This window comes from Nipponia nippon, unplaced genomic scaffold, assembly GCF_047370975.1.
Source record: "Nipponia nippon isolate SJK-2023a ecotype South Korea unplaced genomic scaffold, ASM4737097v1 scaffold_5, whole genome shotgun sequence".
NCBI lineage: Eukaryota > Metazoa > Chordata > Aves > Pelecaniformes > Threskiornithidae > Nipponia > Nipponia nippon.
This window is the reverse complement of record NW_028262369.1, coordinates 83,887,803-84,009,698: the sequence shown is the minus strand read 5'-3', so window position 1 is coordinate 84,009,698 and position 121,896 is coordinate 83,887,803. Positions and strand designations below refer to the sequence as shown.

Below are 121,896 nucleotides of genomic sequence, written 5' to 3'. Positions count from 1 at the left end.
ACTTTAACCATACAACCCCACAACGATATTAACCGAGTTTTCCAGCTGCATTAGCTCGGTTGCATTCCCTTGGCTTTGTTGTCACTATTTTTTATTAGTGAAAAAAGTCACTTCTATGTAACACCCCTTGAACTTAAAATCCTCTGTGTAGCCTGTGACAGTTGGGCAGCAGTGAGAGGAGTGTGATAGGGTTTGAAATGGCTATTTCACATCAAAACGCTAAAGCTCGGAGAGCTCTGCCTCTGCACCCCCGGTTGTATCCCGACCTTTGGGCACCCTCGTGGGGCAGTGTAGCAGGGGAGGTGCTGAGCCTACTGCAGATGGGGGTGTGAATGCCCTGCGGGGAGCCAGGCTGGAGATGCGGGCAGCCCTATGGGCATGGAACCGTGCGTCTCCAAGGGGGCTCACCCGACCTCAGGGACCTGCTCCCGGTGGCTCCCAGGCCTGGCGTTTGGTAGGAGGCTGGGTGGCGGGACTGTTCCTGAGCCCAGGTTTTACCCCCCATCCCCATGGTGGGACCTGGCCCAAAATATGGCTGCTCATGCCTGGCCTGGCACTTCTGGGGCAGCGGGGTGAGAGCAGGCCCCCACCCACCCTCCAGCCCCCCTCTCGGCTCTCTCTGGGGGTGTGGAGATCACGAAGTTTCCCCCCCCGCCCCAGCACTGGGGGTCCCTGTGGGGCAGGCCACAATCCCCCCTGTGGGGCAGGGCTCGATTCCCTCTGGGTTTGGCCCCGCTCTTCCCAGCGGGGCAGACCCCAGGCTCCCTGCGAGGCAGATCCCCATCCCCCGTGGGGCAGACCCCGACTCCCACCGCAGCAGCCCCTCACCCCGTGTTGGTCAGACCCCCCCGTTTCATCTTCGGGGCATCCCCAACCTCCTGCGCGGCAGCCCCCGATCCCCTCTGGGTCTGACCCCCTCCCCGCTTTGGGGTAGCGCCCCTCTCCCCTCCGGGGCAGCCCCGACCCCTGCGGGGGGGGGGCTGGGCGGGCGCGGGGGCGGCTCTAGGACCCGGCGGCGCCGCGGCGCGCCCGTCCCCGCTCCGCTCCGCTCCGCTCCTCTCCGCGCCGCGCCGCTCGGCTCCGCTCCCCTCCGCGCCCTGCCGCGCCGCGCCGCGCCGTGCCGCGCCGCCGGGGGGCCGAGCGGCGTGTCCACCTGCCGGCCCCGCCGCCCGTCAGTCCCGCCATGGCGCTCGGCGGGGTCGGTCGCGGCGGCGCGGCGCGGACCGCCTGGCCGCGGCTGTTGGTGGCGGCGGCGGCGGCGGCGCTGGCGCTGGCGGGGCCGGCGCTGCCCGAGGTGCTGTTCCGCTGCCCGCCCTGCACGGCGGAGCGCCTGGCCGCCTGCCCCCCGGCCGCCCGCCCGCCCTGCCCCGAGCTGGTGCGGGAGCCGGGCTGCGGCTGCTGCCCGGTGTGCGCCCGCCTGGAGGCCGAGGCGTGCGGCGTCTACACGCCGCGCTGCGCCGCCGGTTTGCGCTGCTACCCCGACCCCGGCGCCGAGCTGCCCCTCCAAGCGCTGGTGCAGGGGCAGGGCACCTGCGCCCGCCGCCGCGACACGGCCGAGTACGGCGCCAGCGCCGAGCGCCCCGCAGGTGAGCAGCGCCCGGTAGCGGGCACCCCGCGCAGCAGGCACCGGGGTCCGCGGGTCGGGCGGGGCGCAGGGAGCGACGCGCACCCAGGAGGGCGCACCGAGCCCCCTGCGTGCCAGGGACCGGGCACCGCGCCCTGGGACCGGGCGCCGGCGACCTGGTGCTGGGGACCGGGCGGTGCGCACCGCGCTGCGGGCACCGGGGACAGGGCATCGGGCGCTGCGCACCGGGCCCGGGGCACCGGGCACCGCGCAGCCGGGACCGAGCGCCGGGAGCAGCGCCGGGGCAGCGGGGCATCGGCACGTCCAGGGATCCTAAAGGGGATCCTCCCGGGACAAAGGGATCCTAAAGGGGATCCTGCCGGGGCAGAGGGACCCCTCGGGAGGGCAGGGAAAGGGGATCCCTGCGGGAGAGAGGGGAGAGAGAGGGTCCAGGGAGGGACAGAGCGGGCAAGAATGAGAGGGGCGCTGGAAGGGGGGAAGGAGCGTGAGTGCATCCCGGGGGGCGTGGGGAAAATGGGGTATTTGGGGGTGCAGCTACCCCGGGGGTTAGAGAGGTTTGCTTGGCACGGGGCAGGAACCCCAGGGGTGGGGTGTAACGGGGGGCGGGGGAATGCAGGGGCTGCCTCGGCGGGCAGGGTGGAGGCTGGGGTCTTCTAGAGAAGAAAACCCATGGGGGCAGATAAGGGTGAAGTTTGGGGAGATGCAGCTGAGGGGAGGGGAAGTTCTTCGGGGAGCAGAGGGAGGTGGAGGTTCAGATTTGGGTTTGGTGGGGGAATAAAATCACCCTGGAGGGTGACGGATGCCCCAAAGATACGGGGAGAGGCGGTGTGGGAGGACCATGTGCTGCCTGGTGGGAAGGGGGTAGCTGAGGGACTGCGGGGGCCCTGCTATGTGGGGAGCCCGTTCCCTATGGCTGCCTTCCCAGCAGAGCCCACCTTGGAGCTGGGGTGGCCGCTGCCGGCTCCCGTGGGGGTCCTGGCCCCCTCTTCCCCCCCCCCCCCCCGCCCCACTCCAGGCAGTGGGTGCCGGGGGAAGAGGAGCGTCCCCCGAGGGCACAGCCCCGAGGACGGGGACAGCAACAGGCTCCTGACCTGTTGCTGGGATTGCTGTGGGAGGGAGCGCTCCTGGGGATGCCGGTACAGCACAGCTTGGGTTTATTAATGCCTCCTCTCCCTTGCGATCGGCCACAAGCTCTTTCCCTTTCCGTGGGATGTTGAAAATTGCCGAATCAGGTCTGGGAGTAGAAACCAGCACCTTCTCCTTTGAAATCACCCCTCCTCGACTTCTGCCTCCTTGCTGGTTCTTCCCCCCCCTCCGGCTACGACTGGGGCTCTGACCCTCTTTGCGCTCTGACCCGGGCCGTACCTCTCGGCCTCGCTCCCCGGGAGGATGGGAGCGCAGTCGGGTACCCGCGCACGCTGGTGCCGGTACCCGCGCACGCTGCTCCGCTCGAGGGAGAGGGATGGGGAGAGGGGAGTGGAGAAAAACTGGCACCAGGGAGAACTTTGCACGTCGCAAGCTGCTGCTTCTGTGCACCCAGGCTGTAACTGGTGCTGTCCCCACTTCTGTCCCCCCTCCTTTGCCCGGCTGCGAAGGGCTGCGGAGAGCCGGGAGTCTGGAGAACACGGGAGTCTGGAGAACACGTTGATGTGAAATCTTGCTTGACTACAGAATATGAGCGTCAAGGGAGTGAATTTTACACTCTCCAGAAGAAGCCAAGGGCATTTAGATTTAAGGAATCTGGCGCTGACTTCCAGGCTTATGCTTTTACAAGAAGTGGGGGGAAGCATTGCAGTGATGGGTTGAGAGGTGATTTTCTGAGTTAATGCTGCTTTTTTTTGCTTTTATGGACTTTATTTCAGAATTATGTTACTTCACTGGGTATTTTGCTTGATTTTATTATCTTTATTCCTTTACAATAGATGTGATTTATTTGACTGTATCTCTGTGTGTAATACACACACATGTAAATAGCACAGTTTAAGAACACTTTAATGTATGTGGTGCTCTGTAATGTCCATAGGGGGTAAATAATAAAAATACTGGCACATCCTTAACCAGCGTGATGTGAAACATGCAGCTGGAATATTCACAGTCGAGCATGTCTTGGCAGAGGAGCTTGGACGTCCAGAAAAGGGTTTGCTCTCTTCAGATTACAAAACTTTAACAGGTTCTTGTAGCCATTAAGAAAAAAAAACCCAAAACAACCCAACCCACAAGAAAAACAAAACCGGAGTCTGCCAGCTTCACTTGATACTCTTCTGTTCAGACTCACAGCGTCGCTTCCATCTGCAGTGTGCCTGCAAAACGTATAGGAGGGAGAGTTTGCTTTTCGTTTAAAGCAGTGACAGGGAAAGCAGTCTGGCACCCGAAAGAGCAGGGATTGGAATTCCCTTTCAAATGCTGATGTCAAGCTAGTTTCAAGAGTGCCCCGAGAGCAGGTTTTTGCCTGCAAAAGGCAGGTGTTGAGGCTTTTTTTTTTTTTTTTTTCCTAAATGTGCTTAAAGGTATTTGCCCTTTTTCCCCTTTCCAGCTTGAAAAGACTCCTTTGGCTGATTCAGGGCTGGAATGCAGAGCACATGCTATTCCTAAATTAAGAGGTTGGCAAGTTTTTTTGTCCCTGATGAGAGGCAGAAGGATTGCCCAAATGAAACAAGGAATAAAACTCTGCAAATTCTCCTGCTGTGGCTCCAGCATTGTTTAGTCTTCCACTTAGGTCTGTAAAGCCAATCCTGAAATTGTTGTAGGCGGAAAGTAACATAAACCACCATGTAGCTAGGAAGCAGGGGATGTTGCTCATTGCACAAGAGGCTTTGGGTATTTTGAAGATGTTGGGAATGTCGGAACAAAATAGCAGCAGTCTGTGGAAATCAGGCTGAGAACTTCTACCCCCCTCCCCCGGGAGGCGAGTGCACGAACTCCCACCGATGGTGGGAGCGAGATGGAGGCTCAGCACCTCCAGGGATCAGGGCCTCTGAAATAGTTTCGATGCCACTGGAGCACGCTGCTTTACAGTTTATTTCAGGTCATCGCGTAACAAACTTTACATACTGCTGACTGAAACTGCCTGAACTGGGGACAGAGGGTTGTTATCGTGCGCGTGAAGCTCGCGGAGAGTTCATGCCAGTCTCGAGTATGTTTATTCTCTCAGCACCTCAGCAAGATCGGCACGCTGTTTTGCACACAGGGAGCAGAGTGAGGACTGTCTGCACATCGTGTCAGGAGCCTGTGTCCTGGCAGATAATGTCCCGGTCCCCGATAGCCATCTTCTCTCCAAGCAGGTCTATGGTGGCCCAGGACCAAATGGGTCCTGGAGACACAACGTGCTTTGAGAGGCGTTTCAGGTAGCGTTGGGGTCTCTCAATCTCCCCAGTCTCAGATGGCGGGTGGGGATGCTGCCTTCTGCTTTGGCCATGGCAAACTGGAATCGGGGGCTTGTGTGGTCTTGTCCAGTTGTCAGCTGCACCGTCCCTCCATCCCCCTTCCTTCTGCTGGGTTTAGCTCTCACCTTGTGTCAGAGTAGGCTGGCTCAGGAGCTAACCCTGCAGAAAGCCAGTCCTGGGAAACAAGTTAATGATTTTCTGTTGGATCAATGACCTGGACTGGCTCAAGGTGCAGCAGGGTGCCAGTGCTGCTCCGAGGTGGGAACTTGTGCTAGGAGGTGGAGCGGGGCAGATCTTAGCGATGTCTGATGTCCTAAACTGTCTTACCCGAGTTATGAGAATAGCTGAAGAACATCTATTTTCTCCTAATGGAGACAAGGTCCTAGGAATAAAACTTGTTCCACTCTGAAAAAAAAGGCTTTCAAGCCACTGTTCAAAGCTGACCAGTTAAGGGAATTTTTTTTTCCCCCTTTGCCAGTGTAGTTCAGTTAGGTTTGTAGTATTGTTTTATTTTGTTGTTGGGATATTTGTACTAATTCAGTGGGATCTGCCTCTGAACCCACTGCTGGCTATTGAATCCTGCTTTGGAATCTCACTTTTTTATTAAAACAAATGTGGGTTTTTTAGTCCATGCCAGTGCAAAATAACCTTTCCAAATGGAAAGAGAGCTGTGCAAAGAATGCGGCCCCAGGCAAACTTGAAGTTGCAGGGCTGGGGTTGCCTCATTCACCTGGTCAGGGACTCCACTTTGAACTCCCATGATACAAAAACAGTGTCAAAATAGTTAACTGTTAAAAACACAGCTCGTTTTAGCATCCAACTAAAATCCTTATTTGGGTAGCCCCAAATGCCACACATCCTTCCTTACGGGTCAAATGTCAAAACCTCCATTTCCCCTTGGCAGGCAACTGCTAAAAGACAGTTTAATCTATTGCTCCAAAACACAGAAGACTCTGAGGTTGGAGGTAGCATAATGTAAGTGGAATTTAACAGCAACTTGAAAACCATGCCAGTAATGCGATGACTGCATTTTTCACATGCACCGAATTGCCAGGAGGACTTCTGCTTTTCTCCTGCTTTTCTAAGGAAATGAAGCATCCATCATGATCTGCATGTGCATGTGTGTATCTGTCCTTCCACCCCCACAACTTCTGACCCCGCCAGTCAAGTTGGCCAGATCTAGCACAGCAGGGGAGGTCCTGAAGGCACCGTGTTGCTAAAAAGTGGGTGAGGGGTACAGGAGAGCCAGGCTATGAGTGTCCTCCTCGCCCCGTGCTAGATACCTTTTGAGGCAGAAGCACATGAGCAAGAGGGGGGTTAGTTACAGGTGCTGCAACCAGGCGTTCAGCCTGGCTTATGCAAGCTTGGACGTTACTAGACATCATAGAAGCCAACTGCAAGAACCAAATCCACAGGAGTGTGTTAATATGTCCACAGCCACTACAGCAGCTCTGCCTAGGCTAAACCAAATGTCTGCAGAGCTCCGTGCCATGGAAGAAATTATTAAAAGTGAAATGCAATTAATAACAGCTCTAAGGATGATAAGTGAATGAAAAAAACCCACACAGCTCATCTGTCCTTGCTGCCTCTGGGGCTCTGCCAGTAGGTGGACCAGGTAGGTGTCCAAGCTCCTTCGTGGCAGCTGGGTCTGGTCAAGAGCTAACTTGGCTGGGCCCTGGGCTGGCTGTCATCTTCAAGTATTAAGACAATAAACAACACCTTGTGGAGCAGCTTCTTGAAAATAATGCTACCCCCTGCCCCAGTCCCACTTGAGTTTGCTGTAGGCGGGGTGATGGTGTGAAAATGGTGGTTTGGAGGGAAGGGAAAGCCTGGGAAGATTTCAAGGCTCTGGCCCAAAGAAGAAATGTGTTTTCATGCTGTCCCTTGGCAAATGATCTGTTTCCTTCTTGCCCTTTGCAGTTGTTTCCTTTCCTCTGGGTTTCAGGCTCATACTCGCTGAGCATGGTATTTGTCAAGGGAACAGCAAGAAGCCCCATCTGTGAGAAAGTCCATGTCGTTTGTTTTATCCACATCCAGGAATTGAGCCGAGATAAACAATTCAGGAGGCAAAACAGTGAAAACTGGAATGCGAGAGGTGTGTTTGTGTATGGCTCTATACTAGACCTGGCTGCAGTATTAGCTGGAGCTAATTGATCTGCCCGATGGGCAGCTGTCGCTGTTGCCCACAAACACGACGATTTGTGAGGGCAGGGTTTCATTGCAGTGGCCAGCAGCACTCCTGTACCTGTTTTTCCTGGTCACCTATTCAGCACTAGCAGCCTGGGAGGAGCAGCAGTTTCCCTGGTGGATTTTTTGCATTTCTGCTTGGACTGGGCAATTCCAGCTTTCTGAGCATGGTCACAGCTGCTTTCCCTGCTGGGGCTCCGATTCCTTCAGGGACTGTCTTTTGCGTTAGGCAGACAGAGTAAGAAGGCGGCCAAGGTAAAATGTAAAGATGCTTTCAAAGCATTTCTGTTACAGGAGGAGGGCTGAGCTTGGTGGTGTACTGAGTTTCCAGGTGTAAGAATTTCTGGTTTCTTTCCTTGAATCAGGGTGAAATATGTAACTTTGATCCAGTGGCTGCTTAGAAGACCCCTTCTGCATTGGAGGGATGCAAAGCCATTGCCATTGCCTGCACTTCCACCCGACTTCACCCCTGGCTCTTCCTTGGGGAGGTGCTGCCTGAATCAGTGCGTGTGTGACCACTTTTGAGGGTGTCCTTTAGCAGCACATATTGAGCACATTGGTCTTGGCTTTCCACCTTGTCCTTGCTGACTGTTTGCATTTGCTAGAGCAGGCAGGCTTGTCCTTAGTGGAAGAGCGAGGCTTTACCAGATGGTATTAGCCTTGTGGAGAAAGCTGCGTTAGGGCCCCGGGTCTGCCTGGGGGAGGGAGTTGCGTTATGTGTCCCTTTGCTGTGTGCCATGCCACAACATGCTGCTTCATGGATGCCGAGTGTGCTGTGTGATCTGGAGGCTGACCATGGTGCATGCTCCTGGCGTGGACTCAGGAGAGAAGGAAAAATCCTTGCTGGGGGTCCTAACATGTGCAGATTATTCTTGGCTGCCTTTCATCCCTGCTGAGCTGATCTCATGGCAGTCATGCCCTGCTCCCTCCTTGTCTTTGTGCACATCCTCGTGCTCCGTCATACAGGTCTTCGTTCTTGTCTGGACCCATGTGGGCCATGACAGGCAGATAACCCAACAAAATCTTCCCCTTTCTGGAAGGATGAGTTTTCTGCCAGTTTAGCAGATTGCAAATCCAATTTTCTTACTGTTTCCACAAAGACAAACTACCTTCAGCAGACCGAGTCTCTGGCTGAAACATCCTTGCCCACCTTCAGCAGTCACTGCCAGCAAGCTGGGAGGTGTTTCTCATTCACGAACTGGCCAAGTGTGACCTCATTAAATGTGTGAGTTGACATCTAATTACAAGTGAACGTGATGTAGTGGTTATCCTACGCAAAGGCTTCAGAGAAAGGGGTTAGTGCACGGTTATTGGAGATTTGCGGCAGCCCAGCATTTGACAGCTTGTTGTAACTGCATTATTGATTGTCGTCTGCTCAGTGTCTTGCCCCACACATAATTTAGCTAGATACCAGTGGGAAAATAAAGTCTCTTGCTGCATCAGCTTATGGTAGAAATAATTTTTTTTTTTAGAAAGGAATGGGTCAGTAATCACGTGCCTTTTTTACAGACTGGAATACTGGGAAACGTCAGGTCACTTTTATAAGCCTTCAGCTATCCTTTGACATTGCAGCTTTTATTCTGAAGAAAGCTGCACTGTGCCTCTTGGCTGGTAAGGGAACAAGTTCACTGCCTGGTGCTCTCTGTAGTCAAAGATCCCATTAATTCTGCCGGCTGCGAGGAACGATTTCTTGGTATTTCATTCTGGACTGTAATTGAGAGTGACACAAAGCGCTGGTGGGAATTGGACCATGTTGAAATCCCTGCTTTTCCTTACAATTTTCTGCCGATAAACCAGCTCAGGTGGGATGAGGGGATTTCTCATGCTCTGCCCTTGACGTTAATAACGTCTCCAACACCCTACTTGCTGGAGGCAATTTTAGAGAGGAGGTTTTGTGCCTTCTTGCAGTTTGTCCTTGTAGCCAAGTGACGCAGAATACCTGCAACAGTGGCATGCTGTTGCAGTCACTTGCATGGCGTTGTCTATGGGAGAGTCCCATAGTCCCATAATCTAGGGAAAATTCATTAAGCCTTGCCCAGTACTTCTGCTTGAGACCACAGCAAGATTTCCCTGTAAGATCTTGCTTTTCAGACTTCAGCCAGGGCAGTCTGTTCTCAGCTCTTCTGGTTAGTTGTAGAAGACCCAGTCGATGCTAATGGATTTCTCTTGGCTTGGTGAGGACGTTGTCTGATAACCTTCCCACATTTTCCTCTTGCTGTTTTAAAACTAGGAAAGGGTGGGCACCGGATGTCCACATCCCAGGAGTGCTTGCTGTTCAGTCTGCAGGGACTGGTGGGTGCAGTGAGTTGTTGAAGGTGGTGTGGTTTTTGGGTGTCCTCCAAAACCTTTTTGGTACCTCCAAAGATCAGGTGTGTGTCCCCCAGTGTGACCTTTCTCCTGTAGGGTAGGGAGAGCCCTGTATTTTAGAAGTCCCAAATTTTTCTCTCAAGGGGAGCAGGACAGGTCCTGAGCGGCCCCAGTGAAGGCAGAAGAGCAGAAGCAGTGAAACTGGCCAGAATCTGACCTTTTTTTGCATCTGGAAAGTTGCTCAGGGGTCATTTTCTGTTTGAATCCAGGAGGTTTTGTCTGCAGTGCTCGGTGCGCCGTTCGGCTGTGAGCTGAGCTGGGGAGAGACACAGGGTTTGCGACCAGCGTGATGGCAGCCCTCCCACACAGCCCATGTGGAAACGCTCGTCTCCCGTTGCTTTCAGCGGGCGAGCGGCTCGCCTCCATCTGGTGCTGTTTCATCTGGCACTTCAAAAGCAAGCAGAAACGGGGAGAGGAACTCAGGTTTAGCGAAGAGGAATGGCATGAAGAGGAAGAGCAGGAGGGGTGGCTGGTGTGGGGCTCCATCCTCCCACACCATTGCAGCCCAGGGCTGGTGCTGGGGCTGTGCCCTCTAGCCCCAGCAGGGATGTGGAGCTACTGAGGCTGTGGATAATCTGGGGTGCCTGGCTTGAGGGCTCCCCGAGGTCCCTGGTTTGTGTCCTCTGGCCACCAGGAGAGTTTGGTGTGGGGTTTGTAGGGTCAGGGTGGTTGGCCACCATGGTGTTTCTGTTAGCAGTGAGGCTAACCCAACAGCCTCGGGGCTTTCCGTGGCTGTTTTCTATTCCTCCTGGTCCTCCTTGTTCACCCTGCAGCGCCTTTGCTAAAGACAAATTCCAGTTACGTTGGTGAATTATGTCTTGCTTCTTGGGGACACTTGTCAGGGGTGCTGAAATCCACCCTCCACACGGTAGCTGCTTTGCTCTTCTAGGTTTGCAGCTGAAGCAGTGCAAGGAAAATGCTAAGTGATAACACTATAATGAGTCTTACCACTGCTTTCTGAGGGTTGGAAGGACTGCTGCAGGCTCCATCCCAGGCTCTGGCAAGGCATCTCTTAGTCCAACTGGTCAAGGACAACGTTCCTGTTGTGGAACCTTCTCCCTATCTGTGCTACTGGGCTCCAACAGCTGTTCTTTTTCTAGCATAGTACCCACCACTAACCAAGGGCCATGAGTTTGATACGATCCCTGCTGTGTAGAGGGCACTTTCCTTTCTTCTGAACACCATATTAACTGGATTGATGTAATGGCAGGGAAATCACTGCTGCACCATCTTGATCTGACTGTGGTGTGAATGGACAGGTAAATCATCTGCCATGATGGAAACTGTGATGAGAAGGCCTAAGGCAATGGGTGGCCATGGTGGGGGACCTCTTTCCTTGGCCATGGTGAACAGTGCTGCCTCCACAGCTTGCACAGAGATGGTTTTGGGAGGATTTTTTTTAGACTGTTAGAAATCCAGGTTGCTACAGATAGTCCATTACACAGGACATTTGGGGCAGAAGGTCTGGATTTGTAGTGGTGTTCAGGGCATATGTCCATTCCTGGGACTGGATGGTGGAACGGCACTAGAGGTGCTGCTTAGAGGCTAACCCTCTAACCCATCGCTGAATTTAAAGATCAGTCCAGAATTGGAGGAGAAAAACGAGACTGTGGCAAAATGGTGCCTTCTTACACAACAGGTCAGCTCCCTGTGGATATTCTGAGTCATTTTGTTGTTGTTGATTTTAGTGACTAAAATAAGTTTATTCCATGCTTTTTTTCCCTGCCAGACCCCACAGTCCCTGTCACCCCCAGCTTGCAGGGAGTGAGACAGATTCCATTAATTCTTGTGCATTATTGAGGGATTTATTTCGGTCGATGAGATTCTTGCCTGGAATTTCTCTGTGGAGGAGCCCAGCTTCCCACTGCCTGCAGATGGGACCCGAAAAGCTCAGCCTCCTGGCACGCTCACCCAGCTGGGTGGTGGGAATACAACTTCTGATGTCTCCAGGACAAATTCAGTACCCTGCTCCCTTCAGGGCACCTGTGACTAAGAGCATCGCCAAGGCTGGGCAGCTGGAAACAGTTGGTCAGCAGAGCTTTGTATAACGCTGAAGTGCCTGATTTGGGCTGATTTTGGAGGTCTACACCTCTGTGCACATGACGAGGGCATGCTTGGTCTGGGGGCACTGGGAGGAATTTGACGTGGAGCCCTCTGAGGCAACTGTCTTGTTTAGTAAAACTTGGGCTGTGGGAGTCAATGTGAGGAAATAACAACATCCACTTTGGTTTCTGGAGTCTCTGTCCCGGGGGCCGGCTGGGTGTTGCAGGAGGCCACAGGAATCCTGCTCATGACCACAGCCAGATTACTGGCCATTTTGGCAGCTTTTCAGGAGCGAGGAATTTTGCCACTTTCACAATAATGGCTAGAAATTCCACATGAATTAATTAGTTTTATTATGGGACATGTCCTTCCTGCTCCTCCAGGGCTGCCTGAAACACTGAACTCATTACATGAAGAAATGAAAATAGTGCTAAAAATAAGAACTGGTATCCCAAGCCTTTGTGACGAAACACGCAGAGTATACTGACATCTTCCACCAGACGTGCTTCCCAAGCCGTGGCTTTTGGCCAGATGAGATCTAAACCCACGTTTTAGATCAGTTGCAGCCACTAAAACACCCCAGCCTGCTCCACAAGGGTGTCCTCTCTCAGCCTCTTGGCCCCTGCTCAGCTTAAGCCATTCAGCTAGGTTACTTAATTACTCGCACAGTTTCAGTTTGATGCAGTGTTGAGATCTGACCCTTGGATGCTGCACAGTGGAGGCTGCACAGCTTCAGCCTCCTCTCACCCATAGGATGGCCTTCCATAGCACTGTTCCTACCTTGCAAGGACACTTCTATGGTAGTAAAGTGCTTGGAAATACTTTTGGGAAAGGGTGCTTTGCATTTGCGTTTTGGTCAAGGGTATGCCATAAAAATGACAGCATGGGACTTTGGAAAGGTCTACTCAAAAGAGCAGCCAGAATAACATTACATTCAGTAAACGTTTTGGGAGCCCAGAGCTGATAACTTTCCCTTGCTTACGGTTGTGGGGAGTCAGCCTGTAGAAACTTATTGCCTTTCACGTGGCTTTTTAAAGAAAGGTTTTCCATGGGCTCAGTGTGTTTTTATTTTAATCCCTTTTTAGAAGCACTGACGTTGTCTTGAGATTTGCCTGCTGGTAAGGGGCAGGTGTGCAAAATGCATGCTGCTTGCCAGTTGTTCCAGTGTTTGCTTTACGAATATTGCTTCAGATACTTGTGTTTGGACAGGGGATTCTCCTTTTGAGTCTAACCCCTCCTTTCTGCTCAGCCCCACCTTTGTGAACCAGGGCTTGACTTGTTTGCTTTTTCCCCCCCTTGTTTTGGATGAAGTCAGTTCAACACGGCAAAGCTGACCAGGGAGGTGGGAAAGTTCCTGCAGGTCCCACTGCTCAAAGCGTGGTTTGCTTGGTGCTCAGCCCTCTTGAGAATTGCGACCCTCATCCTGCAGGGACTAAAGCCAGCTGAGCTGACAAAGGGCTGAAACACAAAATTTTCAGCATTAACAAAATGTGCCTGGTAAAAAAAGACTACAAAATGATAATGCAGACACAGATTCTTCTAATCTCGGACAGTTGGAAAGCTTCCGTCTTTCTAGTAATGTTTGTTATTGATTTCAGTCGTTGCTTTCCTGCATTTTTATGTTTATTCTTTTTATCAGGCTAGTTTCAAGGATTTGTTACCTTAACCCCTGGCTGTTAGGCTGGCCCTGCACATGTTCAAACCGACCTTTACAAATTCAGACCACACTGAAAGCACTTGGGCAGTGCGTATATGGCGAGGCAGCAGACCAGCCTGACCAAAGGTCCATCAAGACCATAATCCTGCCTTAGGTGGTAGCCAGTGGTGCAGAAATTGGGAATTTATGAAAAGAGTATGGAATGAGCCTTGAGACGTGGGAACAGTGCTATGGAAACCCATCACGCGGCTGACACCGCTCAGCCAGCGATTTCAGGGATTTCCAAAACGCAGCCCAGTCTGCTGGCTGCTCACAGAGGTACCTTCATTGGGTGAGCTGCCCTCCTGACTTCTAGCAGTGGGGCTTCAAGCACTGGGGGAGGCAAGGAAACGCTTGGCTGTGTACATCACTGTAGTGTCTTGAGGGTTCGGGACAGGAGGATCTCCATGGAGAAGACCAATTTAGCGTTGTGCTTCTGAATCCAGTTTGCTAGCTGCTCCCATGTCCTGCCACCTCATGCGTGCAGGAGCAACAGCCGTGGTGAGAAGGGAGGTCCCATCACTTGGGCTGTGCCCAGTGGAAGCACAACCCTGCCCAGGTCTGTTTTTTCCCTGAGTTACGTGCTAGCAGAGTTCAGCCTCTGGGTTGTGGTTGTCAGCAGTGTCCTGTCCCTTGGAACTGATCTGCCCTAGCAGAGCTGAAATGTCTCAGCTGACCTAAAAAACTGCTTGCGACTGAAATGCAGCAGCCCCCTATAAATATTTAACTGAGTCTGTGTTTCTTTTTTTTTTTTTCCTCCAGTTCTTCTCTGTTATTTTTCTCTGCCTATGTGGGGATAGTCAATTGAACGCATATCCCCTCCGTGGCATCCCATGATGAAGCTGCATTTTTGGCAGTTAAATCATGCATCTTGCTTGTCTCCCGTCATCATCACCCATGTTCAAGACTGACATCGAGCTCAGTGTTGAGTGTGTGAATACTCCTGTGGGAGTATTTACAACCCATTGTGTGCTGCCCACTGCCATATAAATTACATCCTGAGAAACTCTGCAGCGTCCGCAGTGAGCTTTTGCAGCTCTTCTCTTGAAGCAGTCCACTGTGGACTCCATCAGATTTAGGAAATTTTTTTAATGGGGGTAGTTCCCACAATTTTGTCCATGAAAGAGCTGTGAACGGGTGGAACTTCAGGCTGTGTGGCAGAAAGTGTCTGCACTGCAAGACTGCAATTAGTGCGGTAACACAATGAAGAAGGTGCCTCTCTGAGCAGCCGGCAGACTGGGCTGTGCTTTGGAAATCCCTGAAATCACAGGCTGAGCGGTGTCAGCAGCGTGACCTGAGCTGGGCTGACTGACGCCGGTACCTTGTTGTGCAAGGTGTGCAGGCTGTCCTGTACTGGAGTAACCCTGAGCTGGGTGGCTCTCTTCTCGCCAACCGTGGACGTATGCACAGTGCCTGGAGGGCACGTAGCCACAACCCATCCCTCCAGGCTGGCAGGACATGGCAGATCAGATCCTGTCCTCGCGATGGAGTTGGGGAGTTTGGCTGGTGGTGGTAGCTTTGTTGCAGGAGCAATGCCATGAGGTAGGGTCGCTCGCTGTCACAGCTCAACATGGAGCAAATGCAAATTTCCCATCATGATGATGGTGAAAGGCTGCATTTCAGAGCTGGAGACGTGGCATTGGTTCTCCCCTCCGAACCTGGCCTTGTGTGGCACAGGGGCTGGTGCAGTGCAGTGCCGTGCTGCTGTCCTGTCCTGGCTTGCGTCTCGCGGGGAGAGCGGGGCTTTGCTGTTTTCAGCTGGTGAGTCAGACCCTGAGCGGCCTTAGGCCAGGGCTGCAGGCTTGCTCTTTTTACAGCTAGACACATGCATCTGTTTTAAGGCAGTCAAGGCACAGAGTGGGCGAGACTGAACCTCCCCAAAAACCCTGTAGCTCCCCAAGGAGCCGGCATGGGGACCTCGGAGCGGGTTTAGACACCAAAGTTTGGGCAAACACATGTTGCAATGCTGTCTGGAGAGACTTCTGTTCAGGGGCTTTCCTGTAGAGAGACATACCAGGGAAGCAGAAATAGCAAGTGACTAAATGTCACGGTTACATTCCTGCCATCTGAAAAGAACTCCCTATTTTCTTTTGGCTGCGAAAATTAACTTCCCTTTTCTCCTCCCCAAGCGGGCGAGCTGGCTCCCGGTGGCCGTGCCCTTGTGGCGGATACGCAGGACGGTCCAGGTCAGGCTGAAAGGAAAATTCTTCTCCTGGGGGCTTTTCACTGTTGTGCTCCGTTCTAAAGAAAATGTGCAGGACTTTTCCTGGCCCTTGTGAAGGCCAAGATGCACGTCCGTAGCTGGAATAGGGTAAGACTGGCCTCATTTGGGAGCTCGTCTGGGTTTTGAGCCACTCGCTTCCCTCCCGCATCCTCTGTGCGGCTGTCTCAGCTGTGTGGGGTGGGTGCTGGCATCCGGCTTTTTGTTATTCGTATAATTAATCTCATCCCTCCCCGACTGTGGGTCTGCTGCCCCCAGGCACAGTCTGGCCCTGGGCACCTGCGTTTGGCCTCTACTGCACCATGGAAAGCCCCACCTGGAAGTCAAGGAAGCTGAGGCAGGTACCGCTGGGTGTGTTGTTCTTGGGGGTACATATCCTTTGGTCCTGGAAGACCGTGATGGGATTGTATCCCAGGAGAGCAAGTTTCTTAGACTGAACAGCCTGGTAGTTGCTTCAGTGATGAATACTACAGAAACCATGATGGTGCCACATGTCGCCTAGTTTGAAGATGCCAGGGTGAGGAAAACACTGAAAAGGCTCCAGTGTAAAATCTCCTGGGATTTTTTGGAGTTTATTTTAATATTCTTTCCAATAGCAGAAGCCTGGACTTTTGTGGGATGGGAGCCCGACAGGTAAGGAATGATCCAGCAGCTGCTGCACCCAGGAGAAGTCAAGAGCTTGGTCCTGATTTGCAAAAGGTTTTGGGGGGCCCTCTGGGATCTCCTTGGTGCCGAGAAGAAAATATGCACCATTATACCCATGCTGACCATGTGCATTCAGACCAGCACGTTCATCCCAGCCCCTCTTGCTGCCTTCCTTTGCTGCTGTTTTTTTCCCTAGAGCCCTGTACATTTTTCCCATTGCGTTTTTTTAGTCAGCAAGTTTATTTTTTTCCTGCTACGAAGTGCTGCGCTCTCTTTCTTCCTCTTGTTTTCTCTTGCTGCGTTTCTGCCAGCCTCACCTTCTCTCCCCATGCCTGCTCTCAGATTTACTTTGCATATTTTCAGTGGGGTGCTGGCAGGCTCATTTTGACCTGTCTGGCTCAGCGAGGACCTGCTGAAACTTGCCGTTGCTCCAGAGAGAAGAGCCGTCAGGGGCTATCCCGCCGGGGTGGGAGGGTCAGGCGCAGAGCTCTGCATGAGCACGTCTGGGAGCTGTGGAGGTGACACGCTCTGGGTTTGGAGTACGACGGAGTCCACATGTTGGTTCCTGCTTGGGGCTGATCATTTCGGTTTGGCTGCCAAACCATTTAAAAAAAAAAACAACAAAAAAAAGGGGGCAAAATCTAAGGTTTATACAGGTAACTTCGAAACATTGGTGTTTCTCCTTGGGAGCACAAGGGAACCTCAAAACAAGCTTGCAAAGATGTTAAGGCAGACCAGCAGCAAGAATAGTTTCCCATTTGAGCATTTTTAAAGAAAGCAAAAGGAATGAAGAGCCAGACTCTCAAAAGTGTCCCTGAAGAGCATGCCACCAGTTTACCCAGTGACCCAGGATGGGCGAAAAGTGGCCCCAAACTCTTCCTTTGCCCAAGACGTGAACACAGGCTGTCTGGGCTCCCGCACGGTAACACTTGGGTCTTTCCAAAGATGGCATTTCGGGTCACGTAAGCAGCTGGTGGTGTCTGGGGAGAAGACTGGAGGAGTGCAGCGATCCCGCTTGGCTTGGAGAGCCTCCTGAGCGGCAGCTGCAGGAGCCCCAGGACCTCTGGCTCAGTGGGTGTGGAAGAGTTTAGACCCAAATGGCCAGGCTCTTGGAGGCTTGTGTTTTCATTGCTCTTCCAGTTCTTGCTGAAATTGTGCCATAAACGTACCTCCTCGGTGGAGCTACTGGTACGCAGACTCCCCTCCACCCAACCAACCCCAGTACTGACCACAATCTTCTATTTCTTTTCCTTCTAAAAGGACAAAGAGGAAGCCTTGGGCTTGACCATAAGCAGGTCTTTTTGATTTGGTAGCTGTTATTGCTGTGATTAAACGCAAACAAAACCAAAACCTGGAACATTTTGTATATGTCCAGTTTTATTTCCTTTTTTCCAGGTCATCGGCCAAACAGACCGCAGGTGTTTGCACAGTCCTGGTTTTCACGCAAACACACAGTTGCTTTATAAAAATGTGTGCAAGAATTTGAACTACTTTGAGGTTTTTCTGCTCGCTGTCTTTCTCAAGGGCATTTGGAGAGACCGTCTCTTCTCTTCCAGCTGTACTGAGATGTTTTAGCCCTGGCACTCTCCCTCCAAGATGGTTCAAGGAGAAGGCCATCAAGAAGCTATGGAGAGAGCAGTGTGACAGTGAACCCAAGTGGACTTTGGAGCAAAGCCCTGCAATGAGGTTTCCCTGGGGGTGTCATTGACCCTCCAGATGGGTTAAATGGCTGCATCTGTAGCCACCCCTTTTCCCCCCTCCTGCAAACTGAACGGGGCTTTCCTGGAAGCCCACCCCAAAGCTGGGGCTGGTGGCTTGCTGTCACGTAGAGTGGTGCAAATCCAGTGCCTGCACTGCACTTGGACTGGTGCCTGTCCAGTTTCCAGAGTGTGGTGGGACAACTCCGCAAGGAAAGTTTTCCCAGGTTTTGGCAAGTCAGGTGACCATCAGGGCACGTGGGCTGAGATGGATGCAGACCTTCATCTCTTAGCTCTTTTTTCCCGGTTACCTGAGGCACTGTCTGTCTCCTCAGCATGCAAATTCCTCTCTGCTTTACATCGCCCATAATTCAAACCGGTGCAAATTATTTTCCTCCACCGCTGATCTCTGTTTTCTTTCTGCTGTCGTTGAGTTTTGGCCTTCACCCTTTGGGGGCTGGCACCCACTGAACCCAGCTGAGAATGTGGCCCTTTGTGCCGGAGCTGTTTGCGGGAGCCGGGGAGCTTTGCCTTCCCCGCTGCGAGCCTTTTTGGCTGGCGAACGCGTGCCCTTTTCTGGTGGGGAGGGATTTAGGGGTGAGGGGGAGGTGAGAGCGCTCCTTGTGCTGGAAGAAAAATGATGAATGACTCTCTTGTGCTTCTGAACAAAACCAGGAAATCGGGGAGGGGGGGGGAGCAAAAAAGGAGGAAATGAGAAACAGTAAAGAGGCCTCCCCCGCCTTCATATAAGCAATCACTCCACAGCATCTGGAGCCCAGTAAAAGGGCCGTTCCCAGGAGACCTTGCACTCGCCAGCCACACAGATCTCCTTTATTGCAAACTCCCGGGGCTTGCACCCCCACCTCCCCTGCGCCAGCTCAGAGGGCAGCCCCGCACCCAAAAACAGCTTAACAAGGGCAAACTGAACCTCGGTTTCCATGGCCATCGGCACCGGAGATATGCGTGTCTGGCCCGAGGACACGGTTGCGTTGCTGTCGAACCAACTGCAGCACCCGACATGGTGTTTGTGCTGGCACACTGCCTTGCAGCGGCAGGGCTGACAGTACCTTGCCGGCATCACGTTACAGCGGCACAGATGATGCGATAGTCTATCTGGCGTGAAATCTGCCTGAGCAGAGTCGGCCCTCCTGCTCTTTCCCCCGAAATTGTTTTGGATGCATTAGATGCATCAGGGATGAGCATGCAGCGGCTCACTGGCCATCGTGTTTGGGTCTGATTTTAAGCATCCTCAGGACGGAGTTAGCATCTTGAGAAACCCTGACATAAGTGATTTAGTTAAAATAATGTGGGAATACATAACTCCGGTGGGGCTGGAGGTGATGGCACTCCAGCATGAGCCATGGCTGATGAGGTCTCCATGCGGAGAGTGGTCCAGCAAAGCTCTTCTGTGGCTTGTTCTGGTGTAACCGCATCCACCTTCATCCCTGTGAGGCATTCAAACCACATTGCAGTTTAGTGGCTCAGTTTGAAGAAGCTCCTTTGCTGTTTATTAAAAAACATATCTGGTAGGGGCCTTAACAGGCCAAATCTCTTCTTTTGTGTAACCTCACTGGCATTGCTGGTTTACTCGTTGTGGAAGGGCTTATCAGCAATAGGAAAGCTGTTCCTGAGTGTAGCTTTAAAACCATAATACTGGTTTCAGAAATAGAGACCCTGCAAGAGGAGTGGCTCTCACCGGTTTCCAGCTGGAGATGATCATGGTTGAAGGAGCGGAGCATCCTTATCATCCCAGCCCAAACACTGGCTACTAATTTGGTTGTAGCTCTTATGCCTCTGTTGTCTCCATCAAGTCCCACCTGAGTTAAATATTAGGTGGGGGAAGGCAGGAAGGCTGGCTGTTTGTTTCTCCTTCCCAGGCGGAGAGGCTGCAGAGGAGCTCTTCTTCCCTTGTATGTAAGTGTGTTAGATGTGTTTTACCAACTGTTATCTTCTGGTGTGAGGATGGTGAGTGTTTCTGGCATGGTATTTGGGTCCTGCTTGGGAATTTTCAGTGTTCAGGGCTCTGTAGGAGAATTGTTAGTAGCAGCAGTAACACAGATACTGTGGCCCCTTTGTGCCAATGGATGCTTTTATTTCTTCTATGCAGAGATTATATTTTCAGCCAGGTTTTAGCGTAATGCTTGCTCACCTGCTTGTGTGACCCCACTTTGATTCTTAGGTATCTAGAGGATATGGTGCGTGTCTGAAAAATATATTTGCTGTCTTGTGTGGATACGGGGAGATAAAGTTTCCTCTTGTGAAAAGGTCAGTCTAAATCACCACCTTGAATATTTGCAGCTGCTTTTGAAGGCCCCTCTTATCACCTTGTGAGTAGAAGGGGATCCTTGTCTTATTTCCCAAATGCAGCGTCATCAGCGTGTAGCTCTGCTTGGTACGTTCCCAAAGGAGCCCCCTCTCGAGGGGCTGGGGGGAGGGATGGCTGGGCTTGTGGAAGGGGTTGTGAGTGCTCACATGGAGGAAAGGCAGAAACACCCAATTGCAGAGGAGTTGCAGACACCCTGCTGTTGTGGGGAAAGGCAGTAAATAAAATTCGGTTGCATCCTTGCAAAGTGGTATCTTTGGTTTTCCCTAACTAGTTAATGGTGGGGTTGAAGGTGATGCTGGGGATTTGGGCTGTTCAGCTGGGGCAGCTTCCACGTAAGGTGGCTGGGCTCAAGAGGAAAAGCAATATTGCTCTTGAGTTCAGAGCAGCTCCCAGGATTGCTTAGTCTCTAGAGCAGGGTGCTAAGAGGGACAGTATTGTAAATCCCCTTGTCTCTTCTGCCTGCAACTCGCAGGGCAGCACCTTCCTGAACTTACTCTACCTTTCCCCTTGTGTCCTTGGCTCTAGGTGCTCAAGGAGGGTTGTGGGAAACCAGGCAGTGCCTCCACTCTTTCCCCTGCCTGTGTGAACCCCTGGGTCAGCTTTGGAGTGACCCCTGAATCGCACAAATCTGGGGGCAGCGATCAGAAGAGGCACTCTAAGCCCTGCCTGTGAGGTGTGAGCTGTGCTGCTGTGGGGTCCTCAGGTGGAGAGTAATGGTGTGCATGGCAGGTGGCAAGGCTCGGTTCTGTGCTTCCTTTGGTCAGGGACTGGGCTGGGAGCAGGTATTTCTTTACTGCTGGGAGCAGTTGTTAAGGTGTGTGGGGAAAATGTAGGGCTTTCTCCTTGTTCCAGCAGTGCCCATAGGTGTCTGGTGAGGAGTGTCTGGTCTTTAAAGGAGGAGGGCAGCTTACAAATTCCCCCATACCTCCTTTTGGGTTTATACCAGTGATGCTTTTAAAGCAGGGTCTTTGGGTGGCTGGGGAGGGGCATGTGCTGAGTCAGCACTTGCTGCTGCTGTATGAGACCCTGGGCAGGGATGTGAAGTTTTGGGAAGCTCTGGAGCACTGCAGTCTCCTCCCCTGGCCAGCCCTGTGCGAGGGGGACCTTGTGCTCTCATTAGCACTGGCACAAATCGGCGGCATTTGAGCCTGGTGAGATTACTTTCTCTGGAAGTCACTTGATCGGAAACCCTGGGCTGGTTGGCTGGATGACTGCTGCATTTTGGTCCCGAGCCCTCCAAATTGGCTGGGTCCACTCAAAGGGAGAGAAATCTCCGGGCTTGTCTTCCTTGGGAAAAGCTCCTGAGGGAAGCCTGACTCCTCTGTGGTTTCCATAACACCACGCTGAGGTGTCTGTGCGTCCTGATGTCTTACTAATTTGCCAGTGATGATTTTTTTGGAGTTATTTTTAACAGGCGCATTGTGCAACTAATGGGCTTTTTATTGGTGGTAAACAAGCCGAGCTAGGCAGGAATGCTGTAGAGGCTGGACTGGCAGGCTTGCCTCTCAGTGCTTTAGAAATAACTTGTTCACTTTTTTCCTTTTTTTTTTTTTTTTTTAAAAAAAAAAGAGAGGGAGAACCTGTGACTCTCCTGCAGCCTGATGTTACTGCATCCCCACCAGCCTCCCCTGTGGAAGCAGTGGCAGAGCAGCTGAGGTGCACGCTCTGCACCTCATGGCCCGATTTTTGGGTCTAAAACTGCTCTCTTTTGGTTTAAAGGGCTATAACCAGTGGCAGGGAGGTAATGGCTTTGCCCACCATAGCTGGATCATGCAGGGCCCAATCCTGCCCTGGCACAAAGAGCTGCTCCCTGCCAGGCTGTGGCCAGGATGCTCGGGCCTGAATGCATGGAGCTGGTGGGATCTTGACAAGGGCTGTGGAAACCCCTGTGTCTCTTATCATGCTTCTTGCTTGATAAGCTCAAAACTGGCTGTGGACACACAGCATTTCAAAACCCTTCTGGGATGGGAGTGAGGTTGTATTGGAAACCTATACAATCAGTGACAACACAGGTGCTGCCGCAAAGTGTGTGGTCGTTGCCTTGAGCATGCCTGGTGATGCTGGGTGTGTGAGCCCCGAGCCATCACCGCGGGGCTGTGCTTGGGGCACTGGGGCTTGCACCAAGCTGGGAGCTGCCCACGGGCTCAGCCTCTGTCCCTGCAGCGTGTGTGCCACCACCGTCCAGGCTAACCTCAAGTGAAAAGTATCAGACTTCAGTGGCCAAAAAAAGAGTGCTGACCTATTTTGGACACTTATTTATATTCAAGTTGCTTCTCTCTGTCTCTGTGAAAAAGCTGTTGTGACTCCAGTACTTTTAAAAAGCTTTTCCCCTCCCATAGCTTTTGTTTTTAACAGGACATAATCTAGGACTAACATCTGTATTTTACAGTAGTTGGAATAAATGTCTTATTATCTTTTCTTTTAGTTTTCTTGCTGAAACAACGCTTTTACAGAGCAAAGCCAGCTCTGTAATACAGCTAAGCCTTTGGTTGTGTTACGTCTCAATTTTTACAAGTTCTCTTTTTATTTAAAGTCTTGTCTACAATTCAAAGTTTTCAGACCCAAATGGAAAAAAAGTTGAAAATGTTACTGCTGTCTCTGATCATGAGCCACAACAAAAAGTCATCTAATGTAGGGTCACAAAAATTATGGAAAGCTGCTGGTTTTAGTTTCTGCTATCACTTACTAGCTGTATCACTTTGCTGAAATCTTGATCTTCTCCTGAAAGATCTTATTGGTGAACATGTTTTTAGGTTTTTTTGTCTTGTTTTGACAGCTAGGTATTCTCTAGCTTGATATGTTGCAGTTCACAGTTAATTTCTGATGTCTTTTAAATGGAAACTGGTAGTGTCTGTGACAAAATTGTGTCATTGGAATAATCATAAAATTTGAACAGCTCAGTCAGTGCATCTGTGTGCACTGACCCTTGCTGGATACTTCTCATCCTGCATATTTTAGGACTTGCATTTATTATTGTCAACAGTAAGCATATAAGTTAGGTACTTCACCAGCAAGAAAACCAAAGGCAAATGCTATGGATTTGCCATCCATATGAATGAGTGACAGTTGTTTTAGTCCATTGTATTCCATGATTTTTTCCTACTTTAATATAGGAGCTTTTTGTGTATATATGTCTTCTCTTCTCTTTTTTGTCTTTAAGACCTGAAAGAGCAAGGGTGAAAAAACTAGGAGTGGCTTTATTTATGGAAATTGCAAACCCTTTGGCTTCACTAGTCAAGTTTGCAAATTCACTGAACATACCAGCCTTATGCTTAACTAGCTGTGCCCTATGTTAGTGTGTCTACATGAAGATCATATCCAGCTCCCAGGTTAGTGGGAGCCTTTCCATCATCCTTGCCTGCAGTTGGATTTGACCCAAAGCATATCTGAGAAGGATTAGGGAAGTTTATCTGTTAGACAGTTGCGATATGTGGCTTTTGTGTCTCTCATCTGTGTTCCTGTTTTCAGAGTGTCTGTTGTGAAATTGCCAGTGTCACATGCCCAGACAGACACACAGCCACCTATACCCACATGTTCACTGAGATGTCTGTGCGCCGATGTGGCTGGATTTGGGACAATCCCATTGCACTGTGGCAGGAAGGTTGTGCTGGCTGGTGCCCTAGAGAGCGCTGGCCCCATGGGCTCCCAAGGCTGATGGCTCTGTGTTTCCCATCAAACATAGCTGCTCCCTGAGCCTGGCCAGGGTGCAACTGTCCTCTGCTCATGGGGCTGGTCCTGTGCAAGGCTTTGGAGAGGAGGACTGGAGCCCGTCTTGGCCTTACATGCTATTGTAATGTTGACTGCTGGGCAGCCAGATGCTGTGATGCAGTCTGGGGGTGCTGTCTGTGGGTGGTCTTCGTCCAAAGTCACCAGGGAGCAGAGAGCTGGAAGTAGAGCAGTCATGGTACAGCAAGGGAGAGTTTTTCAACTTCTTTTGAAGAGGAACAGCAGTTGAGGTCTGTAGCCTCTGGTCCAGGACCTTGTACTGATGCAAAACTGTACTGAGAAGCTCAGTATTGCTCTTAGGAGGAGTGAAATAGATCCTGGCCAAGTGACAGCCTCCATGCTTATATGCTGGGGTTTGAAGTGCCAAATGCTCTTCAGCTTTCAGTGGTTCATGTCTGTTCAATGTTGGTTGTGACTTGTGTGTTAAAAGCATTTGTAAAGCTCCTCTGAAAGGAGGTAAGTCTGGAGGTGACACTAGTTCCTACTGCTGCTGGGATCAGAGGTATGCAACTGCTCTGTGTCCTGAGTGATGTCTTACTTGGGTTTGGTTGTTTATACTTGGCCATGGAGTGACTAGAGAGAGAGAAGTATTTTTTTAATATTTTACCTGTGTATAAATGATTTCAACCATTTCTTTGCTTTCAGTAGAGCAGTTCTAGGTGACCAATCACACTAACAAAGAACATAGCTTAGAGAAATGATGGGCTCCAGAAGAGAGACTTATTTTGTCTTCTGAGTACCCTCCATAGGCTGCTTCAGATGAGCAATGCTGTTGGCATCTCCTGGTCAAACCTGCCAGGGTGTTTTCAAATCACCAAGGAACCTGGGAGTTTCCCAAACCTGTCTAGGATCTGCTGGATTAGGCATGATGGGAAGCTGCTGAGTGTGGATGACCAGGGACTCCCAGGAATTAATGATGCATATATAGTCTGGATTAGCTCTATCTATAGAAGGTTTAATGCAATACACTTACTGAGAATTGAAATGCTCCTTGTTGAAAGTAAGCAAATAAGAACTCAAAGGAGGGGTGCTCTGTACTGAGTTGGCATGTATAACATAGTTTAGCTACTCTACTGTGAAAGTGAATTGAGATTAAGTTTCTCTTGTGTAAACAAGCCAGTTGAGGCATTTTGTTGCGTGATGAATTGATGCGGTGAAATGGCATTTGTAAAGGACATCTGTCCTGAGCACAGGGAATGTCCCTGGAGCTGGTGCTACCTGCCCCTGGCTGGTGGCATTGGCAGAGGTGGGGATGGAGAACACTCCAGGCAATGCATTAGACCCTCCACTTCAGTGCTTACCCTTCATATATCCTATACGTGATACATCGTGTCTGAAACCACAATTTTCCTATACTGGAAGCTCATGGAGAGAGCTTTTTCTTTTTCCTTGAGTCCCTCAGAATTGAGTCCCTTGTACTTTTGTTTAGTTGTCTTCATGGTGCTGATGGTGGTGGGCACGTGTGTCTTGGCTCCAGACCTTACACACCAGAATGTCAACAGGGTAAATTTTTGATAAGGTTACCGGGAAAAACTTCTGATATTCCAAATTGTCAGTTTCTTGGAGAGGTTTGGATCCAAATCTGAGACTTGGGTGTTCTTCTTTCCCTGTACTGCTGCCACCATGTTTGTCTCTAAGCAGGAAGACTCTGATTAAATTACAGTGCACTTCTGTTAATATGTAAGTATGGCAGCTCCCTTAAGTTTCATATTAGTTTTATTTTTCATGTGGTGAGTAATCATGCTCACACATCCAGAGGGTTGAGGAAAGAGCAGTGCACAGCAATTGCTGGATATGCATTTCAAAATTCCCCATGGAAGACTGTCTAATTAGATTTAATGAGCTGGCTGGTGAGCATGCACGTGCGTGTGTGCTTTCACCACCTCTCTCTAGCTAACAGGATCAGAAGTGCTTGTGTGTGTCCGAGGTAAATTGGATGAGTACGTGGGAGAGATGTTTTTGCACTTGCAGAGTGCAGGTTTGAAGCAGACTTTTACCTGTGTTTCTCATGTCTGTGCTGTAATGAGAGACTTCCATTGTGGAAGTGAAGTGTTTGATAATGCAGGTGGTAAATTGGAAGTGAGGTTTGCTGTGGTTTCCGTTGCTTAGGTGAGGAGGGATGGGAGCAGATCATCTTTTGATAGCTGATATCCCATCCTCCGTAATGTACTTCCAAGAGCTGTTGGTGCAGGGGGTAGCAGAGCTACAGTAGGTCACAGGATGTGTGCCACCAAGCTACCAGGGGAAGGTTTTAATTTAACTGGAGACAAATGGTCAGTGAGGCTGGGATTTCAGTGGACGAGGTGGATAACGACCATCGGGTTTGCACCTTGCTGCATCTCGGGTCTGCTCCGCTGGCTGGTTTCCCAGCCCTCCATCGCTGGAGACAGCCCTGAATTGGTTGTGTGTAATTTGGCTTTTTTGCAGGGGTCACAGCCATGGGTCAGTGCTCTGTTTTCACAAAGGACCAGTCTGGGTAGAGAGCCATGCTGAGAGGGTGGCCATTTTGATGAGGGGTTTCTCTTTGTGTTTTTTTCTTTTTATTAATTAACCTTTGTTTTCTGTCAAGAAGGCTGTCCTGAGGCATGACTTAGTGAGGCAAACATGCCCAGACAAAGGGAGCATTAAGCCTGCACAGAGTGAGGGGAGAGGGTTACACCTCTAATTACTTTGTGTGCATGTAATTTTTGTTTTCCCTCTGGTGACTGATGGGTCTTGAAAGGACTTGCCGGGGTTGGTGTGTGATTCACTGGGGCAGAGCGTGTTCTGGGCTGAAGCTGCGGGCTGTCTGGGCCCTGGATGCCGAGGGCAGGCAATGCCCTCACACTGGTGTTGCTCATGCCTGAGTCAGCACTTGTGCAGCACGGCTGCTCCCGAGTTGGGGGTCAGGCCATGGGTTTTGCTGCTCGCACCCAGCTGAGCCAGATGGGAGGATGGAGAGGCTCAGCTCTGCCATGTGAGCTCTGTCTTGAATGCTGTGATTTGGGAACACATGGAGTGGCATCTCCTGGTAGCAATGTACCTTTGTGGGTGCTCAGAGCCATCCTGATCCGATCTGAAGCACTGAGCTGCAAAACTGCTTCTGCCAACCAAGGGGCTAGAGAAGGAGACCGTGTTGAACCTCTTTCATGCATCTGTACCCCCAAAGAGGACAAAAGCAGGGAAGAAGGGATTGGTGCTCTCCCACCCTCCTAATGAGCAGCAGCCTCCAAACCACTCAACCTGCCATCCTGTCCCTTTCTCTGGTCTTCATGCCTGGCTCTGGAGCTCATGATAGACACCCAGGCTCTCCTGAACAAAATGGGACCTGGGTTCAGCTGGGAGGGGAGTTAGGGCTCATGATCTTTATGTGGGAAGCAAGAAGAGGGAGGAAGGGGAACTGGGGTGGAGGTGGAAAATGGTGAATAAGCAGTTGTGGGGCTGGTGTTCAGGGAAAAGGAGGAGAAGCTGGGGCTGCCTGGAAGAGGGGAGGAGGAACTTGTGGAGTGGGCTGCAGTCCTGGTGTTGAAGCCAATGGATTAGGAGGGCTTGGCAGGGAGTTGGGGATCTGGTTTTAGGCAAACAGTGTAAAATATGATGTGGAATTCAAGGAGGGAGCTCCAAAACCAGTGGGCTTGGCTCCTAAAGATCCCACTGGAGGGAATGTATTTTAGCCTGATTTCTATAAAGGTTTTTGCTTTCCCAGTAGTTTTTGGATCCATTGAGCAACTCCCTGCAGGTGGGGTGGTGCAGAGGTCTGGCTGATGATTTCCTTCCTGAAAGTTTGGTGAAAATCACTGGCCAGGTAGAGAGGGAAAGGCCCTGCTAGTGCCTGCTTGGAGAGGAAGGCTGTAGTGTGGGTTCAACTACCGTATTAGACATCAGGGCATCTACATGGGTGCTAGTGCCCAAGATGCACTCATGGGTAGCACTGCTCCTGAGATGCCTGACTCTCCCTTTGGGAAACAATGCATTTTCTGCACCAAAATCATAGAATCATTTAGGTTGGAAAAGACCCTTAAGATCACTGAGTTCAACTGTAAACCTAATGCTGCCAAGTCCACCACTAAACCATGGTCTTTTAAATACCTCCAGGGATGGTGACTCAACCACTTCCCTGGGCAGCCTGTTCCAGTGCTTGATAACCCTTTCGGTGAAGAAATTTTTTCCTAGTACCCAATCTAAATGTCCTGTGGTCCAGCTTGAGGCTGTTCCCTCTTGTCCTATCACCTCTTACCTGGGAGAAGAGACTGACACCCAGCTCACTACAGCCTCCTTTCAGGTAGTTGTAGAGAGTGATAAGGTCTCCCCTCAGTTCAGGGATGGCCTCTACCCCCTTCTTCTACCTCCCAATTTCCTATTCTCACCAGGTGAAATGCTTTGGACACCCCTCCTCCCCTCTTGGGGACTGCTGCCTTTGAGGAAGGGTCATTTTGGCTGTTGCTGAGAGAATACTGTCAGCCCCAGCAGTTTGGGGAGGCTGTTGGTCCTGCAGGGTTTGGACACCCTCCTGTGTATCTCGGTTGGCCCTGGTAGGAGACAGGATGCAGGGCAAAAAAGGGCCTTTAGTCTGGGTCAGTTTCGCTGCTTTTATGGTTGTGAATACAGTGAGACCAGTATCTCTTGGGGGTGATGTGGCCAGAAGAGATTCCTGCAGGGTTAGATTTTGCATATGGGAAAAGTCTAACCCTGCTGTGGCAGCTGGGAAATACAGGGGAGGGGGCCCCTCCTCATGCTGGGTGGTTCCAGGTTTGCATCCTATAGCTTGAGAGATGGGGCTTCCCCACTTCTGGGCACACCACACTTGAGTAGATCTTACTGTTGGGGCTTTTTTCTTTTCCTGCTTTTCCAGCCTTCCCTTCTTCATTTCACCAATTCATCTTTCCTGCTGGGAGGTGATCCCATGCTTTAATAGATCTCAGTGTTTTAGAGAAAATATTTGTCAGAAGATTTTTTTCCCCTCTCTCCTATGAATATCTCTTACATTGTTTTCATTAATGAAAAATTGTCTCTAGCAAAAGGGAATGAGCATCTTTGCCATTCTGAGCAAATTTCTCGTCCAGCCAGGGTGGGGAAACCTGTCTCTAGTGTTGCCTGTGTGGTTGGTTCCCCCAGCTCTCCTCTGCTGATGGAAGATCAGTTGTGTCTTACAGCTTGCAACAGGGTTATAAGCATTTAAAAAAAACAAAACAAACCCAACAACAACAAAAACCGCAAACAAAAAAAACCCAAACAAAATGAACCCAAATGTAAAGAAAACCCCAAAACCAAACCCACCCAACTGTCTAGGGGTTCTGTCATTAAGTGCAGCTGAGGGACTGCAGCAAACTACCTCTTTTGCAGGAATCCCTTTTGGCTTGAAAGGAATTATTCATGCAGTTATGCAATCCATGTTGAATTTTCAATTTGTCACAGTTTTCCCCTGCCCCCTCTCTTTTGTCCACCAGCCGAACTAGGCTCCTGCTGAGTCTCTTCATTGACTGACATGCTTTAGAAAGAGTCCTAATGTGTAGGTGCAGTCCTGATCCAGCAGCCCTCTGTGCTCCGAGATCTCCGCTTGGAGCAAGCAGCTGCGGTGCAGAATGTGGGTCTAGAGTCTCTCCCAGTTTAAGGTTACCCCCGCCGGGAGGGAAAGTCATCATTTTTCATCACGAATTCTTTTCTGAGAGGCTGCGGTTGCCTGGTGTCTCGGCTTCCCTCCCTGCATCTGTGTGGGAAAGCTGCTAGTGTTTCCAAGCAGTTCACATTCCTTGCAGGAAGAAATCTCAGAAGCAGAAGACTGTGTGATCCTCTGCAGCCATGACCTGAACATGGTCCCAGCACAAAGGTATTGGGAGAAGCTCAGGAGCCTTCACCTCAGTAATACTGGCTCAGATGGGTGGTGGCTGAGCTCAGTGTTTTATTTTGCTCAAACAATTTCAGATGCAGGATGGAGGTGTTCACTGCTTATCCTGATGTAGGAGAGCTCTGCCACTTGCAACAAGAACCTGAGCTGCTGCTGGCATCTGTTAAATCTCAAATAGGAGCCTACCTGTGCTACGCATCAGTTTAAAATCATAGTTTGGCATGGATTATTGCTTCGTTAGTTCTATGTAAAAGTAATTCTCCTCTTCCAGGGAACCTGCATGGCGTTTGAGTCTGTGTAGGCATGAGCATCAGCATCTTGCAGGGCAGAGGTTTCTCCTGTGGTGGAAGCAGGGCCATTGAGCACAAGCCTGCTCTTCCTCCGCTCCAGTTGTGAAACAAAATGGCTTAGCCTAAATCACCCCAGATGCTTGAGTTTCTTATGAACCGACTCAAGTGGAAGCGAGGGGCTGGATGTGTTGAGACTCCTGGGAGCACTGCATGTGGGTGGCCACCATGGCTCACTGGTGGCCCAGGAGGCTGCTCTGAGCGGGGTGCGAGTGCCCTGTGCTGCCCCAAATGCACCTGCACCAGTGCTGCTCTCGGGTCGGGGGGGTGTCCCGTGCATGTGCACTCTGGAGGGATGGCGGGGAAGGCTCCTCCTGCGCCCTTGCTCTTGCCGCAGGGCCCAGCAGTTGCAAAGTATCTGCAACAGGAGTATGGGGATGGGGTTGTCCTGAGAAAATGGTGAGTGTGGCTGCTGGTCGCCTTCACTCTTGTGTGTTTCCCCTCACTGGAGGATGAGAGGGGGTCTGTGGGGTGGCCTCACGCTGAAGGAGCCATGCAGTGGGTGATGCCTGGGCAGCACTGACACGCACGTTGGCTCTGATTCATGGCGGTGATGCAAATGTCTGTGGGGTGTGGGCTGGAGCTGAACTGCTGTGAGATGGGGTAACATGGATTATTTTTTTTTTTTTGCTTTATTCCTCCTATTCCATACTTTGCAAGGATGAGTGGAAGGGACTACAGATAACAAAGCTAGCTGTTGCCATTCACAAAAGAGTTTTTTCTTTTGACTCAGTAAAAGCTCCAGCAGAGAAAATAATAAAAATTCAATTGCTGTTCTCGTTTCCAGGGTGTTCATGCCTTGGAGATGCACCAAGATGGTGGAACAGGAAGATCTAAGGGAGGGTGTACATCTCCTGGGGTTGTGGTCAGGAGTCTGAAGAACTGTTTAAAAAAAAATGTAAAACAAACCAGAACAAAGCCAATCAACCCTTCCCTGAAGACCACTTTTGCTGCTGTCCCTTAGTGCAGCACAGGCCTTGAACCTGACACCCCCATCTTTCTCTGTGCTGATTTCTGTTACTAATTTCTCTTGCTGCAACAAGTGTTAAAATCCCAGCTGCTAAGCAGTAGGCCTGGGCTGTGTTTCAACACCACCACCCCCACCCCCCCCCCCCCCCATTTCCCAGAGGCTGTCGACGTGCCTGTGCTTGCATCCTTTGTGCTGTGTCCTCCATCCTGACACAGCTTTTTCCTTTCTCTCTCCTCTCCCTCTGCCTCTCTCATTTTTCAAGGGTTCAGGGTGGGGATGTGATGTGTGGCGGGTTTTTTGGGGGTATGTCAGCCTTGACAATGTCCCTTGAAAACTGTCCCAACCTGAAGAGAGCAGAAAATTTGCAAGAATATTTGAATTGCTGACTAGTTCAATGGCCTCTTGGGTGACATGGCACAGGGACAAATACTGGTCCTTGCAGGCAAGGCTAATTGGAGTTGGGAGGTCTCTCACCTGGAGAAGATGCCCCTGAATTCCTCAGTTGCAGTGGGGCCAGCCCAGCCAGCCAGAAGGGTCCCCCTGACCCACTGTATTTTATTTGGGTCCTAAAGTTGCTTCAAGTGAATTCAAACTTAATTCCTCCTGCTTGATCCAGCCCTGTCCCTGGGTTTCCTCCACGTGGGATGTGCTGGAGTCAGAAACCTGGGAACACCTCCAGGCCTGGATGGTGTTTGGGGTAAAACATCCCATTCCTATGTGCAGGTCTGCCCATCTCTGCCCCTTCCCTGGGGTGCTGCCCCACTGGCATCGTGCACCCAGGGAGCAGGCGGTGAGCAAGCCTTTCTTGCAGGCTTCGGGAGGCGAGCAACTGGCTTTCTGCTTCCCTGCGAGCTGCTCTGTGACACATTTGTCCCCGCTTGTTCGTGCTGCCACCTGAGCCCCAGGGATGGGGAGGGCAGGCAGGATCTCCTGTGCTGTTCAAGGGCTTGACGCCGAAGCTCTCGGCATCCTCGCTTAGCGCAGGCGAGTGCGTGCATGTGTTTGGTGAGGCTGGGTTCACTGTGCCCGTTCTTTGTCTCTCCCTCACCCCTTAAAATTCCCAAATTTTACGTTTTTGATTCCCGTCGTGCATGCATGCTTCATGTATCCAGAGTGCTCTAAACATCTGATTACAGTCAAAGTGCAGATCCTTCCCCCTTAACATCTCTGCAGTGTGCCATGCCATATTAACTCTGTTGGGAGGGCATCTGGGTGATAAAGTGCAAGCATGGTCCTTGTTTAGCTCTTTGAACTCAGTAAAGACTTCTCTTTCTTGTTTTAAAGCAATGTACTGGCTGTCCCACTTTGAGCCTGGCTTTGTTCCAAATGAGCCTTGTGTGTGGGCACGTGTGGATTATCTTTGTCTCTATGGCTACCCTGAAAACTTTTGAACCAGAAAATCCACTGAAGGGATCGAGCTCTAAGATACTGGTTTCCTATAGCTTTTATGAAAATAATTGCTGGGTAGTGGGACTGTATCTTGTTCATGTCTCCTGATGGGTTGTAGCAGAAACTCAGCCAGTATTAGACATCAGAGAACCAACAACCAACTCTTGAGCACAGTCTTGGGGAAGAGCTACATTAAAAAAAACCCTTAAAAATCAAGCTTTGTTAGTTCTATCACTCCAGTGCATTAATATTAATTAGGTCATTTTACTAATTACCTGTTCATCTCTATGTAAGGGGCAATTGATAGCTTGCTGATGGGTCCCAGCTGGAAACTGTAGAGCATGAGAAACAGACCTTGAGAGTCACATGTGGGCAAGAGGGGGTTGATTATCACCTCCAAAAGCTCTTGTTTGCTAGGGTTTTAAATCATTTTGGCAATCCCTAAGGTCGCATGTGGAATGGAGAAGTGCTCTCTCTCTGATGAGGGTTAAACATGTGCTTTTTAAGAGAGAATTAGTGCATGTAAGCTATTCACTGGTGCGTGCTTGCTAAGAGCTGCTGTCAACATTTTGAGAAGACAACAAGTAACATCAGTTACAAATATCATCATCATTATTATGTTTTGGCTTTTTTCAGGCACCTCCCCAGTTGGGGATTTAAAGATGTTTCTAATTAGTCAGTGTTTCTGGCTCTGGGAGATGACTTGCTGAGACTCCTGTCGCAGTGACGTCTGTTTTCTGGGCCTCTCTGGAGCTTATCCTGGGGTGAGCATCGTCTCTGCTCCTCTCGTGAAGGTCATGCTCTGTGGTGAGCGTGAGGAGCTAAAGCAGGGGACTGGAAGGGGAACCTTGTGGACCACCTTGTGTTATTGCATTTCCTGTGGGTGTTAGGTCTCTTGGAGGGGAGACACTCATTGGAGACTCACTGGCTTATCTTGCACCATCAGTTGGATGTGCCAAGTCCTTTCTCTTTCTCTGCCTTGTCCAGCTGCAGTGGCACACAGTTACTGTCTAGCACCAGGAATTTTTCCAGCTCCACCTTGATTCTGGGTGCTTCCATGCTAGGCTGGACTTTGGGGATGGTTAATACTCAGGAACAAAATATTTAGTGGCAAGCAAATGTATAGTCTCTTGTCAATCTTTCTAGACTGACTGTGGGAGTCAGGTCCTATGGGTGACTTCTCAGCCTGTTTTCAACATAAGTGGTGACATACCCATGTTTCAGTTGTTCCATTCCATGCCCAGTGTAATAAACTTTGAAGCCATTAAATTATTTGTTATTCACTTTGTGAAAATTGGCAGAGATCAGACCCTTTTAATACTTTGAATTTGACGTCAGAGAACCGCATGGAAAGCATTCATCCATGCTGGTCCCCTGGACAGCTGGCCTCCTTGGTTCTGCTCTCTGGAGGATCCAGCAGTGCATTGTCATTTTGGGCAGAAGAGTTGCTGAAACTGTCCTCATCCTTTCCCAACTCAAGAGTATTCTGGTAGAAATCTGGCCATTTTAAGGCAATTGTTCCTTTCTGCTTGTCAAACCTTATCTTTCCTCTTCTCTGCATTCTCCCTGAGAGCTGCTGCTGCTTCCACCTCTGCTGATGGCAGGTTGACATCTATCAGACCTTCCTGGTTCCCTCCTCAGCTCTCTGAGCCCAATTCCCTTTCTCCAAGTGTTTCTTGATAATACAGCACAACCTTCAAGTTCAGAGTAAGCTGCTACAGAAACTGCTGTAGTCCCCAGAGGCTCATCCAGGAGGGAATCCTTATTATGGAATGGGTTTGGGCTGGTGCTTATTTGGCATCAGAGCAGAAGGGAGGACAGGGTCACAAACGAACATTGCTCTCGGAAGAGAGACAGCAAAGGCTTGGTCCAAGATGTGGAAACATGGAGGGGAAACAAAGAAAAGAGGGAAGAGTGTCCTTCCCTGAAACAAGAGCTGTTGTTGCTCAAAGCAGGGAGTGAAATAACATTAGATATGATTGATGTTGTGGCATAGGTGGTGGAGACAAGGCACCAGAAGTGTGGAGGTAGCTGCCTCTGGACATCTGTATGTGAATGAACAGCTGTGTCAGGAAGAAATTCTTTTGCCCTGGGAAGAAAAAAAAATTACTCTGGATGGGAACTGGTTAGGGCAGGTTTACTTAAGCACAAGGTTGCATCATGCAGCCTTTTTTCCCTCCCCGTAGGCCATCTGGGGATTTCCTGGCCAATCCTGTTCATGCTGCTTTCCCTGAGTGCTTGAGATATCTAATAGGTGCTTGTGAACAGCTGTGGTGGAAGAGCACAGAGCTGGCCTAGCTTGTTAAGGGAAAATGGGTTCAGAGCAACTAAGGTGATTTGGGGGCATTAATCAGTGCCTTCAATGGAAGATAAGGGTTAGGGTTTTGTCTGTGTTTTTTTTTTTTTTTGTTGCAGCAGCCTACTGAAGGCATGATGGATCTGGTGAGATAGGTAAATGGCTGCTGTATTCATGGAAGCAATGAAATAAGATTCTCCACTGTCCTTGGCAAGAGTCCTTTGCCCTGCTGTGTTGCTTCAGCAAGGCGCTCTCATCTTCCAGTCATTAGTCATGCTCTTGTTATTTCATTTTGTGGAAGAGATTATAACCAGCTGAGGAGATAGGGCAACATGAGAGACCAGGCTGTTCCTTTGTCTTTGCCTTGTCCTCCTTCCAAACCCGTGGCCATTGAGACCCTACAATGGAGAGCAGGCAAGAGCATTCTTTATGGTGGGAGGAGCAGCCAATCCAGACTTGTGCAAGTGAAGTTGCCTAACCCTGGAGTTAGCTACCCATTGTGGAAAAAACAAGGGCTGGAGTCTGGAGCCCGGGACTCTATTCCCAGCTCTGCCACTGATGCCTACATGATCTTGAGTGGATGACCTTCAGTTGCTCCAGCTTGCTTGTCTGCTGTATGTAAGCATTGCGATGGTGCAGTGTTGATTTCAGAGTATTTATAAACCTTGATGCATTCAAGGAGAGTGGAGGCTCTGGGCTGGAGAACTCCTCCATAATGGGGCTGGTTCCTGCAGCCTTTAAGTCAGCCAGGCCCCAGGAGATTCAGCAGGAGCAGGTGGATTTGAGGGAGCTCAGCTTCAGGACCTGAACCTGCAGATCCATATTAGCTAATCCAGTCATGAAGCAATGAGATTAGGGGTGCTCAGCTCTTCCCTTAAAGCCTGACTGTTTGTCTTTGATGAAGAACTCCTTAGGAGACAAGATTACCTCTAAATGGGTTTGTTCAGCAAATTGTATGCTGGGACTCTGTTGTCCTGAAGAGACCTCAGGTCACCATGTTCATCTTAAGTGATAACAATAGCATTTGACCAAGTGGCTCAGGTGTAGAATTAGGTTTATCACTTCTAGGAGGCAGAGTCTGACCTTTGCTCCTGGGGTCTTATGGTTCTCTCAGGACCAAACCTTTGTCCCTCTGAAGATATTCACTGACTGGGAACAACTTTCTCCCCATGAGTAAATAGCTCATTACTCCCTAACTTTTCTCACGGGCAAGTTGGAAACTACTGTTGCCTCTTACGTGCCTAGGCTCACGTGTGTTTTGGCACGTACACCTCTTTGATATGAAAAATGGCTGGGTTGAGAAAATGCAAATCACTTCTGCAAAATTGCTGATTCTTGTTGTATGGGAGGAAAAAAGACGCACCCAAATCTTTCTTGAAAGGCCTGAGTTTGAGGAGTGTCCAACCTCTGCCACGCTCGGTAATCACAGTGCCTGATGCCAAGCAAGAATAGGAGTTTTTCAGCAGGTAACAAGGTGATATGGTTAGGTGAATCTTGTTTGGTGCTATGGGGGAACATCTGTGTTTCCCTCACCCTGCTGGGTGGTTCGGGGTGGGAGCCATGTCAGGGTAAGCATCCAGAGGCAGCTGTCTCTCCTGGGTTTCTGCATGGGGTCAGCTTTGCTTAATCTGCACAGCCTGAGATAAAAAGCAAGTCAGATGCACAGCTCAGGGTTAATGCCTGGGGTTGTCTCAGTTTGGGCAGCTGCAGTGCATGAGGTTCTTTGTGAAGAGGCAATCTTTGGAGTGAGGCAGGTGAGGTAATTACTGCAATCCTTTTCCTCTCGGATTTCACTAAACAGCTCCAGCCTTTGCAGGGCTGAAGAGAGAAAGAAACCTGACTTCCCCCCCCTTCACTTAACTTGTATGTGCAGAGATAGTAGCGTGCCAAAATAAAGAGGAATTATTTATGTGATACTAAAAGCATGGTCAGTGTCAGAGCAAGGGACTTGCACCTAAATATCTATTCAGTGTGGCTATATGGCTGTCCTTGCCATAGTTACAAGGACTTCCTTCTATCTGCTGGCTTGATGCTAACAGTCATTCTGTCAAGGATGGGATTTTTATGATCCCTTTTTTATAAACATGCACTTCTGGATAGAGTGATAAAATTACTTCCTCGAAGTCTCTTAAGGAGGGGGAAGCAGGGTAGGAGGGCTTGAATCCAGTTCTCTTGAATCCCGGTTCATGAACTTGGCCCTGAGACTGTTTATGGGACCTTCCTGGTGTCAGGACTGACTTCTCTGAAGTCAGCTATATTGCACCAGTGTAAACTGCCTTAAGCAGACTATGGCCAGGGCCACATTAGCTGCTTTCAAGGACTTTACTGTGAAACACAGTGCACAAAAATTGGAGTGGGAGCAGGAACAAAGACAGTACTGAAAGCAAAGCTCTTTGGCCTCACAGTCAGCAACAGAATGGGCACTGGGACTTTCTGAGTCTACCAGAATCCGTTTTTGTCTTAGTCTAATTAATCCTCTTTCACTTGCACTTCCCCTTTTTTGGATAATATTGGTTTTGATGAAGAAACATGCCAGAGCCTGTGACTTCCATGAAAAGTCCATTCACAGTCCCTCACATTGAGATGACACTCCTGACTCCATCTCAGAAAGACCAAAGATGAGGACACCAGTAGCAAAAACTTAAATGATCTTCAGTGAAGGGTTTTTGTGGAGGTGTCTTTGTGTGGTGGTGTGTTTTGTTTTCTTTAATAGTATCCTCAGAAAGGAGGAGGGTCTGGGTGGCTGTGGTCAGAAGTCAAGGGCCCCAGAGTTTGTGACACCACAAGCACTATCATGTAGACTATGTGGACTGGTAGTGGTGTTGTCCTAGCTGTAGTGGTCTAAAGCCATAGGCAAGGCAAGCTTTGTGGGGAAGGGTAATCTCTTACTAGGCTGGTGGCCAAACTTTCAGGTACGTGAGTTGAAGTCTGAAACAGACACAGCAATCTTCAAAGCTATATTCTGTTTGAGAGCAAATACTCCAAGCTTAATGAGGTATGTTGATCAGGTAGGTTGTTGGAGAGAAAGGTAATTCATACCTGCATATGAGAGGGGTGCTAGCAAAAAAAGTGAAATTAAGGAAATTACCTTCTATGGGGAAGAGAGAAAATTTACCCTCTGTTGAACATGGGATTAGCTGGGAAATGGCAGAACAGAGCTACAGCAGGCAATAAAGCCAATCTCCCTGTTGAAACCAGGATTTCTAGTATCTAGGAGAGATATAAATGCTTGTTTCCAAGCCTTTTGAAGGTGTTTTATGGGTCTCTTTTGAGGACTACGGCTGAGAGGTCACAGGCTGCCCAAATAAAGGTATGTGGCTTTTCATAGCATCAGTCACTGAGTTGTGGGACTACTTTCCGGAAGATGCTGTGAATGCTCAAAATTTCTGAGTGCTCAAGGGGAGACTAGGGGAGTTAATGGGGCTAAAATCCCCTCAAACAGTCTTTGATCTCCATGAGCCTATGTGGACCTGTGGTCTGAGTTGGTACAGTTGTTCCTGTGATGGGCTGGTTTTTTTGAGAGACATCCTGGTGATAGGACCACTTGAAGGTATTCACAAAATACCTTAGGAGACTGCAGTTCATATAAGTACCTTGGGAAATAGCCATGGGAGGATAGATAGCGAGCTGCAGACTGTGAAATGAGGGGTGGCAGGGGTTGTGTGGATAGATCTCTCTGTATTAGAAAGATAAATGTTATTAGAAAGATAAATGTTACCAAAATAATATTGCTGTGGGAACTTAGGAATGTGTCTTAATATCTAGGAATACACACTGGCAAACACATTGTATTAATAAGGTAAAACATAGATATTCCTGGATGTGATAGCCTAGATTTTTTCATTAAATAGTAACAGCACCAGCAAATGGAGGTGCTATTTTAGGTTTTGTTTTGGTAACTAGTGTTGATGTTACAGGAGGGCTTGGTTGTACAGAAGAATCTTGGACTTAGTGCTTATAAAACGGATTCCTTTTAAATTAAATGGAAGCCTAAACAAAAGTAGGTCTGGAACTAGGATACTTGTCTTTGAAAGGGCAAACTTTGAAAAATGAAAAAAACCTGGTGGGTGAAGTCATCTGGGCAGAGAAGCATGAGAACTTGAATGCAGAGGATGCAGAGCCTCTCTCTCATTCAGAGGTGCAGAAACTATCTGGCCCAGGGATCCCAAGCAAAGGAGGAAAACACGGCAGGAAGGGGCTCCAGGTTGAAGCTAGTGAATAGCCACCTTAAAAAGGATAGTTGGGATTAAACAGAGAGTCTGTAAGGAATGGAAAAAAAGACTAATCGGCAAAAAAGCAATGTCTTAGAGGTCAGGAGGGGTAGGGATAAAATGAGAATTGCCAAAAGTCAAGCTGCTTTTGGCCTGGCAAAGGAAATTAAAATAAATAGCAATAGGTTTCTCAGCTATATAAATAAAAAGAGACTTGAAGCTGCTGTGCAGTGAGGACCAACTGGAGATTAAAGATGATCTAGATATGGCTCCAGTATTAACCGAACTTTGCTTCAGTGCTCGGTACAGCTAGAGGGGATGAGGACATGTAAACCTTGAAAACTGAGGGGAAAAACCAAAAGTCAAAGACTTCAATTGATTGAAATTGGTTGGAGAGCAGAGGCCAGGAACACTGGCCCTGCTTTCTGAGGGGACCAGGACAAAAAAACAAAAATACTGTCATGTATAAAGATTTTTAGGTTGTGGTGGTAAATAGGAGACAGGGACCCAGTATTTCAGATTGCCAAAGGTGGGGGAGTGATCCGAACAAATACAGACCCATTAATCCAACCTCAGCTGTGGGTGATGCTGGCAGATCTGGAGGACAGAGTAATAAAGGACTTGCACGTAAATACCAAGCAGATAAAGCAGAGGTGGATCATGCCAGGCTGAGCTGATACTTTAGTCTGATACACTGCACTTTTCAGAAAAATCAGTTACCTGGTCTGTGTGATCTCCCGTGGAGCAGTAGATACAAATGCATGTGAGAAAATATTCCTTAAAATAGGGACAAGAGGAGCCAGTTTGAGAAGTGGTGAGGGAGTGACAGAGGCTTGGGTGGGGATGATGGGATTTGGCTGCAGAGGACACCAGGGATAAAAAGTGAGGTGTACCTGGCCGTGGGTTTGCAATGATGGCCTTGGTGGAAACCGCAGGTGTTGAACACTTGTGATTGTGCTGAGTTAGGTTCATTGTCATGGAGAAAGCTCACAAAAAGTCTTCAGGATAAGTGATGTGGAGGGGTGACAGGGTCAGGAATGCGATAAAACTGAATAGCGCAAAGTGCTGGGATGAGCAGTGAAAGACCAGGCTGGAGACTTTGATGAACAGGACTTTTACTAGCAAAATTTTGGCAGTGGACAACTAAGACGTGTATGTTTTAGTTGATCCCAGGGTGAGGGTGGACTGCTAGCTGAATCCTGCTTTGCAAAAACCACCCAGGCTCACCCTATATCCAGAGAGAAGCGTTCCACAGGGGGAGGGAAGTGTTAACCCCTCTGAAAGCAGCTGGCAAGCCCTTGGGCACGGGCATGAGCTTGAAAAAGTGGATGTGGGCAGGCGCAGGTGCAGGGACGAGCTCCAGGGGAGCCAGAGCATGTGCTGCGGGGAGGGCTTGGCAGGGGAGGACTTGGCTGCTCCCATGAGATATAGGAGGGAAACAAAGACGGGGAGGGGAAAGAGCACCGTGAGCTAGAGAAGAGTGTTGGCATGAGAACAGCATACCATAACTCAGCCCTAATAATATCCTGTCTAGAAAACATGGCATCTTCAGCTGGCTTGAGCACTGTCCTTCTAGGACATCTCCAGATGAAACCTTGAGGGCAGGGCAGATGCTTTGCTGTTCCCAAGGAGGCTGGTGTGATGTGGCTGATGGCAAGTCCCACATCCAGTGGCTCAGGAGGCCCTTGCACTAATACCAGGGAGGATTTTGTTCTTCCCTTAAACAAGATTTTTTTTTTTTTCTGTTCATGAGCCCAGCAGGTTTTGTCAGTGCACAGGGAAACACAGGGCCAACATTGCCATACTAATGTTCCTTCGGCTTGACAAAAGGGAAGTTTTGCCATGGGAGAATAGTCGTTAAAGATCAACATTTATCCACCAAATTCAAAATAAAATTGTGCTCTCACAATTTGGGGTCTGGTTCAAAGTGCAGTTGGAGCTAGGCTAAAGCAGTGTTCCTCTTTCACAATAAGTTACAGTACTGAATTTTGAAAGGGAATGGAGATGTAGAGATTTTTTGCTGTCTTTGTTAATACTGTTTTCTAGGTGCAGGACCCCAGTCTGCTTCTTTTCTTTTTTTAAATAGATTTTATTTTTAATTGTAGCAAACCAAGCAACATGACATACTCTGACCTAAAGTGAGTTTCCATGTATTTATTTATTTACTGAGATTTTATTGCTCAGCGTTTCAGGGTAACAGAAGTGTCCTATGTGTTTGTTTTCTGTAGGCTCTAGAGTTTGCCCTGCAGCCAAGCCAAATTACTCCAGCTTTGAGGGGGAACTGAAATGAGCAAATCTGTACTTTGTGACCTTAAATGTTCAATGAAAGGGGATTTGGGGACTGGAGAAATGGCAAGTGCTCGGAAAGTGAATATTTGCAGAGAGAAAATGGGGGAAGATTAAAAAAAAAAAAAAAAGCCCTTGTACAATGCTAGTAACTAGGTAATGTGGTAAAGTTAGGAAGCCCTTGATAGAGAATCAGTTGCTTGAGAGGAGGTATCAGGTACATTGTCTGAGGCCAACAGCCCCGACAAACAGTGTAAAGGATAGCTGGCATCTCTGATACTTTAATTGCAAATGAAACAAAAGCTGGCAGGAGAGAAATTGAGAAGTGTCCCATGCCTTTAAGGTCTCCAGAGGGCTCTTCCCCAGCTTACAGTGGTCCTTTGTAGATTGCTGTAGAGTGATTTATTCCTGTGACTCAGTGAGGGTTGGATTTTAGGCATTTGCTTCTCCCCATCTCCAAGCTCCTCCAGCATCGCCTTTGGGGCAAAGGAGCAAGATGCACTTCAGACTATTTATGGCTCATTCTACCGTTTCATTCTGGGAACATCCCAGGGAGGCTGATGGCTGTTTCAGTGCCAAATATTCATCAGCCTTCTGCCATTTTCCAGTTAATTTGCCTGGATGACTCTCCAATGACTTCTCACATTTTCCACCACCTGATGCTCTATTAAGAGTTTGTTCCTTTGTCCATCTCTGGGGCTGTTTCGTTGTATCGACGCTGCCTCATTTCCTGTCTGATTTAAGGATTTATGCTAACCTCATCAGTCGTGGCAACTGATCAAGGCCACTTTTGTAAGGAATCATCATCTGGAGACCTCCATCCCACACTCACCAGCTCCACAGTAGCAGGTCTAAACTGAACACTGCCCTTTTCTTTTGGCAGAGGTACTCGCTTTAGGGGTCAGCCCATGCGATGTCAGGTCTTCTCCTAGGTGCATCTATCTCTGGTACTTTTGGGTTCATTTTTCACAGTTTTAAGGCCAGAATGAGTGTGTCCCATCCTTAAGCCTGACTCTTGATCCAGTTCAGACCACAGATTTTTACTGTGTGAATTGCTCTTTTGCCCAGAGCACTACCAAAGACATTCAGTTTTGACTTTAAAATCACTCACAACAGGAGATGCCTTCAGAGCCCTTTTGTAAACTGTGCCAGTGGCTAATTAATTGGATCGTCCATGTCTGTCTCATCCAGTAAAGTCTTCATCTCAGTAATAGCTGAATATTTGCAAGTATCATTAATTCCTTTCTGGTCTTCATATACTTAACTATAGGTGAAGTCAAATTTTTTCTGGTTGCTCTTTTTCCTTTTTATTCTTATCTGACCAATTTATCCTGCTTTCTTCTGTGGTGCTCTATTACAGTTGTCTTTTAGGAATGAATAAGAAGCTTGTGGGGAATTTTCTCTGCAGGTTTTATTTACTTTTGCTTTTCATTATTGATTAGCAGTTTCCATTCTCCTCTTCTCTTACACTCCCTTAATAATAAATATTTGTGCTGCCTCATCAATTTACATAGCATTCTGCAGACATCAAAAGAGGCAGAGTCCTGCCCCACAGATCTCTGGTCTTTCCATGCATCTCCTGTGCTTCTGGGGGGATATTGGGAGCAGAGGTGATACAGCTTTGCTGGGGAGGACCCAAATACTGGAGGTGCTGAGTGCATTTTGCTTCTTTGGAGCTCCTTGGGAATGGAAGAATGTCCTACTTCTCCTTCAAAGAGTAACTGCTGGTGATACTTCATGCAGAGAGAGTGGAAGTACTCTGATAATTCTCTTGGCATGTCTAGAAGAGGTGGCCCATGTGGTGCATTATGCAGTCTGTTCCGTGTATGGAAACAGCGATTGCTGTTAAAAACCCAATGATCTTTCGTTCTCTGTGTGTTGTGCTGTTGCATGATGAGAACTGCTGACAAACTTTGCAGGGCTCGCTCAGCCTGCTGCATCAGGGTGGTCCTCTGCTGGGGTAGAGGACCCAGCCTGCTCCCAGTGAAACTGGACCTGCCAACTCTGCTGTCTCAGCTGCTGTAACAAATCCTGTCTTTGAATGCTCTCTCCCTGCAGAATTTGCATTACCACTCCTGTGAGGTGTTAAGTGCCTCCAGTAACTCTTCACTGGTGACTACAAACCCTTCCCTTCAGGGCTATCTATTTGCTGCTGCTCCTCCAGGCACACTAAGTGGTGTAGGAGGGAGATATAGTGAAATGAGTCTATAACTCTGCTGTTGCAGCTTTAGGGGTGTCTGTGGTCTGCAAGAACTTGATGGTGAACAGATCAGTGGCTGTGTAGGGACAAACGCAGTGAAGCAGGTAGAAATGAGATCAGCCCAAGGATTTTTCTTACCCTGGTATTCAATAGGAAGAGTCAAATGCAAACATGATGATTGCAAGCGCATGTGGCTGTCCATCTTGAGGCCTGTTCAGTGAAAACTGGGTTTATCTGTTTGCCAAGAGCAACATGCTTTTCCCTTTAACCCTCAGCAAGCCTTCCAGCTTTATCTCAGCCGACACCATCACGGTTTATTTAGCAAGGCAAAGCACGGCGAGGCTGAGTGAGCAGTGTGAGAGAGGCCATGGCTGGGCTTTGTGAAAGGCTGGGATGGGGCAAGGGGGAAAACAATTAGGAAAAAGCAAGTGTTTTGGTGCAGAGTTTTAGAGTGGGACTTGCAGTGTTCACAGTGGTAAATAGCCGGTTAATCAATGCCAGATAGTCTGTTGGACGTCCTCTTAATTACTTCAGCCTGTGCCAGACACTGATATCCTTGAAACCTGAAAAATGCCATTAGAAGGTGCTTTCATTGGGGCCCAGCCAACATGCTTCGCAGGCTTTTGAGAAAGAGCAGCCCACGACAAGAGCGAGTGCCGATGGGCTGGGGCTGTCGGGGCAGCAACGGGAGTGGCACTGGAGGGGGCTCTCCCCGTGTCAGGGCACCCCGTGCAGCTTGTCAGGAGCCTGAAACGAATCCCTCGCTCTGGGGTGGCGTCCCGGCTCTCCAATTAGACAGGCAGCAGTAAGAACTGCTGCTGCTGCTGTTTTCAATGAGCTTTGGCTTTGTTCCTGTGCCCTCAGCTTGTGCCAAGGCCTTCTGTATTAGAAAAATGCCTGGCCTTTTCACATTCTCTTTAAAGAAGAGGTGTCCTGGCTCCCAGCCCCTCGTGAGGGCTGCGGTTGATTTTTGAGGCATGCGTGGCACACAGCAGGTGCACGTTGCTTTCTGAAGGTCACCCCTTGATTAAGTGGTCTTCAAAACCTGTCTCGACAGAGTATGAAGACCTACGCTTCAGTGTTCGAGTCTTTCTGCTGACTTGTTCCTGTGGGCTGAGATGGATAGCTATGAAATTGTGAATGGGGGAGGAATGAGAAAATCACTATTTTTCAGTTTCATTCAGCATGCCATGAAAAGATCAAGCAGCACATCTGAGGGAGCAGGGCACAGAATTAAATGATGAAAGTCATTGCTGTAGGAAGTTGGAAATGTCCTCAGTATAAATGGCTTCTAAAAGGAAGTATAGGAATTCAGAGGGATGGCTGGCTATGAAATATGAAGATCCATGTGCAGCCTCTGGCTAGGCAAGTCCCTAGGCCATTGGTTTCCAGAAGCAGAGGAAAAGATCAATCCTTATGCTTCTCCTAACATCTGCTGCTGACCACAGCTGTAGCTGCTGGTGCATCATGGAGGTAGCAGCCTGGTGCTGGAAGAGCACACTGGTGCCTTGGCAGGGAGACATGAAGAAGAGTCATGTGCTGGGGCCTCAAACAAGCTGCATGCAGCTGTATGGGTCTGCTCTGCTCCTCGATGAGCCTCTGTGTCATGGTCAGTTTGTATTTTGGACTTGTGACTGGTTTAGTCTCTGCACAAGGAACCACCACAGCCCACTCCCTCTCTCATTGGCAAGCGTTGCTGCAGATGCCCTCTGCTGTCCCCTCTCCATGGCCCTCAGTTGAGGAGGGGGTTAACATGGGTTGCAGGTAAGCCATGCTCAGCTCATGGGGTGCATGGACCCTGAGTGGAGGACATGCAGTCAGAGGCTCTGGTTGCATGTTTTGCTTTTTACGTACTGCAGTATCTAAATTCTCTTCCTTCCCCAGCTTTGAAAGATGGGGTGTCCTTGTGAGGATGACTTGGGTTGGTCTTCCTGTGGGTAGTGCCCAGCTGGGTTCAGTTGGAATGCCTAAAGAGGGATTTTTTTTAATAGGAAAGATGTCTCTGCTTTGTACATATAAACCTTGCTGGAGGAAGGGAAGAGGGACAGGGAGAGGTTTAGGAATTGTAATTTGCTTACTGCCTTTCTCCCAGGGAATCCAGAAGAACTTGTCTTGTTAAAGATGGGACTGTTTTCCTCTCCAGTGAAACACGAGTGCCTGAGTAACTCTGAAACCCACAGCAACACCCACTAACAGTTTGGGAGAGGAAGTGCAGAGCTTAATTACATTTTGACCCTCTTTCACTTCACTATTCAGATGTTTCTTCTCCTGGACTTGAAGTCTTGTTGGACTGGGGCAGGAAGGACCAGGGGAGCTCATTCAGCTGCTGCTAGTACGCCTTGCTTTTTGCTCGCTTCAGGGGTGGCTTTTGTGTTTAGACATCTGAGAAAAGATACCAGGCAGTGGGGATAAAAGATGGTTGGACTCGGCACTGCAGCATGAAATCAAATTGGAATGCAGCATTGGGAAAGCTGACAGTGCTTTGAATATCTTACTCTAGTAGGAAGGGGGACAGGCAGGACATCAACGCCTGCTTCCATGTGAAGAGTTGAAAGCCAGAGCTTACAAGGAGGGATCAGAGTGACAATGGCTGATCAGGACTGCCTTGTGGGTGGGGGGCAGGAGAACAAGTAGCTGATGGTCAGGGCAGCACATTTGGGGAGATGACTGGTGGGAGCGAGGAATGTACCTGATGGGCACAAAAAGCAAGCGGTGTCACTGAGAAGCTTGCTTCTGAGTGTCCAAAACAGATTGTGGGGATTGCTGCATCACAGCCATGATGTGTGGTGGTGTGATGAGGCATGGCTTTTCCTCTAGCCACTTACCCTGAAGCTACAGTAGTCCTGGTTTCAGCAGTCGTCCTGCTTTTGGCAGGTATAAAGCTCCTAGGCTGCATGCGTGGGTTGCATCCTGTGTTAGCATAATGCATCTGCTGTGCATTTGGCACTCAGTGAAAGCCAGGCTGCCCACTGAGTGGTCCCAGCCTCAGTCTGTGGCAAGAGAAATACTATCTGGGGCAGCATTTTAAAGCCAGGCTTTGGAGACACTGCTGGTACCTGCCCATGCCAGATCATGGCCTGAAAGCTGTGCAAAGATGCTGGGCATGGGTCCCTGGGAGGATGCTGCGGCCCAGTAATAATGCCTCAACTCCTTCCTACAGGAGGGACCAGTCCTGTTGTTCTCCCAGTGGCTGGGAAGCACTTGGGGTGGCTCAGTGGGAAAACAGCCAACTTTGCAACCAGTACTCTTCTCCATTCCCAGCTACTGCGTGCCTGGCTTCTGCTTTCACAGGGAAATGCAAACATCTTCTAGCGTAGGAGCTGGCAAAGGGGCTTGCGGGTAACCTTTCCTCTGTCTGGGGGCATGAAGGACCTTTGTGCTTCCTGGAAGGGATTTCAAGCACCCCATGCATCGGATACAGGCTTCCTGAGCTGGGCTTTTCAGGCCACCTGGAAGAACGTGCCAGGGGAGGCTCACAGCGTGATTGTTTGTGAGCGGTAGCTGGCACTAGCGCAGGCTGCGTTGGGTGGATTGAGGGGGACATGGGGGCTGGGTTTTGATTCTGCTTTTCCTGTTTGTTGTAACTTGGCAGAGGCAAAGTTTCAGAGACTGCAGGGGCAGCAAGATCCTTTTCCTTTTCTTTCTTTTCTCCCTGGCATGTACTGTGACACCTTCCGCCAGTAACTGATTTTTTTCCAGGCGGTACAGAGGGAGAGTGGGAAGGGAGAGGGTTGGTGTGTTGAGGCTCTGCAGCTTTGGAGCACATGAGCCAGAATACTTAAGATGGGGTTCATTGTCTAGACTTTCCTAAAAGCAGCCCCTGTGTGTGAGCAACTGTCACAGGGGCTTTTATTCCTGCTTCAGGTGGGATTTCAGTGGAAAAAAAACTTAAAAAGGAAGAAGGAAAAAACCAAACCCAACATGCACAAAACCCTCTCCCCAAGGCCTGTTCAGAAAATGGAGATAAAGCAGCAATAGTCAAGTGCTCAATTAAGCCAGATGTACGTGCTTTAAAGCACTAACAGATGTGGCAACTGTGGCTCTAATGAATGGACCGAGTGGGATGGAGGTGGGTGCATGTGCCCATTACTTCCTGACAGGGAATGGTGCAGCAGGGCTTTTGTTCTGGGGGCTGATGAAAGCCCTCGGAGGGTATGTGGGTGCTCGGGGCTGATGTTTCTCACTGTCCCCTTGGCTCCTGCCCCCTTGCCTTTGGGATGGCTGCAGTTATGGCGCTTTTCAGTTGCGGTGGTCTGTCTGAGAGCAGTGAGGGTGGGTTAATTATAGGACTCCAAGGCAATTTATCTGATGACAGCCTCCCACCTTAGCGCTCCTGGGAGGTTGCGGTGGCCCCCTTGATGTGCTCCTTCCCCAGACCCTATGCCTGGGGAGTTATATGCCCTTAAATGACTGCCACATTTTGTTTTGCAAATTTGGGGGTTCAAAAATGCAGCAGAAAGCTGTGAGATGCTCTCGGCTGTAAGAAGATGGATGAAGGCCAGGTAAAACCTGTTATTCACATGCTGTACAACACCTGCAATGTACGGGGTGAGTGATACTTGCTGCAGAGCAGCCGGCTGGGTTTTGGCTGGGGAGGCTCACCTGAGCCAGGCTGAGACCATGTGCAGGGTTGATTTGGAGAAGGGCTTAAACATTAGTATGCCATAAGCCAGATGAAGCTGTCCAGCGTTTTGGGGTGAACTCCATGCAAATGCCGATCCTTCTTTAAGCCAGGGGATTCCCTGGCATTTTCTTGCACAAGCTCAGTGTTTTAACTGTTTGGCTTGTTAACACAGGCATGGGTAGTTTGCTCTAACTTGGGGACCACCACACACCAGCAGCTCCCCCCCTTTAAAGGGCTCTTTGCCACAAGCCTGGGTATCTTCCAAGCCTTTAGGTGGTAGACAGATCCTCCCACCAGGTACAGGCTGCCGTGTACATCAGGTGCACAGCAAACACTCCAGGGCACTTGTGCTGAGTGTGCTGGCTGGATGTATACGAAATGGTTTCGGGAGCTGTTTGAGTGGAGAGCTGACCGTTGCACGTCCGAGCTTCCCTTCCAGTGGTTCAGCTGGCTTATCACATCTGTCTCCATCACTCTGTGTTTTGTGGTGGTCTGTTTTTTAAGCTTTGCAATGCCTCCCTCCTCCTTGGGAATGCAGCTGACTGATCTTCCCTTTTCTTTTCTTCCTTCCTTTACCACAGTTTTATGACTCTCTTCCTGCCTTTTGCTCAGCGGGAGTCTGCATACTCCTGAGGTTGGAGCTTGGGCAACTTCATGGGTGGCCCAAAATACAGAGTCGTTTGGAAACAAAGTGAGATCCATCCCCTTTCTCTGTAAAGGCAAGAGACCAAAGCAATGACACAGCAGGGCGAAGCAGCAGGCTGCCTTGCACTGCATCCCTCCCACCTGTGTGGGAGGAAACTTCCCCTTCTGAAGGCCAAGTGACTTTGATCTGGCCATGCTGTAGGCTCTGAAGGCTGGAAGTCACTGAAGGACCATAAAGGTAACTTGCATTACTTGCATATGCATGGCTGTTGTATGCCATAAACAGTTATTACAGATCAGCCGATCTGCAGTAAATTGCTGCCTTCTGGCAGCCTGTCCGTGAGTCTGATCCCTTCATAGTGTTACTGCATGTGCACGTGTCGTTGAGTAGTGGGACAAATCTGCAAGTCTTAGTTTTGGCAAAATTCCTGTTTATTTCAACAGCAGTGTTATTTCAATAAAGACTTCATGCCTAGAGAGTGGCAGTTGCCCTGTTTCAGTAAATGCACATAGTAAGATAAACAGTGAAAGTGCATAATAAATACACGTGCAAGACCAGGTTCAGTCCCTTCTCATGGGGTGCTCTACCATGAGGGTTCAAATTCAGCTCTGCCTTTACCTGGGAGAAGGATAGAACAAGGGTTAAAGAAATCCAGCAAAGTGACTGCAAAACTGAGTGAAATATTGCCCGAAGAACAGATGAACAAAGTCTTTTGACATAAGCTGAAACAATTGCAATGTTTAGCTTGAACATCAAATGCGGGGGGGGGACACACCACAATCTGTGAACAGCTCAACTCGGGGCTTAAATGTGGGATATGGCAACTCGGTAATAGCCCCCATGAGGAGGGAAGGATAGTGTCTGTCAGTGCCAGAGGCAGCTGTGAGATGCTGATGGGCAGTAGAGACTCGCAACTAAATTACAGCAGATAGTGCCTCTTTTCACCTACAATTCAGTGCTCTGGCTTTATTTGGAGGCACTTGTGCTTTGTCCCTGGGGAATGCAGATTCCTGGGGAAAAAGCAGTCACAGGGTTGGCTTTGAAGGCTGGTGCTTGGCTAGGGGGCTGCATGGGGACGGCAGGTCCAGCAGACCTCGAGGTGGCACTGGTGGTAATTGCTGTTGGGCTCTGGCAGGGTTTCTGAGGAGAAGGTAGGAAGGAATTACCGTAATAATAGTGCATTTTGAAAAAGGCAGACTTTGAGGAAATGCGCAGCGAGATTTGGGTGGGTGGTGAGGGGAGCCCTGGTCTGAGCTGCCGTCTGGAAAATCGACTGTGGAAAAGTGAGATGTTATTTAAAAACTAGTAATACAAATGGCTGAAGTTCATTCCATTTGCATGCAATAGTCATAATAACCAGAGAAGCCAATGTGGCTGAGAAAGGAGTGGAGCAATACCAGAGATAGGCGAGAGACAGCTCTCACAGGCAGGGTGGGGCACTGCTCTGACCTTTTGGGGGTTTTGAGTCTTTTTTGCTTTACTTGTAGTATTTTTTTCCCCCTGATTTTGAAGCTTTTCCACCTTTCTGCAGGGTGGAAGGTCAGACTTTTGGTCGCTCTGCATGCAGCCTTCCCAGAAGTCATGCAGAAATACTCTGCCATAGGCTCCTCTGGTCATGCCCTGTCTGGAGCTGCTTCCCCACCAGCAGTCGTTCTTAGTGGGGGTCATGTTCAGGCACGAAAAGGCACAGTTGGGCTTCCAGAGCCAGAGGACATCTTTCTGGTGAACTAAGCCATCCTTGCGGAGCCAGAACAGGCAGAGGGCAGTGCCAGAAACAACCCCTAGATTATCTCCCCTAGCTTCTCATATGATGAAGACAACAGAATTTCCCTCAGCCACCTCTTCTTGGAGCAAGATGTCCTTGTATTTGGCTAAAGCACCCTATCCAAGAGATGCATTATGTGGGTTTGAAGACCCTAATGGGCATATGTGAGCATTTCTTCCAGTAGCACGTCTTTCCTTGGTGCAGGTTTAAATTGATTTTTGACAGTCTGTCTCCACCTCACTTGCTGTTTTGCTTGTCACTGCCTACACCTAGGAAGGTAATCATCTTAAAATAGGAGAGGAGTCTCAACAGGTCCTGTATATCATACTTTTTCAAAAAATGTGTGAGGGAGGCAGAAATATTTAGTGTGAATTCAGAGGAGAGTGTCTTGTTTGTGACTGTGTCCATCAGATCGTCAGTCCTTCATCACCCCTTTCTGGCAGGCTGCAGAGCATCATACCTCGGAATCAGCCTTGTTAAGATTCGCAGCTCCTGTAACTCTGCCAGCCTCTGGCTGTCCTGCAGGGAAGAGAGGTGCAGCATCCCAATGCCAAACAGAGATCATCTAGATAATAATTAACATACAGGCACTCTCATGGAGGCTGCGGTAAGGAAAGTTCTTCTGTGCTTGCATAGTCAGGACTGTGGGATGCAAAAGCCCCAATGGGCTTGGACTCGGGGTCAGAGATGAGCCTGTGTTTCCTAAAACAAACTGGGGAAATAAAGGTAATTCAAACACAGCAATAAAACCTGTAGGAAATGAATGAGGTGGTTTTGTGGTCTGGTTTCATTCTGGAGATTCATAGGAACTGAGGATTTAGGAGCTGAGCTTATACTAGAAGTCAGTGCAGGCTTTCTGGGGTGGCTGGGGCACCAAAGACTATGTGGATGCATGCGAGTAACTGGGGAAGGAGAGCAGAGATTTAGCCTGGTAAGATTAAGGGCTTGTTTCATTCAGGCAGAAGCCCCTAATGACTAAGTAGCAGCTACTCTGGGGATTTTACAGATGGGGTCAAGGTCAAACTGTGAAGCTGCAGTGCAATTAATTTAAGCTTGCAAGTGTTTTCAAGTTAATTCATTTGGTTCTGCCAGGAAGGTTGCAGCTTTGCGGAGAGCTAATCGGAGAAGTGTGTTGAAAGGGCTGAGATACGGTTCACTAATAAGGGGGAATGCTTTTATGGTGGCAGGGAGCTTGGAGAGCCTCACTTAGCAAAACCTTCCAAACACGTTAAGGTCTTTCACCTAAGCAAGCTGCATTCACGCATGTTGAAGTTAAGCATGTGCCCAAAACCACTGTTATCAGCCATGAGGTGAGACCCTCTGGCGCCTCAGCTTCTAGGTGAGCCTGGAGAGTCTCTGCTGTAGGTGTGTGTTGGGATGCTCAGCAGCCCCATGCTCAGGGGGAGAAGTGGGTGAAAGAAAAGCAGGATTGCAAGCGGAAGCTGGGTAAACGAGGGGACTTGAAGCGTTCCCCTGCATTTTTGAGGGACCTGAACAGTGTTCTCCCTTATCGTTCTTGGCACGCAGTGAACGGCTGGCGCGGGAGGGAACAGGATGTCGCAAACAAGGCTTGCAGGCTCGCTGTTGGCAGGAGGAGGGCTGGAGCAGACCTTCCCCAGCGGTGGTTTGTGCTCTGCTGGGCCCACACAGAGTGGGCTGGTGATGTGCTACACGGCCCATCAGTCGAATCATTTGGAAAGAAAGATAACAAAACAAACCCTGCTATTTTATCTTGCTTCAGCCTGGCTGCACATTTCCATGAAATGGTGGAAACACTATTTTTGAGAATTCTGTTCCTGTTTGAGATGTAGTTGGCATTTGCTGACATGTTTGTAGATATATTGGGAGGTGGAGGGGGAGGAGGACTAATAGGGAGACAGGCAGTCATGCAAACACAGGCACATGCAGAAACACATAGAGGCAGGCTGTGTTATTGCACAAGTCCTGTATCCTTGGGAAACCAGTCTACAAACATGACTTAAAGAAAAAAAGACTGTTTGAAGTAAAGCCCAGGGGAAGGGACATCTCTGTCCCTCTTCTTCTCTCATCTGACATCAGCTCCATGTCGGTATCACTTCTGTGCTTGGTCCAGGGTGCCAGAGGAGTTTGTGTGTGATGGGGCACAGATGCACTATAGGGCACTGCGCACTGGGTAAGGGGTTTTTCTCTGGCTCTGGACCTAGGTGGATGGAGGAGGGAAAGGAATAGGCAGAGAAAAGAGAGCGAAGCAGGCTGCTGAAAGCTGTGCTGACCTGAGTCAATGTCCCTGGCGCTTTAGAGGAGCATAAAGCATTTCCTGTGGGATGCCCGAGCCAAAGGAAGGCACTGGGTGCCCCTTGGATCACCCCGTGGTGCCAGCCGCTCAGGGCAGGGAGAGGAGCTTGCTAAGCAACCCCTGGCCAGAACACGCCGTTCCCTCCCCAGTCCTGCCCTCCCTGCTGCTAGAGATGGGCTGAAAAGATCTCACAGCAAAAATAAAGGGTGTTTGCAGAGCCCCAGGACTCTTTGCCCCGGGGGATCTCGGAGTGCTTTGTGGACAGCTTATCACAGAGGTAAAACATGCTCTTGGAGACTGATGCAGGAATTTTCTGGCTGTGGTGTGCAATTGCCTCACTGTTACTGAGCAAGTTGGCGTGATGAAATAACCCTGGGGAGTGCAGGCAGGCAGAGGAGCCCAGGAACCCGCCCAGAGGAGCTCCTTGGCAGATGGAGAGGAGAGATGCTCTGAGCTGATCTCCTTTTCTGTGTCTCATGGGAACCCACAGTTCTGAGAGATTTGGGAGACCAGCCTTCCTGCCAGCCCTCCTGAAAGCTGGGTGGCATGGACACACCTGGGCTGCCCAGGAATGCTGGCTGTGTGTCCTCTGCAACCAAATCAAGCGCTTAAACATCCACGTGTCGCCTGCGCAGAACCAGATGAGGCTAAGTGAACAGGCTGCTGGCTGGGGAGAGGGAACCAGGGAGGTATGGGGGCGTCCCTGTAGTTGAATCCAGAAAGGGATCATGCATGACTGCTCTCCAGTTAGGCCTGTCAATGGCTATTAAACCCAGTCTAGATGCAACCTTTGGCTCCCGAACTGCTGATTGCCAGGAGGAGAGCTAGGGAGGGATTGCTCTGTAATTGTCCTTTCTTCTGCTCCTAAGTATCCATGGTTGGCCCCTGTGAGAGATGTTGTCCTGGGGCAGGGGGGCGGCTTCTCTGCTCTACATCCCTTCTGGATCCCTTCTTCTCCCATCGCCCCCTCTCCTACACGGCCTATTGCTTGCGCTCCCTCTGTGGCATTTCCCAGTCATGCCTTTTTTTTTTTTTTGTGCGAAGTGGAGGATGAAACTTGAGCAGCTGCTTTGGTTTCATCTGCCTCTGGAGAGCTGCATCCAGCCCAGCTTGATTACGCCTGGGGCCAGACCACGTACCGGTGCTCCCGCGTTTCCCCTCCGCTGCTGACTGAGTGCTGATGGATGCTGTGCTGTGGCTCAGCACTTTGCAGTTTGGCAGCGGTAATCAGCAAACCTTGGGTCCTTTTTGGGGTAGGATGGGCCAGAGGGCCTGGGGGGGACTTTGTTCTTGGCAGCTGCTGCTGTGAGGAAATTGCAATGCCGGTATAATCCCTGCTGGCAAACGTTTTCTGAGGTATCCAAGCTCCAGGTCAACAACACCCACACCAGAGCTATTGCACAGGAACCTTTGCCCAGGGCTCTCCTAGAAATACTTTGCAGACTGATGAGGCAGAGGTCACTGGGGCTGCAGTTGGGGTTTGTCTGCTCCTTCCCCACCTTCCTGCAAGTAATTCTCTGGCCATGGCTGTTGGACATGTTAAAGGTCAGGTTTAAAGGCCCTGTCTGCTCTCAGGCTGTGAAGGACAAGTGCTGGGTTCCTGGCAGCCTGGGACAGGCAGCTGTGCTCCTTAAAATGAAAAGTGGCAAGCAAAACCCAGAACACGCACTTAAATTATCCTGAAATGGTAGAACTTGCAGCCACAAGAAGCTAAAAGTGTTGGGGGGGGGAAACCCAAACAACCAAAAAAAAAAAAAACCTAGATGAGACAGACAACACTGCTCAGGGTGAAAAATCACTCTGGATGCTGCATTCCTGCAGCCCCAGCTGCGCTCACTCCTGTGCATGGTGTGATGTTGGGGCAGGAGCGCAGGCTCCTGGGTTCGATCATCGATTCCCTGTGTGGCTTTGGGCAATGCTCGCACATTTTTCCGTGCCTTTGTTTTTTACTGTGTGCAACCCAGGTTGAACGCCTCTCTCTCCAGGGCAATTAATGAACTGTGAAGCGTTTTGATGTCTTCAGAGGGAAAGTGCTGGCCAACAAAGGCTGCAATTGCTGCAGGAGGGAGATGTAAGCCCCATCCAGCCTGGGACACAGTTGGGACCTGAGTCTAGTAGGGCTTCAGGCAGGTTGTTGAAGGCCACTTGGGTGAAACTTTCTGTGGGTCTGGGACCTTAATCAGCACTTAAATGCTATGCAAACACCCCAGGCAGATAAGAAAATGCATGTGAAACCCTGTGGGCAAGCTGTTGTCAAAGGAAAGCAAGTGCAGAGAGAAAGCAGTGCTGGAGAGGGTGGCTGCCATCCTTGGCATGGTGTGTGCTCCCCGTGATACAGGCTGGCCATCTCATGCTAAGCGAGTGCTACTGGCTCGATCCCGTCCCACAGCCCAGATACGCTTCAGGGCTCTTCAAAGGGATAAAGATGTATTTTTAACTTCAGGCAGCTGCCTTTTTATGTGTGGTGCTTTTTTTCTTGTAGCTCTGGAAGTGGCAGGTTGTTTTTAAACCCCTCTGTTTCTCAGCCATCTCAGCAGAGGTGCCTAGAGGTGTCAAACCAGATTTCCGAAAATTTCAGTGCTGGAAATTGGTAGCTGCTTTTGAAAATGTTGGCGAGACTGTGCAGCTCCCTGTAGCTGTTAGCTGATGGCCATTTGAACATGCTTTCTTCCCAGCCAAGTCCTCACCCCATTGAAGCCAATGGGAGTTTTCCTTGAAAAAGGCCATAAAGAAATCATTTTCTTGGCATGGAGAGAGGTGTTTCATGGGCTCCACATCAGTGTTCAGGAGAACTTCAGCTATCTGCTTTGATTCCTGCCATGCTTGTCCCACCCTGCACAAAGTGCTCTACCTTTTGATCAGAAATAGCACAGGAGATGTTTTCCACATGCCATAGGAAAATGGAAGAACTCTAAAACTTAATTGTTTTGGAGTTTGGCACCACTCCATTCACAGATATATTTAGCATGAATTTAAATTGGTCAGCAAAAGGGTGTTTGCCAGGATGACAAATGGATTAGGGTTGTATATCTGAGGTAATTGCATACCTGCCCATCCCATGCTGGTAGGGTTGACGGGTAGCTTAATTGGTTCATGGATAGTCATAAGCAAGCACGCACAACTTGCTTCTTTTGGGCAGTGTTAAAAAGCATTATCTGGCTGTAAAAGGCATTGTTTGGCTCTTGGCAAGCTCTGTGTTCTCCCAGCCTCGAGGTTTGATGTCTCCACTCTTGTCGTTGCTGCCCATCCCATTTGCTCTTTGAAATGTGGTTCATCACACCTGATGCTCAACCTCCTCCTGTGCACACAGCTCGTCCGTGAAGGAAACACTGGTGCTTTGCATGTGGGGCCAACCTCTTCTGTCCCATCTCCCTTCCCTGGTGATTGAGCCATCCCTGCAAGCCCCAGGTCAGGAGAGCTCCCCCTAAGAGCAGCACCAGATTTGGGAGAGGGAAAAGCTGTGATGGGGCTCCGGCATCAGCCCCAGGTGGATCAGTCCAGCTTGGCAGCAGGGCAAAGGTATGGCTCACCGTGGATGGCTTGGCCTTGGCAAGGAGAGCTTGCAGTTGATAGCAGCTAGACCTTCCTGGTCTTTGCTCCTGCGATGGTGCCCAGGGAGCCAAAACCAATCTCTCCAGTCACTGGGTGTGTTCATGCACAGGGGCTTGCACACTCTGCTCCCACCAGTGGTTTTCTTTGGGCTGATATTTGTTAGCATTGGAAAGTGAGAAAAATGAGCGAAAATATTATCAGAAGCAGGTTTTGTGAATGAATCAGCCGACAAGAGGTTTACCAGCTCGCCTTCATTTACTAGCACAGTGCTTATTTGGGCAGATGTCTATATATTTTAGTTGGAGGCAGGAAGGAGCAAGAATCGATGGGGGAAGGCACCGCTTCCAGTTTGCTGCTTTTCTGTCAGTTTGTACCATTGGTTTTTCTGAATGAAGCAGGGGACTGCACCGTGTCTGAGATGCTGCCCTGCTGCTGCGCTTGTTCTTCTGTTGACAGCTTGGTGGCACACCAAGAAGAGAAGCACAAAAGATGTCGGAAGGCTAAAACCCTCCTAAACAGCTCGCTGAGGATCAGAGCCTGGCCAGGCTTGCCCATCTCTTGCACGGTGCTTTTTCATTTGATCCTGTCTGAGGGGCGGCCTCATGGCCTTCTCTAGTCTCACTATGTGTTTCTAATTAACGAGGAGACTGGTGTATAAACAGAAGATTCCTGCTCAAAATATTCCTTGTCCGGCTCCTAGGATGACAGCCAGACGGCAATCGCCAGGCAGCAGCCCAGACTTTGAGCTCGCCCATCTGGCTATCAAACCTGGTCCTAGTTCTCATCTGGAACCAATATTGAGGAAAGTCATAGACTTTGCCAGATTGGTTTTGCCCTGTGTTTGCTTTTCAGTTGCTACCTAAGCAGCTAAAAACCTGCAGACCAAACGCATTTAGTATTTCTGGGAAGTATTGGGCGATCTGAGGCTAAAATGGTGAGGAAGTTCAAAAGGATATTGGACAAATCCATTGAGGGATGGGTCTGTTGGTGGCTTTTAAATCTTGTGGGTCAGATGTAGTCTCCACCTATGAAAGTGCTTTTACTGATGGTTTGCAGCACAGATTGGGAATGGTCCTTCTGATGTGTGTCCTCAAGCAGCTGCTGATGGTCTCTTGTGGATGGCATGCTGGGCTGGGGTGGCTCTTTGATCCAGCCTGCTTGGGCCGTTCTCTTGCCATCAGTCTGCAGGCAGCTGCACGTTTGCTGAGTAAGTTCAGACAAAACTCTTCTTGCAGTTTCCTCTGTGTCAGCCTGGGGTTGTAACACCTGAAAAGAGCTTGGAAAGCTGTGGCAGAAATAAAACACTTGCTATTATGATTTTTCACTCTCTGTCATGACACTAGAGCTATGCCCTGACAAAACATCACAGTGCATCTTCTGAAAAAAAGGAAATGTTAAAATCTGTAAATGCTCTGTGTGCTTTGTCTTCCAAGAAGCAGGAGAGATCCATAAAATAAGCATTGCTACACAAGCTAAAGCATTGCTTGCCCTCCGTCGTGCAGTTTGATGGGATTTCTTTGCTTCTGTATAAGTGCCTGAGTTCCAGAGTGCTGGAAAGCTGAAATCAGAGGTGCCGGAGAGAATGCTGATGTTGGGAGGCTGGGTGCTACAGTTCCTCCTTGGCATATGCTAAAAGACACTTCATATTTGTCACCACTGTAGGGCCAGAATGGCCTGGTCTGTCACTGGTGTGGGACCTGTGGAGCTGCTGAAGAGGTCCTATATGCAGAGATAGATACAGAGACATACTTAACCTGGGTTATTGTGGCAAGAGGTGATGTGCATGCATGAGTTGAATCATAATTTGGGCTGGAAAGGACCTCTGAAGGTCTTTGTCCAAGCCCGTACTTAAAGCAGAGCCAGCTTCAGTGTTAGATCCAGCTATAGTGTTAGATGTGCGTGCTCAGCCAGATCAGACCAGGCACTGAGGAATGGTCAGCTGTCACCTTCTGGGCTTCTGGAGCAAGCAGGAGGAATCAAAATCTGTCCTCGTTGCCACCGCAAAGTCCAAAGGGACTGGTGTCTGCAGCATCGTGACCATCGTGTCCTACTTTGGCAAGGATTGCTCTCAGAACCAGCACCCAGTGAATGGGGAAAATCCACAAAGCAGAGAGTGGAGCAGGTGGGAAAATGTCCAGTGTTTATCCCCTGTTCTGCTAACTGATTTTGAAATGGCTGAATTAGCTGGGGGTCTTGCGGCTTGCAGCAATGGCAGAGTTGGGCCCAGGACACATGGGGCTGTTCCACAGTCAGCAGAAGTGGCCAAAAGCAGAAGTAGGTAGAAGCTAAATGAGTAATGCACTGTATGACAAACGATGTGAAAGACAATACGGCAAGGGCGATCACTGAAATGGCAGGATCTCCGAGGGAAATTAGGGTGGCCATAAAATAGAGGCAAGGTATTTTTGAAAGCAGGCCTGAGAATTTATTTTAGCACATTAATATTGAATAAGTATTCCTGGAGATACTCTGGGGGATGATAGATGGGCTCAAGGTATTGTTACTAATCACGGTGGTTTTAAGTTTTGGAGCTGAAGTACACTTGGCATCCCTAACCCAACTGGACTTCTGATGGGAAAATTACATTCTTCGGGAAGTAATTTAGAAGGTCAAAGGAAAAACCAGAAAGAACTTCTCCAGCAGCGATTTCCCTTGCTCTCTAAACTGTCTTTTAGTGTGGTAATAACTCCAGAATGAAAGGATCTATTCTCACCTTCCAGATGAAAGGGCTAATGCAATTTAAAATTTTTGCATGCAAAGATTTTATGGCTTGGTAACCGGCCACACTTGAAAGCAATCCAGGATGGGATGAACACGTGCGAGAGTGCCTGGTTGAGCTTGACCCTTTCCCTGTCTGCCCTGTCTCCCGCAGATAATGGCGATGACCGGTCCGAGAGCATCCTTGCTGAGAACCACGTGGACGGCACTACAGGGATCCTGAGCGGAGCTGGCGGGAGGAAGCCCATGAAGACGGGCATGAAGGAGCTGGCGGTTATGAGGGAGAAGGTGAACGAGCAGCAGCGGCAGATGGGCAAAGTTGGCAAGCCCCATCACAACCACGAGGACTCGAAGAAGTCACGGCTGTCGACAGGCAGGGTGAGAGGGGAGGGGGCATGGGGGGCTAACGGAGGCAGCTGTGGGCTCGCTGGGAAATGCTGAATGCAAAAGCCTTAGTGACATCTGCAACAAACTGTCTTAAAAAGAAAAAAATAAATAAATAAAGGGAAAGAAAAAAGCGGGGAGAGGGGGAGAGAAAAAAAGGAAAAACAAACGTTTGTTTTGGCCTGAAGCTGGGGCCGAACACACCATCTGATGAACTTTGATGTGCTGGCAAGGAGGCGTTATTTTCATTGCAGCTTCAACTCCTGACAGCAGAGCCGGGGAAGGGGGGTCCCGCTGGCTCAACACCCACCCCCGCAGGGGTGCGAGCGTGCCCTTTGCCCGTGGACCGCCTTTCTCACACCCTTTTTCCCTAAGCAAGTGCCAGGGATGGCCCAAGGGGATCTGGGAGGTGGAAGGGTGTCTGCCTGCTGCAGGGCAGCCCCAGCCCCAGTTCAGGTTGGGGGGGGGGGGGGGACACACACACACCTAGAGCCCCCGAGGATGGGCTGTGGGGCTGTCACATAGCAGGGACAGTGCCCAGAGTCCTCCCTGTCCCTGTCTCTCTGCCCTCCAGTCCTTGGCCGTGGTTTCCCTCTAGTGGGCAGCTTGGTCAAGGCAACTAGATGGGATGGGGGGATGGAAAGCCACCCCAAAAGGTCCATAACACACAACTGAGAGACATGGTTTAGTGGTGGACTTGGCAGTGCTAGGTTAACGGTTGGACTTGATGATCTTAAAGGTCTTTTCCAACCTAAATGATTCTATGATTCTATGATACATATCTCTATAATCATATAGGATATTTATATCTGGGGAGTGCAGGGACAGAAAGGGGCTTTAAAAGAGAGCCCTCATCCCCTCCAAGGAACAGGTAAAGCAGAGCTGCAAAATAAGCTGAGGGCACCATCAACTTAGAGAGCTCCCAACTGCTGCTGCTCCTTTGGAAAAAAAACAGCAACTGCAAAAGCCAAGAGGTGTGGACTCACTCTGGCTCAGATCAGGCATAATTCAACCAGGCTGCCTTGGCTGGGAGCACTGGCTTGGGGCTGCTGTGGAGCAAGAGGGATGCCTCCAGAGGCCGACTTTGCTGGGTGCTTTCATTCCTGGGGCTTCCCCTCCATTCCCACGGGGTCTCACATGCTTTGAGTTGCACTTCTGGGCCAAAGCTGCATCACAGGTGTGGGAGCTGGGCTATGCTCATGGAAACCCTCCTGGTCTGTCAGGATTAGTCCTGTTTCACATCACTTGTCACCACCAGTGGGACCTATGGGAGCATCTCCGAGGCTTTTCTTCCTCTGTGCTTCCAGGGCCTGTGACCTAGTGTCACGTTGGCTCTTGGCCATGTGAGGCCCATGGCATATGGGAGAGGTGTGCATGTCTCCCTACGTGGATCTCCACACATTGGCATGTGCGGACATGCAGCACTCTGATTTTGGGTGCCTGCAGGTGAAATCTGCAGTGGGACCCAGTGGCAAACCTGGTCACGAGGAGGTGCACACAGGTGTTTATCCCTACTGGTGTTTCCATTGTCCAAAGTGTTAACATTGAATGGTCCCATTGCCCTGATTTTTTTTGTTTTGTTTTCTGCTTTCTGGGCTCTTTTCAGACCCCTTGTCAGCAGGAGCTGGATCAGGTCCTGGAACGCATCTCTACTATGCGGCTGCCGGATGAGCGAGGTCCCCTGGAGCACCTCTACTCCCTCCACATCCCCAACTGTGACAAGCACGGCTTGTATAATCTCAAACAGGTAAGTGGGGAGACCCAGAGCCCCAGGGCTGGCTGCATTCCCAGTGGCAGCCGTCGGCTTAACACACGTCCCTCTGTGAGCAGCCATGGGGTCACAGGCAGCTCGGGGCTTGGCTGATGTCGTGCACATGGTGCAAAGTGTGGGGTAAATGGCAAAGATCGCATGTGGCGTGGACAGGTTAGTAACACCCAGGTGCATATGCAGCCATGGGCTAGCAAGCAGAGATGAGACTCACATCCATACTTGGCTGCGGGCAGCCCAGAGATGGAGTATCTGTTTAGTTCAGAGCCCCTTTTTCCCTGCAAGAGCTGCTTATCTCTCCAGGTCTGTTTTCATGTGCTTTGAGCCAAGTCTTGTCCTGGCTGGGCCCCGCTACAGGGGAAAAGCAGAGAGGGGCTGAATGCTGGCCAGTCCTGCAGACAAAGCAGAAAGCACTTTTGGGATTAGGAAGGTTTCTAGCGCACTTCACTGGTTTTCCTCCACAAACTGAGGCTGGTCCCACAGCTCCAGGAGGGATTCCTTCCAGATGAGGTGGGAGTTGGGGGCAGCATCCTTCTGAAAGTATTTACGGGGCCCAAAAGGACTCAAACGACTTCACGTGTGTCTGAATTTTGACTTCTTGGCTTCATTCATGCAAAGCCAGCAGGTGTCAGTGGCTGAAGCATAGGGAAAAAAATGCCAGGAAAAACCTCTTGGGCAGCAAAACACCAGTTTGTCCAGGGTTGACTGGCAGCCATGTGTGAATAGTACCTGGATACAAGCACCCCTTGCAGTTATGCGTAACTGAGCCTTTGGAGGGGACCCCAGAAAAACTGCTGTTTTCATGGCTAAGTCTTTTTCTCAGGGCTACTTCCAGCCCTTGGTCAGGAGCATTTAAAAAAACCAAAGGCATTAAAAAAAGAGAATACTCTGAGATAATCTCCCTCCGTCCCTTCTCCCTTCCCTGTCCTGCCTGGACCCTTACCCTCTGCCTCCCCCTGAGGAGCCCCACAGGCTGGCTGGATCCCCCAGCAATGAGCACACTTAGAAGGGGTGCGTGGAGCAGAGCTGGCAAATTCCCTGTAAGGAGATGAGCTGTGTCTGGGGAACGAACCTGGGCAATGCAGCGATGCAGCGTGCACTGCAAAAGGAACGCCAGTCTCTGATGCTCCTTGTGCCTGGGAAACAACTCAGCCTGCACTGAAAGGTGCAGATGGGTTACATGCTGGTCACTGGTGTAGAAAAAGAGGGGACAAAAATTGCTTTTCTTCTCCCCCGATCCTGCCCTGGTTAAGGGAAAACAAGGCAAATGTGAAGCGATACCCATTTCTCTCCGTCTGGGTTTCCAGAGCTGAGCATCAGCTCCTTTCCGTCCGCTGGAAAGCGGATGCCAACAAAAGCATTTGCAGTTGCTCCCACCTCCTGTGGGCCTGTGCTTGGGTGGAGGGTGCCTGGGTGCACTCTCCTGCTGGGGAGGCTTTTTCTTCCTCTCTTTTAGTGCTTTTTATTCCCATGAAGAAGGCTGCATTTTGACCTCAGTCCAGGTGCAGAAAATGGCTTGAATTCAGCTTTACAGAGTGCACACAGAGGCTAGCCTGCTGGAGTAACCTCTGTGTCTCCTGCTATGCCCTATTCAGAGATGTATCTGCTGGGGATAGAGGGATGAGCATCAGTTTCAAAGTGCCTGCAGCCCTTCCAGGGCAAGAGGTGGATAATAACCATTAGGGCAAGAAACTTCTCTCTAACCAGACCAGGCTGGGGGGACAGAGTCCAGGTACAGATGCATGATGGTCCCTACCTCTGTTCTGGGACAGAGTGAAACCCTGTTTGGAAACATGTTTGTGTCTGGCTGTGAGGGCCTTGCTCTCATGTTTCAGTTTGTTTAGCCCAATTTGCAGGTGAGAAGCAGCTTACACAGCTCCTCTGTCAGTCTGTCTCATCCCTCTTCCCCCAGGGATTTTTAACTCTATGGATGCTTTCATGCACAGTTGACAGAGAATGATGCATCTCGGGGCGGTTGTCCTTATGGTTCATTAAAATTGGCTTCTTGATCCCTGGCGCAGCCCCTAGGGGAAGAGGTCCAACCCTCAGCCTGGAGTGCTGGAGCAGTGAGGCTGGTGCAGCACAGAGCCTGGGGTGTCCGAGTGCAGTATCCATGAATCTTACCTAAGTCCAAACTAGTGCCAAATAGCTGGAGAAACCCCAGCTCTGCTTGTGTTTGGGCTTTGGGCTGGTGGGGCTGGGCAGGGAGTTTTGTCCCCCTGTTTCCTCCTCTGACACCTGCCCTGTCCCTCTCTATGCAGTGCAAGATGTCAGTAAACGGGCAGCGGGGTGAGTGCTGGTGTGTGGACCCCATCCACGGGAAGGTGATCCAGGGCGCACCCACCATCCGCGGGGACCCCGAATGCCACCTCTTCTACACAGCCCACGAGCAGGAGGACCGGGGAGCACGTGCCCTGCGGAGCCAGTAGATGGACGTGATCCTGCTCACTGGAGATGGCTTGCCGTAGCCCCAGTGTTGGATTTTACATGGGTTTCAGCGTGTCTCTTAAGCTCTGGAAGAGACTGGGGTTGGGTCCTGCGTGCTGCCCTCCTTCCCCTGCTGCCTGGCTCCTGGGGATGGGAGGGATGATGGGAGGGGATGGGCGGTGGGGGGGTTGCAAGGAGAAGGGACTGCTTTCCTATAGTCTTTCACCCAATGTAAGCCAGAGAACCAGTCTTTTTTGCTCCTCATCCTGCGACCCTGCCTTGCCCTCCCTGCTGCTTCGCGGCATCTTCCCGCACCCTCCATCACGGAGCGCCATGTGCTCCCCAACACCTCCCAGGGGGCAAAACCCCTTGCCATGGGCAGGAGGGGGACAAAAAACAAAGGAAAAAACCACCCTTTCCCCCTCTTTCCCTCCCTTCCCCGAGACCAAAGACTGTAAATACTGTGTTGCCTGCCTCTTGTGTCCTGCCAGTCCCCTGTGCCCCAGCCCGGCCGTCAGTCCTGGCATGGGATGTGGTGTGGGAGGGAGGGAAGGAGGAAAGCCCCTGGCTTCCCAGCTGGAACATGCTGTTGTGGTCAGGATGCATCCCCCAAGGAGGCATCAGTGAGGGAAAGGGCTAAGGATGAGACAGCCCGCCCCAAAATACCCCTGGGTGCTTCCCTTCCTGGTGCTGGGGCACAGCCAGCCCAGCAGGGACCTGGCTCTAGCCACTGGTCTGGGAGGATGGGGCCTTTGAGTGATGGCAAAGCTAAATGCTTGGTTTGCCAGGGGGTTTGAAGGGCTATTGCCCAGTATTTCTTAGGATCAGCTTCTGCTGAGGGGGCTAAAGTGAACCTGCTGGGGCTGGGTGGAAGGATGCCTGTGTAGATTTAGGATAACAAGCCAGGGAGTGTCTGTCTGTCTCTCTCTCTCTCTCTCTCTCTCTCTCCTTCCTTCTCTCTCATTCTTTGTTTCTTTGTTTCTAGATAGGAAAAAAACCCATCTAAGAACTGCACTCCCAAGCAGCTGCCCTTGTCCCTCCATTTTTTGCTTGGGACTGAAGTGAGCATCTGCTATTCAGCACACACTTTTTCTTTTTTTTTTTTTTTTGTTTTGTAAGTAAATTACAGTATATATCTTGCTTTGTAAAGGCCCTGACACACATACACCCCTCTGCCCACACACATTTGTATAGATTAAATCCAAGTGATTCCAGGCACTCTGAGAGGTTTTGTGCTGGACATGCCGCTCCAAGGAGAGATGTCTCTGCTGTTATTTCACCTGTTGATTTCTTTCTGTACAGAACACACCGACGCTGAGAATAAATAACTTCCCTGTTGCCTAAGCAAGGAGATTTTATTATTTTCTTCCTTTTTTTTTTTTTTTTTTTCCTTTTTAATAGGGCTACTATTTGCAGAGCAATTGCAAAAATCCTCTCCTTACAGTAAAAGTCTCAAGCTTTCCTTAAATGAAATCAAGGGGGGGTGTGGTGGAAACAAAGCATCTCCCAATTTCTGGCAAATGCTTCTGAATAGCAAACAGTCTCCAGGTCTTCCGTGGGGTTAGGTTGAATAGGGTGGAGGAAGGAGGGTCCCTGGCAAGCGTGGGTCTGGCTGGGAGCACCCTCTGCCTGCACCACATGAGCCAGGCAGCAAAGCTGCCTGCCCCCTACCCCTAGGGATGGGTCCAGCCTCTGGTAACTGCCAGCACACCCCAGAAACAACAAATTGTGCTGGAGAAACACCACATCGGGGTCCCCACTGCTGATAGCCCCTCATCTGGGGACTTTGATGTGGATAAGGAAAAGCAAAAAGCCAAATGGGCTCTGGAGGAAGGGGAGCGCTGGGGTGTGTTGCTTTTTTTCCCCCCTTGGCCCTACATTTCAGATCCTGAGTACAAAGGGCACAAGTGGTCTCTGCAAATTAAGCCCCTGATGACTTTGTAGGGGTTTGGATGTGGCAGTGGAGGAGACAGGGAAAGGAGCCTCTTTGAAAAGTCAGAGGTGGGGGTATGTGCACGTGGATGTGTGTGAGAGGGAGCGAGAGAGAAAGGAAACACACCTGCATGCAAAGCCAAGTAACTGTAAAAATGCTACCTGTTTTCTGTTAACATCTGAGGTGTTCTGCTTTTTCATGTAAACCTTGCACACGCTGGCTCTCATCTGCAGTTTGTACTTTTTGTTTTGTTTAGGAATCAGGAAGTTTTCTTTTGTGTTTTTCTTTTTCTCTTTTGGAAAAGCTGAGCTGCATAAAGTTGGAATAAATTAAATGGGATGCCAGAAAACTGTCATCTTCCCCTTCCCCACTCCCCTCTGTTCACAGGACACATTTCCTGATGCATCACATGGGAATTTGGGCCCGTTCAGCTTTTGTCCCGGGAGTGTTTTAAACAGTGGGCTGGACAAGCAGCAATGGGCATTGGGTCTTTTATCGTTACTGGTCCCAGTTGGATGAGCAGGGAGGAACTGACGTTGCTCATCCACTGGCTTGCTACGTTCCTGCTCCACACGTGGTGCGTTGTGAGTCTGCACAACGCAACCATGCCCTTGAGTCCTCTTGAGTCAGTGTCTGGCCAGCACGTGTGCGGAGACCATCTCCCTGCCTCACAGCAGCTATGTTTGGTGGAAAAGGGTGGTTGTGTCCTGCTTTACTGGGTGGAGAGGAGGGCAACGTGAATGCCTTGTCTGGCATGGTGCTCGTGGAGCTCCCTCAGCTGCCGAGAGGCTGCATGAGAGCAGTGGTTTCCTGCTCCTTGAGCAGGGGAGCAGCTTTGCAAGGGAAGGTCCCTTCTTACCCAGCGTGGGGACCTCGGGGACCTCAGGGACCTTGGCAGATGCTTGGGCAAAGGCCATAAGGAGAAGGGAGCTCTGCTCTTTCCAGCTTCCTGACCTTGGTATTTCAGGGGCTTCTTGAGTTGGCAGTTGTATCCAACTGTGCTGTTTATTAGCCAGCAGATGGACCTGTTCTCCATGAATTATCTGGGCTCCTTTAAGTATCTCACTATGGTTTTGGTCTCCTTGGCACCCCATGCAGCAGGGCGCTGCAGCAAGAAACCCGCCATGGATGTCCATGGAGGACCCTCCAAGGGTTCTCCCCGTTGCTTCCTCAAGGAGAGCAAAATTTGAGCCAGCTAAGAAGCCAGCCTTAGTGTTTCCATGTGAAGTGTTTGCCCAGAATGGGCTGCTGGGAAGGTGCAGGGAGGCCTGGGCTGCATGTGGGATCGGGGTTTGGCTGAGCTGCTCCACTCATGGGGCCGTGGAGACAGGTCCCTTGAAGGTCCTGCACCTTCTCCCAGGGTGAGAGGTGCTAGCTAAGGAGCATGACAGCACAGCTCAGTGCTTGGGGCACCACGGGGAGGCAAAGAACAATAATAATAAAAAAACGCCCAGCCCATACTCCATTCAATTAAAATTGCAGCACTGAGGGAGAGGCCTGTGGTCCCCAGCTGCCAGCGTCCAGGTGACTGCGGTTTCCCTTTGGCCTCCCCAAAGGAAGGCAAAACCCCCAGGCTGCTTCCCCATCTGTTTTTTCCTACCCCATGCCAGGACGGTGAGTGGGATCGATGCATGCCAAGGGGCTGGGCAGTGGCAGGGAGCACCAGGAAAATGTATGGGGACAGGAGGCAGCGAGCACATGGGATCGCAGGTGAGGGGGGGAGAACAGCCAGGATGGAGGGTCGGATGTAAGCTGGAGAACATGGGAAAAGGAGCAAAATTAACTTCTAATACCATCCTGGTTTGTTCCCCTGAAGGCAGCTCAGGAGATGCCACGGGGGGTATGCCCATAGCGCTGTGGGGCACAAAGATGCTCCAAGCCAGGTGCTGCCCAGGGAAGGCTGCGGGTGGCAGAGGTGCCCAAGCCCAGAGCCCAGCTATGCCTGGGGCCATGCTCCAGTTAAAGGGCTGGAGATGGCCTTTGCACCTGACTCAAGAGCCTGAGGAGGACGGGAGCTCTCAGCCCGGCAAAGGGGGCTTGCAGCTGGACCGGCTCCTTGCAGAGGGGCAGAGACACAGCAGTAAGGCAAGGGGAGCAAAGAGCTTCTGGTTAGGTTTCCCCAGGGTTGCAACACAGCCTTGAAGGCTGCGTATGTGTGTGATGGGTGTCACTGCTTGGATCCTGGCTCTGGGGTTTCTTCTAGGCTACCTTTGTGCCTCCTGTACTCTGGGTAATCAGGTGTGCAGTTGGGCATTGGGAACTGGCCAGCAGCACGCGGGGTACTAGCTAAAACCTCAGCAGCTCTGGTGTACACACACAAAACTGTCTGCGCTGGCAAACTGCAGTTTTAGTGTAGTATAAAAATTATACACTAGTATAATAGAAGCAATAATATTTAATATAAATAATTAGTATAAGGCTGTATGGCTCTATCTATGTACAGCTATAGCTTGTGGGTAGGAGCATGATTTACTAGCCCACTAGGTGGGGACGGAGGGGGAAGAGCACTAACTTTTTGGGTGGAAAGCCCCTTTTCAGTGCCTGTGTGGCTGAAAGCGGCAGCAATTCCTGCCTGCCGGGCAGCGCGGGCAGCGCGGGCAGCGCGGGCAGGCTCGGCGCGCCGCCTGCTGCCGGCTGCGGCACCGTGCGGCTCCTGCAGCGTGGGGTGGCCGGGGGGAGCGGGCCCAGCCTTGCGGGGTGGCCTGGGGGGTAAAGCGGGGTGCAGGCCCCCCCTACCTTGCTCGTTTGGGGTAGCAGGTTTGGCCCTAGCTGTGCTGTGGGGTGAGGCGGCCGTAGGGGACCGGGTGGCTGTGCCAGCCCCGAGTGGTGCAAATAGGATGGGGGGGTACGTGTTAGCACACCTCCGGCAAGCCACGGTCCCCAGTGGGGGCCAAAGGGGACGATTTTGCCTCCCACCCTGCTCTGGGTACATGGGGTGATGCTGGCAGCCGGGCGGATGGAGGGGATGGGGGGGCACAGGAGGAGGGAGATGAGGGGGTGTGTGGGAGGATGAAGGGTGATGGCAGAGGGGGGTCAGATCCAGCACTGGGGAGGACATGGGTCAGTGGGAAGGGCCACTCTGAGGACCACAGCTTGGCTGGGCTGGGCTGCCCCAGGGATGGCACAGGGATGCTCCTGCATACTGGGACCCTGGGGCAAATCTTCCCAGATTGAGCCCAGAGAGGTCTGAGGCTCAAATATCATGTCAGATCCCAAACTGTGGGGCTCAGTTCGGGAGAGCAGTTGGGGGCTCAGCATCACCAGCAGCCAGGCCCTCTCCCCCCATAACCCAGCTGAATGCGGGTGCTGTGCCCCACTGCCACATCCATGCAAATAAATTGCTAAAAAAAATAAGGCTGTTCTGCTTTAAGGATGCTCTAGACTCCAACTTGCAATTTTACCACTGACTTAGCAGATTGCTCTGGTATCAAAAGCTCTCCTAGGCCATTGCCACCACGTTACCCTGCACCCTATACCTTCTCCAGCACCCCTATGGAGCTGGCTGAGCCCCCCAGGGGCACAGCGTAGGCAGCTGGGGGATGCTCGGGGTCAGAGCAGCTCGCTGGTGGGCCCCGGCACACAGACGCTCCACGAGGGTCAGGCACAAGCTAACTGAATGCATAACTTTATTAAATAAATGCTTTGTCATGAGAAAAGACAAAGATCAAAGAGTAACATAAATTATAAGTTGAATAAATAGTATACAGCAATCTTCACTTTTTAATAAAATGTGAGATTTTTTTTTTAAGTACAAAATGCTAAACAGAGCATTAAGCTCTTCTTCCATTGTCAGTTTTTCACAAACTGCTTTTTTTTTTTTTTCCCACCAGTAAGATTATGAGTATTTCTTGTTTACTGGAAAAAAAAAAACAACAAAAACAAAACAAAACAACAGAGCTACCGTATGTATGTAAAGCTATAAAAAGCTACCGTAAAATGTGTAGTGAGTATTGCTTAAAGATAAAAACCAGGCAGGAAACTCGGAATCTGGTGTGTTTTAACAACTGTGTTACAACGGTGGGTAACGTGCGCAGTGACGTCTGTCCCGGTGGCAGTGGCGGGGGGCTGGTGGGGCAGGGGAGGGGGGCACAGTAGGCAGGGCTCCTAGCCAGGGCCAGGACAGCGGTCTGGAAGCGAGGTGAACTGTCGGTCCTTAAATATACAATGCTCCGTTTGGGAAAAAAAAAAATCAACAACAACAAAAAACCTCAACAACAAAAAGAAAGTTTTCATGGGGAAGGGGGAGAAAAAGTGAAGGGGGGAGAGAGCGGAGAAATAGTGCAAAATGCTCTTGTACTAGTGGTTTTCGAAGTCCACTGCAGTACAGACAAGGGGTAGCCCAGCCGCTGCGCGCCGCTCCCTGGGGAGATGTGGTGGAAAGGCTGTCCTGACCTTGCGCCATCCTTGTGCTCTCCTTCCCAGCCAGCATCCCGGCTACCGGCACGGGCTCGGTGCAAACACCATGGCTGGAGACCCCCAAGCCTCGCACCTCCCCTTGATGCACAAATTGCCAGCATCTCCCCATGTGCCTCAACCCCCCTGCACCCTCCCCAGCTCCCAACTCTGCCCCTTTTGGTTTTCTCACTCAAATGCAAGAGTGCTGCTGGGTGCTGAGAACGGGAGCACCTTGTCACTGCCACCCCAGGGGGTGGCCAACCCCTCCTGAAGCCGCTCTCGCTCCCCAGCCCAACCCCGGTCCTAAATATTAGTGCAGCCTGCAAACAGCCTCGTCCTGCCCGGGATCCACAAGGGAGTGGGTGGCTGGGGGGTTGCTCGGTGCCCTGTCCCGGGAGTCGAGGTGGCTTCGGGGGGGGGCGAGGGTGGCGCAGCCCCTTCCTCACATCCTCCTTCCCCCAGGTTGGTGAGGACAGGACAGGCAGTGCCATCCCAGTGCTGGATGTGCAGGAGGGAGGGAGGCTGTGCAGGATGGATTTTGGTGCTCTGGGCTCCTGGGGCCATGGCTGAGACTCACTTTGTAGAGGGAGGTTGGGGTGGCACCCTGTGTCCCCCTCCCAATGTCACCGTGGTGGCCACATCATGAGACCACCACTGGGCCCCCAGCTGGCCTGCATCCCCTGTGAGCTGACCCTCGGTCTGCAAAAGCATCAGCCCTAAAAGACAAGGTCCGTGGGGAGCTGCCGTCCCTCTGCCCGCTCCCATCCTGCCCTGGCGGCACGTCTCCTTTCTCTGCAGCCAAAGGCTTTCAAGTTATGGGAAATCAAACAACAAAACAAACAAACAAACAAACAAAAAAGCAAGAAAGAGGGAGAGAGGAGGGAAGGGTCCTGGGGAAGGTGGTACTGGCCTGTAACAGTCAGGAGGTTTTTCATGGGGATCAGCGAGCAGAGGAGATGGGAGACAGTGGCGACAATGGCGGCCTGTGGCCCTTGGGGTTGGCACAGGCTCCTCCTCCTCTGCCACCTGCCTTCTTTACCCCATTCTTCACCCCAGCTTCACCATACCATTAAACACCCACCCTCATCAAACCGACCCTGCTCCACCAGCCCTGCAGAGCCTGGAGGGGTCCCTCCCTTGTCCCAGCACCCGCCATGCTCCCCTCCAGCAACAAAGGGGGTCATCCACTCCTGTGGGTTTTTTGGGGGGACAGATCTGCATTTGGTGGCACCCCCTTTCTTTTGGGTAAGGGAAGACACCTCGCCCCCAGCTCCAAACGTGCCCCACTGGGTCTCCATAGCAGTCCGTCAGCGATACTCGGCCCCACCATAACTCTGGGGGAAACAGCTGTGGGGTGTCCAGTCCTGCCCTCAACTGGGGCAAGTGTCCTGGTGGGGGGCCCGCGGGGTGCTTGGGGGGGGCAATGCCATGCCGTGGGAGGCTACGAGGGTGCCCAGTCCGTGATGGAGAGGAGCCTCTGCTGGAGCCCCTCAATGCTGAATCCCCCCTGTCCCATCCCCACTGGCGCTGCGGACTCCTTCTCCTCCCTGCCCAGCTCTGGCATGCTCAAAGGGACTTTGAGGGTGCAGAAACCTTCCCCCTGAGATCAGCCGTGTCCTTTGGGCAGTGCTGGCTGCCAGCTCCAACCATGGCAGTGGGATGTGGTCCCTGGTGGGTGCATGTTTGCCCACTGGGACCACAGCACCCAGACCCCGGCTTGCTTTCCTTTCCTTCCTTCCTTTCGCTGCAGGTTCTCCTCCGAGCACCAACATCCTGGAGACCCTTGTCATGGGGAAATGAGAGGCAACAGTCCCAAAATCAAACATAAAAATTAAGAACAACAAAAAATTCAGGAAGGCAGCTGAGGGCTGTCTCAGCACGCCTGAGTCAGTGGGTCTCCACGGCATGGTGGCTGCTGTCACTCAACAAGGAGCTGGATCCCAGGTTAAAGGTGAGGGCCTGTCGCAGGATCTTATTGCAGGGTGGCAGGAATCAGCTGTGGCAATGTAAGTAAGTAGTATCCTCAATGCGAAAGGACGGAGACCATTGTTTTCCTACCCATGGGGAAGGCTATAAACCAGCCTTAACAAAAATCCAAGACAAAACAAAGTATAGGTTTGTTTTTTTTTTCCCCTGGAGCAAACCACTTTTTTGGCTGTGAAAAAAAATAAAATAAAATAAAAATCTCCATAGTTGTTCTTCCTCGTGGCGGCAAAGGGTGGTGAAGAGTTTTGGCCCCGATCCCCCTGTCCCCACATAGGGATGCTTCAGTCTGGACAGCGATGGACTATCTGTGGGGTTGGCTCGGATGCAGCCGTCGACGTCGGCTCCCGTGCTCAGTCGGGCAGGTTATTATTACTTTTTGAGAGGGGGAAGCACCTCTCCCCCTGCTTACAGCTAAGCCCTCCAGATTGCAGGTTTCAAGGTGAAGTTTTGCAAGGAGGAAAAGCCACGTCCGTGCACACACACACGCTCACAAACACGCACATGCATGCAGGCGACAAACGCTTCCACACCTGGATGGACAACGGTGAGAGTCCCGCTTGTCCAAAAAAGATTTCTGACCTCCCGTTTGAGAGGAACCGGACGAAGAAGGATATCTTGCCTTTTTGGATGATTTCTTTTTGAAGTCCACAAATATTTTTTGGGGGGAGTTATTCACGCTGTTGCAGGAGCTGTTTTGCTCCCCGGCTCATCTCCAGACACGAAGCCAGCAGTCCCACTCCTCCTCCTGACGTGTTGAAATCTGCCTGGATCCAGGGTGGTTGTTTGAGACTGAAGTCAAATCAAATTGACTCGAGTGAGTCCCAGCGATGTGGGGAGGAGACTCCAGAGGAGCGCAGCGAGGAGGGGGAACGCCAATGGCCACAAGGATTTCTCTCGAGGCTCTTTAGAAAATTACTGGCTAACCCAAAAAAAAAACCAACAACTAACCAGCCCGAAACCTGTACTGGAAAATCACCAACTCGGAGAGCTTCCTACATCGGGGTGGCCTCTGCTCGCGGCAGGGGGGGCGCGGGTGGCGCTGGGGAGAGGCATGGGATGGCGGAGCGGCCGCAGCTGGTTTGTCTCTGGCTCTGTCCTTTCCTTGCTGAGTCCTTGTTGTCAAGAGGCTGCTGTAGATTCCGAGTCCTCAGTTTCTTCAGGGTTTGTTTTTCTCTTCTTTTCTTTTCTTTTCTTTTCTTTTCTTTTCTTTTCTTTTCTTTTCTTTTCTTTTCTTTTCTTTTCTTTTCTTTTCTTTTCTTTTCTTTTCTTTTCTTTTCTTTTCTTTTCTTTTCTTTTCTTTTCTTTTCTTTTCTTTTCTTTTCTTTTCTTTTCTTTTCTTTTCTTTTCTTTTCTTCCTTTCTTCCTTTGTTTTCTTTTTTTCCTTTCTTTTCCTTTTTTCTTTTCTTTTTCTTTTTCTTTTTTCTTTTCTTTTCTCTCTTTTTGCTTTTCCTTTCTTTACTTCTTTCTTTCCCTTTCTCTTTTTTCCTTTTCCTTCCTTTCTCTTTTTTCTTTTCCTTCCTTTCTCTTTTTTCTTTTCCTTTCTTTTTTTCTTCTTACATGAGATGAAAGGAATCGGAGTCCCGGGGCGCGGGGAGGTGCGGAGGGGAGGGTGGAAGGGAGCCTGGGTAGGTAGTGATGGGGTGGAGGGAGGGGACGCAACTTCACTCCACGTTGCTGCTGTCAAACGCGTGGCACTGCAGGTCTCCGCTCAGGTAGTCAGTCCCCGGCAGCTTCATGCCGTATTTGTCCACGCACCAACACAACCCACGCTTCCGGCCTCGGGAGGGCTTGCACTGGGGAGACACCCAAGGGCAGAGATCAGGAGCTGGCCACCAGACGCCGCGTGGCACCCTTGTGCTGGGGATCTGGATCAGCCCTGCACTTTGCCCCTTTCACCCCAGCGATGCAATCCCCTGGGTAGAACCTAGCTCCTGCTCTCTGCTTTCAGCACATTTCCATCCCTGCTGCTACCCCAGCCCAGGGTGCTCTGACTTTGTCCTCCCACAGCATCTCCTTCAGGGTGCTTGCCTCAGGCCAGATGGCACTCAGAGCCATCAGCAAGGCCACCCACCACCAACCATGCCTGGAGATGCTCACAGCAACCTCCCCACCAGCCTAGCAGAGGAAAAAACCTCCATCCTTTCCATCCAGGGCAGCAGACCCTCCCTGTGTGGGAAGCAGCCCTCTGTGAGGCTCGCTCTTACCTGCTTCCTCTTGTAGAAGCCTTTTCGGTCGCAGTTGGGGAGGTGGACAGCGCGGGGGACCATCCGCTGGCTGCTCTTGAGCTCCTGCAGGGATGCCTCCATGTGCCTGCGGCAGGGGCCCTGTGAGCAGGGAGAAGATGAACCGTGAGAAGGGAAGCACCCTGCAGCAAGCCTCCAGCTGCAATGCCCCCAGGTCCCCTGTCGCCCCCACCAGCACCCACTCCCCAGGGATGCAAAGCTCTCCCGCAGCCCCCTGCCCACAGGAGCCCTGCAGAGGGAAAGCAAAGGCACCCACCAGCTCAAACTCTTGCCGGAGCTCGGGGATGACAACGCGGGGGTGCGCTGTGTTCTCCGCCATGCCCACGAACTTGGCCAGGGTCAGCTTCTTCCGGCGGTCCTTCTTCAGGGCCTCAGCCTTGAGCTCGGAGAGGCGCCCATGCTTGGGCCGGTAGGCCTTGGGTGGGTAGGTCTCCTCTGTCATCTCCGACGTGGTTGGCTCCTCATGCTCTCGGGACTCCCGTTCTGGAACGGAAGGTGTACCAAACCATTAGGTCTCCATGAGCTGACTGGGGCTTGCTTTTGCACAGAGAGCCTCCTGTCTGACCCCAGAGGACATCTTTGCACCAAGCAGAATAGGGATAAATGACCAAAGAAATCCCTTTCCCAGCTGCTGCCTACAGCCCTGGCTTTATCCCACTGTGTGGGACTTGGCATGGCTTTTGTGTGACCCCCCGAGCTCAGGACAGGAAGGTGTCCGCGGGCGTGGAGGAGCTGGGGGTCAAGATGGGCTCCTACATACAAGGTCACCATCGTTTGCAGTGTGTCAGTGAAGAAGGACTGGTAGGAGGGTTAGGACCAGATGACACACAAAATGTGGCAGAGAAGCCCCTCTTTAGCCATGGTGAGAGGATTAAGTAACAAATTCACACCCCACTCTGCCTTGCAGATGCAAGAGCAAAAGCTCGAAGATGAGACAACTCCAAAGTCAAGGCCAATCCCACAGCAAAGCCACCATGTGATGGGGCAGACACTTTGGCAGTGATGCCGAAGACACAGCTGACAAGTGCTGGGATCTCCAGGGTCCTCAGTCTGCAGCCCCATGCTCACTTGACTGAACCATTCCCTGTCTGCTGGCACCCACCAAGCAGCCAGCAAAGCCCAGGGTAACACTGCCGAGCGGTGCTGCCTGACCGTAGCTGCCACCAATAGTACCGACGGCAAGGGAGGAGCGCGTTTAGGCTCTGCCCACAGCAGTCGCCTTCCTATACAACCCCCCGGATCGCCCCAGAGTGACCTGTGCTGGCAGGATGCAGTCAGGAGCCCTGCATGGTTATATATAGGAGAGAGCTGGTGACAGTCTAAACTTAGATGACTTGTGACATTTAGTACAGCCACTGGAGTGAAAAAAGGGTTATTTCTGGACTAAATTTGAATAGAGTTTAAAGCTCCTGAGGCTCCCGGTCTCCCAGTCCCTGGTTCCCAGCAGCCCTGTGCTGATGTCAGGTTTGTGCTCAGCACAGCAAGCAGGCACAGGGGAACCCACTGCAGCAGGAGGAAAAGCAGCTGAAATCCCTCCCTGCACGGTGTCTCCTGTGACTTCGATGGCAGTGAACCCAGCTCATCCCCTCCTGAAACCCTATGGTGAAGATAGCAGGGCGCCAATTTTGCCCTTCCTTGCAACACCACTGTTGGGACAAAAGAAAAAGGTTCAGTATGAAAATAGAAGTGGGTAACCCCCCATCACCACCCAACAAAGCAAACAGGAGTCTCCCTGCAGACTGGCTGCTCCCTGGAGGCCAGATGCACCCCTGGGGGGAGGAGGATGGCTCTGCCCCACCAGGCCACCCAGGGGTGCCCGGGGGATGCTCGGCGAGGGGGGACAGACGTGCTGCTCAGCGGCAGATGGCAGCACCGGCCTGTCACACCCCCCCAACCGGGTGGCCTTGGAGGTGGCTGAGGGGACAGGCTGCTCACTGGACCCCCAAGCCTGCCACGGCTGCCAGTCTCCCCTCCCTCCTTCCCAAGGCGGACCTGCCCTCTCCCAGCAAAACTGGAAAGTTTTTCCATGGCCACTTATTTATTAAAGCAGCCTTTTTTCTTCTCTTTCCGCAAGAACAGAGCTGGGTCAGCATCCCAGACTCAGCGCCCTCCTAACTGCCCACAGCAATGTAAATAACTCCATGCACCATCCCCGGGACTCACATGGATCCCCAGGATGGGATTCTCTTGCCATTTTGCCCCATATGCTCATATGTTTGGGGGTTTTTTCTTGCTGCAGGACTCAAAGGCCCCCACAGGTTGGGGCTCCTCTATTATAAGGGGATGACAGACAAGGGATAGGGAAGAAATTGATTACATTGGGAATGATCTTGTCCCCCAGAAAATGACACTGTACAAGGTGCAGTAGAAGAGCATCCTTTGCCACAGAGTTGTTGTGGAAATCCGAGGTCCAAAAGGAGACCGGAGATATCCGCAATGACTAAGCCCTTCCACGGCAATGAAACATGCTGTGATCTGTCCCGGGAATCCCCTCTGGGACTGACTGCCAGGGCTGGACACCGCAGAGCCAGGGCATCTCCCTGGGCTGCCCTACAGTAATTAAGGGGAGGGGAGGATTCACACCGGTGCAGGCAACCCTACAATAACACAAGGGGCACAGCTCATTACCTCTGCAATAACAAATATGAGAGGCACAGCTGGGCAAACCTAAAATAACAAACAAATGAGACAAGGCAGTGAGGATTCAGTCAGAAAAACAGCACAGGGTGTCCAGTCCCTGGGACTCGTGCTGCAATGGGTGTTTGCAGCAGCTCAGCCTGTTCGTATGGTCAGCAGCTTCAGCCTCTGCAAACACCTTATTTCTCTGCTTCCTGCAAGCTGCCAGCCAGCCAGAGCAGGCTGGGAGCTGGGGACTAACATGGAGCCCTTTCGGCAAGGGGAGATAGGAGCCACAGGAGCCCAGTGCTCTGCAGAGGGAGCGGAGAGCTGGCACGCACTGAAAGCCGCCCAGCTCCCAGCCTGAGTCCAGTGCCTCCTGCAGGGCACGCACGGGTCCCTGCTCAAGTAGTGATACAACAAGGGATGGCTGTGGTGGGACTCCTCTGTCTGCTGCTCAGCAGTGCTGTCTAGTTAGGGTCTTTTATTTTCCAGTGAGAACCCCATGGATGCCTTGGAGGGATCCCTTTCCTCTGCCCTCTGATGTTTTTTTATCGCCTAATTTCCTTCAGCAACAAGGTTGAAGCAGTCCCTGCTCATGCACTCGACTATCTGTTCCCTCATTTGATACTAACAAGACAATTTTGACAAACTGAAGGGCAGAGGTCTCTGACACATGAACTCCTGACAAACTCTGGGCAGCTGGTGAGGGACCTTCCCAGTGCCAACGCAAGCTCCCCTGCTTCGCCTCCTGGCCGGCTCACCCACATCAACCTGCAGCCACTCGCTGCAGCCGGGACCAGACACCCACGTCAGCATCCCCAGAGCCCCTGCACCCACCTGCCCATCCTCATCCACCAGCTCGTTCATTAACCTCCATCTGCCACCCCGGGGCTGGCTCGTGGCAGGCAGTGCTGGCACCATTGCACCTCTGCTCCTGAGGAGACGCCAGCAGGAGCAACGCCCAATTTCCACGAATGAGCCGTAATTGTGCCTGTCTGAGACTCAGGAAGGAGGCTGGAGTTCCTCCTCCCTCGCTGTCAGGATCTGTCCCGCTGCACAGCCCATTCCTGCCTACTCCCATCCGCCTTGCCAACCCAGCGATTGGGTTTCAGGCAGGCAGCTGTTTGCAGAGACAGAGCATGCTAAATCTCCATATTTCAGCTATGGGTGCAAGGCACGGGCAGGAAGGCCCTACTCACCATGTCCCCAGCTGGGGGACAGTGGGAAGCAGGAGGTGGGTGGCTCTCACATCTCATCCCTTTTCCCCACTCCTCAGGAGGAGGTGACCTCTCAGCGGAGGTCCCAGGCTCACTGGCCACACAGAAGAATGACATTGCTGGCCAAGCTGAGGATGCCTGGCTAGCCTGGAGGTAAGACCTGGGCTGTAGCCACCTCAAGGGGATGTTGACCCTACAGCCAAGGCAGGAGACGACCCAATTCAGAGCCACCCCATGGCTTCGTGTCTGGTCTGATGCTGCAGTGCCCATGGAGGAGCCAGGGAAGGAGGGGCAAGCATCTGGAGAGGCTCCTGACACAAGTCAGGCCAGCAGGACTGTGTTGTTGATGTCCTAATTCATGCAGGCAGGTTCCCATGAGACCTGGGAGGCAGAAAATAGCCATATCAGAGAGTGGGCTGTCCTTTGCCCCGGGGCTGAGGGCTTAGTGCCCTCTCCCCATTCCAGGCTGGCCAGAGGGAGCTCCCTAGCAGGAGCCATTTCCAACCCTTTCACCTTGCCCCTACAGAAGGGATACGGAGTAGCAAAATACCCGGCAGTTTCTGGGAAGCTGCGAATTGCTGCAGTCCAGCTGCCTGCTGTCCTTGACAGACGCCACCCAGAGCAGCCCGTGCACCTTCCTGCCCCGGGGCCAAAACCCAGCCTGGGTCCTTGGGTGCTCCAGAGGTTTTGGACATGTGTGAGGTCCCCACAGGGTGGGTGGGTGTGTACACATGTGGGTGCAGGGCGTGTGGGAACACCACCTCCCTGCTTGCTGACATGACAGAGAGGAGCAGGAAGCTTGTTCCAAATGGCTAGGAGGCTTGAATTTTTGTAACACATCTTCACCGTTTTCTGGCAGGAAGGTAGGAAAAGTATCTATTGACCGCTGCTGCTAATGATCCATGCTCATTACATCCACAGCCCACTGCTGGAGGACTTGCTGTCCCGTTCAAACATCCAAAAAAAGCCACACACCCCTAAGGACAAGCACAACCATAGCACAAGCTTGCTAAACAGCCCTCTTGATTATTATCATGATTATTGTTTACAGCATGAGCATTAGCATAATACACCACTTAAGCAGGAAGGTGTTGGAGAAAGACTTAACGGGGATCTCAGTTAAACCCCTAGTGCAGGAATGCCAACAAGTGCCACTGGTGGAGACCTTGAGTAGTTGCCCAGTCCTTCCTTTGCCCCCAAACTCAGCCATCTCTGTTCAGAGGTGCTCATTGCAAGATGGAAATCAAGGCTTACATTACCCAGGGCTGAAACATCGCTGCTTAAGAGAGCAGCGTTTCCCACTATACAACGCAGTGCAACAGTGCACGGTGTCTCTGCTCTCCACTGGAGGAGGATTTATCCCCACGATGAAGAGCCACCTCCCAGTATTCCCATGAAGGGAATATCCTCAGCTGCAGGACTTCACAACTGAGTGCCCCCATGCTGTTTTTCCAACGGGTTCCTTGTGATTTTGGGCCCTGTTGGCAACTGTCTTTGGAGGACCCCAGTTTCTGTCCCATTGCTGCTTACAATAACGTGGCATTTTCCAAACCTAGCTGGGTGATCTCTGACACCTTTGCTTTCTTTTTGGCGTGAGGGACAACATTTTGGGATCAGACACCTAGGTAGCCAATGCTGGTGACAGAGAAGGGAAAAAATTTACAGGAGAGGCTGGGGGAGAGAGGGAGGGATTTTTCTGCAGTTCTCATCGATCGGGACCCCAAAGCGCTCATCAGAGCCAGATCCGGACACTCCCTCCAAGCTTCACCCATAACAACAGCTCCCCGGCACAAACAGCTGCAGACTGCTATCTACAGCAGCTCCATTATCTGCCCAGCCCCACGCCGGCTTCTTACGTCTTCCTGCTGGACTTTACACGCACACGCAGGCAGAGGCAATGATTGCTGAAATCAATGTTTGTCTTCTTCCCTGTACCTGCCCGAGGGATGGGATCCTCCCATTTCTCCTTCCTCCTCGATCCTTTATGGTACTGGTTTTTGCTGGGCAACACAAAGCAGCTTCCCCTGGGCTCCCTGTGGCTGGGAGAGGAGGAAAGTCCCTGAAAAGAGCTTTTGCACTTGCAAATCACATCAGAGATGTACCTATTTTTCTTCAGATTGGGTCTTATAGAGGAGGTCTGTGCTCAGGTCCCTGGCTGGTAAAAACCTCCATCATGCATTTCCCCCAGCTGCCCTCCCCACTTGTCCCCACTCCAGAGGAGGGGATGTGCCTGACCTACGCCGAAACCTCCTGGGATGGGCAGACAAGTTCCTCCCCAGCCTGGATTTGCACCTGTGACCATGACAGGAAAATAAAAATCCCTCCCTCCTGGTCAGCACACAGGGACAGCCACTGTGTTTGCATTCCTGAAATGCAGGCAGGGAAGGGATAATGCAGGCAGGGAAGGGATGTGGAGCAAGGAGGGTCATCTCATCTCGCGTCCTTTGGCAGCTGGAGAGCACAACTGAGCAAAAGCATTCCTGAGCTCTCTGGAGGCAGCCCGGATCAGCCCAGGCAGAAGGGAGCTTTCACCGCCCTAACGAAGAACAGCTCGTTTATGTTCCCGTCACAGGCACAACCCCGCAATATGGTGGTGAACGACCCCCAGCTCCTCATCACAGCCCCACAGGGGTGGGCAGCGGAGCCGGCTCAGGCGCAATGCCCAGGGCTGGGGTCACTGCTCCGGACCACCGCCCCGCTGAAGTCAGGCGGTGATCTCAGGCGGCCGCCCAGCCCGAGGCCGTCTGGCACCCACCAGAGGAGAAGCAGCCAGGGCTGGGGATGTAGGCTCCGGCCGGTCCCTCCGCTAGCCCAGGGCGTTGGCTGACGGAGAGTCAGCTGCAATGTGCCTTGGACTTTCGACGAACTTTTGTGCTTTTGGTGGGGACTCGACGGCAGGCCGGTGCGGCCAGTCTGGTGGGAACTGGTGAGGGAGCACGCTGGTGATGCTTGCAGGCGATGAGAGACTGGGAGGAGACACCACACACCGAGAAGGACAGAAAAACAGCAGCCCTGCTTGGAGTCCCACCCCACCTCCCCCAAGTCCCAGCAATGCACAACAGACATTTACGACAGATCTGTGTCAAATAACACCCATCCGCTAACACAGAGGTGTTGGGGCTTCACTGGGTGGCTCAACTCCATGTCTCAGTCATTGCAGAGATGCTGCACCCTCCAAATTGTGACCAGCCCCATCATTTGGCTTGGGCGCCGATTTTATAGTGGAACAACATATCTCTGGAGGCTCCCGTCGCTCCTCCTGTGACTCCAATGGTCTCACTTAGGCCTCCAAAGGTCTGAAGTTAAGCAAGATAAATCCCACCACCTCTTCAGTACTGGTGCCCTTGCAGCCTGTGGTGCAGCTCTCATGGGCAGCAGTGCCAAACTGTTTTACAGGCACAGGAGCAGTGGTAAAGAAAACCCAGACCCTATTTCCTTCACTGGGAATTAAGTACCTCAACAGCTGCCGAAGGCAGCAAATCACCTTTGTGATTTGCAGAATGTGGAAGGAAGTCTTTAGCAGTCAAAGCATCATGGAACACCCACAAAAACACCCACTCTGCCCCACCATGCCCGGTCCCCTACCAACGACATGATCAGAGTCCAAATAGTCCACAGCCCAAAAGCCATGCAAGCTTTTGGAAGAGAATTCTGGGGTATCCCAGTACCTGAAATCCCTGCAACAGCATGGTGAAAGTTGCTGGGACCTCACTCTCTTGTCCCACAGAGACACATTTAAAGAGAAGGATACGGATCAGTGGGAACAAGCTTAGGGAAAAGATGGAAAAGCAGCCAGAGAGCTGGAAAGACTCAACACTAGGTTAAGATTTATTTCGATTTTATTAAGCTAAGGACCAGTAGGATGGTTGGGAACAGCTCAGGAATACCTGAAGAGCCTCGGAGAGCTGGGATGGATGGCAGAGGGATGTGCTATACTGTGGCCTTTTTTTTTTTTTTAAGTTATTGTTTGGGCTTTGCTGAACTAGCTCAGAAGACCAGCTCTTTCTCAGGAGATTTTTGTCTCCTCAGCAGAAACCTGCGGATGCAGATTCTGCTGCATCAGCCAGGGCTCACCTGCAGAGCGTGAATATCAGGTGCTTGGGCTGGCCCCAGGTTCACATAGGATTCATGGGAAATGGAGATCATTTTCCTGATGACCTCGGTGTCCTCATACAGAGCTGGATGGGGGAGAAATGCAGCTCAGCATGTGGGAAAGGAGCTCTCAAGGGAACCAGCTCATGTTTTGGTCTGCTCTGGAAGCGCAGGGCCTATCTGTAGGAACGGATCTCTGGGTCAGCACCACTTCTCCGCAGTGCCAGCAAGTGCCGCGGAGGTGGGAGAGGTACAGCTATGGGAACTTGAACTGTAAGGAAGGATGTGCATTGCTGTGTGCCAAATGATACTTTCCTGAGCTGCCCTTCCTTGCTGCAGCCACAAAATAAAACTCCCTGGGAGCAACTCTCTAGACTAGGGAGAAAACCAGGTTTAGAGATGGGAAGCTCCATGATGTTAAGAGCCTTCCCTACACGTTGCTAGCTCTTCAGCAGGCTCCAAGCATCTATGCTGTCCTGGAAGAGCCAAGCCTGGGTATCAGCTGGAGGGCTGGGCTGGTTGTGACCTGGGATGTACAAGCAAGGACTTGGGCTCACTGTTGTCTTTAACCTGCCTCTCTCTCTCCAGAGAGCTCCTAAATCTGGCTATGATGATCAGTTCTCAACAGAGGCTTGGGAGCTAGCAATGCATATACAGGACACACCAAGTTCAGGTGAAGGTCTGGGCCTGTGGTGGACAGGCAGTGTGGCTAGAGACTTGGGGTTCCCAGAAACAACCGTTTCGGTGCAAGAGGGAACCCAAAATGTCTAACCAGTAAAAGAGTTGGAAAACTTTCCAGAGTTTCTCCCTCCCATAAGATGGTGAACAAACATCCATCCATTACAATTAAATGATGCCGACATGTGTCATCTTGCAAAATTGCAGGCACTCTGTTTCTAGATAGCTGCTTGTATCAGCCTGACATTTCCTGAACAAAGTTATCTTCCAGGGAACTGAACTGGCAAGTAGAGGGGAAGGAAATATTTCAGGATTAGATTTACATCAAGAAGCTCCTGTTGCTGATGCACTGATGATAGGAAGATAAAACATATTTCCTTCACATCATCTGGAGACTGCAGATGTTCCCCATTCCATATGCTGAAACTGCAGAAGAAGCCGAGAGCTGAACTGAAAAATGACCCACAGAAACCTAAATAAATCATCCTTCAATATCATAGTGACCAAGACATATTTTTCCTTCCTGGAAAGGATGAAATCATTCAGTCTTTCTCAGTTTTGCATCTTTTCCAACAAAGCCACCCTAGAGGCAGATTCCATCGGTTGTAATAAAGGCGGCAAAAAACCGACCAGGCTGCCAAGGAACTAAGAGCAGAAAAGAGCGAAGAAGGAAAACTCAGGGAAGAAGACTGCATGACAGTCTCTGCCTAACTGACAGTAAAGGTGAGGAAAATCTAAAGTAGCTCCTGACAAGCATCGTTTAATTGTTTACCAGCAATTTATCTGTGGGGTTTATCTGTGGCAAAAAGACAGGAAAACCCTGCCTAGAAAACAAACGTATTTTCAGGTCTTCTGAATGAAAACAAAAGGATGTGAACTGCTCATCTGGGCACCAGGTGGGAAGAGATCACCTGAAAAAAATTTTGCTATGTCTTTAGGAATAAAGGAGGTGTGATGGGTCGGAAGAGAAGCCTAATAGCATCCCTCAACTATGATTATTGTATGAGAAAGAAGGGGACAAGAAGGACTTTTTCAGATGGAGGTAGCTCAACAGCAGTGGTGGAGGAACCATCACTAGGGAGGAAGAATTGGTAGCTTTGCCCCCTTGGACTATGTGGGGCCTGTCTCCAAAACTCAGCTGATGGCAGGTGTCAATATACATGAGATATCAAGAAACCTGGACTTGAAAGCAGGATGCTGCCAGGACGCTGATACTATTTTGATCACTGAAACCCAAACATGACAAATCATAGTTTAGCCAGGTGCTAAGAAGGCCTTAGAAAGAGAACCATAACCATGACGAGTGTTGCTGGCGGTCATCAAAAGCTGGTATATCACTGTGGATATTGTAGCATTTTACCCTGAGAACAATGTGCAATTAAGAGGAAACCTCTGTATTAAAGGAGATGATCCCAAGAGGATGTCCTTCCAGAGATGTAGCCGCTACAGTTTATGCTAAGCTCTCTGGCCTGCTTACAGATGAAGGTGGGTTTTGCCTTTTAATCAGGGTTTTGAAGCTGATTTAGTTTCATACCAAGCAGAAACTTTTAACAACTGGCCTACTGGAACTGAATCTGAGAGAGGCTGCTCCCACTGGAGGCTGGTGGTCTCCATCACAAAACCCATCCTCACTTATGTTAATGAGGGTCTTTGTCAGCCTCAACAGCAGCCAGTAACTGGAAGAGCCAAGAAAGCCAAACCCTTTGCCTGGTCCAGAGAGAGGTGAAGGCACATCAGGTGGAGTCTGGAGATGCACCTGTGTCAGGTGCTGGATGAGAACTGGTCCAACACCACAAGCATTTCAGGCAAACAGCTGTGATTGCAACCTCCAGCCTAGCCTGGATTAATTTCTAGACCTCCAGCCTGACTTTCACAGCTCTGCCTTAAATCAGATGGAAAAGATCTGTGAGATCATCCATTGCTCATCTCTGTGTCAGCACCAGATGACACATCATCACATGTACTGTCCAACCTGACTTTTAAGAGTTCCGAGTGATGAGATTTCCACCTCTGCCCTCAGGACTCCCTTCTACTTTCTTAATGGCTCCTTCTCTCAGAAAACCTTCGCCTGGAGTAGGCCTGGCCATTATTTAATCTCTCAGTCCACCTAAGCAGTACCACAAAAAAGTACCAGAAGTTTGATGTTCACACTCTGACAATACTGATAAGCAGAAACTTGCCCAGGCTTGATCCTAACGGATGACTCTTGCTTCTCCTAGCCATTTCCCTCCCTGCACTGTACCATTGCATACATTAACCAATTCCCTTTGGTCCACCACGATGCAAAGATGCTTTTCAATGTTAATAAAATATCACGGGTCCTTTGATGGAGCAAAGAGTGCAGACCTCCACTTTGGGGTCTGAAACTCCAAGACAGACAACTGATCACCATTTGCCACAGGTCCGGAGCCTTTCTAGAATGATAAAATCCCTGTTGCACTTTGTTGTTTTTCCTGCAGCCTCAAGCCTCCTCTGCTATTACAAAACCAAATAACTGAACACTGAAATGGTTATGAAACGATGCGGTAAAATTTCACCCGTTTCTCCTATTTCTTCAGGAAAGCAGGAGTCACAAGTAAAAGCAAAGTGACTGTATGTCACTGTGTGTTTAGACATTATTAAGATGTATTAAGACATACATGTGGCTGTGGCAGCACCATAATTGACTGCTGGACAGGTATAAGGCATGCAGTCCCTCCCTAATAAAACTGTTTTTCTTTTCCAGCATTTCCTTTAAATTAAAAAGTGAAAGCTGGGTTCCATAGTTGTTCACTGGCTTATTTAATTACTAGATTTTCATCATTAGTCCAACACATAACATCTGATTTCTTAAGCATGAATAATAAATGGGACTGTTGATTCAATTGTCTTCCAAGGATGAATCCCATCTGAATTTGGAAAAAGAAAATATTTCTACTGGTTTTCTACAAAAAGAATTATGACTATTGGCCAACTTTGCCCCCACAGTTACCTTTAAGATACATTCCCTCTCTTGTTTAGCTAGGGGATCATTTCCTTAAGTATCTGTCAGGATTACCTTCTTGCCCTTAAATAGCAACCAGATCAGTTATCTCCATCAACATAACAATTATCTCCATCCCTGAGCCAGCTGTGTCCATCCAACAAGCAAACAAACCAAACTGCAATAACAGCCCTCAAGGCAGGCAGCTGCTAAGAGCTTTCCAAGCCTACTGAAGCCAACAGCATCTTCTGCTTTGGCCTCACAGTCCTTCGAGGACTGAAGTAGCTGGCTCCCATGAAGAGGATTAGGTGCCTGAAAGCCTATAATGCTCTGGGCCTAGCGAAAAGGTGCTCAGTATCTTGCAGGATCAAGCCCTGCCAAGCTAATAGGGAACTACGTGCCAGTTTGCTGTGGGGGGTATTGACACCCCATATCCACATTCTGTGTGAAAGAGGCAGTACCAAAAGGGTGGCGGCACAAGGGAAAATTATGGGAGTATCAGAGGCGTCTGGCAAATGAGGACGATAGTGAGAGCAAGGCTTTATGCAAACACACACAAGAAGTGCCCACTGACTCCACAGGCATAAATTTAAGATGCCTTCTCAAGGTTTAGCCTGTTGACCAGAGTCTCTCTGCAGCCAGGGAGGCTTAGACTTTCCTGCAGGCATAGCTTAAGGCAGGTATGGTCTCCCAGCCAGAAGCTGATTGTTAAAAGACATGGAGTGATGGGCAGTTAGCACACTTGTCCTGAAAACATCATAAACAGACAGGAGATCCACCAAAGCATGCTGAGAAATGGCTTCCTTGAGAGCAAGTTTGCCCACATCAAGCCACCAAGAGTCCCAAATTTCTGCAAACACATTACACTGGCTTCCACTGGGATTAACTGCGAGCCGTGGATTGACATAAACACTAAGGGTCCCCTCAGATCACTAGCGTCAAAGAGCCACCTCAAAAACAACATCGTGCCTAGAGTTGCCTTGGCTACAAAGCTGAAGGAATAGAGAGTGTCTCGTGGGGGTTGAGTGGTGAGAGGATGGGGGATTTCACTCCTTCATCACCAGATGCGACGTGACCCTTCTGGGATAGGCAGAGGCACCAAGTGTGAACAGAGATCCTAAATGGGCAGCCCCGGGGTCTGGGAGTGCTGGCACAGCTGCCACCCCACTCTGTGACCCATGGGCAGCCCTGTGCATCGCCCCGGGGAGATGGAGGCTCTCGCTAAATGGGCCTGGGGGGTCCAGGTCTTAGAAGACCACAGCATGTGGGCCAGGGTTCCCTCTCCTCGTCACCAGAGGAGCCTCCTTGTGCTTTTGGCTACACTTGTCCTGAGGATAAACAGATAATATCTATCTTTTTACCTGTAAAAAATCTCCTTACAAATGACTAGGTGGTTATTAATGCAGGCTGCCAGTGAGTTCACCCAGGTCAAACTCTTTGGATTATCCTTGACCTCTGCATGCACCATGTCATCAAGTCCTGCTGCTTCCTCCTCCTCAACGCTGAAGGTTGTTTCTCCTGCCCTCAGCTTGCCACATTTCAGCAAATTTGCCATCTTTTCCCAATTCAGTTCTTCTTTCCTGCTTTCCCAAAGGCCAGTTATTGCTGCCTGGGCAACGAGAAGTTTATAGGGTCCCAGCACACTCAGTGCTCCTGGCACCATCTCGTCTACCCATGCCACCAGGCACCGCTGCCGCCCACACAGGTCCTCCAGCCCTGGCATGCTGCAGGAGGACTGGCTGCCCTCTGCAAGCCACAACCTATCTGTGCCTTCACTGGGATATCTCTCGGGGTATTTAACTAACACAGACTTAGTCCATCCAGAAAATACAACCCACCTCCAAGCATGGAGGCAGAGTTCAGGTCCACACAGCTGGCTGAGAGGAATATCTTGCCTCTATCTCCTTCCTTGCCTCCCCTTGTTTGATATGCTCACCTGCTGCACCTCATTTCTCAGCCCTCAGTGGGAGGATAGGGTAGGCTGGTCTGTACGCCAATATCTGATCTTGACGGCAAAATACCAATGTGCCAGTCATAAGCAGAACCACTGCACCTAAGAGAGGTTTGTATGTGCTGCCTGGAAACCATTCTGCCCGCAGAGACAAAAATGCTCCGTGTGCGTGTTTGCACACATTAAATGTTTGTGCAGGCGTGCATGGGCGTGTGAACACAGGTACATGTGTGCGTATGCTCACATGCATATCTTCCTTGTGCATATTAATCCTGCTGCTCTGCAGCCCACATCGAGGGGCAGGTGTGTTCCAGCCAAATTCTGCTTTTATTTATGTCCGACCTTGAATTTGCACTACTAAGTGCTTGGTAAAATAATAGGCAGGGTTTGCTGTGCCATGAGCCCTTTTATCTCCTCTGTGACTTAGCACAGGTGAAACGAACTGCAACTGTTCTTAGCGGCTTGCCTCGCTGAGCAGAGGAGGATGAGCCCCAGAGGGGCTGAGGTTCCTGCCCCCCTTCCCAGACTGCTCCCAGGCTTTCCAGTTTGGGTGAAGAGTGCTGGGAACCGCCACTGCTATAACAACTCCCACAGCTGCTCCTACATCTGCGTTGCCTTTCTATCCAGCGTGGGTAAAACTTCCAGTGGACGTTAGGAGGAAGCAGAGCACCGCGCTCCGTGTGAGGCAGCACCCGCTCGCTGCTTCTCCTCCTGTCCTTCCTCCCCGGCTGCCCTGACACACGTGTGCCAAACTACCCGACCAAAGGAAATGAGGGGCTGTCCTAAAGCTGGCACAAAACGTACCCTAGCTCTCCTACCCCTCTCTTCTGAGCCTGACGGGACACCTCACCCCTCAGTCATGCAAACGCTTCCAGTCGCACACGACTGTGCTCACACCACCAACATGCCAAAGCTGCGACGGTCATCTGGGCATGGGATGCTCATGCTTAAATAGCAACATGAGGAGGCACACAGCCTTCCTCCTGCATCCCTCAGGTTTGCAGAGGCTCCCATTAAGGCCAGCCCCTGTTCTGCGCTGCAGCAGCAGGGGCTCTGGAGGGGCTCCCTTCGGTCACCTGGAGCGGGTCCAGGCCGACAGCGCTGCGCGGGAGCTCGGGACCAGCTCTATCACTCATGCACACACACATACACGCACACACGCACAGAGCCACGTCTTTTCTCCGGTGAACTCTGCTGGCACCCAGCAGGAATTTCATTTGTATCAACTACTTAATATTCTCTCTCCTTCCTTAGAAACCAGGCTGACGAAAAATCTTTCCAGCCAAGGCCCCTCCTTTCCTGTTTGAACCACCCCATCCCTCCCTCCCCCGTACACACACACACCGCAGAAACCCGGCTCTCTTGCTGGCACCTGATGGTTTTCACCCTCTTTTTTTTTTAATATATTGTTATTGTTGTTGAAACTTCAGATCAAAAGAAAAATGGAGATTTTCCTGTTTCGGATCCGAGGCTTTGCAGGCCTGTTGCTACTAGCTTTTGCCTTGACAGCTCGGGAGCTGCTTCGCACAAAGGACCTGCCGCTCGGCACCAGCCGGGTCCCTCCCCGAGCGACACATGTTCGCAAGCCGGCGCGTCCCCAGCGCCCCGCTCCCACGACCCCTGCCCTAACCCTAACCCTCACCCTCACCCTCACCCTGGACCTCGGCGCAGAGCTGCCCACCTGCCCCACCATGTCCCCATCGCTCGCCCCTCATCCCCAAGCGAGAAGGAGAAATGGGGTGGAGGGAATATGCCCGGGAGGGATAAAGGACTGCACCGAACACGAGCCGCAGGAAACCTGGGCTCGGCAGCACTCCTCCTCTGCCTACTTCCAGCTGACGCAGCAAAGACGATTTTCTTAGGGCTAATTCTCCACACCCCCCTCTTTCCCCTCCTGGTTATCGTTGGCGCACGGTTTCATGAGGAAACTTGCCAAGTCTTGCTCGCTTTCTAGAAAGAGAGCAGGAATGAGAGAGGAGAAGGAAATATTTGACAACCTTTGTTTTTCCACGAGCCTTTTTAGGGCAGCAGGCTCCAATCTGTGCCCTCCGCTCCCCGGCGCTTGGCCTGACCTTGCTGTCTCAGCAGGAGGAAGTCTGGCAGGAGCACGAGGGAGAAAAATGGAAAGACGTGGTGTATTTCAAAGGAAACCTAAACAAAACAAAGAAAACCCAGAATCCTGCAGCCTGTGCCATAAATGAAGCTCATTCATGGTTTTTTACCAGGAACAGTCAATTACAGCCGTGTTGTTTGGCTTTTGGTAAAGGACAGCGTCTGACTGTTGTGCCTGGAAGGACTACAGGGACTGTCCTGTCAGTACCTACACATCCATCTACTTAAAACAAGCCTTACCGAAGCTCTTTAATCCCACACTTGCTTTCATTTCCGACCTCTTAGCAACCCAGGAGCACATCCTGCCCAGTAGCTCCGGCGTTTCCCAGTACTGCTGTGCCCAGCTTACAGATGAGGAAACTGAGGCACAGTACCTGGGAGCATCTTGTCCCCAGGCAAGACATCTGGTCTACAGGAGAGCCAAGCCTGGCCTCCCAGGCTTGGGCTCCTGCAATACTGCTTGTTGCGTCTCCGCCTCGACTATAAGGAGGAAAGCATCTGTGATTTTAAACTCGGCCAGCACAAGAACAGAAATAGATAGAAATGCAGTTTGATCTAGTCCTCGCCACTGTCACATAGTTTATTTTGCAGAGTGCTGATTCTTTCTCAGCAGTTTGCATCTCAGGGCCAATTTTGGTCATTGATAGATCGGAGGGCCAGGCCAGCTTCCCCAGTGCACGGTCCCTGCACTGCTGGCCAAACTGGCAGAGGCCAGAAAGTTCAAGTCAAACTTCATTTCTTTCCTTGCCCCGTTGCTTAGAAACACGCCTATGAAAATATACTTTGTTCTCACACGCTACCAGTCGAATGCCAAGGGAGTTTTTTCCCTCTCCCGTCCTCAGGAATTCCTGATTTATTTTTTATATCTTTTTTGCAATCGCACAAATCTCAAGAGGAGCCTGCCAGTCTCCCGCGGCTTCCTGCAGCAGCCTTTCCGATCCAGGCTCATCTCCCAGCTGCGAACAAAACCCATTGAAAAGAGCCCCCTGCGGCACTCGGGGAGTCCAAACTGGAAGTGCAGGTAGTGCCAGGGGGTTGGTTTTGCAACAAACCTGCAACCTCTTTCCTGTCCCTCTCCTCTTCATTCAACAGGTGCTCCCCATCCCAAGAAAACCAAAAGCACTAATATTATGAGGTGACCAGCCAAACTTTTCAGGCAAAGCACCTGCCAAAGGACCAGTTTCCTTGGGAAGAGTGAGACAGGTGGAACGAAAGGAGATTCCCGCTGGGAGACAAGCGCCGAAGCTTTTTTGGGTGCCTTTGGTCTGCAAGGGGCACCCTCAGCCCCACTCTCCCAGCCGCTGCTGTGTTTCAGCTGCATAGCTTCGCCTTCCCGACCATACCGCCTGCCCCTGGCCACGCACACACACGCACAGAGTAAATAAACACCGCGGATGACGCGCTCCGGGATACTTCACATAGCTCTGCTGCCAGCGGGTTATTGCCTGGCTTCCTGGGCTCCACGGCAGGAACGCAGCTCCTGGCTTCACCTCCGCTCCCTGTGCGGGTCCCTTCCCAGTCCTTGCCCCCTCCAGCTCCCCTTCAGAAAACCAAGCTCAGCTTTGCTGTTTCTGGCGGATTTGAAGGGAGTTTGGACATTTGTTGTCATTTGAGGGAGGGGGGAAGTTATACACAGTTGGTTGTGCTCTGAAGGATGGAGTGTAGCAACACATCCGCTGCCTGCAAGCAGCAAAGGGGAAAAATAATAAAAGCACCAAGATTTATTAGGTGCTAGAAAGGACAAACGGATTCCCATTGTGCGGGTATAAGCAGAAGCTTGCTAACAAGCAAAAATGTCTTTTTCATGGACCAAAGAAAAGCGGGGGGCTTGTTTCTGGGGTTTTTTTGCCAAGTGGTTCCTTGGTCCCCTGGACATGCAGACATCCTCCCTGCCTCCCCTTCACACTGTGGCAGAAATACAGATGTATTTGGAAGAATATAGGGAACGTGTCCTTGCACAAGCTACAGGATCCAGAAATGGGAGTTTAACGCATGCCAAAATGAAGGAGCGCTTTCTTTCGTGCTTTTGTCACGTGCAAGGTGCAAACATTTCAGAAGCTTGGCTTTGCACTGCTGCTACCATGCCAGCCTTCATGCTTGCTTTTAACCTATTCGTTCTGATTATTAGCAACACCATCATTATGTTTTGCTTTCACAGATTCCCTGTCCCTAATGCACCTGCACCTCCCTGGGCTAAAACCCATTGCTCAACAAAGACGTCCAGCAGCGGGCAGCCAGGAAGAGCAGGATGCAATGATCGCAAGGAGAAAGCCGGAGGCTGAGCAACAAACCTGGGGGGGGCTGAGGACTTTGGGGATGGGGGGATGGTTGCAAGGAGGTGCCCTGCCCTCCCCTCTATCTCAAGCTGCAGAGGCCAGCTCGGGCCCTGGAGCAAGGTGGAGGATATGGCAAGAGAAAGGGGTCAGGGAGAGGGTGAAGACAGGGATGCAGGAAAGATGTAAAGGATGCAACTGGGGAAGGACTGGGATGCAGCTGTGACTAACAGGGTGCATCTGGGAGGTGTGGAAGAAAAGCTTTCCATTGGGGATGGGACAACCCAGAGGTGATGATGGAAGGGGGGGTGGGGGAGGCTGTGAGATGATGCAACAGGAGGTTCGACCAGGGCATGGATGGCAAGAAGGATGGGGAAAGCGGCGGGGGGCATGGAAGAACAGCTAGGGGGATGGAAGAGTACCTGCAAAGATGGAAAAACAGCTGGGGGGGATGAAGAGGAGCCAGAAAGATGGAAAAGCAACGGAGGGGGGTGGAAGAGCAGCCGGAAACATGAAAAAGTAGCTGGAAAGGTGGAAAAGCAATAGGGAGATGGCAGAGCAGCCAGGGGAAGTGGTGGTGGTGGAGAAGCAGTGGGAAAGCAACAGGGGGCTTGGAAAAGCTGCCGGTGGAGGGGGTGGGGAGGGGAAGGAATGGGGAAATAGCTGGAAAGATGGAAAAGCAGCCGGGGTGTGTATATGCGTGGTGGGTGAGAGAAAAATCAGGCAGGAAGATGGAAAAGTAGCCAGAAAGATGGAAAAGCAGCTGGTGGTGGTGGAGGAGAATGGAAGAGCAGCCGGAAAGGCAGAAAAGCACACGGCGGGGGAGGGGGGATGAAAGAGCAGCTGGGGAGGGTGGGGATGGAAAAGTGGGCGGAAAGATGGAAAAGTAGCCGGGAAGGCGGAAAAGCAAGCGGGGGCATGGAAGAGCACCTGGGAAGATGGAAAAGCAGCCGGAAGGGTGGGAAAGCAGCCGGGGGGTTAGGGAAGAGCAGCCAGTGGGAGGGAGTAGAAAAGCAAGCGGAAAGATGGAAAGGGAGCCGGAAAGGCGGAAAAGCAAGCGGAGGGGCATGGAAGAGCACCCGGAAAGAGGGGAAGAGCAGCCGGGAGATGGTGGCGGGGTGGAAGAAGCAGACGGAAAGATGGAAAAGGACCCGTCAAGGCGGAGAAGCATCCGGGAAAGATGAGGCTGGGAGAAGCGGGGGGGTCACTCACCGGCCTTGGCTTGCTCGCGGTAGCTCTTCTCGCTGAGGCAGACGGCGGTGCCGTGGAGCAGGGCGTGCAGCGGCTTCTCCTCGCCCTGGCGGGGGAGGCAGCGGAGCCCGCGGGCGCAGCGCTCGGTGTAGACGCCGCAGGGCTGGCCGGCGGGCAGGGCGCAGGTGAGGCAGCAGCCGCAGCCCGGCTCCTTCACCAGCTCGCAGCCCAGCGGCGGCGGCGGGCAGAGCGACAGTGCCTTGCCGTCGCAGGGTTCGCACTGTACGAAGGAGCCCAGGCACCGCGACAGCCCCGGGCAGGCGCCCAGCAGCACCAGGAGCCGCAGCAGCATCGCGGCGGGGATGCTGCGGGACGGGGCGCGGGGGGCTGCCGCCGGCGGGGGGGCCGGGGGGCGGGCGGCGCTTTGCTTTCCGCTTTGCCCCTTCGGGGGCAAAAAAAAGAAAAAAAAATTAAAAAATTTCAAAAAGGAAAAGGGTCGGAAAGCGCAGCCCCTCTTGCAGGCGCCCCACTCTGGGGTTTATTCCCGGGGTGCGAGACTCCTGCTTTTCTTTTGGCGTTGGGAGAGGGGGGGCGTCTAGGTTTGCTTTTTGTCTTTTTGTTTTTTTTTTTTTTTTCCTTTTTCTCCTTCTTTCAGCTTTTTCTACCCTCCGAAGGGGGGATTCGCACCGCGATCCGCGGGAGCGCAAAAAGAGAGGGGGAGGGAAGAAGGGGGGAAAGGGAGAAAAGCCTGTAGGGGTTGCACAGCCCACAGGTTGCAGGGGGAGGCGTGGGGGAGCAGGGGGGTTTGGGGAGGTGGGACGGCGATTTCACACACTCGCGCACGCACACACACACACACACACTCACACACTCTTCCCAAAGGGCTGGGAGGAGGCAGGTTGGGAAGGGAGCAAAGTTCCTTGAAAACCAGTGTCCTGCTATTAATGCATCAAAGCAGTCAAGAAGGGAGAAAAAAAAAACCGCAGGAGAAGGAAGAGGGGATGCAAAGCTCCCCTGCCCTCCCTCTTCTTCTGCAGGAGGAGAAAAAGTCTCTCCCGACGCAGCGAGCTGCTGGGAAGCTTGGTATGAAGCAAAGTTGTGTTTCGATCGGCTCTGTTCAACCCTCCCGCTTTCCTCTTCCAAGATTTGCAAAGGCAAAAAAAGCGGAAAAAAAAAGCCAAAAAAAGGAAAAAAAGGAAAAAAAAGGAAAAAAGAAAAGTTTTCTGCAAAGTTGGAGTGTTTTGTTGCAAAGTCTGCAGAGGAGCGCTAAAAACCAGGGGGAAGGAGGGAAAAAAAAAAAAAGAAAATAGAGGAAAAAAAAATCCACTTTGTAGATCTCCCAACACTTTTCCCCTGGAGAAGTTTCTAAAGAGACTGAATACTGCAGAACAGGCTGTCTTTTAAATAGACTGCCTCTGGCTGCCTGCCAGCCCCTAGCTGCAATTTGAGATCCCAATGACACCTCAGCTTGACTAGGTGCCAGCAGCGAGGGCCCTATCAGTGCACACTCGAGCCGGTGGGGGTGGGGTGCACAGCTTCTGACTTCTGGGCTTCAAACCCCGGGCAGTGATCAAGGATAATATTATGAGGAGAGACAAGGGGAGGAGGAGGGGGAAGGGGAAGGCGAGGATGGGGAGGGGAAAGAGAGGGGAGGAAAAAAAAAAAATTCGGATCTTCACGGTTTAAGCAAAAAAAAAAAAAAGAAAAGTGATTGCAACTGGGTTGCACGGCAGCCTGGGTTGCAGCGAATCTGGGAGGGAGAGGTCAGGGCTTTGAGTTTGGGGAGGAAAGGGGGGGGGGATTGTGTTAGCAGGGCCTGATCCTGCACGCTGTGCCCTGTGCTGGTGGGGCATGGACCCCCATCTGCTGCCTGGGCAGCTGGTGGGCTGGGGACCCTCAGAGCAGGGCGAGCCGGTGCACACACCTTCCCATCAGCTCCCAAGGTGAGCGCAGCAGGGAGATGGCTGGGTGCACGCCAGGGAGCTGCTCTTGCCTGCCCTGGTCCGGGAAGGAGCCTTTGTGTGTGCAGGGTGCCCAGTTCTCCTCTCCTGCTCCTCTGCCCCTGGGCGAGGGGTAAAAATACAGTGAGGCTTTGCCCAGTGCCAGGGTGTGCCCCTGACACCCCCAAACTGCAAGGGTTAACGCAGCCGGACAGTGAGCAGGAGGGCGGGCTGGGCTGCTTGTAAGAACTGTGTTAGATTCCTCTTTGGAAAAGTTCGCTGTTGCGTAGGGCATGCCAGAAAACAAGGGGAATTTTGCCATGTGAAGTTCAATTTGCACGTTTTAGCTCATTCTTCTTCTGCCTCTTGCCCTGCACAAAGTGGGGAGGGAGAAGGAAAAAAAAAAAAAAAAGGCGCTTTGCAATGCTCATCCTCTGTCCTGGACAGCTTGGGGTTTGTTGTCTTTTGTTCCACCGCTGCATTCCTAAGGGTTACAGCTCTCCGGGCCGTGGTCCTTCGCACTTGCCTCCCTCAGTGCTCATTCATTGCTAGGAGCGGGGAAGCTGGAAGCATGGCGAAGGGAATCTCCAAAATTGCAGTGTGCAGCCCCGTGGCCCGCCCAGGCAGCTGTGCCCCGGGATGTTACACCTGGAGCAGAAGGACGAGCTGAACCCAGCCCGGAGGAATGGCTGAGCGAAAGGGTGGGAGTTTGCTCACAAGCACAGGGTTATCTGCCAGGGGAGCGGGAAATTAAAAGGGATCAGCCAGTTCTGGGTGAGGTTTACGTGCGATTCAAGTCAACCCCCCCCTTCCACATATGCACACACTCCTCCAAAGCCTCATATTCCCCAGGTTTCTTTTTAGATCAGTCATCTGTGCAGCTGCATTGCATGGATTTTGCCACTAGAATGCACCCTTATCTATGGTAAGAGGACGGATGGTTGCTTAAAAGCATTAACTCCTTCTTCTCCAAAATTTCCAAGTTTAAGGCTTTTCTCGCACCTCTCAGGTGTTCCTTGTTTTACTGCCTTCCTGCCCCATGTGGACTCTGTGGTAAAGATCAACTCCCTCCTGTCCTCCCCCTGCCTTTTCAAAAAAGAAATCCACATTTCTAAGCTGGTTTTTTTTTTTTCTTTTCTTTCTACCAAGAAGTTTCCCAGAGTATTTAATACTACCTGAATCTCTGCTTAGATCACAGTTAACTGCCAAAAAATAGGCACCCTTAAGGTAAGAAAAGCCACCCCCTAGGATTTTATCTAGAAGCGTTTTTAAATGATTTCTCCAGTTGACACTTACGAGTTTTACAGTATATTAATTGCATCCTGCCACTCATTTTTATGAGAATCTGCTGCCGGTCTGAATGGGTGCTTTGCAGAAAATAGCACTGGGCAGAGAGCAAACACAGTTCACCTGAAGATCTGGAAGCACTTTGTGAGAGAGCTTAGGGCAGGAGAGAATTTGCGTTCCTCATTCTCTCCTCCAGCCCTTAAGAAACTGTGTGCCCCATATATTAATACCTGCTATGGAGACAGCGAGAGTGTCTAGAGGGGTGGAGGGGAGGTTTCACTCCCACTCCAACCTGCGAGACGCAAAATGGTGAGGCGTGTAGAGAACTGCCTCCATCGAGCCCAGCTGCAAGCCCTGGCATAGGAGGCTTGGGCACGGCTGGATCGCCATGGGGCAGAGATCCTGTGAGGGATCCCTGGGGAAGCTGCTCTAATTTAGGTCTGCCCGGGACCTTTCTCCTGGGCTTTCAGAGGAGGCCAAAATCCAGGTGGTGTGAAGTTGTCTAGCGGCCACACTCATTTCACTCCTACACTGTGCTGTGAGGACCTTCATCCACGCAAGCATGCCTGGAAACTGAGTCATATCCTCAAACAGAAGACTACAAGGTTTTAGCCATGAGATGTGCCCTGATGGTGGGTTTTCTCCCACGTTATTAAAGTAGCCTCAGCCATGGGGATCTCGGAGCTACCACCTGCATTGAACCACTAAGCCCAGCAGTCAGGATGGAGTTGCAAATGAACTCCTGGTCCATGCTCCTCACGAAGGCTATCTTCTTGGCATCTTTTGCTGACACTCCAAAAAAACCCCACTACCCTGGGAAAGCAATGGGGCAGTGTGCAGCGTACGGCTGGTTGTGAGCTGTAGGAGAGCCTGCAGCTAACAAAGATCACATTTCTCCTGGCTTGTGCTCTTCCAAGGGAGATCACAATTATGTTTTATGTTTATAAGACATACTTTCTTATTTTGGGGGAGTGAAAAGAGAGCGTTCAAAGGAAATCAAGGTTTCTATTAGCGTCTTCTAATATATTTCATTGCTATAGGTTCCATGTGTTACATATGGCTCTGTTGCAAAAAAAGAAATAATTATTTGGAAAGCGGTTACCATTCTTTACATCTCAGGTACGTCACACTTCATTACGATACTCTCTGTAATGTGCAAAAGCACTGACTTTCCTGGGTATGATAAAGAGGATAGAACATATGCTTTAAGCAGTTTGGGCTAATCTGTGTGTTTTGGAGGCACTTAGAACATCAAACAAGTTCAGGCAATCTAGAAAGATTAAAAGCTGAATCACAGATACAAGAGTGAGATTTTTTTTTCTTCTTCTCTCTCCAAAACCACTGTCCAGTTTCTGTAGATCTGAAACTCATTAGCAAAATAATGCTTATACAGGAGAATGTGTAATTTTTTTTTCATGTGCAACTATTAAAAAACACCAACAGGTTGTGAAATCAGGTGCCTGAAGCATCGTTATGAAAAAAAGCACCAGTATTTCATCCTTGGAGGGAAAACTGACAAGGGACAAAATTGGAACTGATGGGGCAAGTCTGAGACAGCAGTGCAGAAAGGGAAGATGGGCAACAGCAGGCAGTGCAGATATCGACAGGATATTTCACTTTGCATGGAGACCGGGTTGAGTGTCAGAAGTAAAATATGATTTCTTCCCAAGATATTTGTCCTTCCCTTGGATGGTGCCTTCTTACTTGTGCTGATAACCCCAACAAGTGTTCACAGCTTCATGCTGGGAGTCCCTTTCCAGCCAGCCCGAGCAGCCCATCCTGCAGTGGTGGGTGTAGTAGAGCTAACGAGGGCTAGGTGGCATACTGGATACGTTGGAGAGTCACCTCCAAGGACTTCCTTCCACATCCAGCAAGGGCTAGGCTGAATGAAATTATCTCTTTGCAAGCAGCTTTCTGTGTCATTAAAAAAACAAAGCAACCAATGCTTCCAGTGAAGACAGCATCAATGTTTTGCTTTCTAACATGCCTCATGGGGGTATCAATTTTAAACCGCATGTAGAAATGGAGTCTCACCTCACCAGATCAGCGCCTGGGTGTTCTGCGGGGCTGTGTTGGCTCTGTTTCACATTATCAAGGCTCGGCTGCCAAGATTTCCAGTGGTGACTGGTGACTGGGGTGCCTCCATCTCCCCATGGTCCACCTGAGTCAGCCTGCAAGGTGGGGGGATTTAGTAAGTGAGGGACATCAGATCCTGAGCATCGGAGGTCCTCGGAGTCTTTCACAAGGACCAAAGCATAAAGGCTGTACTGGATGTTTAAATGATAGAGGCAGAAATGGCTCAGGGGACAAATTCCTCTTGCCTGAGCACAGACAAAATTAGTTTCTTCTGCTAACGGGGAAAATACAGATGTTTCATCATGAGCAGACAACAGAGGTTCCCCTTTGCACCTTCCTGAACGGAGCAGAGAGCAGAGGTCATTGCATTGCTGGTGGCTCTCAAAGGACCTGAGAGCGGGGTGGGTGGCTCGGGTCCCTCCCAGCACACGTGCGTGGCCCAGCAACGAGCGGGCGCTGTGACTCTCCCACCCCCCGGCTACACGTGCCATGGGCATGGGCCTGCGTATGGGGTCGTGCTTTCCTGGGGCATCGGGAAAGTGCAGCCTGGCTCTGGGAAGGAGGCTGGCCCTTTTCCGGAGAGTCTGGATGACCGGGGATGAGTTGCAAAAGCAGCTTCAGCTTCCCCTATCTGCGCAAGAGGGCTGATGAGGCTTCTGTATCTCGGAGGGGACTGGGTGGGTGTAACGGGCTGTCTTTGAAAGCCGTTGGAGATCTTGTCGAAGCGCTCTGCAAGCTGGAAATATCCCTGTGATTCGCTTGCTTTCCACCTCCACCTTCCCCTGCTCTGTGCTGCCCACATTCTTTTTTTGTTATTAATTGTTTTAGATTCAGACAATGCCTCTCCTTTGGCCTCAGGCAGACGCACCGGCTGAATCACTAAAACACTTTAACACACATCTGCTGAGGCAGCAAAACCCGGTATCTCTCTCTTTTTTTCTCTCTCTTTCTCTGCCTCTCCAGTATCACAGTCAAAAGGTGACTGAGCCACAAAGTAGATCTGGAATTGGCTGAAAAGGGAAAGTGCTCCCAGCTGAAGTGCAGAAAACACCTGCATCTAATAAAAACAAATGAGAAACATCATCAATAACCAGAAGAAAAAAATGGTATAAATAAAAGGAAGAGTATAAATTCAGATGGTCTCTGGGAAACTTGAACAGATGCCCCAGCCTGCTGTCTTCTGGAGGTATTGTCTAATTATTTACCTTGTAGTGCAATAAAATACAGGAGGTTGCCGTGTCTCTCTGGCATAGACTAAGGAGCTTTAGAAACCTTGCTGTGCTGATGGATGCCATGGTGATGGGTAACCCAGAAATACAATAGATTGTTGCTATGGCGGGAGAGGGGCATCTCCTGGAAGAAGCAGTTGCCCTTGGAAGGATGCTTCTTTCTGCTCTGTAAGGTTTTGCACGTTCTGCTGTGAGCATTAGGGTAATGATTTAGTGTAGAAAATATGCCCCGAGTTGACTGAGAATCCAGAGGTCCCTTACAGGGTGTGCTGGGTGTGACGTGGGATGCCCTTTGCCTCTGTGATCACGTACCTGCTGCCTGGCCCCGTGAACTGGCAGTAAGAAGTGCTTTACCTGGAAGAGATGACTCCTGACTGTGACCATCAGCTCCCTCCAACCACTGTGCACGTTCATTCCTGAAGCTTTGCATAACGCCTGAGGAGTTGGCATGAAAATAACCTCTTGGACCCTGCTGATTTTTTTTTTTCTTTTTTCATCTTTCAACCACTCTGGATTCCCTCCTGCTCTGTGCATGAGCCAAGGTGGATTTGGGATTTTAATTTCCTTTTGCATTGCCACTTGTCTGGAAATGTTCTTGTCTGAACTGATATCACCACTAGGAACACACCAAAACCCCTCTCCAAAGGGTAGGGAGGTGTAATTTTCATGGAGAGCCCCATGGGTGGGTGTCTGGCTGCACTGTTGAGAGGCATGAGTATGGATGGTTTGGAGGCTTTCTAGAGATGAGGAGATGTGACCTCTACAGCCTGACTCTGAACAGCGCTCAGAAACCAGGCTGTCTCTTCTGCTGAGGTGCCATAGAAGTTCCCAGGGACACCCAAACTACTCTGGGATGTGGGGATGGGAAGAACTGGCTGTTCCCATTTATAGTCCTTTTGACTAGGCAAAACTCTCCTTTCTCCTCCCTTTGACTATCACACCTTGATTTCTTGCAGAATTTTCTGCTGGTGGGATGCCTGTGTACAGCCTCCTTCATTAAATACCCACAATGAGTAGAGTAGTCCTGCCATTCGAAGGACAATTAAGATCCTCACTGATCTAATCCAGGCTGCAGCTTACACCCTTAGCTTCCCTGTTGTGAAAGGAAAATATCCTGTCTCCGTCCCATCCGAGACACATGCGTGGAGCCTCATCCCTGAAGGTCTGCAGAGTGCTGTAAGGTCAGGAATGAGTGTAGCATTTCGGGGTCCTGCTGAGACACTGGGGACAACAGCTTCTGTGATGGGAATGCAGGCTCATGTAAGACTGGATGGAGACGGACCCAAACCAGAGGGGCCCTCAAACACTGCTTGGATATATTCTCTTCTTAGCCACCAGTAACTGGCCTGGATGTGGGCTCATGATTATATCCCTGAAGTAATTCCCTTGACTTCCCCTTACCCCTACTCTATAATTATTCATAGTTATTTTCTAATGGCTGTCCTGCCACTTGTTTTCTTTCTGGCTTTCTTCTTCTTCCGAGTAATGAAAACACATCAATGGCCTTTCTCCAAGAACAGTTATTAAGGCAATCACCCCTGCCTATCCCCCCTCCTCTCATTTAAAGCCTATCAAACTCCATTGGATTTGTGGCCAGAATTTGTATCAAATTACTATTTTAGGGTTGCCAAAAAAAGCACAACCAGAAAGTTTGGAGAGGAGGTGGGAAGAAGAAGAGAGAGAGAAACTTATAATCTTCCCAGATCACTATTAATTACATTTACAATAATTACACTGTTCCGATGGTTACGCTGCTGACAAGCAGGAGGATCAGCTCTTGCAGGGGAACCTGTGTGCACATTTCGGCCTCTGCTTTTCCTCTACAACAAGTCCTTTGTGACTCGCAGCTGCTGCTGGAACACCTCCGTCCCCAGCGGGATGGAGAGGACAATGTGCATGTGCAGGGAGGGCGGATGGCTTCACCCCTTCGATGGCAGAGCTTGCTCCCGCAAATGGGTCCTCGCTTGGCTTGCCAATTTGCCACCTCCTCTGAGGCCAAATTTCAGTGCCATGTTTCGTTAACCCAGTCCCCTGATAGTCCGGCTCACAGACTAAGCTGTCTAAAGCTGTTACTCAAGGCAAAGAAGAATTAAGGGACGCTGTCTCCTAGCTATGGGCTGAGCTGTGCCTCATTCTTGATCTCCTGGGAACATGCCTTTGCGTGGATGGGTCTAATGGATAAACACAGAGATTCGGAGTAGCCCCTACAAGTCATACCGTTCCTGATTTATCCAGAGGGGTGTAGCAATTAGGGAAGAGAGCAGAGATGTCAAAAGGCACTTGGCTCTCCTCCAACCATCCCCTTCTTCTGGTGCCTCTTTCTGAGGCCACCATCCTTCCCATGTCCTGCAGTGCTGAGATCCCTGACAAGTCTCTCCCTTGCACCACAGCCCAAGTTGTTATCTCCTCTCACTGCCTGTGCTTGACATTTCCTGCTTGAAACCCCCCTCTCCTATCCTAAGCCAGAGGTGTGGGGACCCAAATACTCATCAGAAGCAAAACCTTAAAGGCCTTAAGATAACACATTTTGTCATTGACCCAGTTATCTGCATTTTCAGAGCTGTCTCACTTCAGACCCATCAAAAGCTTTGGATCCCACATATTCTCGCCTGTAATGTGATATATTTTATGCCTTATACCAAATGCCCTCCCTAAAACTGCATATCACTCAGACCACTCAGTGAAGAGCAGAAACACCCACTTACCAGTGGGGAAACATTTTTATACAACATCTACTTCATCTCCAGCCTGTGAATCCTGATCCTCAAGGGTAAGCTAAAATAATACTGACTCTTGAACTAAAATTCATAACTCTCCTGGCTGAGACAAATCACAACCTCAACAAGAGATATTAGTTTTATGGCATATTACAGCTTCCCTTACAATTTACCTGTCCCCCAGGATCCTAAAGGCAATAATTATCTGTCTGTCTGTCCATCCAGGACCAACAGCCTTCCCACCTCCCCTTTTCCATCCTCCTCCTCTGCTCGCCAGTTGCTGGCTCCCTTAACATAGTCAGGCATAGCTGTCACAGCAGAGAGCCATGGGTGGTGTTTGTAAGCCAGGGGCAGATCTCCCTGGCACTCCTGACAAATGGCTTGCAGTGGTGGTCCCCCTTGTTGTCCTGCTTGTGCAGTAGTAGCAAAAGTACATAAAGCAAGAGCTGTAGGGCCCTGCTGAGTCTGCTACCCTAACTCACTCGCCTCATTGGTGAGGGGAGGCGTTTTCACCCTGTGATCAAGACATCCTTTCCCTTGCACTTTGTTTTCCCTAGGAAGCATCCTGACTCCTGTTTCTGCCCTGCCGGCCCTCCCAGCGGAGCAGAGCGTCACTCACAGATGACCCAGCAAGAGTCCTTGCCACTATATACAAAGTAGTATTAAAGCATATGCATAAAAAAGATAGTTGAAATAAGATTAGATGCAATCCAGGAGGTGGTGAGGGAAAATGGACTCTGTGCCCAGAACATAAATAGTGGGGCATTAAACGTACAACTGTCTTTTGGGCTCCCAGACTCAGAGCACACATCAAAGGCCTGAACTTGGTCCAAACCATCATTTCTTTTTTTCTTCCTTCCTCCTCCTCCCCCCCTTTTTTTTTGGAGGGGGGTATCTCCACAGCCTCATATGAACCAAGTTTCACAACCTGAGGGAGGTGTGTAGCTTTCTCTGGACTCTTCCTATTTTCCTTTGACGGCCATGCCGTGGTAGACTGAGAAAGGCAGACCCGCTTGTGTCTTGCATTGGTGCTAGCTCCTCAGAGTTAGCATTGGGAGGTTGGGCTGAGCACACGGGTCTCTCGGCAGGAGCCAGTACCCTCATGGGTCTGTGCTGGGAAATGGTTATGATTCTTGTGCTTTTGCAGCCTGGGGAAATGTAGTGACTCAACATGCTCATGCCAGTGGTGACATCCTTGTGTTGTGATGCATGTAACAGCATCAGGAATTAATTCAGTATACTCCCACCATGTCAGGCTGACAGGAACTCACTCAGAGTGGAGGCATGCTCCGGTACACGTGACATCGCATCTTTGAAGGCACTTCTCGCAATGGTCTCAGGAAAACACCAGCCAACTGTGTGCTGCTTGGTAAGAGGAGGGTAACGGGAACAGGGCAAGAAAGCCGAGCTCTCCTACGAAAGGAAATTCCAGGAGAGCTTCTCCATAGCTGTGGGTCTCATGTTCCACTGGGATCCATTGACCTTTGGTTACCATCCCTCTGTCTGGAGCAAGTCTGGTGTAAATGATGCCTTAAGACACTGGCCTTCCTCCAGGGCAGTTAATTTTTACATTTCAGATGGGAGCCTGGGATTGAACCAGTGTGTGCAAAATGGGCAATAAAGGGTTAAGGGCTCAAGAGAAATGGGGACCAACTTGACAGGGTAGACTTAGAGGACATAGTGACATGAAGAGCAGGCAATTTACAACGGAGTTAGGAAGACGAGCACGGATCTCCTCCTCCTGCAGCATAAGAAAGCTGGAGAGCCCTTTCTTGGTGTTGAAATGTCACATTAGGAAGCAGCCCAGTAAACAAGCATCCTAGCAATGATGCCAACTCTGCCAACATTCATATATACATATATTTCATCTGTGAACAAAAGCCTGTGCACAAATTTAGGCCAAAGGAAAAAAATCATGCCTCCCACTTGCCTTCATTTTTATGGCCCATTTGCACTCTTTTTCCGGAGTTTTCAGCAGCCTCTTCAATCTTCCTGCAGAAATCCCTCAGGACAGCCTGATCCAATATAAACTTTACTGTAGCAGCTTTCCCAGGTGACTGGCTCCTGTAGCTATTCTCTCCGCTTTAGCTCTGCCTTAAGCCACTATTTGTTGCCAGATCCTTGATGCTGTTCTGAGGTCTCCAAGTCTGTGAATAGCATGTTGCCTGATTTCCCATCTCTTCCTTGAAGACCTTCTTGTCTGCCTCTTAAAATCTCATCTTTTCAAAGAGTGAGCAAAGTTTTCAGACTTTGTACTGTATGTCTCACTGTCCACAGAAACCTTCCTAAATCTGAACATATTTCAAGTGCAGTGGTGCAAGACATTGGAGGGGTCACAGTAAGAGTCCTGTAAGACCTTTATCTCCATCCTTCCACCATCTCATCTCTCAATAAACTTGATACTCACACTCTTCCAAATCAATGTACACCCTAACTAGCTATGCTTGCAGACTCCATCCCACCTCTCTTTACACACTTAAAAGTTGGTTGTCTGGTTGAAGGTACTTGTTGATCTTTTTCATGGTTAAAGATAGGTGCACGGGATCTGAGATGTCCCCAGACCTGAGAGTTTTGGTGGATGTTGAAAAATCCTGTCCTTCCCAGGGTCACTTGACTGAGTGGTGACTGCTCCAGTGCTCGCAGGGCTAATGCCTACAGCCCTTCCTCCAAAACAACCTGGCTTTCATGCCTTGGACTCCGCTGCTTTTCCAGCAGGCTCAGGAGCCATTTAGCTGACGGCTGCTCAGCTTCCAGGACCAGGCAGGGGCAGACAGCTGCAGTCACCCTGGTACAGCTGCAGCCCGCACGGGATGTCTTAGGCTCAGTCATGCCTGCATCCGTTCCAGCTGGTGGACAAGCCAGAAGGGCTGCTCTTTTAGCTGAAAGGGTAGCTGGAGAGTGGCCTTAGACAAAGTTTGGGCTCGGGACTTCTATTCCTGGAGCTGCCTGGATACAGTTTTAACCGAGCATGATGTATGTGGCTGCTGAGTTACCATCCCTAATCTTTTTCCCCTCTACCATAACCAGTTTCCATAAGCATTGTGAGGCCAGCTCTGGGAAAAAAAAAAAAAAACAAACCCAAACCAAAAAAAAACCCTCTCTGTTGAGGGAAAAGATTAGTTAAGCGACTACATTTCCTGTACATCAAATGGCTGAAGACATACAGGTTTCCCGGTTTCCAGGGCACCGTAAAATGAAACACAATAGGAAGGGGGAATGAGATTAATGGGAAAAACGTCACGGTCTGCTCTCAGCCAGGGCAGTTGCACCAAAAGTGATGGGACCACGCCAGTGGAGGTATGAGCAGGATTTGGCCTTGAATCTGTTAAATGAGGACATTACCAGAGAACCAGATTACACAGCCTAGTTCTCTGAAACAAATCCTGCTGAAGTAGAAAGGATTTGTTAGGAGGCTGCAAGGTCAGGAAAGCAAGATTATTGGTTTAGCAGCCTTCTGCTGCGCTGGGCACCCCAGGCAATGGCAAGCACAGCTCTGCCCAGCGTTTCACATCTTTCGCTTTGTCATTTAAAAACTTGTAAAAAGGAGAAAGAGACATTCTCCTTTCTTTCTCTTCAATATTTGCACAGTTGGAGTAATTCTTATTCTGTGCTTTTTTTTTTTCTCCCTCAGAAAACAAGTGCTTCAATGCCCTTATTTTCTAAATAAACTGAACATGCCCACACAAGTGCACCCACGAATATTAGCAGCCCAGAGCGCATGACCACAACAATGAACCATTTTGTAGCACAGTCTTCATGAATATCCTGTTCAGACCAGCCGAGCCCCCTGTTCATAAACAGCTCTATAGTTTCTGTTAACCAGCAGCCCTCCAGTAATGATCTGTTCTGTTCAGCCCCGTACCCTTCGGTGACCTCCCAATAAAAGATCCCACTATTGCTGTGCAACTTGGCCACAATTAATCAATGTAGCTCAGGGCTTGCAAATTACTTTCACCCTTGCCAGGCATTACTTTTGAGTTACCCTACAATAACAAATGAAGATCCACTGCTGGCAAAACAGTCAGATATTTTTATTTTTTTGTAAATACCTCAAAACAGCTCTCTAAATATCTTTTTTTTTTTAAGCCATTTCAGAAATTAAAACTTATGGACAGAACTTTGATTAACATGAACAGAAAGAAATAGTAATTTGGGGGAAAAGGCAGAGATCACTTTTAATCGGTTAATTGTCCAATCAGAAAAAGAAGGAACACCCAATGTCAGTCTGGAGGATCCAAGTCCTGTGGCACAGCACAGATCACATCTGTGGGACTTCATTCTGTGTGTCATCCCCCCCCCCCCCCCCAAAAAAAGAGGAAGATATCACCCGTCTTATGCCTGGGCATGTCTCTTGCCTGTGTGATGCCCATCCCAAGGCTTAGAAGATGCTATGACAGCTGTGAGGAGGAGTGTGCTAGCAGTTACGTAGCGCAGACAGTCACATGCTGGTGCTTGAGCCCCTGTCTTCTTTAACTTGCTTGTGCAAGTGCAGCCACAGCCTCTGGTTTGTGCCCCCTGCTTTCTTGGGTGGATTTGCTGGTGGCTAGTGCTGTGGCTGAGTCACCTTTTCCTGTAGCAGATACTTAATTTCCAGCTCTCTCTTTTATCTGGTTGCCAGTTTTCATGAAAACTGTAGAAATGTTACGTCTTGGAGGACACCGCAGTGCTGTCAGATTGGGTTGAAATGGACCAGTGGGTTGAAACACTATTGCAAAGTCATGGGGACACAGAAATGCCCATACCCCTAAGCATAAATATGACAGCATTCAGTCCGCGGTGTCTGGTGTCACAGCATTGTAGTGGTATTTTCACTGTGTCCTTTGTAAGCCTCTGCCAAAGTCACAGTCTGGAATTTGTCCTGTTTCACCTTGTTTTAGCACCTGGGGTTGAAACGAATTTTAAAACCAGAGGGAAGCACAAAGAGCTGGCACACAGTGGGGTCCTGGCTCTGATCTCTCCAGAGCCACTGACTCACTCTGTGATCTTCGGCAAGGCTGTTGACCTGCCTGTGCTTTGTGCTACACAGCTGGAAAAAGGAGTGAAAAAAAAAAGCAATGGGAACTTCACTCAAAAGAGCAGATGCAAAGATCTTCTAGATAAACAAATCACCCAAGCCCTGCCACTCCAGCCCCCCCAATCCTCCTCTCTTCTTTGTACCTTATAGTTCAAGCAAGAAGCAGTTTAAAGTGGAAAGTCTGGGGCTGTGTTTTCTTCCATGTTCTGGATCCTCCTTTAACTGTGAAAATGTTCAAAGTGAAAACTTGACCTGGCAACAGTTTCTGAATGACCTCGCTTTGGCTGTGAAATCCACTTCAGCTTTGCAGGAGCAGATTTTTATAGTCTTCTCTGGTAGAGGAACAAAAAGATTTTTTATTATTATTATTATTTTTCTTCAAGGGGAAACTTTATACAGACTGTGTGTTATGCTTTCTCCCAACACTCAAGGTCAAATCAGCAGTTCTCTTCTCACTGTTCCCTCTCATTTTATATCACCCAAAAAAATGAATCCCTTCCCTGCTCTCTCATTGCAGATACTCCACAGCAGCAGAGAGGAAGGACAGAAGTGCAAGCAGACAGCGTGACATTTCTGCCATTGCAGCCACATACAGTAAAGCCTCACATCTAGGCAATGTGATCTTGTAGCTTAAAGTTGCTAATTATAATTGCTTAACGGAGGTGTAACAAATGCTACTTCCTAATTCAAAGGAGTAGTGATTCACAGGAACACTGAGTGATCCAGGACTCCCAGATCCAAGTTCCTTATATACTACAAGCCATGGGACTGGCGATAAACACCTCCAATGGATTAACTTCAAGCTGTAACTCAAAAGTGGCCAAAGACACCACTGGTGAAGGTTTGATAACAGCTGCTCTCCAGCTCAGTAGTGAGTGCAGGATCAGAAGCTGTGGCTGAACATCTGGGGCTCAGCAGGAGCTAACTTGATCCTCCTCAAGGGCCAGAAGCCCTCTGCTGATCACCACAATAACTTGCTGCAGGCCATTTTTGCCAGGGCACTATATGCAGCACCAACCACGTACTGGTTGAGAAAGAGCATTTATGTTTGCTGAAAAGGCTTCACTGTGCATGGCAATGGTTGTTTGCACATGCAGCCAATACGCCTCACACCTCAGCAAGACCCACAAGTGCACGCAGCACAGGACATTAGGATTTATGTGCCTGCACTCTCTTATGAAATTGAGCCTTAGGTGACAACTAGTTCTGAATGATGTGTTAAAAAAAGCAACAGATACGCAATAAGGGCTAATCCTAACATCAAAAAATGCTTCTCTTTGTCTCCTGGTCTGACCCTTGGAAAGGAAAGCCTGGTCTCTGACATTGACTTTCCCCATGGCCATAGGCAAGTCTTAGCCTCAACTTCTTAGCCTTATACACTGGGCATAATAAACATTTCCTTTTACTGGGCTAGCTCATACCTGTGTTTCCTAGGCTTGTCCTGGGGAATAGCATGTCCCAGGGCCATTCCCAGTAAGGATTGTGAAGGTGGCTACCACAGCATGGAGGAGGGAAGGGAAGGGAATTTAGTTATAAGCCAAGCTGAGCTCACTTGTGCCAGGCAGACTCCAGAGTACAGTCCCCAATCTCTTAGTTACAAGGGTCTGTATGGCCTGCATTTCCAGAATTGTAAATGAGACATCACATCATCAGGGTTGAAAGAGTAACACGCTGAGGAAAGGGAGACAGGCCAAGGACATATTACAGTATTATCTTATTATTCCTTTACACTCTCTTTCACTCAAACTGTGTTCCCCATCCAGCATTTTACACATGATTATGGGCTCTTTGGGGGCAGAGACCATCTTTTAGCTGCATTTGTGTAGCCGCTGAAACAATGAGGTCATGTCCTTGATGAGGATTTCCACACACTAGGGATGCTAATGATGCCTCGATGCTCACAGGAAGGGCAAAGGAGTGCTCCCCTACTGAAATACTACTTGACAGCAGAGTCGAAGGTCTATCTGCTTGTCTTGCTCATTCCAAGTTGGCGGAGGTTTGGTCATGGACATCTAAGGAATACCTGCATGCTATTTTGCAACCAGACTTCATTCCTCTGCCAAAGGTGTTCCCACATTGGGAAATGCTCACCAATAGCCTCACTTGCATAAGAATTGCTCCTGCCACCAGAAGGTTTTGGCCTACGTGTAACTGAAATGTGAGGTCTAGGGAATATTGTCAGAAGTATCTTTAAGGCAATTTTTATTAGGTGTTGGATGTCCTAGTTGAGGGTTATTTTCCCTCTTAAACGCTAATGTAGGAAAGAATCACACCATCAACTCAGCCCTCCCATGAACCGCCAGCAGACTGTGTACACAAGGGGAATGGAGGCGGTGGGATGAGCCACACCAGATTATGGAGTATGGCCAGATGTGCTGAGGAGTTTGTGAATCCTATTCCTTGCTACGGGTTTGACATGTGTGAGGGGACTGCTGTAGCTGATCCTCCTGCAGAGCTGGAACTTGACGTTGCTTTGAAATCTTCTCCTCCTCCCTGCTCCCTTGCTGTGGGAGGCACTGCTCCATCACTGTGACATTGATGGCTTTTGGGGCACTCTCTTTGCTCTTCCTACACTTCCAAGCAAGCTTTTCTTCTGCAACATCTCCAGTGTTTACACTTGTCTTTCTGTCCGTCTGGATGGTGTACTATAGCTTTTCCTTCTGCCCACCATTCGCCCCATCACTGTGCTCCAGGCTGCCTCAAGCAGAGAGGCTAAGGTGGGTTAGGGAGAGAGGGAAGCAGAGCAGGGAGACAGGAGTTGTAGTGGCCTGAAAAGGCTGTTCAAAGGCACTCAGAAGGGGTCACTTCTCTGCGTGCACCATCCTGGCCCATGCTTTACAGCCATGGGCAGGCAGTGATGGAGAAGTGCCTCTAGGGAGGCATAAGCTGCTCTGAGCTGAAGCTTTCCCATGCATCACTCCCAGCAGAGTGGAGCAAAGCAGAATGGTGCATGGTTGTTATGTAGCTCTGAGAAGTGGGTGGTAAAAATGGCTCACTATGCACTGGCCTGTGGCACATGCTGACCATATTCACCCCTGGTACTCAGGGACTCGACAGAGGGGGTGACCTGGTAGGAGAAATGTAGCCGTCCCTACTCTAAATTAACTTTCATCCTTGTCCTGGGGACTGGAGACTTGCTGAGTCACATTTCTGTCCATCCTGCGTAACCCTGTTGCCCAGTGCAGACCAGGTGAGACTCCTTGAAAAGCCACGGGTGTGTTTGCACAGCTACGGACTGCCTGGCAGGCCACGCAGATCAAGGCATTCGTGAAAGCCTTAACCACCAGCCCTTCAGTTCTGCCTGGTAACTTCTTACAAAACCCTCTGAAATCAAAGAGAAGAAAGAAATCAGGCAGCCCTTGCCCAGGACAAGCCCCAGTGACTAGATAAAAAGGAACAATCCCCAATTAGCAGATGGTGCAGAGCCATCTGTGCTTATACATAATCCGCTGGATGTGGACCATGTGAGGAGAGTCTGGTGTCAGCTTCTTGTGGAACCTACTGTGATGGCAGGACAGCAGGAAAAGCTTTTGGGATGCTTATTGCAGGATGAGGGTGGCCAGTCCCATGTGGGCAGCATCATGTCAGGTGAAGCAGGAAGGGTGGTGGGGGAGAAGCCAGTGGGAAAATTTAGGGAGATGTATCAGTGTGGTCATGATTGTGGCCAGGACATTTGCTCAGCTGAGAACTGGAGAAGCTGTCACATTTGTTACATCACAGGTGACCAGGATGGGAGAGTGGGGAATGGGAAGTCCATTGAAACTATAGAAGACAATAACTCTCAGGGTTATATCCAGGAGGGAGCAGATGGGGGTAATCTCCATCATGAGCAGTCCGGCAGTTCAGTGCTTCTCTTTTCCTCCCTCTGGGTGATGGAAAACCTGGCTGAAGGGGGCTTTGGCTTCTGTTTTGGACAGAGTTGGATATTTCACCTGCTTTATCTAAACCAGCCCACATTTTGCAGGGTCTTCTCCTGTAGCAGCATTTCCACATCACTAATCACAGTTTTGTTTTGGGTTTTGTTGTTGTTCCATAGATCTGAACTGTTTTTGCTTTTCCCAGAGGGAGAAATAAATGCATACTATTATATTGACGAAGAGGTGAGGTTTACACTGCATCCAGATGTGCCTGGTAGACAGTTGTACAGTGTGTTATATTTCTGTCTTGCATTATCTCTCAGGTTTTGACCCCAGTGGTGCAAAGCAGAGCTCCTCAGCAAACAGTACACTTAGACAGAGGGACAGAGTGCAGCAGCCTTGGAAAATGATGCTTTCCTCCATCAAGTGCTGGGTGATTGAATGAGACAATCCCAGATTTTGATATTTTCTGTTTCCAGTGGTGACTTGAGTTTTGGCCCATGGCAGCCATCTGCACTCACACTGATTTTGGTGCTGGCTCCCAAGTCTTTCTTCCAGCAATCAGATCTCCTCCTGCCTGAGGTCACGCTCAGGCCTGACTGATAATACCACATTCACATGTTTTTCAAGGGCTGGATCGAACTGTAGAGGTGGCTGAACCTGGGAACAAATGTCCTGTTATGCATAGAAACACTGTTGTGCTGATTTTTGATACACGCACTTTGTGCAGCCAAGGTGCATGTTTAGTTGCTTGTGGTACAACAGGGTGCTTTATGGGACTATAGCAGAGTATGCAAAGCTGTGGGAGGTTGGATTCTCTTGCTGAGAGCACCGTTTGCAATTAAAGCCTGTAAAGTGACCAAAGGTTTTCATTTCTCTTCAGTATGAGATACACAACTGGCCAGGAATATGTAGTAACTGCCGACTTTGCCATTTTACTAGGCTGTTTGCAGTCTTCCAGCTGGCTGTTAGCTGTCACAGTCATGTTGTTCTCCAAGCTGAGCTGTATTAATTGTCTCGAGAGACCCAGCATCAGCTGCTTTATTGTAACCCAAACTTGCGACAAGTAATTCATCTTCTCTTGCTGTAATTGCTAGTAGTAAAACAATATTTCCACCCATCAGAAGGTCTCAGTGCAAGAGGCAGGTGCTCTTGGGTGCAGTTGTGGCAGTCCATCAGAGGAGGACCTAGTGCTTGAGACTTGAAGTGCACCTGGATTTTGGTGGTGCCAAAAGAAGCATATGATAACAGAAAGATGGGAGTTGACATCTCTCTAGCAAAGACTCGTAAGGAAAAGGGCCACAGCTCCTACCTGAGGCAATTTCAAACAGATTTCTAGCTGTACAGGGGCCAACTCCTCCCAGAATGTCAGTCCTCTTTCCATGCCCCATCTGATGTCCATTTTTCTATTGGGTTTCTGTGCTGTGCTTAGGCTTGGTGGGTTCCCCCAGCCATGTGGAGATGAGTGATTTAGCAGCATATGCATGTGGTATGTAGTTTTTAAGTTGCAAGATTTGTAAGCTATTATAAACAGAAAGGCCCAGCCAAATCTTGCTGCTTGACTGAGCTATCAGCATCTCTAGATGTGTAGGAGAGGCCATCCTTCCCGCATGTTTATTTGTAACACAAGGGAAAAGAAGAAAGCATAGTAAAGCTTAGTACCACATAATTTACCAAAGAGTGACAGCTAATTTGCATTTTAGCTAAGACATCCAACAGCAAAATGCAATTGCTTTCACACACGCTCCAGGATTCCTACTACATGATCTTGGACACATGGATTTGATGGACAACGAGTTTTGCTGAAGCCCATTACAAATAAGGAAGAAATGTGATGAGGCTCCAAGGAAGTTTTGAGTGTTTGTGTGAGAAGGTTTGTATGAGAAAAGACTCCTGCGAAAGCTATCCCCATGTGAGCTCAGTATTTCTCCAACGAAAGGTTCGTCTGTGCCCCTCCTGTGAGGTGGCCAGTTGAACAGGTCCATAGTGGATGCTGAGAGATGGACAGGAGGGAGCTGGCTGAGAAGACTCCTGAAGAAAGGACTGACTCTGGGATGAAGGATCAGGCAATCGGGACAAGGACTGTGCTCATTTTACTCTGGTGTCCCCACTTAGAAATCCTCCACTTGCTGGTCATTTTAAATCTTGCTAGTCAAAAGTAAGGTTTTAAAAATTTTTCTTTCCATAATATCTAGAGAAGCTGGCATAGTACTGTCTGCTTTTTTTTTCTGAAAACCGTCCTGACACGGAGACCTATTTCTGGTGTGTTATCAGCCAAGCATGACAGTGGAAACCTCTATGTTTTGTTATCTACTTTACTCCCACCCTACAAGGAGCAGTCTGTGATCCAAGTGTACTACTGCCAGAGCAGGGGGCTCAGTGCCTCTGGTTGCTGGTAGCCAGCATGACACACGACCATTACGCATGACAGCTCCTTGGGCTGAAGTTCAGGCTCAAGATCCTTCTGCCAGAAAAAAGCCCTGCATCTCACTCCAAAGAGCATCGCTTGATTTTCCTTGCCACCAGCTCACTCAAAAAAATCCTCATATTTCCTCCCTCTGGGCTCTTGTGAGTGCTGGGGTGTGCAGCTCTGTGCCACCTCTCTGAAATGGCTGCAGCAGGGACACAGCCTGCCTTCATTTCCTAGGTCCAAAAGCCGAGCCCTGCTGGAGCAGGAAAGCAACATGGACAGATAACAGGACCAGCATCTCAGCACTGCGGTCTGCACAAGCACCACAGGTGAGCTGAAAAATGCTGCTACAGGCCTACCCTCAGGCTGGGAATTCAGATCCAGGCTGCTCTTTCATGTCTCCCTCCCCTTCCTTCTCTTTTGCCAGATAATACAGAGCAAAATCAGGAGTCACACACCTCATGCAGAGCTGTAGTGTATCCTTTCAGCTGCCATTCCCGGGGTGGGTTTGTGTTCAGGGTGTCTGTCCTGGCTGGAGGTGGAGGCACACCCTGCTGAAGACATGATATGACCAACGGGCTGCACCTGGGACCGTAACTAGTCACAGTTGGATGGGTTTCTGCTTTCAGACCAGCCTGCTCCAGCCAGCTACATGCATCCTCCAGGCAATTTTAATGTTCCTGGAAAGTCCTCCCAAAAACAATCACATCATCCAGATCAGCCGAACATGTGGCCTACTGAACAGCTGCCAAAATCAAATCCATGTGCCTTTGAGAGGTGCTAGGGGAATTGCAGAGACCAAAAGGCGTCACGTTAAACTCAGAGAGTAAGACACACTGTCTTTGGACAAGCTTCTCGATGAGTCTGCCTTGGCAGAAGCCACCGAGCCCGTTTGGAGAGGAGCACCGCTCTGTGGTGTGGGTGAGCGCCTTGGGCAGCTCCTCCGCCTGCTTGCTTTTCCTTTTGCCTTCACTTGTAGTATTCAGCTGCTTGGAGAAATGCTGTCCACTCAAGCCCAGTCTCCCCAGAAGATCTCAAGCTCTGCTGAGACCACCCAGTGGAGGGGCTGGGTGTGAGGGAGCCCCTCTCCTGCTGGGTTTGGTCACCAGAGCTCATCTCATCCTTATTCTGTTAATACAGTGCAGAGAACAATGGGACCTCAGTCCCTGCTTTGAGTCTTAAAATAATGAATAACAGCATCATCAGTTGAGGCAATCAGGCCATATTTGGGGAGGATCTTTCCTCCCAGGAAATGAGCCTGTGGAGCAGCTCAGCCCCTGTTGGCAGCCTGAATGTGAAACCTGCGCGATAATAATGTGTTGAAGACCTTCATCCCCCCTCTGCCTTCCCTCTGCACTACACCCTCTGCATTGCCCTTGACACTCATGAGAGGTTTTTTAATAACCAAGAATATCAGCGACCCTCAGGATATTTTGGAGGATGCGTCATTCCTACCTTCTTACAAACAACAAAACTAAACCCAGAGTTTCCGCTAGTTGCTTTACCGAACAGGCTTTTCCTTGCTGGCTCCTGGGAAATGTGCTTGTGTGTTGCCATCGAAGTTTTAAAAGAAATGGTTGAAAAACACGTGACCCTGTGTCCTTGCAAAGAACTTAACTGATAACAATCTTCTCCCATTGCTGGTTTGTCAGACTTACAAGCCAAAGGAATGTTAGCAAAGGGGAGAAGGGACGAGATGTCAAATCTCCAGTCTCCCCCCGTCAACCTCCCTTTCCACCTAACATCTGCCAACACAGGGCTGGATGCAGAAAAAATAGAGGCTACGCCTGCCAGATGGCTGATGGATAATGGCACCATTGTAAAAATTGGCCAGAGCAGCTCAGACAGCAGCCCTGCCACCCATCACAGCATGGGACAAGGGCTCAGATGGCTGTCATTCATCTCCAGCCATAAAGCGGGATCTTCACTCCAAGACCCAAAAGACCTCATCCTGCCAGGTGCAAAGCTCTCTTCAATCTCCTGATGTAAGTAGGAGTGGAAGGTTGCTTGGCATCTCTCAGGAACAAGTGTTAATCCTTTTGGGTTTGTTGTTGTGGGGTGTCAGGAAAGGGATGGCTCTGATTTTGCCAGGGCAGGCTGTTGCAGAGAGAAGTTGCTGAGATACCTCCTGTAGGACCTTCTCTGGGGCTGTCAGCCCTGATATATTCCTAGCTTTTTTCTTTCTTTCATTTCTTCTGCTCATTTGTGCTTGTTTGGATTGCTGTCAAGGAGGAAGGTTTTTATATTGGTTGAATTTATACCTCAGTGACTCAGCACTGAGCTTAACCAGAAACTCAGTTGCCCTGAGGAGATATGGATGGAAGAAACAATTGTGCATGTGTGTGTGTGTGTTGGCAGGGGGCAACTTCTTCCCCAACCTCAGCTATTCACACACTTTGATTTAGGAAAGCCTGAAGAAAGCTTTCTTGCTTCCTCCTTACTCTTGCTGAGCAGAAGCAGGACCAGGCGTCGAGCTCTGACACGCTGAGCCGTCTCCTTCCTTCGTGCTCAGTGGCTTTTCTCCTGGTGCACTCGAGGAGGTCTCAGAGAACAGCACTCCCAGCTGGTTTGTAACTCTGAAATGCGTCGGCTGATCGCTGTCTTGTCTCGCATACCTGTCTAGTACAGACCATGTGTGGAGTATTAACTCTGCAAAAGAGGGGCTTGAGCAGTGGAGCAGGATGGCCGAGGAGCTGAACTTTAACTCTTTCACTGCAAAGGTCCCTGCTCACTCGTTACAGTCGCCATACATTAGCAGTACTGGTGCAGGGGGATGTGGAGCTGCCCATGAGGATGCATGGGGCCAAGGTGGGTGCCCGTGGGGTGGGCACCAAATGGAGCTGGGGGGACCAGGTCAGAACCAGCCAAAGGAGGCAGTTCCTCCTGCAGTGTGTAGTTGATCTGTCAGATGCATGGCCAGAGGATGTCATGGATGGAGAAAAGCTTCCAGGGGAGGCTGGATGAGTTCATGACAAAGAAATTCACTGGGGATTAATAAATACGCAGAGACTAAACATGTGTAGGTAGACCTGGGGAAAACAGCATATATACTTGTCCTGTTCTTACTTTCCCCAGGCTGCAAGGCTAGATGTACATGTGGTCAGACCCAACTCAGCTGCCCTCATGTCCTTATACAGTCTTCTAGCTCCTTGGCAGCTGCCTTAAGCTGATCTTTGCCTAGGATGGGCCACAGACCCTAAGTATGCCCTTCCTGGAACTGCCATGAGTGTTCATAGAGAATACCAAATACTTCCCTCTTGGTCATCATTAACAAAATGAGGGGAGAAATGTTACTTGATGATAAGCCAAGATGTTTACACACAGCTGCTGGGCCACAAAACAATGTTGCTTAAACACACTGCGGGAAGTTTCCACACTAACCATGAGAGCTAAATGCTCTTCCTTGGTTCCTCACATGCAAAGTGTGTGCAGTAAAGCCTGCTTTCCTGCTATAGGCTGTATGGCACTTGGTGACCATACAGCCTCACTACCTTCTTGGCATTTTGCTCCCACCAGGCTAGATCTATCCAGTGTGCAGCCACCTGCATATACTCCAGAGCCTCCTGCTCCACGGTAGGTGTGGGGCAAGACACAAATTAATAAGTTTACTCTGGCTCATTTACTGGACCTGGCACTGCAGGGATTGTCAGAGGTACAGGGAGAACAGCCAGGGGACAGAGCAGGGGTTTTAGGTGTGAGATGGTGGGAAGCGTGACCTGCCCCAAGTGAGGGTCAGGAGCCACTCATCTGTGAGGTTATTGCAGTGGCAGCTAGAAGATACTGCTGGCAGTAACCCTAGGCATACCCTGACTCTTAGCTGGTGAGTTAGTACTAAAAAGATCTCCTTTTAGTACTTTCAGTACTTTCAGGCATTTCTGAGCATCTTCCTCCTGTTCTGTAGTCCCACTTAAGGTTAAACTCTGTAATCACTTGGAAATGAAGAAGCCAAAGCCCTCTTCTAGTGCACCCTGAGAGAGCAGGCTGGTGTTTCTGCTCCCACAGAAGATCTTTGTTGTCTCCTTGCTCTGGAGGAAACCCACAAGACCAAACCTTACGCAACACATTTGGCAAATGAGGCTGTGGTGGGATTGTGGCTTTGTGACCAGATGAAGTGACACAGGGTGGGAAAGTCCCCAGAACTCGCACCAACAGCAAAAGGGACAAATGTAGCAAATGTAGAAATGAGAGAAGACTGCTGTTGTGGTGGCATGAACCAAGAAGATCTACCAACGCAGTGACAGGCTGTGAGGGGGAAAATATCACATCAGGGAACAGCAAAATCACTCTGCTGTCCCATGGGGCTCAGAGAAACGGGATAAAATGAAGGAATTCATCCAGTGAGTGGTATGGTTAATGTTACATAGGAGGCCAGTCTCAAGATGGGGTCGAACTTCTCTAATTTTAAGCTGTCTAGTATTTAGGTATTTGCCACAGCAAGCTATATAGATCCCAGTTTAGGCAATTGAGAAAGATGTGTATCTGTAAGCAATATTTATCCCAGCCTGTCCCAGAGGTGGAGGGTATTCCAGGTTGGAATTGCCTACTTCTTTCTTCATTATCTGAATAATCTAGACAGCTACTTAATTTAGGCATCTAATATACAAATGGCTAAAGCTGGTGGGATGAACATCAGTGTAGATAAGAATGAGTCCTTCCATCCTTCCTCATCTGATTCATTACATAAATATTCTCCTGCACCACATTTAAGAAGATACAAAAGTGGTTTTCATCATGTGAGTAACAATAAGAAGTACTTGACAAGACTGCAGAGGACCCCAAGGCCTTTGTGCTGTATTGTACACAAAAGAATTTCCAATGTGGACTATTTTCTTTTTTCCTTTGCAACTAACAGAAGAAGAAACAGATTTCCAAAAATTCTGGTTTTAATGTAAATGTTTTGGTATTTTTTTCTGGAGATGACAGAGCCTTTTATGAAACTGAGATTTTAAAGGCAGCTTGCATATACAAAGATCTCACCACAAACGACTTTTGTATAACTTCTACAGCATGTATCAGGCTCTTCTGAATACAAATTCCCAAATTACAAATTTTCTCTGTGCAAATGTTCCTCATACTAGCGATGGGGATCACTGTGGGGTTTGGAGCAACTGAGAGCTATTAGTTGGCTTAATATAGAACAGCTAGATAGAACTTTATTCATTGATCTAAAATGCTCTTCAGGGAAGGGCAGAGAGAGTCACCCCAAGGGTACCCAATCTGGAGCCAATGTCATAAAGATTTAATTCATCTGAAGGAAGAACAGTCTCTGGTATGAAGAAACTAAGGCTCCAAGAATGAAGGTAGGATGAGTCAGTTGCTGGTCTGGGACTGGAAATCACAACTGCTGCTTTGCTGTCCATGGAGCCCCACTGTGGTGAATGGGGCAGTCCTGTCCACTGGCTGTTCTTCAAACTGGGGCATTGACTCAACAACGTCTTGAGGCAGCTGCCAAAACTTAAACCTTATGAGTAATCCAAGGGGTTCCCATGAAGATGTTACAAGAACAGCTTGTGTATTTCAAACTAGGCATGTGCTTCAGAAAGAGGTGAAAGTCCCGCATTCTGGGAGTATGATGAGGGCGTTAGGGACTGCCATATTTCAGTCATAGTTTTATATTCCTCTCTTGTATTTTATTTGTTAATGATCTACATCAGAGGGCTCCTTTCTAAGTCTTTTTTATGTGGAAGTCTTTCCATGTTTCTGCTGTAGATCTTTTTTGTTTATGTTATACATTTTCTGAAGGCTGGTGATTCAAACTATGTTTGAGGTCAGGGAGTGATGCTGTGTGCGCAATGGCATTTTAGCACTTTCAGTCATGTTTTCTAGCCTGTTCCTAAGAGTGATGTAGTCTCTGTTGGCCACTAAGACCTTGAGGCTACAAAGGAATTTGGCACAAGACTCTCCAAATTTCCCTTTAGAGGTGTTCTTTTCTCAGCACACCTCATTTCTGTCTCACTGAGAAGCCAGTTTGCTTTCACCAAGGTCTGCAGAACTTTTTACAGTTTCCTTAGGATTTACTTATATAATATACAAAAAATATGACTATAGCTAGGACAGAAGGTGGCACGGAACACCACCTCTCAAGTATTTCTGGTGTGGAAAGAAGGATGCTCTGTCAATCTCAAACCACAAAAGGGATTCAGGAAGAAGATGCAATTTCTTTACAGTAACTCAGCCAGAAAACCAAGGCTAATGAGTTTTTTCCTACTAAATGCAGGCTGGAATCCTCCACTGTCGCAGACTGATGTGGTCTTCACTTAAGTCCTCTGTCCTCAGGGTGCCATGAGACAGAGACAGGATGTTCACTTCCTAGCACTTCATGAAAAAAATAGAAAAGATAAAGGAATATTTTATCACGCTCACTGCTCCTTACAGCACCTGATTGTTGTTTGACCATCTCCATTTCAGGTTAGCCAAAGGAATTCAAGAAGACTGATTCTTCCAGTAGGATACTTGAACACTTTTATGCCTCACATATGGAAAAATCTGGGACATTCTCTTCCGGCAGATGTGGATGTCCTAAGCTCACACTTGGAATCTCACTGGGGAAAAGGATGCTCCTAATTATCTCCTACTCCAGGGCAGCCTGGCTTCAAAGAGGTCCATTGCTCTGTGCAGGGTGGAGTAGACCTCTGGAGGTGTGGAGCAGCCTCTTTTTCCCACTTAATTTTACAAGGATATATGCAACTGTCTCAGAAACACTGTGCTCTGACTCAGGCAGATTAAGTGGTGGTGCCTCTGAGGAGCTGTGATGATGCATCATCAGGGACAGAAAATACTGACGCAGAATATTTTAAATGCAATCAATCTGTATGACTTAAGACAAAAAGCATCATTCACACTCGCACACATCCTATTGGCAAAGCCTGCCAATACCCACAGAACAGCCCATATAGTTGGATCCTTTCTCAATCACTAAAAACATACCAAGAAGAAAAGAATTTCACTTATTCTGTTAGCCTGAAAACGCATGAGTTTTGAGAGGGACTATTAGTATCCTTAACATATGGCAACTCCTTGCATTGCCTGGGGAAGCTCTTGGCTTTCCAGTAGAAAAGCTGTTAAACCAGTAATAGGGGACTGGGTGTATCAAGTGTTTATGAGCCTCCCATCTGTAGGCCAGACAGAAATATCTCGTACTAAGTGTTTTGCAGTATCATCAACCCATCTGCAGAACTGTCTGGTTGACCCCAGGTATGTGATGGACTTGGCAAGAAGCAAGGAAGAAACAAGGATGGCAGGGGGGAGGGGGAGAGGTGAAGAAAGGGAGATGGGTGCAAAAGGAAAAGATATAAGGTGAGGAATGTAAATAAGCCTGTTCAAATATCACAGAACTGACATCGTTACATTTCTTCACCCAAGTCCTTCACTCTCAAACTGATAAACTAATTAGAGAGATGCATTTTACAACTCCCTCAGCCTACTGCATTAAAATCCATTTTTTTCAGCTGGTCTGGCCAAATTTTGAGGAGGACTCCAACCACATGTTTGCAAGGGAAAATGTTAGTGCGTGGTATGGTCTACTACGTGGCTGGAGGGACCCAGTTTTTACTGGTGAAGGAAATAAACAACAAAGTAATTTTTGTTTTTATTTTTTTATTTCTCTTCTTTTTGGCTTTGGGCAGTGCTGAACTTCCCACCCTCTGCAATGCTGTCAGCCTGAACCATACAGACATCTGGCGTGCAAACAAATTGCAGCCCAGACAAATTCTATCTTGTAGTTAAGTTTGTCAGTCTCTCCGTCTTGCTTGCTTGCTTTCTCTTGCTCTTTCTTCCTTGCTTGCTTTCTCTCTTTCTCTGTTACTCTTTATTTATTTATTTCTTGCTTTCTTCTTTTCTGCTGTCTCCAGCACCTGTCTTTGTAATAAATTAGTGGTCCAGCCGCCTTCAATTCATCCCAGAGGGAAAGAATTGGAAGGTTACAGTGTGATGACACCCCCACGGCTAACAGCTAGACTCATAAAGCATGTTCTCATTAAAGCATTTCAGTTTTTATGATGGAAACCAATCCATCACAGTCAGCCATGGGGTCTTAAATACATTTTCATTTCTACTAAAAAGGCACTGACCGTGACAGTATACGGTCAATATATTCTCAACACGCTTCATGATCTTTAAGTGGCAGGGATGTTTACAACAGCTCATGAAATCACTGA

At 50.0% G+C, this 121,896-nt stretch overlaps 2 protein-coding genes across 2 annotated transcripts; one reads left to right on the top strand and one right to left on the bottom strand.

The window, feature by feature from the left end:
- Positions 1-1,183: 1,183 nt before the first annotated feature.
- IGFBP2 (insulin like growth factor binding protein 2) lies at positions 1,184-65,843 on the top strand. Its single transcript, XM_087731853.1, has 4 exons — positions 1,184-1,586; positions 59,134-59,357; positions 60,970-61,110; positions 63,393-65,843. The coding sequence occupies exons 1-4, from the start codon at positions 1,184-1,186 to the stop codon at positions 63,558-63,560; spliced, it is 936 nt and encodes a 311-aa protein (XP_087587979.1). The 3' UTR covers positions 63,561-65,843.
- A 3,257-nt stretch (positions 65,844-69,100) lies between these two features.
- IGFBP5 (insulin like growth factor binding protein 5) lies at positions 69,101-94,584 on the bottom strand. Its single transcript, XM_009465145.2, has 4 exons — positions 93,232-94,584; positions 74,372-74,598; positions 74,077-74,196; positions 69,101-73,665 (listed from the first exon to the last, which is right to left on the bottom strand). Exons 1-4 carry the CDS (start codon positions 93,560-93,562, stop codon positions 73,534-73,536), a joined length of 810 nt encoding a protein of 269 aa, XP_009463420.2. The 5' UTR covers positions 93,563-94,584; the 3' UTR covers positions 69,101-73,533.
- Between the last annotated feature and the right edge of the window lie 27,312 nt (positions 94,585-121,896).

What these genes read in the sequence shown, in the direction of transcription:
- IGFBP2 (XM_087731853.1), top strand. Translation starts at nt 1,184, where the DNA reads ATGGCGCTCGGCGGGGTCGGTCGCGGCGGCGCGGCGCGGACCGCCTGG. An exon ending in CAGCGCCGAGCGCCCCGCAG is followed by an intron (nt 1,587 to 59,133) that starts GTGAGCAGCGCC and finishes TGTCTCCCGCAG; the next exon opens with ATAATGGCGATGACCGGTCC. An exon ending in GCTTGTATAATCTCAAACAG is followed by an intron (nt 61,111 to 63,392) that starts GTAAGTGGGGAG and finishes CTCTCTATGCAG; the next exon opens with TGCAAGATGTCAGTAAACGG.
- IGFBP5 (XM_009465145.2), bottom strand. Translation starts at nt 93,562, where the DNA reads ATGCTGCTGCGGCTCCTGGTGCTGCTGGGCGCCTGCCCGGGGCTGTCG. An exon ending in CCGCGAGCAAGCCAAGGCCG is followed by an intron (nt 74,599 to 93,231) that starts GTGAGTGACCCC and finishes CTTCCGTTCCAG; the next exon opens with AACGGGAGTCCCGAGAGCAT. An exon ending in TCCGGCAAGAGTTTGAGCTG is followed by an intron (nt 74,197 to 74,371) that starts GTGGGTGCCTTT and finishes CCCTGCTCACAG; the next exon opens with GGCCCCTGCCGCAGGCACAT.